Source organism: Peromyscus leucopus, chromosome 7, assembly GCF_004664715.2.
Source record: "Peromyscus leucopus breed LL Stock chromosome 7, UCI_PerLeu_2.1, whole genome shotgun sequence".
NCBI lineage: Eukaryota > Metazoa > Chordata > Mammalia > Rodentia > Cricetidae > Peromyscus > Peromyscus leucopus.
In genome coordinates this window covers 5,606,824-5,715,588 of record NC_051069.1, presented here as the reverse complement: position 1 = coordinate 5,715,588, position 108,765 = coordinate 5,606,824, and the positions used below count along the sequence as shown (strand labels likewise).

General features: G+C 46.8%; 3 protein-coding genes and 1 long non-coding RNA gene across 21 annotated transcripts; all 4 read right to left on the bottom strand.

Moving 5' to 3' along the window:
• Nucleotides 1-9,142: 9,142 nt before the first annotated feature.
• Nucleotides 9,143-13,648, bottom strand: LOC114689998 (60S ribosomal protein L36a-like). The gene is made up of 2 exons (XM_028864485.2): nt 13,570-13,648; nt 9,143-9,516 (listed from the first exon to the last, which is right to left on the bottom strand). The coding sequence occupies exons 1-2, from the start codon at nt 13,646-13,648 to the stop codon at nt 9,203-9,205; spliced, it is 393 nt and encodes a 130-aa protein (XP_028720318.1). The 3' UTR covers nt 9,143-9,202.
• Nucleotides 13,649-22,763: 9,115 nt separating this feature from the next.
• LOC119088404 lies at nt 22,764-35,771 on the bottom strand. The gene is made up of 4 exons (XR_005092075.1): nt 35,662-35,771; nt 33,849-33,976; nt 33,392-33,533; nt 22,764-23,236 (listed from the first exon to the last, which is right to left on the bottom strand). It is a non-coding gene; the product is annotated as an uncharacterized LOC119088404 (long non-coding RNA).
• Nucleotides 35,772-47,350: 11,579 nt separating this feature from the next.
• On the bottom strand, nt 47,351-74,473 carry Tpm1 (tropomyosin 1). Of its 18 annotated transcripts, none has more exons than XM_037207377.1 (10): nt 74,212-74,456; nt 73,309-73,434; nt 72,978-73,103; nt 61,220-61,353; nt 58,802-58,919; nt 57,586-57,656; nt 56,734-56,809; nt 56,218-56,280; nt 55,861-55,930; nt 47,355-48,191 (listed from the first exon to the last, which is right to left on the bottom strand). In XM_037207377.1, exons 1-10 carry the CDS (start codon nt 74,323-74,325, stop codon nt 48,109-48,111), a joined length of 981 nt encoding a protein of 326 aa, XP_037063272.1. In that variant the 5' UTR covers nt 74,326-74,456; the 3' UTR covers nt 47,355-48,108. The 18 variants fall into 18 exon arrangements, with proteins under 18 accessions (XP_037063267.1, XP_037063265.1, XP_037063270.1 ...); XM_037207368.1 differs by lacking the exons at nt 47,355-48,191; nt 72,978-73,103 and adding exons at nt 52,605-52,798; nt 54,253-54,331 and having other exon boundaries at nt 74,212-74,454; XM_037207369.1 differs by lacking the exons at nt 47,355-48,191; nt 56,734-56,809; nt 73,309-73,434 and adding exons at nt 52,605-52,798; nt 54,253-54,331; nt 57,259-57,334 and having other exon boundaries at nt 74,212-74,450.
• Nucleotides 74,474-85,033: 10,560 nt separating this feature from the next.
• On the bottom strand, nt 85,034-85,461 carry LOC114689987 (40S ribosomal protein S25-like). The gene has a single exon (XM_037208249.1). It carries the CDS (start codon nt 85,428-85,430, stop codon nt 85,044-85,046), a length of 387 nt encoding a protein of 128 aa, XP_037064144.1. The 5' UTR covers nt 85,431-85,461; the 3' UTR covers nt 85,034-85,043.
• Between the last annotated feature and the right edge of the window lie 23,304 nt (nt 85,462-108,765).

Sequence of the window (108,765 nt, the reverse complement as noted above, 5' to 3'; positions counted from 1 at the left end):
CCTAAGTGTATGGGGGCCAGTAGAGGGCATCAAATGCCCTAGAACCGGAGTTACAGGTAATTGTGCTCTCCTTGTTGGGGGAACCAAGCCCTGGGTCCTCTGCAAGAACAGCAAGATCTTAGCCACTGAGCCATCTCTCCAGCCCCCTTGACTTTGTTTTGTTCATTTGTTTGTTGCTTTATTTATTTATTTATTTATTTATTTATTTATTTATTTATTGAAATAGGCTCATGTTTTACAGTTCAGGTGGGCCTGGAATTCACTAAGTACCCCAGCTTGTCCTAAAATTCCTGACCCTCTTGCCTTAGCACCACAAGTAATTTGACTACAGGTGTGCACCATCACGGCTGGAACTTCTACCTATCTCTTTTAAAATCTAAATATTAATTCCATTTTACTTCATATGTGTTTTACCTGTATGTATGTATATGTACCATGTGTGTGCCTAGTTAGAAGAGGCGGGTCGCATTCCTTGGAACTGGAGTTACAGACAGTTGTGAGCCACCCTGTGGATCCTGGGAATTGAACCCAGGTCTTCTGCAAGAGCAGCCAGTGCTGTGAACCACTGAGCCATCTCTCCACCCCCATCTGCCCATTTCTATAACAGTCTTGAATGATAAAATGAAGAAGTGACTAGTGGGTTGCGATTAGGTTAAGGACTGGGGTGGGAGAAGGGGAGAAGGGTGAAGCATTTATCTAATTATTCTTTTTCAATAAAAACTCGGGAGTCAGATGTTGAAGTGAGAACCTGATGATGAGAGAAACGGTGGAGAAACAACCAGGCTTCCTTGCTCTCTCCTTCCTCTATCCAACAGGACCAAGAATCTCTCTAAGCCCCTCCCTACTACTTCCTGTGTCTCTCTATATGTTCTTGGTCCTCCAAAACCTCTATAGCTAATTTTGGTCAGCTAGTAGCTAGCTCTGCCCTCTTATTTAAAGTAAACTTTATTGGCATTCTCCTGAGTGTCAGAGTGCAATCAAAATATCCCACATTTCCCCCTTTCTTGTCTAAATAAAAAGGGAAGGTTTTAACTCTAACACAGTAAAACTATATACAAATTAGTAGGTCTTTCTAAGGATTGTATCAGTCAATATTTCTTATATGGCACAGATATCAAACCACTTTTTAAAAGATAAAACATGAATTACCAGCTGATAATGATTATAATCGACATTATGTCAACCCCAGCTAAGTTGATTTTTCATTTAATTTTTCTCTTTTCAAACTATCCATTGTGGAATCATACAGAGACCTAACTCCCTACATCCTAATACTGCTCCCCATTCTAAACATGGGTTAAAAAACTCTTTTTTTTTAAACTAATTCCTTCTTCACGCATTCCCAGGTGTCTCACCAGATCTGCTGATGACAACAGTAAAGTGTGAGGCTGGCCGCACAGCTGGGCAGGGAACATGGGCAGTGCATGGCCTGGCCGAGAGGAGCTGCAGGTGCTCACATGTAGACGGGGCCTGAGAGTGTGTGGTGGTGGCAGCAGCAGTAAAAGCCTGAGCAGTGCTGAGGCAACTGACCCAGTGTGGCAGCAGCCTGAGGAAGGGATCCAGGGGAAGCTGGCAACCCACAGTACAAAGTGGAAACATGGGGACATGCCTAAGAAGCCCACGTGGCAGGAAGCAAGGGCATGGGGCTGCATGAAGGCAGAGCCAACCCAGTGGTGGGCGGCTAACTCTGGCAGCATTTGGGGCTCGGCCACCTGTGGTGTTTGGGGCTGGAGATGGGCAGCAGCTGGAGGCTGCTATTGAGAGGCTGCAATGGGGAAAACCCCCAGAATCCCATGGAAGGCCTGGAGGGAGGAGGGAAAGCCAGCCGTGGTGGTGACTCCAGCAGCTGCAAAGCCAGAGGCAAGCAGCTGCCTCACCTCATGATCTCCTGCCCCACGTTGGCTGCCAGATGAAGCACTTATCTAATTATTCTTTTTCAATAAAAACTCAAGAGTCAGATATCGGGGTAAGAACCTGGTTGATCAGAGAAACAGCAGAGAAGTGACCAGTGACCTCCTCACTCTCTTTTTCTTCAATCCAAAAGGGCCGAGAATCTTTCTAAACCCCTCCCTACTACTTCCTGTGTCTCTCTATATGTCCTCAGTCCTACAAAATCTCTGTGGCTAATTTTGGTCAGCTAGTAGTTAGCTCTACCCTCTACTTTAAAGTAAACTTTATTGTCAGTTTTGGGAGTATCAGAGTGTGATCAAATATCCCACAACAGAAGAATGCTGAGTATAGTTAAAAGATTGATCTGAATTATTCTGGTGGTGATAGGCCTGTTCAGCTTGGCTGTGGAGTAGGATACATGTTTTATATTTCATTAATTGTCATAGAAACACACATACACAAATATTAGGAGAAAAACCAGGGTATGTTGTTTGTTTTTGCTCTTTTCGGGGATCTGCTACCCAGCTCCCAAATAAATCATTCACAGAGGCTTATTCTTATTTATAAATGCCAGGTCTTAGCTTGGCTTGTTTCTTGCCTGCTTTCCTTAATTTTAAATTATCCCCTCTACCTTTTGCCTCTGGGCCTTTTCCTTTTCTTACTGTTGTGTATCTTACTTTTACTCTTAACTCCATGGCTGGCTGTGTAGCTGAGTGGCTGATCTTTGGTGTTCTCCTCCTTCTCTTCCTCTTCCTAGATCTCTCTTCTCTCAGATTTTTCCTTCTATTATTTTTTTCTGCCTGCCAGCCCAACCATCCTTTCTCCTGCCTTGCTATTGGCTGTTCAGTTCTTTATTAGACAATCAGGTGTTTTAGACAAGCACAGCAATACAGCTTCATAGAGTTAAATGCAACATAAACAAAAGTAACACACCTTAAAATAATATTCCCCAACCAGGGCAACCTGAATTACATTGATAGGTTGTGTTTATGTTACTGTCATATCCATGGTATTTTACAGTAGTTTTATAAAATGTTACCAATGCAGGAATTTGTCCTTTAGAAATATTATGGGATCTATAAGCAATAAGTTATATTACCTATGAGGGCATGTGGATATACAGTTATTTCCAAATTAGGTTAAGTTTTAAAATGCAATTAAGAAACAAACCCTTATCAGCCTCATAATGTGTGTCTTTGTGTATTATAAGGCTATTACACAACTTTCAAAGTTCAGCTCAGGTCCTGTCTCCCCCACCCCCCATAGACTTCACCGATTGGTATCTGCCCTACCATTTGCTCTACTACCTTGATCTTATGTGTCCTGGTTTGTTTGTGCCAGCTGTTCTGATTTGGAAGGCAATCCACTGAAGGCACAGCTTTGCCTCCGCCCCTCCCCCCATATAAAGCCAGGATTGCTTTGTTTGGTGAGTCTGAATCTGGATGGTAAGCTTGGTCCTCACTTTGTTCATCTGTAAACTAATTATAACTGCATTGCAGGGTTGCTGTGAAGGTGAAATGTGCTTCAACAGGAAGAAACCAAAACAAAAAACAAGTGATAGAATAAACAGCAGGAATGATCAGAACTGTTTATTCCCCTCAAACATTGTTGTTGTTGTTTTATTTTACTGAAAATAAAAACAATGAGCTGAAGAGATGGACCAGCAATTAAGACTGCATAACTGCGCTGAGCAGTCGTGGCACACGCCTTTAAATCCAGCACTCAGGAGGCAGAGGCAGGGGGATCTCTGTGAATTTGAGGCCAGCCTGGTCTATGGAGCTAGTTCCAGGACAGGTAAGGCTACACAGACAAACCCTGACTTAAAAAAAAAAAGACTGTATAACTGTTCTTGAAGAGGCTCCAAGTTCAGTTCCCAGCACTCATACCAGGCAGCGGACAACCTCCCGTAGCTCCACTTGCAGGGATCTGTGGCCTCTTTTGGTCTCCATGGCCATTGCACTCACTCACATGCATAAACCCACACTCAACACACACACACACACACACACACACACACACGTATATAAACAATAAAAAAAAAAGATCAGAACAATAACAAGATGCTAAGTGGCGTACTTACATAATCGCAGCACTTGGAAGGCTAAGGCAGGGGTATTTCAAATTCAAGTGCAGCCTGGGTTACTGTCCTAATTCTGTTTCTGTTGCTGTGTGATTAAAAACACTGACTGAAAACAATTTGGGGGAGGAAAAGGTTTCTTTGGCTTACAGGTCGAAGGCCATCACTGATGGAAGCCAAGGCAGGAACTCAAGGCAGGACCTGAAGCACAGATCATAGAGGAACGCTACTTACTGGCTTTCTCCCTGTGGCTTGCTTATTCTGCTTTCTTATACCACCCAGGACCGCCTGCCCAGGGTGACACCATCCACAGTGGGCTGAATCCTCCCACATCAACCATCAATCAAGAAAATACCCCCCAGACTTGCCACAGTACTCTCCAATGAAGGTCATTCTTCAACTGAGGTTCCCTCTTCACAGGTCTAGGCTTGTGCTAGCAGGAAAAAAATAATACCAGCACAACTACATAGCAAGATTCTGTCTCAAGACAAAATGAAAGAAAAGAAAAGGTTTGCCAGGCACCGACCTTCTTTCGTTCCTTTGCTACCGCACAGGAAGCAGCCCTTCAGTTAAACAAGCTCAAACAGGTTGTTTTCCTCCCAAATTTCTCTCTCAAAACCTCTCAATCAGTTGGTCACTGCGCAGGGATTAAAGACCAACTAGGAATTCAGTTTCAATCACCTGAGGGAGCCAGCCTGTTCTGCTCTTGGGTGGAAACAGGTGGACAGTGAGTAAGTAGTCTTTTCTTGAAGTGTCATAAAGACCTTTCAAAAGAAATTAATCAAGTACCATGAATGCAGCCCCTCTGCCATCATGGGAATCTTGAAACTCTTTAAACTGAGTGAACCCTGAGGACCTCTCTAGGCTCTAGGTCCTCCCCTAGATTCTGCAATGTCTCTACAGCTGCCTGTGTCCTCTGCCTGGGCCGCAGGCCTGGTGGGTGGCATGATTCCCTTGATGCGTGAGCCGGGTAATGGGTGGTTTTTTTCAGTCAGATCATTTCTCCTATAGTCTCAGACATATTTACCTCCTGGGAAAATGGAAAGGATTTTTGTTTGGGGGCAAAAACAAAGAATGGAGCTGGGGAGATGGCTCAGTCTGCAAAGTGTTTGTTAGACCAACATGGGGACCTGAGTTCGGATCCCCACCACTCACATAAAAAGCTGGGCATAGCAGGATGCACCTGCAGCCCCAGGACTGGGGAGGTGAAGACAGGGGCGTCTTTGGAGCTCAATGGCCAGCCAGCTTAGCCAAAACTGTGAGCTCCGGGTCCAGTAAAGAGACCCTGTCTCAAAATAGTGTTTATTCTGCTTCAAGGGACTTCTTTATAGCAGCACTTGATAGGCCGCTCCTGGGAGGGGCCACTCAGACTACCATTCATTCACAAGGCCAGCAGGTCACCAAGAGGCTCAGTCTGCAGAGTAGAGGGAGGGAGAGGCCCTGAGCCTGGCTGAGCAGGCTGTGCACCTTGCACAAGTGTCTGCAATCCTGCCACGGCTTCTATTTGCCAAGCCATAGGCTGGCTCCAGGGGAAGGACACCTTTTCCTAGCATACCCTGAGCAATGTGCACTCCTGGCAGACCAGGACAAACGTCCAGACTTAGGACTTATCGATGAGCTGTGTGGAGGAGCCAGCAGGTGAGTCTGTCTTGAGGAAGGACTTAAAGAGCGACAGAGAGAAGGGACATTTCAGAAGGGTGTTGGAAGGGGTACAGACACCCACCCAATGAAACTAGTCCCAGAAAGACAGACAAGGTGAGAGACTGGAGGCCTGAAAATGCAGAGCCTTTGTCAACATGAGTTTTTTGTGACAGGGAGTGGTTCTGGCTGCTGGAGGCGAGGCAGGAAGGTGGCGGCAGCAGATGCTGCGGGCCATACAAGGCCCGTTGAGGACTCTGTGCTCTACATGTAGCTGCTGACTCTCCAACCCTGTTGGGAGCTGAAAGAATATGCAGAGGGCTTGCTCTTAATGCAGTTTCCTTAGCTCAAGCCCCGGGCCTGGGTTCTGAGTCAGTAGGTCTGCGGACAGACCAGGAATAAGCGTCTTCAAGAATTTTCCCACAGGAGAGTGTCTGGGGGCTCATGGAGCAGGGGTCGCCAGATGCAAAGGACAGGGTGAGAGGCAGCTGGTAGAATTCAATTTACAAGTGCCCAATGCCTGGTATGTAACCTCAGAACACAGCCCCTCATTAATCCACTCTTAAGTATTTCTAACAACCGTATAAAGTGTAAAGAGAGCAGATGGTAGAGCCAGAGGCAAGGATTCCAGGCTCAGCTCTCCCACCAAGATGGTGGGTCACTCTAGGCTCATCATTTCCCTTCTGAATTGCAGTCTATGCTGGAAGCCAGCACACAATCTGAGGCCACTTTCGGTCATACGATGTCAACGATGTCAACGTTCTATACGTCCCAGCAAGGGGTTCAAGGTTCATTATGGTGGAGATCTAGCAGAATCATTGTGTCTAGGATAAACGATAGAATGAGACAGTTGTTTTCCACTGTATCTAGACTAAACTTAGAATGAAATAGTTGTTTGTTGGAGGTACTTAGACCTTGAAGAGGTCATTGTGGGCAACAGTGATTGTTTTCTGTTATCTCTAGAGCTATTTTTCTGAAGGAGCTTTACAGCCTTTGCATGGCTTTAGTCACAAACCCGTCCCGGCACACCTGGAATGTCTTGCCTTACTGGGTACAGCAAACAGGGCACAATAAGAACTGAAGTTGCCAGGGTGTGATGTTTTCCTTCACAAAGCATATAGATTAGATCACGGACTTGGCGTGAAGAACCTGTTTTACCCAAAACCCAACTTTTGTGTAACAATCAATAAATACACCTTTGTATGGCTGTTTGGGGTTCAGTCCATTGAGGCCGGGCCTCCCTGCTGCCTGCAAGGCCACATTCATCCTGGAGTGGCCCTCTTTCTTTGATTGTCCCAAGTAACTCAGAAAACCGACACTAGAGAATGGTTCCCATTCCTCCACCCCCTGTTCCCTACAATAAAAACAAACAAACAAATAAACAAACAAAACCACTAATTTTAGAAGTTGGGATAGTCTGATGTGGTGGTGCACGCCTTTAACCCCAGCACTCAGAAGACAGAGGCAGGCGGATCTCTGTGAGTCCGAGGCTAGCCTGGTCTACAAAGTGAGTTTCAGGACAGCTAGAATGGTTACAAAGAAGCCCTGTCTCAAAAAAAAAAAAAAAAAAATTGGGTTTGGGAGAAGGGAAGTTCTTTCTAGAAGTTTCTTAGGCCTCTCCCTCTGCGCTCATAGCACTTAGCACAGAGCTCTTCACTCAGCGGGCACTCAACACCTTCCTTCCCATTCCTCCCCTCCTTTTTGTTCCCTTTCTATCCCCCCCATCCCTCTCCTTCCTTTCTTCTTTCCTTCCGTCTTGTTTATTTCGCTCTGTAGTCTTGAACTGCCCAGGCTTGTCCCAGACTCAGGCTGTAGCCAAAGATGACCTTGGACTACAGGTATGTCTACCTTCCTGGTGCTGGGATCACAGGAGGGCACCACCATGGCTGGTTTCATGCCGTGCTGGAGCTTTGTGCATGCTAGGCAAGCATGCCACCAGCTGGGGTAGGAGCCACATTTCTAGCACTCCTTGCTAAGGAACAGCATCTAGTGGGATGAGCTGCGTCTTCAGGGCTGGAAACATCTCTCAGCCTCCTCTGCTGGTTCGTTACCCAGCCTGTAATCCAGCAGTGACGACAGATACCATCTTGTTTCCTAGACTTTTGTAATTAGCGCTCTCAGTGATCTGAGTTTTCCAGAATGCTCAGGCAGTGACAACCAGGCCTTAGTGATGACTCTGAGGAGGTCAGGAACCCATGACTAGGGAAAGGATTAGTGATCTTGAAGCCGATGAGGTTTTCTTGGTCCCGAATAGTCTTTGGAATACACAGATTATGGTCTTTATTACACTTACTGATTGATTGACTGAATATGTGAGCAGGGGGCATGCACGCCATGACATTCATGGCAGTAAGGACAACTCTCAGGAGTCGGTTCTCTCCTTCCACCATTTGGGTCCCAGGGACCAAACTCAGGCTGTCAGGCTGATGGGCAAATGCCTTTATTGGTAGCCGTCTCCCCAGCCCACTTTATTGCCTCTAAAACATGTCAAAGGAAGGCGTGATGAGGGATATATGACAGTCGCCTAGAAACCGCAGGTCAGGGAAGCAGCCTTTGATTGGTCGGGGAAATTGTCTTCTCAAACCTAATCATATACGTACTAAAACTTCATGTTTATCTTAGATACGTACAATAACGTTTAAAGCAATTTTTTTCATCAGTTTGCATCAATTTCATTTATCAGCCAGAGCCTTGTGCTTTCGATGTGAAATGTCCCTCCAAAAGGTTCACGTGTTAAAGGCTTGGGTCCCCAGCTGGTGGCGCAGTTGAGAGGTGGCTGGATCATGAGAATACTAACCTCATCAACAGACTGAATGGGCTATTATTAGGAGGTGGGGTGTGGCTGGAAGCCCCTGGGCTGTGTCTTTGACAGCATGCCTTGCTTCTGGCCCCTTCTCGCCTACTGTTGTTTCTTGTTGTCTGAGGTGAGCAGTTTTCTCCCACCATGCCCTTCCACCTTGACGTCCTGCCTCGTCACAGGCAGTGCAAGATGATGGGCTGCCGTGATGGGGTAGACGAGCGTCTCTTCTTGCTGCTGTGGAGAAATGCCCTGACAAAAGCCACCGTCACCGTGAAGTCACGCAGCAGGAGCATGAGGCGGCTGATCACATCACCTCTGTCGTCAGGAAGCAGAGAGACACTTGCTGGCACTCAGCTGGCCTTCTTCTGTTATTCAGTGGGGGACCCCAGCTCATGGGATGGTATTGCTCACAGAGTGGCTCTTCTCACCTACACTAATTCAGTCTAGACACTCCCTCACAGACCTCTCACAGGGGTTTGTCTCCTAGATGATTTTAGACCCTGTTGACGTGGACAGTTAGTAACCACCACCAGGAGGTATGGAAGAGGGCAGCTTCTAGAATCCAGAAATGACAAGGGTGTGCATTCTCCCACAGCAGGAGGAACATTGTCCTGATTTGGACTGCACATCTTGATTTTGGATCAGAAAGACTAGTTTCTAACTTCTTTTTATTTCTATTTTTATTTTTCTGTTTTTTGAAACCCAGAGAATTTGTTTATTCCCTCCCAAAAAACCAACTGCAATCGTAAGAGGTGAGTACAAGCTCATGATTTTATTGTCTTCATAACAAGATCAGCTTACAACTGGATCACCTGGCCCTTTCTCTTCTTATCGCCTCCCAGTTCAAAGTGCTTGCATCTCTTAATAGCCAGCATCCTCTTCCATCTACAGTTGGGCTCAATACACTCAAGTCTCAGCACAATCTTCTTTGTAGTTTTAGCCTTTTTGCCGAAAATAGGCTTAGTCTGCCCACCATAGCCGCTCTGTTTCCTGTCATAGCGCCGCTTTCCCTGGGCATACAAAGAATCCTTGCCCTTGTACTGGGTCACTTTGTGGGGTTGGTACTTGCCACATTTCTTGCAGAATGTCTGGCAGGTCTTAGGAACGTTCACTATGTTGGCAGGAGCGATATCAGCACAGAAAGAAAGATTATTTTAGCCTGGCGGTGGCGGTGGCGGCGGCGGCGCATACCTTTAATCCCAGCACTCGGGAAGCAGAGGCAGGCGGATCTCTGTGAGTTCCAGGCCTGGTCTACCAAGTGAGTTTCAGGAAAGGCGCAAAGCTACACAAAGAAACCCTGTCTCGAAAAAACCAAAAAAGAAAGAAAGAAAGAAAGAAAGATTATTTTTATTTTTTGGTTTTTTTCAAGACAGGATTTCTCTGTGTAGTTTTGGTGCCTGTCCTAGAACTCGCTCTGTAGCCCAGGCTGTCCTCGAACTCACAGAGATTGTCTGGCTCTGCCTCCCGAGTGCTGGGATTAAAGGATTAAAGGCGCATGTACCACCACCACCACCCAGCCTAGTTTCGGACTTTTGACTTCTCAGGCTCTATGAGAATGGGTGTTATTTTGGGAGGTATAGGTTTATGGTAATCAGTCACAATGACGATAAGAAACTAATAGATCAATCAACATGAGTATAGATTAGTACCAGTCTCTGGAACAGTTGTTCTCAACTTTCCTAATTCTGCCAAACCCTGTAACACAGTTAGTTCCTTGTATTGTGGTCACCCCCAACCATAAAATTATTTTCATTGCTACTGTAATTTTGCTACTGTCATGGATCATAATATAAACATCTGACATGTAACCTTGAATGGGTCGTGACCCACAGGTTGAAAACTACTCCTCTAGAGCGTTCAGTGAGTGACATTCAGTATTCCTGGGCCTGTTCACTACCACAAGGAATGAGAAATCAGGTTTCCTGGTTTGCTAGAAAGACCAGGCTGGCTGGTCTCAACTACCTTGTGGTCCCCTGGTTCAGGAAGCCTGGCCCGATCCGGCCCTATCAGTCACACTTCCGGCCAGACACACTTCCACCTCGTGTCTTGGTTGGGGCTGAAAGAATTCCAGCAGAGGTAGTTTATCTGGAAGTCGATTCCAGAAAACTCCGGTAGGAATTTGAGTTGGGAGGAGGAAGGAGACCTTGAAGAACAGTGGCCATCCAGGTTTATTCACTTCCTCAGGGAACTCTGGGGACAGGGCTGTCCGCCTAAAGAGCAAGGCTACTGAGATCTTTTATACCTGTCAGTTTCCCGAGGGGGAAACAACTATCTGTCAGCTTACACTTAGGTTTTTGTTGCTGCTGTTGTATTTTTGAAAGAGGGTTTCACTGTGTTGCCCAGGCTGGCCTCAAACTCCTGAGCTAAAGCAATCCTCCAGCGCTACATTGAGTTATCTGGATAATCTATTATAATCTTTTCAAGATTCTTACTTTGGTCCCACCTGCATAATTTGTTTTGTCCCCCAAAGTAACATATTCACATGCCCCAGGCGGACTATGAGGAGGGCACTTGGAGGCCACTCTTCAACCGATTATGGTAAACTGTATTTGGCCCCCCTCCCCCCACTGCATGAAAAACTACAGCTAAACCCTCTTATGATGAGAGCTGTCTGGGGAAACAAAGCCTAGGGCATAGGAACGTAGAAGATCTCTGTGATCATGTGGACATGGTAATACACCAACCATCGGAGACTGGGTACTCACCTGCCTCCCAACAATGGGGGCTAGAAACTTCCAGCACTCAGGCTTTCTGCTCTTCTTTGGAGTACCACACACTTGTATCAGACAGACTCTGGTCAGTCTACTTACACCCACTCTCCCCATGTCCGTTACAATCGGCCCATAGAAACAGTCCCATCCTGGGTCCCCTTTAATTATGCACATTTGCCCCCCTGACAGGCCATTCTACAAAGCTGTCCCTGGGGCAGCATGTGGTCCAGGTGCTTGCATAGGACGTCACTGCTCCCTGTCTCTCTGTCCTGGTTTTATTTCTGTGGCTGTGATAAATTATTCTGGCAAAAGGGTTTACGTGACTTATAGTTCCGGATTATAGTCTGTCATTTGGGGAAAGTCGAGGCAGGAACTCAAGCGCTCAGTCACATGACACCCACAGCAAGAGAAGAGAGGAAGGAGTGGACCCAAGGCAGCCCCCACAGACAGGTCTGCAGGCCGGCCTGATCTAGACAAGCCCTCCGCTGAGGCGCTCCTCTCAGGCCGGGCTAGGTTGTGACATGTTGACGGTTGAAAGCTAACCTCCATACCTTCTCTCCCACCTCTCCGTCCTTTGGCCACACACTCTAGGTTCCAAACATGCTCTGCCTTTCTCTGTGATGTTGGTAATCTTTGGGACTTCCCCTCTGGACTCTTTCTTTTTTCCCTATTACCTGGATTTTTTGGTACACATTACCTCATGCATTACATGTTAAGTTTTGTTTTTTTTTTTTTTTTTTTTTTTTTTTTTTTTTGTGGTGGTTTTTGTTTGTTTATTTAGCGCCGATTACTTTTTGAGATAGGATCTCCCAATGCAACCCAGGCTAGCCTCAAACTCAAAATCTTTCTGCCCCCTTGGCTGGTCAAAGTATAGCTTTAGTACACAGCTGAATCTCTATAATATATTCTTGTGGCCCACCACAGTCAAGCCTCAACTGAATGTACCAGGCTTTGCTGACTCCCCATGGGAGCCCCTACCCTTTTGGAGGAGGAGATAGGGGTTGGGGGCGGGAAGCTGGGGGGGGCAGGAAGAGGGATGAGAGAGGGATCTGTAGTTGGTATGTAAAATGAGTAAAAAAAATTTCTTAAATAAAAATAAAAAATAAAAGAGGCCTCAAAAAAAAAAATCTTTCTGTCTTAGGCTCCTGAGTGCTGGGATTACATGTGTGTGCCACGGTGCCTAGCTATGTGTTGAGTTTTATGAGTAATTCTGTCCTGAATTTTGGGGAACACTTGACCTTAGTTTCTCAATTATCTTGACAGTTAAAAAGCGAAAGCTTAGATTCTCAGTCTATGTTTCTCACTCAGTTTGTACCTCTCTGAAAGCCAGTCGATAAATGCTCAGGCATTTTATTTGTTTTTGTTTGAGTGCCAGGCACCCGGTAAACCCCAAGGATTCAGTGGTGACACCACCATCCTGCTCTTAGGGAGCCTGTGACCAGTAAGAAGGGTGGGTACTTATCAGATAATCACATCCACGCATGTTTAATTATAACTGAAGATAAAGGCTCATTAGAAGGGTCGTGTGGGAGACATCACCAGTGACAGTTTGAAGAGACCTGCCCTGGATTGGGGGTCCTGGAGAGAACCTTCCCTGAGAAAATGCCCTGTGAACTGCGATCAGGAGAGGGAGCAGGGGAGGGGTGAGGGAGCTGGGAGGTGAATGTGGCTGCCAGAGGGGCAGAGGAGGGGAAGGGTCAGGGGAAGAAAGCTTGGGCTTTGGCCTTAGAGCAAGTGCAAGGCCCTGGGTTTGGTCCTCAGCTCTGGAAAAAAAAAGAGGTGACACATGAAGATTTATGCGCTGAGGCAGTCTTTCTGGTGACCACGTGGAGAAGATACATTAGTGATGACGTGGAGAAGATATATTAGTGACCACGTGGGGAAGATACACTAGTGACCACGTGGGGAAGATACACTAGTGACCACGTGGAGAAACATAGCTCTAGACAGAGCAGTTAGGAGACTCTAGTGCAGTGGTTCTCAACCTGTGGGTCATGACCCCTTTGGGGTAGAGTGATCCTCTCCACAGGGGTCACATATCAGATACCCTGCACATCAGATGCTTACATTACAATTTACAACAGTAGTAAGATTACAGTTAAGAAGTAGCAACAAAATAATGTTATGGTTGGGGGGGGTCACCACCGCATGAGACACTGTACTGTATGTATTAAAGGGTCGAGGCATTGGGAAGGTTGAGAACCATCACTCTCGTGGATACAGAGGAGACTCGGGAAGGTTGCTTGGCTCAAGTGTTGGCAGGAAAGGGTTAAAAACCAACCAGTGGAAAGTTTCAAAGATGTAATCAAGCTTCAAGGCAGATGTGAGCTATGAAGTGAGGTTTATATCAAGGGGGACGACACACTTTTGAAGGGAGAAATGCCAAGCTCTTGTGTATTTTAAGGCAGGCCTAAGTGCCCAGCGATCTGGAGCATGAGTCAGTCACTCCATACCATGAGCCTCAGCTATGACCGGGGTGGCGTCCCGGGGGAAGTTGACATATTCGTGTTTATGTCTGTGGGTGGCCAACATGGTTGATGTTTCTCCCATCCAAATACCCTTCACATTCTTTTCTGCGTCTGTGTGGGGGATGCACTGTTTCCAAAACCACACTGGAGAGGGGCTGACCTTGGGGGTGAGAGGCTTACATTAAATTGGGAATTCTGGGAATCTCACCCCAGGAATGCTGGCTTCTTTCCATGCTGTGACTGTCTTGTGAACTTTAGGATTTGGCAGTCAGTCAAACCAAATAGCTCCCGGCACAAGAGTCAACAGGGTCCAGAACAATCTCTGCTTCATCGCTTCATGTCTCCAAGGGGCATGCCTTATTCCTTCCCTCTTTCTGTTAAAGCAGATTCTCTTGCCCATGAGTCTGTCTGAACCATTTTTTCCCTTACTTTCCTCTGTTTATGTGTGCGTGTGATATGTGCATGTGATATGTATGCACATGTGCAAGTGTGGGGGTGTATGCACAGGCATGAGGCCTGAGGTCGATACTGAGTGTCCTCCTCTATCACTCTTTACCTTATTTTTTGAGGCAGGGTCTCTCACTGAACCTGGAGCTCCCTGACTAGCTAGACTGGCCCCCTAACAAGTCCCAGAAATCCCCCTGTCTCTGCCTCTCCAGTTCCTGGTGTTAGAGGTACACCACCACACCCAGCTTTTTAAGTGGGTGCTGGGGATCTGAACTCAGGTCCTGTGTTTGAGCAGCAAGCCTTTTGCTTATGAAGCCAATTCCCCAGCCCTTTCAACATGCTTTTCCCTCACATAGCATGTAGTTGCTTTACCGGGAGAGAATATCCAAGTTTTCAGATGAAAATCTTTGGTCCTAAGCGGACTGATAACATACCTGAATGTCCTCATTAAACTCACTGGTTAAAGTCAGTGGAAACTGTGAACTATCTAATCAGATTTTGTTACCCAACGGTCTCCCCACCCCTTCACACACACTCAGCAGAGGGCCGATGAGGGGGCCTTGGGGATGAGACTGAAGGCGCCCAGATGGCGGCGTGGGCCAGTGCACTCTGAACCAGTCCATTATTCTCCTTCAGTGACCCATTCTGGAGAGTGCAAAGAATGGAGAAAGCAAGGTTGTGCTTGATGGCTGTGGCAGCCAACACAGGTCCTGAGGACTTCCCAGAACCTCATAGCCGAGCTCTATGTACACCCGAGCCTTACCACGCTCCCTATTTCATCATTAAAACCCATGTTCTCAGCCTTGGCTACGCTTTAATTCACCACGTAGGAGGAGGTGGGTGGCATCTTACAAGAAACAATGGCACCAAATACCTATGGTAATAATTTCATCCATTGCCTTGTGTGTGTGAGTCACCCCAACTCTCCTCCATCCTTATTTTATCTCCCAACCTGCAAAGCAAACTGTGGGTCACTTTAGTTCCATTCTGTCATGGGTTTTCTTCGCCCAGAACATACGTTCTTCCTCTCTCCCTAAATCACTGGATGGTGTCACCCGTTTGAGACTGGCGTCTCCATGCAGACGTAGCCTCAGAAGCTTGGCCCTGCCTCCCTCTCAGCATCGGAGGGTCGGATCCGGGCTCTGCCGGGCTTGGGAGTTGTGTGCAGGTTTCAGATCCTTAAAAACAGTCTGGGAAGTGGGACAGTGTGCTATCCCTGTTTCATGGGTGGGGCTACAAACGCCTAGAAAGGTTAAGTGGCCCTGAGAACCTCACCCAGTCCCGGAATTCACTGCTCCGTAACTCTGCAATCTGAAGAACGGCTTGTCTGAATGTTACTTGAACACAGGAAAAAGTGATCACCACCTGCTTTCTTGGATGGTGAAGAGACAGAGTTGTGAGACTGATGAGCTCGGAGCGGACTAGCTGGGTCACTGGAAGTTGGCTGACTAAGTCGTAGGCACTCGATGTGGCCATGAGTGGTTTGTGCTCACCATCCCTGACGGCCTAACCAAGTGCCACAGACTGGATTCCTTGTACATCAATACTTACTTCCCCACAGCTGTGCAGGCTACAAATCCAGGTCAGGCACTGGCACAGTCAAGTGCCAGGGAGAGCCTCTTTCCGACTCGTAGGCTAGCCACCAACTGGCTGTATACCTGTGGGGTGGGAGGCAGGCCACAGAGTAGGACACACTGTGTTTCAGCTCTCCCTGCCTCTTGTAAGCACTCTAACCCTACCTTACAGGAAAAGACGGGGAGGGGAGGGGAGGGAAATGAATGGCTTGGGAAACCATTTCACCTTTATCAACTTCTCACAGACTCTATCAAGTTCCTATAACATTTCTAGAAAAATTCTAACAGCTCATTCCTCTGCTGAGCCTCCTGTCCTGAAGGGCTGGAGTGGGGTGGGTAGTAGAGGCACTCTCTTTTCTGTATTTTATGCCTGGTCTTCAAGAAGGTCACCCCCAAATAAGTTGGTTATTCACAGGGATTCCCAAGGAAAATACCCCAACTGTCCCCAATTCTAAGGGCTTGGTTTGTCTCCCATAATACTACAGTGAAGGTATCCGACCTCATCTGAGGGATTGGCTTCCACTCTGCAGTCTAAGCTCTATTCGTTCAGCAGATCTTGTCATTATGGAGAGGAAATGCTTATCCCTAGAGTCACCTCAGGTAGGCGAAGAGGATGCTGGGAAACAGTCTCAAGTGTAAGCCTGTAGAAGTCATCCTGTGACAGCAATGACTTCTGACAGCATCCTCCCCCAGTGGGAGGCCAAAGGCTTAGCTCCTCCCACTTCACGTATTAAGTTTTTAAACGCAAATCTCAAGAGGTCCTTATGGCAAGAATTTCAGGAAGCTTAAGGCTCAGCTGCATCAGCAGATACTCCTGGAAAGGGGCAGGGATGCAGGAAGAGACACATGCTTAATTTTGTATTCTAGGCTTTTCGCTGTCTTCATCCTAGTCCAGCCCTTGCAGGGGACAGCAGACATGGAAACCTCACATTTTGAGTGTTTGAAGGACATTGAAGATCTACACTATAACAGCAAGCAGAGAGAGCTAACTTGAAATGGCAAGAGACTTTACACTTGTAAAGCTTATCTCCAGTGACATTCCCCAACAAGGCCACACCCCCTAAACCTCCCCAAGAGAATACCATTGACTGGGGACAAAGTATAAATGCCAGACCTATAGGGGATAACCCACCCAAACTGCCACAGGGACCACACCTTCACCATATGAGTCTTTGAAAGACATTGAAGATCTACACTATAGCACCCTCTTTTTGTTTGCTTGTTTTTTAGAGACAGGGTTTCTCTGGGTAACCGCCCTGGCTGTCCTGGAACTTGATTTGTAGACCAGGCTGGCCTTGAACTTACAGAGCTCTGCCTAGCTCTGCCTCTTGAGTGCTGGGATCAGAGGCCTGCACCACCACCACCACCAGCCACCGCCAGGCATAAACAATGTCAATCTATTCTTTTCTAAAAAAAATAAAATAAAAATAAAAAAAAAAAAAAAAAAATAAAATAAAGATATTTTAAAAGCTGGGTGTAGCAACATGCACCTTTAATCTCAGCACTGGGGAGGTAGAGACAAAAGACTCTCTGGGCTCATTGGCCAGCCAGGCTAGTCTAATCCGTGAGATCTAGGTCCAGTCAAAGATCATGCTTCAAGCCATGTGTGTTAGTGCACGCCTTTAATCACAGCACTCAGGAGGCAGAGGCAGAGGCAGTCAGATCTCTGAGTTCCAGGTCAACCTGGTCTACAGAGTGAGTTTTAGGACAGATAGGACTACACAGAGAAACCCTGTCTCAAAACAAACAAACAAACAAACAAACAAACAACCTTGCCTCAAAACAGAAGGTGGATAAATGATCAAGGAAGACACTCAATGTTCAGTGTTGACCTCTGACCTCCACATGTACACGCGCGCGCGCACACACACATGCACACATAGATATACACCCACCCACACTAAGTAAACAAATAAATCAGAATAATGTTAACAGGCATTTATTTAGCCCTTAGGTGCTGAGTGTTATGCTAATAGCAATGTTTTGCTGTGGTCTTCTCTGGTCAGGCACTTTGGACACATTGTTAGTAATTCGCTCAACAGTTTTTATGAGGTAGAGTTTATCAGCATCCCAATTTAAGGCAACAGATCAAGAGAGTGATTAAATAGTTTGAAATTAATAATTAATTTAAGCTAAGGAAAAAGTGTAGGAGTTTGACTCCTGCATCAGCCAAGAGAACAAGATTGGAGAGATAAGGGAGATCCTGAAAGGGGGAAAAAATGGAGGCATGAAACGCCAGAAACGGCTGCACACACAGTCTTACCTCCTTTCTCCTAGAGAGCCGTCGAGGTAGGCAGATGTAGTCTCACTTGTCAGAGGGGCTCAGAGAAGTGGGATTTCTTGCCTAGCGACACTAAGACTTTCTCAGCAGGGTGCTCACATGCTTGTGTGAGTTCTCCACTGACAACAAAGGCATCATGGGAGTCTGTGGCCTCAAGAGCATTGCTCCAGTGCCAGCTATTGGTCAAGAGCTAATTCCCTGCTCACATTTGTCTTCTTGGATGAGGAATTCTTCACAGTACCAGAGACTCAGGGATGTGTTATTTTGGTTTTGTGACTCTGTGTGTGCTATTAAATAGTTTTTAAAGGTATGTAACAGTTTCAAGATGTCATTAGTTGTTAGTTAGGCAGGGTTCTCTAGAGGAAGAGAACCGATAGAATGTACACACACACACACACACACACACACACACACACACTATAGCACATAGAAGGAGATTTATTAGGGTTGACTTACAGGCTAGGGAGGGGCTGGGTAGTGTGGAACAATGGCCACCTGCATTCTAGAGAAGAAGAAAACCTGGTGCCTGGGCAGGTCCTGCCCAGCACTGAAGGCCTGGGTGTTCCCTGGAGAGTTGTTGCTGGCAGAAGACTGAGGACATCGGAGTCTGGTGTCTGTGAAGGATGGAAGCAACCGCAGCATGGACTTCCATTCTCAGGATGTAGTGAATGCAGGCAGGCGGCATGGCTTTCCCCTCGGACCCCTTTTCAAATCTAGGCTGTTGGGAAGGTGTCTCCCAACTCTGAGGATGGGTCTTCCCTTCAGCTAAACCTCTCTAGAAATACCCTCACAGAAGCCAGAGGCGCATCTCCTAGGTTGATCCTAAATCTCATCATCAAACTGACAATTAAAATCCAGTCATCCTAGGAGTCATACAGAGTTCCATGTTGATAGATACCTAACTAGCATTCAAATAAAATCAATCTAGCAAACCTAGAGGTCCATATGATACTCCTTTAAACTCATAGAGCCACAAATCCAGAACAGTTCAAATGAACAGCGTTAGTTTAAGGATGTTTCACAGGAACTGAGTTGTCGCTAGCAACTTGACTGTGGTGATCGTGCTGATGGCAAAACGTCAGGTTGCTAAGGGACAGTTCCAAAACAGGGTAAAGTCATGACTCACAGTAACGAAGAATGAACACTGGACCATGATGTTTTTACATTCATTCATTAATTTATGACTAAAACAGGAAGCTGTTGAGACTGGTATAAAGAGTGAGAGGCTAACGTTTATAAAAATTTCATAAAGAAACATTAGGAGGTAGTTGCTAGGTTAAAGATTTGTTTTTATTTTATACATATGTATTAGTGCTTTGCCTGCATGTATGCCTGTGCACCATGTGTGTGTCCAGTTGCTAGGTTAGATATGAAACTTGTTAACTTCCTTTATAGAGCAATAAATTATAACCTTTAAAGTTGTCTTTTCTGTTAGGTAAAAACAAATTTCACCTTTTTTTTTTTTTTTTTTTTTTTTTTTTTGGTTTTTTCGAGACAGGGTTTCTCTGTGTAGCTTTGCGCCTTTCCTGGAACTCACTTGGTAGCCCAGGCTGGCCTCGAACTCACAGAGATCTGCCTCCCGAATGCTGGGATTAAAGGCGTGCGCCCTGCCGCCTCCGCCACCGCTGCCCAGCCAAATTTCACTTTTACTACACTAAACTCTGTAAGCTAAAATGTAATTTTACCGAAGCTGGGTTTTTTTTTTTTTTTTTTTTAAAGATCCATTCATTTTTATTGTGTATTTGTGTGTGCCTGCCTGTGTGCCTGCGTACCACGTGTATGCAGTGCCTGCAGAGGTCAGAAGAGGGCATCAAATCCCCTAAAGCTGGAGTTACAGGTGGTTGTGAGCCAGTTTGTGAATACTGGGGACTCAATCCCCATCCTCTGCCAGAGCAGCCAAGTGCTCTTAGCCACTGGGGTAAATACAACAAACAGTGAGTCCAATTCAGAACAGTCCCTGGTTCAACCTTGAACCTGATGGAGACCCTCTAAGATCCCAGAAAAGCATTCAAGAAATCTATGTTTTCACAACTATAATAATAATTATTATTAATAGTAACAGTAATAAATAGTAGTAATACATTGTTTGCCCTTTTCACCTGTCAACATTTATCTTGGTGGCTCAAAAGAAATGCAAGCTGAACTTGCTATCATTTTTCACAAATCAAGAAGGTAGTGCCACCAAATATGCAGTAATTGTATTCTCCATGATAGGTACTAGGAGGTGGGGAGTGAGAAGGGACTGTTTCACTTAAGAAAGTCCCTGACGAACAAATCTTTCCAAATATTCACTTCTATAAAATGAGAAGTATATATTAAACATGTCTACAGCAGACTCAAGTGTGACCGATGTCTTGAAAAAAAGCAGTGGTGCAGTTGAGGCCTGAACAGAATTAGCCACTTCTGACATTTATTTCTTATCTATCTATCTATTTATCATCTATCTATCTATCTATCTATCTATCTATCTATCTATCTATCTATCTATCTATCATCTATCTATCATCTATCTATCTATCTATCTATCTATCTATCTATCTATCTATCTATCATCATTTTGTGGGTGGTGAGTAGAGTCATGCCACAGTGCAGTGTGGAGGTCAGAGGACTGCTCTCAGGAGTCTGTTCTCCACTTCCACCAGGGCTCAGGAGATCAAAATCCGGTTGCCAATCTAGTCTGTTCTGTTAGCCTCACATCAACAAGAGACCGAGTCTCAAAAAACACAATGGATGGCTCCTGAGGAAGGACATTGGAGGCTGCCCTCTGGCTTCCACTTGCAAATGCACACACATGGATCTGCACACACAGATTAGCGCGTGCATGCACACACGCACACGCACGCACATGCACACAGGCACTCTCTGCTGTATGGGGCTGCTGCCAAGCTCCAATTGGACAAACTATCTCAGAGATCACAAAGGGCTATCCAAATGCAAGTTGACAGCAGAGCAGACCTGGCGTGTGTAACATTCACTTCATGATCCTTCCATCAAGCTAGACAAGAGTGACACCTTGGCAACAGATCAACATATTGAAGGTTTAGGGACACGAGTCTTACCCAGAGGGTATCCCCCCTCTGCTTTGCTTCTAATTGCAATACATTATTTCCAAAAATCATATATATATTATATATATATATATATATATATATATTTTTTTTATATATATCCTAGTTATATATATATCCTAGTTATTATCTGTGAGCCTAGATGGCAGGAAGACTGCAACGAAAATGGACATATAATTTTGTATTCTGACTTTTTTTCACTAACACTATAGCAAGCATTTGCTAAAGCAGACTCTGTTTATCACTGTGCAGGTGTGTATACATGTGCAGACGCATGTACATGCGTGCATACAGAGGTCCCCAGTCAACGTTGGGTGTCTTTCTCAATCATTCACCTTATTTTCTGAGACAGGGTCTCTGCCAACCCAGATCTCACCATGTGAGTTGGACTGGCTGGCCAGCAACCCCAGAGCTCCTCCTGTCTCTGATGCCAGCCAGTGCTGGGGGTTACAGATGCACACATCCAGCTTCTGACGTGGATACTGGGGATCCAAACTCGGCTCCTGCTTGGCTGCCAAGCACTTTACCATCTGGGCCTTCTTACCTGTCCCTATACTTACCATTTCAATGTCAACAAAGTATTCCTTGTATACTTCGTCATGATCCCTTTGGGTCAGGATTTAGGTTTCCCTATTGTTTTCTTCTTTCTTTCTTTCTTTCTTTCTTTCTTTCTTTCTTTCTTTCTTTCTTTCTTTTTTCTTTCTTTCTCTCTCTCTCTCTCTCTCTCTCTCTCTCTCTCTCTCTCTTTCTCTCTCTTTCTTTCTCTCTTTTTTCTTTTTTCCAAGATATGGTTTCTCTGTGTAGCTTTGGAGCCTGTCCTGGAACTCATTCTGTAGCCCAGGCTGGCCTCGAACTCACAGAGATCCACCTGCCTCTGACTCCTGAGTGCTGGGATTAAAGACGTGTGCCACCACTGCCCAGCGGTTTTTATTTTGATGCTGTGAGTGTTGTTACTTCAATGGACAGTTTTTGTTGTTGATGATGATATTGTCCTTGAGACAGGGTCTCTTTATGTACCCCTGGATGTCTTGGAACTCACTATGTAGACCAGGCTTACCTTGAACTTAGAGATCTATCTGCTTCTGCCTCCCAAATGCTGGGATAAAAGTCATGCACCACCATGCTTTGCTTGGGCACACCTTTTTTTTTTTTTTTTTTCCGAGACAGATTTTCTCCATGTAGTTTTGGTGCCTGTCCTGGATCTCGCTCTGTAGACCAGGCTGTCCTAGAACTCACAGAGATCTGCCTGGCTCTGCCTCCCAAATGCTGGGATTAGAGGCATACGCCACCGCCACCCAGCTTTGGGCAGACTTTTAAATGCAATATTTTGCCTTTTAAAATAAAGTCTCAAAACTAGTTTCACTCAAAGGGTATGGAAAATCTAGCTTTCTTGCAAGCATATGTCTGCTGCTTTCCAATTATGCCATTAAGTATATGTGAGATCACTGCAGCCACCCCAGCAACATGTGGTTTCTAGATTTTGCTAATTTAACAAATAGAAATGCTCTTTTAAAAGATTTACTTTTATTTATTTGTGTGTGTGTGTGTGTGTGTGTGTGTGTGTGTGTGTGTGTGTGTGCGCGTGTCGCATCTGTGGGCAGGTGGGCAGAAAATTGCAATACATTATTTCCAAACATCCAATATATATATAGCCTAGTTATTAAATGGATGCTAGGAACTGAAATCCAGTCCTCTGCAAAAACAAGCATTCATAACTGCTGAAGCACCTCTACCAGTCCCAGATGCTATCTTTTTTGAATGCTATTTTTATTTCCACAAATGAGAGAAAATTTTCAGAGGCTACTTTTTAGAGGAAAAACATTTGGCACCAAGAGGAGAAGTCCTGGTAGCAAGTTGCGTCTTCACCAGGAGGTGGGACGCATGTTGGTACCCGGTCCCTTCTGAGAGCATGAGAGCAGCCAATCCAGCTTCCCCTCTCCCCATCACCTCCAGGGCTGAAATACCCAGCAAAGTGGACTGTCCAGAAGTAATTTCATGCACTGTTGGAACTCACCAATAGACAGATTTAGTATTGTTGAACTTCCAAAGCAGCAACATAAGCTAATGGTCCAGAAGGGATGAGATTGGCAGCGTGCAAGTTACCATCTGATGGCTGCCATCCACACTCAGAAAAGATTTCCAGGCAAACAGAATCTGCTGTGGTGTTTATAGCTTCTCGGAGGGAGCCAAGCCTCTTAGCTTTGCTATGTATATCAGCTCCCGAGGGGACTGGACTGGAAAAAGATCACTCCGGTTTTCTTGGTTTGGGGTTGCTCACTTGCCTGAAAGAAGTGATGTGAGATTTGCGAATCAGAATCTTGGAAACACTCTGATGGGTGCAGATGGCAGAAACAAATATAACTTAGGAAGTGTAATTTAACCTGCTGAGATGGCTCAGCGGGTTCAAAGTCAAGAATGACGACCTAATGTGTAGTCAGGTCTGCTACTCTGTCTGAATGACGCTGTCCTTTGCCTCAGAGAAGCTTTTTAGTTTTTCATGAGGTTCCATTTGTTAGTTGTTGTTCTTAGTGTGTGTGCTAACAATGTTCAGAAAGCCTTTTTGTGTGTGTGCCAGTGAGTTCAAGACTATTCCCACTTTCTCTTCTATCAGCTGAATGAATGAATAAATAAATAAATAAATAAATAAATAAATAAATAAATCTTTTTAAAGATCGGTTATATTTTCAGTACTTCAAATACTGGTTCTGATATTCTCTTTTTGCTGTTGTTGTTTTTTATTTTATTTTATTTTTTCAAGACTGGGTTTCTCTGTGTAACTAGCTTGGTAGACCAGACTGACCTGAACTCACAGAAATCCACCTGCTTCTGCCTTCTGAGTGCTAGAATTAAAGGTATGTGCCACCACTGCTCAGGTTCAGGGACCCTTAAAAAATGCAAAGAAAACGACAGACTTAATTGTGACCACTATAAAGTCATATATCGGGAAATATACTATTAAAAGTAAATCGTTAAACATGATAATGAAAGCAGAAGTGGTTTAGTTTTAATCATTTTTATTTCTTTATTTATTTTAGCTTTTCAAAACAGGTCTCTCTGTGTAGCTCTGGCTGTCCTAGAACTCACTCTGTACCAGGGCTGGCCTTGAATCAGAGATTCACCTGCCTCCACCTCCTAAGTTCTGGGACTCAAGGCATGAGCCACCACCGCCCAGCTCATTTTATAGTTTAAATTATGTGTATTTTGAGTGTGTGTGTGTGTGTGTGTGTGGGCGTGCACACGTGAGTGCAGTGCTGTGGGCCAGGTGTGCATCACGTGGAGCTGCAGTGCCTGTGAAGGCGAGCAGTGCCATAGTGCTGCCCTGGAGCTGGAGTTCCAGGGACTAGGAGCGGCCTTTCAACTACTGAAGCATCACCTTGCCAGTCCCAACAGAGGTGCACAACGAGTTGTGTGTGTGTGTGGTTTTTTTTTTTAATTATTTAGAGATTTTTAATTGTGTCTCACCCTGATTTGCCCTTCACACAGTTAACATTTTTTGGTATGAAGATAGATTTCTGAGGCGTGTGTGGTTCAGTTGGTAGAGTGTTTACCTAGTATGCTGGAGGCCCTGAGTTCAGTCCCCACATCAGGTGGTGCTTGCACGGTGCCATACACCTTCAGTCCCATGACTCAGGACAGGTGGAAACAAGAGGATCAAAAGTTCAAGGTTTGGGCTGGAGGGATGGCTCAGAGGTAAGAGCACTGACCTCTCTTCCAGAGGTCCTGAGTTCAATTCCCAGCAACCACATGATGGCTCACAACCATCTGTAATGAGATCTGGTACCCTCTTCTGTATACATAAAAAAACAAAAAAAGACACAGGAATATTGTTTCATACTGTCATTTAAATGAAATAAGGGCGTCGTTATTTTATTCTTCATTATTTTATTTTACTTTATTTTACTTTGAGATAGGGTCTCATGTAGCCCAGGCTTCCCTCAAATTTGCTATGCAACTGAGGATGACCTTGAACTTTTTTTTTTTTTTTTTACACACAGAAACTGACTCCAGGAAACTAAAGGCCTTGCCCCCAAGGTCACATACTTCAGAAACAATTTTAAAAGTTACTTGGGCGGTGGTGGCGCATGCCTTTAATCCCAGCACTCAGGAGGCAGAGGCAGGTGGTTCTCTGTGAGTTCAAGGCCAGCCTGCTGGCTTACAGAGTGAGTTCCAGGAGGAGGAGGAGGAGGGGAGGAGGAGGAGGGGGAGGGGGAGGGGAGGAGGAAAAGTTGTTACTGAAGTCCTTTTACTCTACGGAGGAATCACTCTTATGGATTCTTAAGCAAAAAAGCTTAAACTCTCCCTGAAGTTGCCGGACTGATGTGGGCAAGACAAGAACCAGGTGGCTGCAGACCGTGTGAACAGCAGGTGGCAGCAGTGTCCTTGGAGTTCCAGGCTGGGCCTCTCAGTCCTGGGAAAGCAAGGTCAACACGGACCACCACCGCATTGAGTAACTTGTGACCCATGTCTCTCTCCCATTCATCTTCTCCTGAACTGGGTGGGCCATCCCCCTGCCTGTTTTCGCTCTCCCCGGAGTGATCCCCGAGGAATGAGTGGGGGAGTCCAGGAAAAGAGAGTCAGAGAGAGGGACAGTTTGGTGGTTAAAAGCTTGGCTTCTGGAGATCATGGTCCCCTGCACCCATGTCAGGAGGTTCACAACTATCTATAACTCCAGCTCCAGGGGATTCTGTGTCTCTGACCTCCAAGGGTATGCACATAACACCCCCACACATACACATATTTAAAGTAAATATTTCCAAAAAGATTCAACTTCCACATTTACAACGGAAAAGCTCCCGTCTAGAGAAGGCTGGGATCATGGCCAAGGGCTTCCATTTCTATCGTTCATTCCACCCTCCCACTGCATTCTGAGATGCAAATATCATCCCAAAGTAATAAAGTGATAGAGAAGGACACTTCGGCTGTGGCAGAGGAAGAAAGATTTGCATGAGCTTCGAAGCTGGACAGACTGGAAATCAGACTAGGCTGGAGTATTTGTGCAAATTACTTAATAGCCCAGTTTGACTGTAAAATGGTGTTATTGTAAGTTACCAGGTAGATTATGAGAATTAAAAAAAAAAAAAAAAAAACAGAAAAGCCATCTTATAATCACTTGGAAGATACCTTAAGACCTTTAAAATGAAGGGAGCTGAAGAAATGGCTTAGCAGTTAAGAACATTTGCTGTCCTTCCAGAGGACCAGGCTGATTCCTGACCTCCACACATGTACTGTGGCATGGCTCCCAAATAAACAGATAAGTAAATAAAGTAATAAATTAAATAATGAAGTAATTAAAAAGTGTGTAAAAAAGGAATTCAGAAGCAGTCAAAACAATTTTAGATAAGGGCTAGAAATGACCAGTAGTGTTTCATGCACAAAAAAAATTTTTTTAAATATTTTTGTTTTTCAATCTTCCAATTGTTAAACTATTACTGTTTAAGTTGTTATGACTGAAAGAGATAAATTTGGTTTAAAAATGTCCTCAGTGGCCAGACAGTGGTGACACATGCCTTTAATCCGAATACTCAGGAGGCAAAAGCAGACGGATCTCTATGAGTTCAAGGCCTGCCTAGTCTACAAAGTGAGTTCCAGGATAGCCAGGGATATTACACAGAGAAACCCTATCTCAAAAAACAAAACAAACAAAAAAGTCCTCAGTGAATTAATTGTTCAATAATTGACTAAATTGATAATACGGTGAATTTTGGTGTTTGGTTACACTGGTTTTTAAATTAATTTTTAAAATTTATGTGCATATATGTGTGTACCTGAGTTTTGTGTACACTATGTACATACAGATGTTCATGGAAGTCAAAAGGTGTCAGATCCCCTGGAATTGGATAAGCCACCAGAGGTGGGTGCTAAGAGCTAAATCCAGGTCCTCTGAAAGAGCAGTAAATGCTCTTAATGTTTGAGCCATCTCTCCAGCCCATGTTTGCACTGATTTTGGCAAATGGACTTGTATTGATTGGACATGGAGTGGTACTCAATGTACTTATACACTTGCTGAATTAATTAATATGTGAATAGATGAATTAGAGGAATCTTGACATCAGTAAAATGATCTTTCTGTATTCAATGACTTCAGGTGATGTCAGCATTTTAAGAGCCCTAAAAGCTTTCTGGATCATGAAAACTCCCTCCCACACATCCCCCATCCCCACCCCCAACTCACTGCCTACTCTGAGGCTACTTATTGATAGCCAGTGATTCCCTGAAGCCTGTCAGGGTCACAGCACTCCGCTGGCTACAGCCAGAGGACCAAGCCTGGCTCACCCACTCACTTGCCATAGAGCATTGGCCTTGGCAGTTTACCTGGCGCTAATTCCTTATCCATCACACAGGGATACATGTGAGAACTGACCTACTTGTCCCTAGCATGGCTGTATAAACTACATAGATAGCTGGGATCAGGAAAGTACTGGATGGGTGATAGTCCATCCTTATGAAAATCAAGCTCAGTGATGGAGGGGTTATTAAAGGCCAGGGAGATCCAGCAGAGGGAGGGTCAGACCTATTCTCTGGCCTCTTGTTTTTCTAGTCACCAACATCCACAGTAGACAGGGATGCATACCTGTTAAACTGCTTTCCCCAAGTCACCTGCCAGTGGAAGAGGAAAATTCCAATGGCCCTACCAATCCCTCCACTGTCTACTTCAGGGATGAAGTCATTGCCTGGAGTCAGTGGGGGGGGGTTGGGGGGGCAGTGAGACAAGAAGAGGAAGTCTAGATCCTGTCGTTCATCGGGCTAGGTGGAGACCACTCCCAGCTGGTCTCCCTTTCCATCTGTCAGGACTGTGCAGTCAGCCTGCTGTGGAGGGAGGGGTAAAGGGAGCCTGCTGGCCACAATGAAAAGAACTAGATGGGGAGGAGAAAGAGGGACAGCAACAGTCCCAGCCTGAGAACAGCATCAAAGACAACAATGAGGGCTGGGGAGAGAGATGCCTGGGAATGCTGTTTACTCTCTGTCCTCTTCTCAAGCCCAAGACTGAAATCATTAGAGGAAGAAAAAGACACCAAAGGGCAAAGAGCCAGTCAGTCTGCCATCAGTGTCCACTTTTAGTGCTTGGTGGTGGCAGACATTCCAGCCAGAGCCAGCAGACCCATCACGGCGAGGTGACATTGCCAGGCCATGGCCCAGGTGCCTGGCCTCACCTAGGCCACTTGCTGCTAGCCAAGCAGTGAATTATCACCAGCTTATCTTGTGTTGTTTATTCCTTGATTGTTTTGTTTCCTTCCTTTCATCTCTCTCTCTATGTGTGTGTGTGTATCTGTTTGTCTGTCCATCTGTCCATCCGTCCATCCATCTGTCCATCTGTCTGTCCATCCATGCATCCATCTATCATCTATCTATCTATCTATCTATCTATCTATCTATCTATCTATCTATCATCTTTTCTTCATCCATCTATCTTCTATCTATCTATCTATCTATCTATCTATCTATCTATCCATCTATCATCTATCTATCTATCTATCTATTTATCTATCTATCTATCTATCTATCTATCTATCTATCTATCTATCTATCTATCTATCTATCTATCTATTGACCTCCCCTCTCCCCCTTTCTCTGCTCTATCAACCCCAGGGGAACTGGAACATAACAGCTCATCCCACTTGCAAAGTGCATTATCCTCCCAAGGAACTTTTACACCCGCCATGTAAAAGCTCATCCCCCTGAAGAACATTTCTGGGGTAAGAGTACTTGATATGAGCAGACTCTGAACTGGAAGGTTCTGAGGCTCAGCTAATCTAATTATCACGCAGTTATGGAGTCCCATCTACTCCTCTGCTATCTGGCTTAATGAAGCCTGAACCTCAGTGTCAGATCCTATGCCTGGGGCTGGTTTAAGACTGCTGCATGCCCAAAGGCCTTCTAATAATAGAATCCACTTTCAATATCATTAGCTGGCACACTAAACACACTCACATTTTACATTAACTAGAAAATGTTTACTGTGGAAAAGATCAAAAGGATCTTGTTATTCTTTTTTTTTTTTAACCCTTTACCCACTTTTTCATGTGTGTGTGGTATGTGTATGTTTATTGCATGTGCGTGGGAACATACGATTATATGCATGTAGAGGCCCAAGGTTGGTAACAGGAGTCATCCTCCATTGCTCATCCAACTTACTGAGTTAGGGTCCCTCTGTCGAACCCAGAGTCGGTCAATATGACTAGTCTTGCTATAATGATCTCACCTCTGCCTTCAGAGGCTGGAATTATAAGAGAACCACCATGCCCACTTGGCATTTATATGGGTTTCTGGGGGTTTGAACTCAGGTCCTCACACTTGCTCAGGAATTATTTTCAGCTGAGCCATCTTTCAGCCCCAAGACCTTATTATTCTCTGTTGAAATAGTTAAACAACAGAGACTCCCTTACTACCCAGGTGGCTGCATTCACCTGGCTATCACCACACAGGCACAGAAACTTGAGACAGCGAGAAACAAACGGTAGCATTATTTCCAAGCAGAGAATGTAGAGGTCGCTACAGTTAAATGTGAATGAGGTTGACGTGATTACATGTTTTCTGGACACTTCATTACAACGCCGTAGTTCTCATTTCATTCCTGCTCTGTGTTTAAGATCCGACAATATTTTTGCTGTGTGTCTCTTGTGTCTTCACAGGCCTTTGGGCAAAGCTCAAGGCCGGGGGCCCTGTGCCAGGGAACTGACTGACCAGATGGTTCTGTTTGTGGCTATTGAGAGCGACTGTCAGGATTTTGGCCCGCTCCTCACCCCCACTGCAGAGCTTTCTGATTCCTTGGTCCTTCTAGCTGCCTGTTCCTGCCGCAGGGCTATCAAACCTGGCCATGACACTCGCTTACCCTTTCCTGGTTACACTGGACACCTCACTGCAGTTGGTAAGTGGACAAAGTCCAGGCATGGACAGCTGTCACTCTGGTAACCTGGCCTTTTGCCATCTGGTTGGCTCTGCCCTTGTCCATTCCATATCTGCATTCTCTCTTTCTTTTTCCCCCTGGAGCTGAGGCCCGAACCCAGGGCCTTGGGCTTGCTAGGCAAGCGCTCTACCACTGAGCTAAATCCCCAACCCATGCATTCTCTCCTTGTATACCCTCCCTCACTTTGCACCTCCCAAGCTGCCTGTACCTGTGGCGAGGCCACGCCCTGCTCAGGGTAGTTTTCCTGGGGGCTTAGGCTACAGGGTCCACGCCTCTCCTCTGGAATGCTTCTCTGTCACACAGGATGCTACCCAGACCGACTCCCTTGAATCTCCATCGGTCACAAGCATGACTGTACGTCCCTCTCCATCCGAGCTCTGAGGCAGGAGCTGCCACCGAGAACATCCCAGGCCCGGGACCTCACCACCTATTCAGGTGATACTCCTGCTTGTCTTTTGGCACGTTCCCACCCACAAGGAATAGCGAGGTGAAGGTGGGTTTGGACTTCCTTTCACCTCCATCTCCTCCTGCCTCTGGGTCCCCCTGACCTTTCACCTCACAAGGCAGATTTGTGACTCCTCCAGATGCTGGGGAGTCAGGTGGAAAAGTCCGAGTCTCAGGTTCACAGTCCTGGACCTTTTAAAGGCCTCTTTCCTCCCCACCGCCTTTGACTACTGGAGTTTTCCTCACTTTGAATTTCCTTCAGCCAACAGAAGCTCCCTGCTTGTTGAAAGCAAACAGTTCCCTGGGGTGTGTGTGTGTGTGTGTGTGTGTGTGTGTGTGTGTGTGTGTGTGTGTGTGTGTAAGGACCGGTCAGTATGGGGAGAGCAGGGCAACATCTCCATATATCTGAGGGGAAGAGGCTCATCAAAGCCAAAGTCCTCAGGGTCTATCGAAGTCATAGTTGCCAGGTTTAACAGGCAGGGATCTCCTTAAAGGATAAGTGTGCTACTTAGGGGACAGAGCTGGACCCAGGAATAACGAACTAATTAAGAGGCCAGTTCTGTGAGCATAGTCAGCCTGCAGTGGGTCCAATGCCCTCCTTTCTTGGGCAGTTTTACTTAAACAGAGAAGCCATTCAGGGTGTTTGTTTTACTTCTGAACAGGAAAGCAGCAGAAAGCTTTGGCCTGGCTTAAGACCAGACCTGTTCTTCGTCTCCTGTCAAGTTAGCGGGTAAGGGTTCACTGCCACTCCAGTCTCGAAGGCACGGGGAAGTAGAGCTAAGCCATGCCCTGCACGGAGGGGATTGACTCTTTATTGGTGGGAGTTTCCTTTTTTTTTTTTTTTTCTGAGACAGGATTTCTCTGTGTAGTTTTGGTGCCTATCCTGGATCTCACTCTGTAGACCAGGCTGGCTCGAACTCACATAAATCACCTGTCTCTGCCTCCCGAGTGCTGGGATTAAAGGCGTGCACTGCCGCCACCCAGGAGAGTTTTCTTCTTTGGATTCTACAGCTCAGTTCTGGGATCCCTGAAGACATCTGGATAGTCCATCAGTAGGCCCAGGACCTTTGCACTGCTCACCCTCAAACCGACCACTCCTACAGGCCCCTCCCTTGTTCAATAACTCACTCATTCTTACTAGAGTCGAGCCAAAGATGAAACACAACCAGCCTTGGGCTCCAATCCCAGCTCTACCATGTCCCATCCCTGTGTCCTTTTGGACCTTCAGTATAGCTATCAGTTCAAAGAGGGATAGCATTGCTGATTCGTGTTATAGTTGATATAAATAAAAAAATACGCTACCTAAAATTATCAAACCATGGGAGCTTAGGACTGTCTGTCTAGCAGCAAGGTGTAGGGTGTGTGTCTCCAAGCTGGGTCTACATGCTTTTCATTCACTGACCCGAGCTAGAGCAAATATGGAATGAACAGCCTTTGCTGCTTTCTCTGTCTGATGTAAGTAGCCCCCGTGTGTGTGTGTGTGTTGTTGTGTGTGTGTGTGTGTGTGTGAATGCAGGGTATATGCAGGTAGAAAATATGAACACATGTATGTAGGCATGTGTGAATGCCTGTACAAGTTGAGGCTAGAGGAAGTCAGGTATCTTACCTGCTTCTATGCTCTCCGCCTCCCTACACTGCTCTCCCTACACTGGCCTTTCCTTTCATCCCCCAGGGCACTGTTTGCTTTCAACAAGCAGGAGCTTCCATTCGCTGAAGGAAATTCAAAGTGAGGAAAACTCCAGTAGTCAAAAGCGGTGAGGAGGAAAAAGGCCTTTAAAAGGTCCAGGACTGTGAACCTGAGGCTCGGACTTTTCCACCTGACTCCCCAGCATCTGGAGGAGTCACAAATCTGCCTTGTGAGGTGAAAGGTCAGGGGGGCCCAGAGGCAGGAGGAGACGGAGGTGAAAGGAAGTCCAAACCCACCTCAGGGTCTCCCACTGACCCTGGAGCTAGGCTGATGGTCCACAAGTCCCTGTGACCCTTCCTGCATGCTGGGGTTACAGGCCTGTGCAGGCACACTCAGCTTTCAGTCCTTGCATGGCAAACACTTACCCACTGAGCTACCCCTCCCTTTTTTCTTTTTAATGACTCGGTCCCATCCACCAATTATCCTGCCTTCCTAACTTCATATACAGCCTCATTTCCACCAGCAACGAGAAGGCAGACAGAGGAGCCTCACAGGAAATGCTCTGGATATGACGTTAGGAACCCGAGATCAAACACAAACCCTGCTGCCCTTTAGCTGTGAGATCGACATCTGGTCTCTGGCCCCACATCTGTAAAATTAGGCCTGTTTTCCAGTTCTAACATCTTCGATGATTTTATGACTCTGGCCAACTTGGGAAGTTTCTTCACTTCAGGCAAAGACTGCGGATGCTTAGTCTAAAGGCACGTCATGAAATACACTCCGTTACACTCTGAAAACAGAAAGGGCGAAACCTTCACTCTGGGGCAGGCGGAACATCTGCTGCCTTCCACGAACAATCCTTATCTCACATTTCAAGGCAGAATTGACTTTAAAATTGTCCCTCCGTGGTGCTGGCACAGTTGATAAGGGGCTTGCTCTGTAAGCATGAGAAACTACCTGAGGTTAGTCCTCAGCCCCCATGTGAAAAGCCTGGACATGGCGGGAGCATCCGTCATCCCAGCATTGGGGATGTGGAGGCTGGAGGATCCTTGGGGGCTAGGTGGACAGCCAGTCTAGCCACATTGTTGAGCTCCAGGTTCAGTGAGAGACCCTGTCTCCTGTCTCAAAGGATAAGGTGGAGAGAAACTGAGGGAAATACCTGACATTGACCTCTACACACACCTGTACGTACATGCACACACATATGTGAACACACACACACACACACACACACACACACACACACACACACACTCCTCAGTCATTCAGAGGAAAGCTGCAAGGCTTGAATACCTCTCCTCTCCTGGGAAGTCTCCGACATTCTTGTTCTGTGACATTCCAAGTGAGCAAGGAAAAACAGCTTTAAGGCTCACACCAGTGAGACCAACAAAAATCCCTCCGGCAAATCCAGGAAAATCCAGAATTCTGAAGACTCACGGGGGGTGGGGGGTAGGGTCTCACCTGTGGGCTCTGTCAGCTTCCTCCACTCAGGGGTAACATCTGCCTTGAACATCCTTGTGGTGGCAAGGCTCCCCAGTTCACGCTCCTTAAAGGTGCCTGGCAGCAAGTGTTTGGGGAGTGAGTCTGCGCAGAGGCCTGGGGACTAAAATGACAAATTACACATCTTTTGTTGAGTTGGAGGTGGGGGAAGAATGAGAGAGTTCTGCTTCCGGGATCTCTGCCCCTCGCCGTTCCATGTCTGATCCCCTCATCCTCCCCCTTAAAGTATGGAAACCATTTAGTGGAGACAGATGATTTCCTAGACCTGGTACTGGGATTACCCGGAATAAATCACTTCCTCCTCTGCCCCTGGGGGAATCTGTCTCTTGCTCGGGTTGTAATTCAAACATTCTGCCTCCACTGAGCTGAGACACGAGGATTAAGGATGGAGCGCGCCTGGGCTGATGGGAATACGCACCAAGAGTGATGAGCAGAGAACAGACAGGATGAAGAGGTAGCTGCAGTGACATAATCCCTGTCTCCAACAAGCCTGTCCCCAGGGCTCAGAGAGAGTATTTTCTCCCTTCTCTAAGCGTAGAGAATTATCTAAACCAAAACATAAAAATATCAAAAATATCACTCTATTTCGGAGGCTTCTGTTTACATGTAACTTTCTGGGAATCTATCTCCTGAGTGAGTGTCACTTCCCTTCTGAAAAGAGATTATTAGCCCTTAGTTATTTTGTAGCAAAGATCAGGACTTGTGGTTTGGATACATCCAGGAGTACAAGTGGCCTCCCTTGGGAGACAACGAACGTGAAAAGAATTAAAAAAAAAAAATTATGTGTGTGTGTGTGTGTGCCTGTGTGAATTTATGTGCACCACGTGTGTGCAGATGCCTCAGAGGCTTGTGTGGTCAGGGGAGGGCTCAGATTCCCTGAGCTGCAGTCAGGTGGTTGTGAGCTGCTGTGTAGGTACTGGGAAGTGAACTCGGATCCTCTGCAAGAGCAGCGTTCATTCTTAACCGCGGAGTCATCTCTCTGGCCCACAACCAACTTTTATTTCTGTAACGTCAGACAGTAAATATTGTTGGCTTTGTGAGTAATAAGGTGTCTGTCATGAGTGTTCCCATCTCTGTCGCAGAGCATTAAAGCAGCTAGAGCTATTAATGAATAAATGCATTGCAATAAAACTTCATTTTTTAAACACTGAAACCAGAAGTTAGCATAATTTTATTGTCATAAATGACTCATGACTTCCTATTATTTTGTGTAAACACACACACACACACACACACACACACACACACACACACACACGCACACCAGAGGAAGATAATTGGTGTCTTTTTCTATGCTTCTTATTACCTAGAGACAGGGTCTCTCCCTGAACAGGAAGCTTACATTTCAGCTAGGCTAGCTGGCCAGGGAACTCCCAGGATCCACCCATCTCTCTGTCCTACAGTCCTAGGTTACAGGTACATGCAGCCACACGTGGCTTTTTTTTACAGGGGAGCTGTGGATCCAAACTCAGGCTCTCCTGCTTACACGGCAGGTGTTCTTACCCACTGAGCCACCTGTCCAGCCCGTGAAATAGTATTCTCATTTGAGTCCCCCCTCACCGCAACCATTTTAAACATTTCAAAGCCATTCTTTGCTCTCAGACGGTACAAAAATAGGTGACAGTCTGAATTTTCCCCTAGACCATAGTCTACCACACTTTGGTTTAGATGGTTCCCTGAGGAGAGACGATAAAAGGGTAAAATTCAGTTTCTTATGCGGATAACCTTTCCCTGGTAACACTGGCATCTTAATAAGACAAATGGGCAAGGAAAATGAGAGCCAAAAGAACAAATTATTAATAGAGGTCCCTCAAGATTAAGGGGGGTGCTGATGAGAGACAGATCAGTGCGTAAAGGCATCTGCCACCAGGCCTGATGACCTGAGAACCACCTCCAGGGCCAGTTCCAGCAAATTATCCTCCAGCCTCCATCTACATATTGAGCACATGCACACATGCACACATGCACACATACACACATGCACACATACACACACACACACATGCACACATGCACACACATGCACACACAGGACAGAGAGATAGAGATGGGGTAGGGACAGTGAGAGAATCAAATAAATATTATTTTAAAACTTTTTAAAAAGGAGAGTAAGGGAAAACTATCTTGTTCAAGTCCTCCATTCTCTCTCTCTCTCTCTCTCTCTCTCCCTTCCTTTCTTTTTTTTCCAAGACAGAGTTTCTCTGTGTAGCCCTGGCTGTCCTCAAACTCACTCTGTGGATCAGGCTGTCCTTGAACTCACAGAGATCCACCTGCCTCTGCCTCCCTAGTGCTGGGATAAAGTGTGAGCCACTGCAGCCTGGCTATCATTTGGTATGTCATAAATTACCACTAACTTTTCCTTCAGGTAGGGGATGGTCCATCTTTATCAAACTGAACAGACTTCCATTGGCTCTGACTGCATTTCAGACAACACACTGAGTTCACAGATGATAAAACACTAGCTCCTGCACTCGGAGAGGGGCAACTGTTACAAAGGACCATCCTGTGGTAGTCAGCTTCCTTTTGCTATATAACAGAGAGCTGAAGATAATCACATACGTTATAAATGGCAAAGGTTCACTTGGGCTCAAAATTTTAGAGATTTTCTGTCCTTGACTGGTTAGCTCTGTTCCTTTTGGGCTTGTGGGGCAAGGTAGTAACATCATGGTGGCAGCAGATGGCAGAATAAAATCTTAGCATCAGGAAGCAAAAGAGGGAATAAGAAGGAGCCAGGGGCTCACTGAGGGCATGCTCCAGTGACCTAAAGACCTCTCATAGGCCCCACCCCTAAACAGTCTACTACCTCCCAACAATACCACGCTTTAACATGGGCCTTTGGAGGACACTCAATATGCAAACAGTAGCCAGCCCTTTTCATGCAATAATGGGGTTCTTCAGGCAAATGGGTTAGATGTTCTGCATTCCAAGGTCACTGAATTCTAAACATTCTAAGGTAATTGGAGTCTAAGGATGCTTTAAGGTTAGGTTAGCAAGTCCCTTCTATTACTTTGCTCTGAACTTACTTGCTAACACCGAGGCACAGACAGTGTGGGTGAATGGCCCAGATGACCAAAGTGTGGCTACAATCAGAGGAGGAAGCAAAACTTCCCCCAGTACTTGGGTGACATGTGCGTATCGCCATGCCTAGCTTTATTTGTTTACTTTTTCATGTGGGTTCTGGAGAGCAAACTCAGGTCCCCATGCTTGAATGGCAAGCACTTTACTGAGTCACTTCCTAGTTCACCATCTTTTTTTTTAAAATTTTTTTTTGCCAATGTACTCACTACAAAGCCATATAAGATAATTCCCCTCTGGGGTGGTGAATCGATCTGTTGCTCCCTTTAATGGCAGCCAAGGCTGAGGTCTGTGTTCCTCTGGCTCTCTGGAAATGGCAATACCCTGGCTTGCTTGCTGTTCCTGTCACAAAACGCTGACCCAAAGCAGCTTGCCTGGGAAACCAATTTGGCGTTCCTTTATCAGCCATCATCAGGAGAAGCCGGGGCAGGTGCTCAAGGCAGGAACTGGAGCAGAAACCAGGGAAGAACACTGCTTTCCTGGCTCACTTCCCATCGTCTGCTCAGCTTGCTTTCTTATTTGTTTGTTTGTTTTTCGAGACAGGGTTTCCCTGTGTAGCTTTGCGCCTTTCCTGGAACTCGCTTTGTAGACCAGGCTGGCCTTGAACTCACAGAGATCCGCCTGGCTCTGCCTCCTGAGTGCTGGGATTAAAGGCGTGCGTCGCCGCCGCCCCGCCCCCCCCCCCCCCCCCCCCCCCATCAGCTTGCTTTCTTATACCACCCATGACCACTTGCCCAGGGGTGGCATTGCCCTTGGTGGGCTGGGCCCTCCCACATCAGCCAAAAAATCCAGCCAGTTCCCCACAGACATGCCCTCAGCGCAAGCTGGTGGAGGCCACTCGCTTTCCAGGTGACTTTATCAAATGGACAAAAACCAAGCCGCACAGGCAGTCACTCTCCATGTAGGCAGCTGGGGGTGTGCACCGTTGTTAGAAGAGGTCGGGGCGGCGGTACACTCATGTAGTTATTGTCCTAAGGATTTCTAAAGTGCCTACTCCCCCATGCTCGGGCTCTCAGTCAAGGATGTAATTGAAGCCTTAGGACAATAAGAGTGTGAAAGGAAAGATGTGCCCTGGTGTCGGATAGCCTGGCCAGACAGACCCAAAAGTACAATGCAGATACTTGGCTTTAAGCCTTGTGCTGGCTGGGGGGGCGGGGGTGGGGGGGTATAGCCTGCCCTATACCAGAAATATTTTGCAGGCCAAAAAAAAAGCCACAGCTAGCTACAAAGCTCAAGGTCCTGCCTGAGTACAACCCGCTCAGACTGAGAACAGCCTGCGTCCTCCTGTTAGCCACCATTTACAGGCTAAAGACGTCCAGGCAGAAGCTGCAGCCAGACCTGGAACCATCAGGCTGCCGAGGATTTCAGCAAAGGAGCAAGCAGAGGATACCATTATCTTAAGTCAGCCTTCTAGTTCCTCAGGTAAACTTCTGGTGTCGGGGAAGTGGGAGAGCTGGGTTTTCAGAGAGTCATTAGGAATTTGCAAGGAAACCTAACCCTGAAGGCAAACCCCCATCATGCCCTGGGAGAGACACCAGAGCTAGGCCGTGTCCTTTGGATGCTGCAGGTTAAGGGTGGCTCTTCCGCGGAGTTGCTGACCGTCCAGTCACTTGGGGGTCGGTCACTCAAGCTCCTCCTGTCCCTCCTGCACTGGGGCTCTGTCTGTGCCGTTCACTAACCTGGCCTTGCGGCCCGAAGGGCGGGCAGTGAAGCCTTTGTTGCCTTGTGATTTTAGGGGGAAGATAAAAATTAGCTGCAGGGCTGACAGGCCTCTGCCCTGACGCAAGCTGGTGGATCGCCCTGCAGAGATGACCGTCAGTGGCAGCTGTGCAGGTAAGTAGGGGAAGAGGCCAGGAGCACCTTCTTCTCTGAGGCCTGGGGAGGATGATTGCGATGGCTGATGACAGCAGCGATCAAGGTGTGACTCTGTTTCTGTGACAGCCCCGGAAGGCTTTCCCTCACGGAGCCTGTTGTGTTGGGCACGCACTTAACCATGTCCAGAACTTTAGGGGGCAAGTATGGTTATATTATTATTATTATTCTCCCCCACTTTGCAGTGGGGGAGATAACTAGAGAAGTCGCTTACTGAAGGTCACACAGTAAGGGACAGAGATGACTCAGATTCTGGTCTTACTTCAGGTCTGGGTTTTTGCTTATATTCTGTGCTATCTTTTTAGGAGCATGGTTTGCATTCCTTGTGGCTGCTTCCTCCCTCTGTCTCTATTTGTTCTCTGGTAATAAGGGTCCTCCCCCAAATAAGGCCCTTGTCTCAGCCCAGTACAGCTTTTCACCAACTCTGGGTTTAGACAAGAGATACAGGATAGACTGGGTGGACTCAGTGGACATATGGCTTAAAAATCAAGTTTTGTTGGGCATGGAGCAGAGGAGACTAGGCGAGCAATGGAAAGAACATGGGAAGCTACAGATCTTTTTTTTTTTTTAATTTGGTCATTTTTATAAAATTATTTTCTTTCTTGGGCCGGGTGGTGATGGCGCATGCCTTTAATCCCAGCAGAACCAGGCAGATCTTTGTGAGTTCGAGGACAGCCTGGTCTACAGAGTGAGATCCAGGACAGGCACCAAAACTACACAGAGAAACCCTGTCTCGAAAAACAAATAAACAAAAAATTCTTTCTCATTCTGCATTCAAAGTTCATGTATAGTAGTAGATGTAAGCTCCCCCCCCCCATTCTAGGCATCAAATTCAGGGCCTTGGACAAGTTAGGCAAGAACTATGTCCACATTTCCAGTCTGCAGAACTACACTTCTCAGAGGCCTCTATCCTGACCAGTTTGCAAAAAGTGCTTTGTTTCTTTTGTAAGACCCCAAGCTTGGCAATAAAAATTGAGATGCTCAATCTAGACCAGAGCAGGAATCACTATACAGTCAAAGAAAATGCTTAATGTTGTATCTTGGCTGTGTCCACACTTAAAAGTAACAGTTTTTCTCTTTCCATGTGTGTGAATGTGTGTATATATGTGTGTGTATGCACGCTCGTGTGTACTTCACCGTGTGTATGTACACTAATTCCATCCCCATATGGCTTGTGTTGTTAGTTTCCTTGCTTTGGGAATGCTCCATGTTCCTTTCCCCAGGTTTGAGTTTTGGGAATCTGAATTTGGCTCCTCACAATTGTGTGGCCGAGGCTTTAACAGCTGAGCCATCTCCCCAGGCTTTCTTTTCTTTTCTTTCTTTCTTTTTTTTTTTTTTTTCTTTTTTTTTTTTTTTTTTTTTTTTTTTTTTTTTTTTTTTTTTTTTTTTTTTCTTTCTTTTTATGTATATTTTCACTTTCCACAAGTCAGATCATATTCACATTACAAAGAATCTCAAATCAGTCCTAGTTGAGAGCAATACATACACACACACACACACACACACACACACACACACACAACCACACAACCACAAGCACTGAGGAGGCAGAAGTAGGAGGGTGAGGAGTTCACACTCATCTGCGGCTACCTAATCAAGTCTGAGGGCTGGCTTAGGCAGGCAGAGGCCCAGACAGACCTTCAAACCCAGCATGTGGGAGGTGGAAGCAGGTAGGTCTCTGTGGTCTCCACTGAGAGTTCCAGGTCAGCCAGGGCTATAGAGTGAGATTCTCTCTCTCTCTCTCTCTCTCTCTCTCTCTCTCTCTCTCTCTCTCTCTCTCTCTCTCTCTCTCTCTCTCTCTCTCACACACACACACACACACACACACACACACACACACACACGTTGAGATTATAGACAGACATTTCTTCCTATACAGACTTTTCTCTGTTGATTTATGATGCTTTGTAACAAAGATAAAAAGAACAAGAGAAAAAGAAAGAAAATCAGGGAACTATAATTAAATGGTGGCTTTTACCTTCGGTGCACATTTGGTTTATTTACCTGGCAACCATGTATCTGCGGCAAACAACTTTATATTTGCACTAGCAAATTGCTGCCTAAAATTTGCATATCTCTTTACATATGCAATACACATCTACTGCTGTTATACAAATTGGAATTAATTCTTCAGGTTGAGCTCTTTTCCATCCAATGTCAAGTATCTGTGTACATCAGTAATGCTTTTTTTCCCTTGGGCGGGAATCAGAACTAAAAAAAAAAGGGGGGGGGCAAGCTCCTGCCCCATCTCAGTAGCTCACACAGGAATGAAATGCAATTCTCTCTTGCACACTGACCTACTTCTCATCTCTCAGGGAAGGGTGGAAAATAGATTATCTGGAGACGCCCAAAGCTGCTCACCTGTCAGGGAGGCTCTGAACTTGGCTGAGGAAACTCAAGCATAGCATGTCACTGAATTCTCTATGAGACTCAGCACTGAGCAGTGATGCTGGACCATTGGCAGCTTCCCTGGGACCCATGAACTTTGATGGACATCTCAACCATTCACCTTTCCGATTCCTTCCAGAACTTCCAATCTATCTGAAAGCTAACCTCAGAGTCCCTAAGGATTCCAGAATCTTATGTGTCCTAGGCTGGTCTTGAACTCCCTATATTGTAGATGGATTTTTCCAACTCACAAATAATGACACAGAGACTTATTATTAATTATGAAAGCTCAGCCTTAGCTTAGGTTTGTTCCTAACTAGTTCTTATAACTTAACCCATATTTTTAAATCTTTGTTCTTTGGTGTGGCTCGATACCTCATCTCTCTGTACTGCCCATCCGGCTATCTCTGTGCTGGCTCGTGACTCTGCTTTTCCTTTTCCCAGAGATCTTTCTCTCTTCCCGGAAGTCCTGCCTATACTCTCCTGCCTAGTTATTGGCCATTCAGCTTTTGATTACACCAATCACAGCAACATATCTTCACACAGGGTACAAATATCCCACAACACAATCCAGTTGAGGATGATCTTGAACTCATGATCTTCCTGTCTCCACCTCCAGGTGCTGTGATTACAGGAGTGTGCCACTCTATCTAGTTTATATGATGCTGAAGCTTGAACCCAGGGCCTTGCATAGCCTAACACTCTACAAACGGTTCCACGAGTTTATGTAATTATTATTTTAATTTTCTTTTCTTTTTTCTTTGGGGGGGGGGTGTGTGTGTTTCAAGACAGGGTTTCTCTGTGTAATTTTTGTGCCTGTCCTGGATCTTGCTCTGTAGACCAGGCTGGCCTCGAACTCACAGAGATCCACCCAGCTCTGCCTCCCCAGTGCTGGGATTAAAGGCGTGCGCCACCACCGCCCGGCTGAGAGGAAACTTTAAGTGAGTCCGGCAGGGGATAAAAAGCCACAATAACAACAAGACAAAACAAGGAACCCTTGGCAGACGGAGCTAGCGGTAACACAGCACTTATGAGCTAGAAAAACTCTTGCTTCGAAGGTTTGGAATTTGAGGGTGAGTCCTGACCTGCCCGTGGCCAGAGCACCTTTGAGAAAATTATACAGCATGATCAAGAAAGCCCTTTTGACTGCTTTTCGGTAGGTAAACTCTTCCCGGAAGGGGACATGTCTGTCTTTGATGTATGCCTGCATCATTTACTCTCAATTGCTGTGTAATCAGATCTCTCTCTGTGTGCGTTCATCAGTGGCTTCCTCTGTCTTCCTCAGGCTCCTGGAGGGAAGAAGTCCACCTTATACTTTTTCTGCATCGTCTGCATCATCTTTTTTTTTTGGGGGGGGGGCGTGTTGAGACAGGGTTTCTCTGTGTAGCCCTGACTGTCCTCGAACTTGCTCTGTAGATCAGGCTGGCCTCAAACTCACAGAGATCCACCCGAGTGGATCCTCCTGAGTGCTGGGATTAAAGGTGCACGCCATTACCGCCCCAGCCTATTTCTGCACCATCTTATAGTTTCTAGTCTAACATGGGGGATCCCATTGCTAAACGGGAGCAGGACTTGATTCTTAGTTGTTTAGGCCAAATTATGCAGCTTAATTCCATATATACTCCCCGTCTAATAGCAGACCACATTGGAGCCCTTTCTGTGCCCACGTGAGCAGAAGGAGAGATTGCAGTAACAAAGGTATGTGTGTCTGTGTTTGTGCGTGCACACATGGATGCCCTTCTCTACCACTCTCCATCGTTACTTTTATGAGACAGGCTCTGCCACTGAACCTGGAGCTCACTGATTTAGCCAGACTGGCTGGCCAGTGAGCTCCGTGGATCCTTCTGCACCCACCTCCCTAGCGCTGGGTACAGGCACACACTGCACCCTGCTTTTTTACCTGAGTGCTGAGGACCCAGACACTTCATCCACTGGTCATCTCCCCTGCAGCTTCTTCCCACTTACTACACTCCTGTTTCTGCTCAGACCCTTCCTCGTTCCTTTGGAATCTCTTGTGAAGGGGTTAGGCTGACAGCGGTGGGGTGCTCTGGAAAGGTCTACATAACTATCAGGAAAAGAACACAATGGTGGCTTCCACACTGGCCATGCCAGCCATTCCTTAGATTTGCCTGACTCGGGGTCCCAGGATGTAGACCCTCCAGCTCCCAGGGGAGCCAGCATGTTCCTCAGAACAAAACTCCTGCCGCCCCGTACTGATTTCCGATTTCCACATCTAGGAAGGTCAACTCTGGACTTCAGGCAACAGGCTGAAAGGATTCTTTTATGCTCCGTGTTGGGCTCACTTTGGGTAGCAATGTCCTTAGCTAGTAACTCCTTGGGGATTGTTTAACTGTGAACTATAGCTTTCATAGAAGAAGTAAGCTGGAGATGAAGCTGGTGTGGGCTGTGATCAGTGCATCAAAACGAGGCCCACTGGGAGGTGGAGGGGCTCTATGCCTCTATTGAAGGCACTTTGAGGCTTCAATGCTTGATCTAAGAATCTAAACAAGAGTTCCACTGGGAAGGTAGCATTCTAAATCAAGACTGAGTTGAAAATAAATTAGAAGCCATCGCCATGGGTTGCTCTTCTGCCCAAAAGTGTATGTGGGGTAGGGGCAAGAGGGAGGCAGGCAGTTCTTACCTGTCATTAGCTTTCATCTGGATCCAGTGGACCAGTGGACTACACATCCACCTTGCCTTACAGCTCCTGTAGAACTGAACTGCTCCAGTGGATACCTGGGCCTACAGTGTCCTAGTTTGTTTTCCTGTTGCCGTGATAAACACAGACCCAAAGCAACCTGGGTCCTCTGAGGCTTACTTCAGCTTTTGAGTTATATCCATCATCAAGGGAAACCAAGGCAGGCCCTCAAGGGTGAAACGTGTAGGTGGAAACAGAGGCAGAGACCAAGGAACGTCCGGGCTCATCATTAAGCTACTTACGAGGCCTAGACCCACCTGCAACACCCACAGTGGGCTGGACCATTCTACAATCAAGAAAATGCCCCCAACAGACAAGCCCACAGGCCAATCTAATGGAGGTAATTCCTCAATCGAGGCTTCTGCTTTCCACATGCATCACCTGGACAACAGAGCTTAGCTCTCATAAGCAGTGTTCAGAATTCTGTCTGCCTGCACTGAGCAGCTGGTCTACACGCACAGACCAGAGACCCTGAATCATGTTTTCAAAGGCCAGTGCTTTGCTGAAAAGTAAAATCTGAATGTATGTCACAGAATTAATCACGCCCTGTGTTTTCATTCTGGGCCACTGGTGTCACCGACAAATGAATTTTATCTTTCGTGGGGCACCATGGCCACGCAAATGGTGGTAGCCACGGAAGTGGCACTAGTGACTCTTATATCTTGTGTGTGTGTGTGCAGATGCATGGTGACAAGTGCAGGGATGTGTGGAGGCCAGGACTAAGTCTCAGCTGTCACTCCTCAGCCACTGTCCACTTTGTTTTTTTGAGACAGGATTGTTCATTGGCCTCGTACTTGCCAAGTAGGCTAGGCGGGTTGATCGGCCAGCAGTTTCCAGGGACTTTCCAGTCTTCACCTCCCCAGTGCTGGGATTCCAAGTGCGCACCACTGTGCTCAGCTTTTTAATTTTTTTTTTTTATATGTAGGAGTGTTTCGTCCGCATGAATGTCTGTGCACCGCTTGTGTGCGTGGTACGCACAGAGGCCAGAAGATGGCACTGGATCTCATGGAGCTGGAGTTATAGATGGTTGTGAGCTGTCATGTGGGTGACATGAATCGAACAGGAGTCCCCTGGAAGGACAGAGTGACATCTATCTACTCCCTCCCTCCTCTTTAATGGCCCTTAAGCACTGCACTGACAAAGATCTCCTTCGTGCTCAGGACACCTATCTCATTTAAGAAAGAAACAAGAGAGTCTTGAACCAGATTTTAACATTTCCATAAGGGCTCAAAACAGGTGCAGGGCTGAGGAACAGACAAGGGACCGAGAGGGTGGCATTGTATACTCATTACGTCATTGTGCCCTAAGTCCTGAGGAAATTCACAGCACAGAATGAGGTGAAACCACTTTCTTAAAAGGATGAAAACATGTAATGGTCACATTAACCAAGCCACACTGTGATGTGAGGAGCAGGAGCAGCCAGGTCCTCTGCTGAGCAGAAGTGAACAGGCCAAGTGGCCTTGAGGAGGCAGTGGCCAGTCTCAGCGTCTGTGTACAGGGGACCAGCCTTGGCAGGCTCTGATAAGGTCCTGACTCGACTCTTTGTTCTCTGAGGCTTGGCAGCAGATGGAAGCGAACTCTCATAAGCAAGAACTAGCCTTATCCTTTGGGACAGTGCCCATCTGTCAGACACTTGACAAAGTTGTGTTCATGCTAGGAAATGCTCAGTATAGCCCCGTTCAGTGTATGACACACGAGATTCATGTCATCTGTCGGAGGACCGTAGCTCTGAAAAACCTCAGTGTCAGAAGCATACGTGACCCTTCTTGTGTTGCCTGGCATCTCACATCACTTTCCAAACCCATCTATAATTCTGGAAAGGGCACCTCCCCAAATCTACTATTTTTTGTTGTTGTTGTTGTTTGTTTTGGTTGGAGAATTCTTATCTTTTTTCCTCTATGTACATCTGATTGTGGAAAAGTACATCTATATATAGTGTTGACAAGCTAAAACAACTCTTAACACACTCAAATATTTGCTCAAGTAAAAAATATTTTCATGGAGAAAAGAAGAACAAAACCAGGCTCCCTGAAGACACACACCAGCATTCAGAACAGGCGATTTTTTTTTCCTTACAGTCTCCAGGAGCAGTCAGTAGGGGCCTTGTTCTATTCACTACCAGCTTTAAGTTCACAACGGACCTACAATGTACTTTTTTTTTCCCCTCAAAGACTCCAGAACTCTCACGTGAGTTTGTCTCAAAGATGCTTATATCCTCACCCATACTGTTCCTCTTTGGAGTTCACAGTTAACTCCAAACTACTACAGCCGTCTGCTGGCAACCTCAGCAACGGGGTTCACAGTCTGCCTTGAATCCTCTCTTCACGTCATGTGTCCCTGTCAGCTTCCAGCCTGGCTCTATGTCAGAGTCCTAATCTCTTTACCCTGACTTCACAGGGTGGCCTGCCCAGAGGCTATCATACTGGGTCAGACCCAAGGCATGTGCCATGGGGAGACATGGCTGTTCTTTTTATGTTAATCTGTAAGATGTGGAAACTACTGAGTTGGCCTGATGCTTCAGAGAATTGATCTCAGGGACCCTGGAGGTCTGGTGTTAAGGCACACCCTTGTGGTTTTACCTGCTGCTAAATGGTAGGCCATACCCACATCGTCTAGGGCTCCTCTCCTACATATATCTGTTGCTTCAACTTCCCCCAATTTTCTGTTGCTGTGACATTTGCAATGGCGTAAGAAGCCAAATTGAACTTTGGTGTCTCCAGGCCAAAGTCTGAGGTCTTGGCCATCCTTTGTGAGCTGTGGAACTATGCATACCTGACTTGCTCTTTCGCTATTTGTAAGGTGAACACAGACTATATATAGCACATAAAAAATGCTATCCAAGGACAGTAACAGTTACCCTTATCCAGGGTAAAGTGAGGGTTCTCTTAGCTTCACAAAGGTGGCCTTAAATACCCTGGTGGTGGTCTTCTGGACGTGACAGATTAAGGATAGCAGCAGTGGTATAGAACACACTTAGCTGTCTAGCCTGGGTTCCAGTCAGCTCCCCACAGCAGCACCTTGTGCTCACTTCATCTGTGTGGAATACCTCAGTGCTTTACAACAGCTCCTGATGGGAAGCCAGATCCAAAGGGAGAGTGCTGTGTTTGGGGGAGGACTTCCATGCCTACAGCAGAGCAGGAGCTGGGGGTGGAGGAACAGGGGAAGGCTGAGACTCACAGAACTGATTTCCTAGGGTAAGGGAACAGCTTTCTGTATGGATGGGATGGCCAGATCTCCAGGCTCCTGTTTAGGTTATTTGCCATACAACCAGCACAGCTAATGCTTGTGAACCAAAATGTTATTTGTGCAAGCAATTGAGTTTTTGCTTTATACTCCACGATGTTTGCTTTTGGTGAGAACGTCCTCCAGCCCCTTTAAATCTTGCTGTTGTCCAATCAAAGCCAGTGGATTCTGTTTATAATATTTCTGTTTGTTGGTGTCTTCAAGAGCTAAGAAACATTATTTTCAGTTTCTAACGCTGAGAAAATGAAGATGTATTGAAGTGGAGAACTCACACGAATTTGAAAACAGAAAATCACAAAGCCCCACCAAAGCCAAGCAGAGCCACAGATTTGGTACTTCAGCCCACCACTGGCTGCACTGAAATGTGGACCCCTCACTGTTTCAGACTTAGCTACAGTTTGAGGGGAAAATCCATAGCTGTAATTTCACTGTAAAAGATCTCTTAGTCCACAGAGCTGTGCCAGGAACACGGAAAAGGTCTTTTGGAAAGGGCTTTTCCTGACCTCTGCCATGTCAACACACTCGAGCCATTGCTGAGAGGATAACCAGGGCATCTAGATGGAACATCACTGCAAGCAACCAGGCAGGTCAATCACAGTCTAAAATTCACAAAGTTTTTTTTAAAAAAAGACAGGACCACCAGATTTAGAAAATGTCCTACAATGTGCATTTTATTCCATATCATTATACAATGTTTACATATAGTTATAACTCTTAAGAAAATGCCATTTCTTTACCAGTTATGTATGTAGTGCCTAGATCTTTCACCCTGACATGGAAAGCTGAAAAGAGGGGCAATCCTCATTGAATGCTCTCCCTGCTGAGCTGGAAGGGCCTGCAAGTGTGTCAGCTGGGAAGGAATGGGACTCTTCAAAGACCAGTGTGGCTTCCAGACCCTTGACTTTAATGAAACCCACAGTCTTGTCTTGCAGTCAAACTCAAAACAAAATAAATTAGTGTTGGACAGAAATCTAAATTGCATAATATTGAACAAAAAAACCCCAGGGGTCCCTTTGTTTTAAGTAGCACCGATCCACACCTGATTGTCTCCAACATCAATCTTCCCAGTGGCTCCACCTTGGCACTCTGGCTAGAAAGCTTTCTGCTCTTGTGAGGCTTCCTACCTGGCTAAGCAAACCGCATGCCTAACCGCTATGAAGTGTGGCAATGTCAACCTGGGAAATGGCACATTTAAATGATCAGAGACCCAGCATGGGTTTGCCCTTCTGTGTGTCTTTCCCCACCCCCTGCACTAGCTGGTTCTCTGCAGATGTTTTAGTGACAGTGGTTAAAAGTATATAAAAATGCATCGAAGGAGTTCCCTGGTAAGCAGGTGTTTAAAAACAAACTAAAACAATGAAAGGGAAATGAAAGAATGTGGCCGCGGAGGCCAAGGAGGTTTTCACATGTTGTTTAGCTCCAGTAAGGTCTGGTCCAGCATCTGGTGCATACTAAGGTTTTCTTCTTTGGCATGGGCCACTTTCTCTGTGATGGGATTAGAAAATTAAGTCATGAATAGCTGCATGTCAGACTCGGCAGTGGTTTGTACATTTAGGAAGCAAACGTCAATCACACACAGAAAAGCAGCAGCACTCCCCATGCTTAAGACGTCACTCATCTCCAGACAAGGCCCTGGGTGCGCCTCCACCATCGATCCACCCTGACTTCACGTGCAGGGTGTGTTTGGTGAAGGCTCACCCACTGCGTGCTGTGGGAACAAGGGAGGGGTCAAAACCAAATACAGGTACAGCACTGTTACGCAAACTCAAGTTAATACCAGCACAGGATTCTGAGTTACAGGCAGTTAAAGATCTGATAGCTGTATGACCTCACAGAAACAAAGATGACATAAAATAGGTTTCTGACCGCTTTTTAAGTGGTTTATTTCTACTGCTCACAAGTGGTTATTAACACATCTCATGCACACTTCATTAGGACATTCCCTTAGTATTTTTATAGTATCCTACTTATTAGCATATCACCCCATCAGATTCAAACACCGTTAAACTGAACAAAGCCTACCTTTCGACCAGGGGCTTCTGATAGGAACTCCTGTTTCCAAAAGCTATTTTGCCCAAGCATAGGTACATTGAATCGCATTTCAAACACTAGACATGTCATGAAGATGTTAGGAATACAACTTTGTAATAGATATTTAAAGCAGGACTCACAGACACATTATGAAGATGTTAGGAATACAAACTTGTAATAGATACTTAAAGCAGGACTCACAGACGTGTTATGAAGATGTTAGGAATATAAATTTGTAATTGATATTTAAAGCAGGACTCAGCTATTTAGAGGAAATAGAAAAAAAGTTTTTTTTTTTTTTTGGCGGGGGTAGGGGAAGGTCCTTATTATCAGTCAGTTCAAAGAGGACCTATTGATGCAGGAAGGGCTGAACTGGTATAAATATTTTCACATATACATAATATATCATAAAAACTTTTAGGGGTTGATGAGGATCTGAGACATACAGAGGAAAATGAGGCAAGGCGGGCCTTCCAACCAATGCCTTCCTTCCCTTCCCATTTCTGCAGGGAGTGACGTTTTCAACCCAGTAAGTCATCGATTTCCTGAACATGGGTTCCATTCCTAGAACTTGGCCCAAGTTTTTAATCCTCATTCAGGGCCAGCTTTAGTTCGTTAGTTAGGCGGCGGTTTTGCTCGAGTTGATGGTAGAGTTGATCTGGACAGGTCAGCAAGGGTTAGCAGAAAAGAGGAGACAGAAAGAAGAGGTTAGCTAGAGTTAGTGAGAGGCAGTTAACAGACTGGAAAACACAGATACGAAGGACAGCCACGGTGTGCCCTGGCCCCACGGTCCTGTGCCCTGTGCCCTGTGCGGGTGCATGGCAGGGCCTGTCGGAATGGAGAAACCCGGGGTCTTGATGGAGATGTAGAGCAGAGGTAAAGAGGTGCAGGATGCGAGAACGAGGCAGCATCCCTTCTGCACCTCATTAAAACCACCCTGTGAACTGAGCTATGTGCAGTCTGGGACAACAGATTTGGGGACAGAGGCCAGACTCTGCAAACTCATGCCTTGCTAGAATTCAACAGAGATTCTGCTCAGGGTGCAGAGTGGTGCTGAGCTGGTACTACCATTTCTGCCCCGGGGACATGTTTTGGAAATCTTCCCATTCTCTCCCTAGACACTGGGGCACATACAAAGTCTGAACTCTCCTCCGACTTTGATAGTGTACTACCCCCAGCAAACAAGTATTTATCGCCACTCCACACTGATTCAGAACTTATCTGTGTGCCTCAAGAGGATGACATTCATGCTGGGTGCTGACAGCGTGCATAAACTAAATAAAACTGGGCCTGGAAGATGACTCAGCGGGTAAGGTACTAGCCTCAGAGCCTGATGACAAAGTTTGATCCCCAGGTTCTACACAGTGGAAGGGGAAAAACCTACTCCTAAGAGCTGTCTTCTGACTTTCAGATGTACATTGTGGGATGTGACTCCCCACCTCCCTGCCCCCCCCCCAAAAAAAAAACAACCCTCTCAAACATCTACACTTGCCCAGTGTGGTATATGCTTTATGTGGTGCCATGTAATCCAGTCAGGTGGTAAAGCAGTCCAGCACAGGACTCAGCCTGTGCCCGATGATCCAGGGGACATGGCTGACAAAGAAGCTGGCCCACACTAGAAGTGGGGTGTCTTCGACTAAAGGATGGTGACTCTGTGGACCGCGGTATCCTACTCGATGATGTGGAGAGCCAACAATCCTACCGCCTAGAGATCGACCACAGCACTCACCGCTGGGAAACGGAGTGGGTCTGTCAACGTTCTCTCATAAATGGCAGGAGGTGGGGGAACTTGCTATGCTCCTTCTGTTTGTGGGGTAGTATGAAGAACTACATCCAACCCATGCTCTTTCCGCTTATCTAAATTTTCTGAATATTCAACACTCCAGTCAGCTGGCACCTCCTCCAGGTGAGACTTTCTGTTTGGCTCCAAACACACCACGTCTACCAGTGAAGACTCACCACATTCCTCTCTACCTACGCGGCCAGCTGAGCAGAGCACACCCAGCTCTTCTGTTACTGTGCTACCTTCCAGTGTCTCCCATCTACTGAGAAGTTGCAAAACAGAAACCCCATGACTACATCCACCGTATCATCATGGGAAACTGCCACCACGAGCGAGCGGCAGGCAGACTGTCCCATTTGCTGAGCCCAAATGTTGGGCCATCTAGACTAGAACACTGGAGAAACCCCCAGAGAATCCACGGCTTACACGGCAGTGCTCCCCATCTCAACCCACTTTGGGCCTTGTTCTTTCTAGCTGCAAGGGAGCCAGGACTGAGATGACCTGAAGGCAGGGGTCAGACACATCGTAAGTGCTCTCCCTCCTGTTCTGCACAGACCCCAGTTGTCTTGAGGCCTCTGGTCTCACAGCTGGTGGTGCTGTCGGTTTGGTTCAACCGAGGCTCTTGAAAGAGTTGCCGATACAGGCTGGTCCTTGCTCAACTAGAAGCCTGCTGAGCAGATCCTTGATCAACTCAGCTTGCCGTCTGTGCTCCTGACGTATACACCTAAGCTACCTGGGTGTCCATTTGTTCCTATTTCCCTCACAGTGAACACTCATAGATGTAGAATTCTCTGGGAGAGCCAAGAAATTTGGACCCCAAGATGCATTTAATGTCAGCTTGGCAGAGCTCCAAGAGTCTTGTTTCCTCTGTGGCAGAAAACTCAGAGAAAGTGCATCGCTGTTACTGTGAATTTTTCTGAAGTCATTGAGAAGTAGGCCCAAGGAGCCTCAGGGAAAGAAAAAACAAAACAAAACAAAACAAAACCCAAACACTAGAAAACTGCAGAAGCCTTTGCACCCTTCTATGGAAAGACACTGCCTGGATCCTAAAATTAGTCTACCATGCCATTAACTAAAATATTTTAATTCAGACCCTTGTTTTTTTTTTTTTTTAAATCCTTTCTGCTCTGAAGATTTCAGAGTAAATGACTACTTTCAGAGTTTGCCCAGATTTATTTGAGGAGAGTGGTATGCCAGCCCTATTAGGCTAACAAGTACCACACATGAGACAGACGAGGGTTATTCACACTTAAAAACAAGAACGGAGCCAGGCTTATGTTGAGAGCTAAGAAGCTAGAGGTCACATTGTTTTAAAGTCCTACTTCTGATATAAAGGTTACCAAGCTGCTGTTTGTGACTGAAGTCAAGCATTGTTTCTTGGGGGTGTGTCTGTCACGAATCAACGGCAATGGTTCATAAACAAGGGGGGAAACTCCTCTCATATAAACACACCTTCTGCAGAATATAGGATGCAAAAATAAACCATGACCCAAATATAATTACTACTTAGAAATCCTATAATGTGGTTTTTGTGTTCAATATGAAGGTATCTGCATAATGAATATATTTAACAAAAAAGCTCCAGCTCACTTCTGCAATAGGACAATAAATAATAACCATGACTTACAATGCTAGAATCCCAGTTCTTCACAAGATGCAAACCTCCTAGCTACAGAGCACAGGATGGCTACACAGACTTCCATTACATAGCCAGGCAGCGCCATCTCCGTATCAGCACCGAGGGTGCCCCACCCCCAACTAAACTTTTGGCAGAGAAAACACTGCTCAGGCCAGAATTTGATTCCCACTATCTACTGTGTGGAGGAGGTTCTGAACCCCAACTGTCAGAACCATCACAATATTCCTAAAACCATAGCTACCTGGGCCTCACGCCAGTACCTGAAAACCAGGTATTCTTTTTAAAAGTTGCACAGGGAACTACTACTTTAAAAACTCCTGATGTCAGTATATAGTGTTCAGGAAAAAAAAAAAATGTTCCCTTAGATCCACGAAGCAGAGCCGTCGTTTTATTCAGTGTGGAGATGAAAACGCCAGTAAATAAGGAGTAAAAGAAGAGCGAACAGGAATGGCTTACAGTGTTTATTTTACACTGGGTGAACGGCTCCTGTACAATAGAAAGCACAGCACGTGCCTGGCCCTAAGGTGGGTGCTAATGGAAAGCTGGGTCAGCTGGAGAGCAGACAGACGCAGAGCTCAGAGAGGTGGGACATCCAGCTTGATGAAGGACTCTTGGGAGGAGTGAAGCAAAGAAACTTATCTGTGTGAAACAAAAGGTAAGAGAAAGAGGAAAAGTGGAGCAGTGGAAAAGGAAGAGGAAAACCACACGGATGACAGGAGCAGCTGAAATGCAAGCAAGTATCAGGCGTGTAAAACCCACTGCCAGCTGCCCTTGGGGGAGGTCATCCTTGGCAACCACTGCCTGAACCCATGGGCCAACCTCAAGGAAGATCGTCAAAACTTTACTTTAAAAACAGAACTTAAACTAAACCTGCCTTTGGGGACATTTCATCACACTCAAGAGTCGTTCCCCCTCCCTCCCCCTGGGGCATCACGTTTTAGCACTGGTGGATTGGTGGCTACAGATGACCTGGTTCCACTCTTCATTTACTAATGGTGGAGAAGAAGCATGCCCATGTTTCTAAGCCCTGGTGATAGCCAGGTCTCTAAAGGATATTCTGGAACCTCCAAGGCAGCAGGCACAGGTCACGCTCCAGAAGCTACTATATTTCTGAATGGTTAAAGAAAGGCCACTCCCAGCTTTGATGGAACCCAGCAGTATTAGAATGGAAACACTCCAGGGGTTAGAATTGCAAGGGGCACAAGTGTGGTTAGTAATATGTAAATTAGCTGTGTATGTCTGAGGGTCCTCAAACAAGGCCAACTATTACTCACATGGGTAAAATATGGACCATTAACTTCCAAACTCATATTGTATAAATGTTTTATTTCTTGCTTCTCTGATGTCAGTTGTGGCAAGCATTTACTGTGGGGTATTTTAATTCCATTCAATATAATAGACACAACAAATAAAAGACTTGGAATTTTCTCCCTCTCTCTCTTTTTTAAAGACAGGGTCTCACTATACAGGCCTAGTTGGCCTGGAACTTGCTATAGACCAGGCTGGCCTCAAACTCAGAGATATACCTGCCTCTTCCTCCCACATACTGAGATAAAAGCCATGTACCACCATGCCTGGCCGTGCTCCGGAATTCACTACAGGGAGGGATATGCACCAGGTCATGACCATTTATTTCCTTTTCCTCAGGTTTTCAATTATCTGACACTTTAAACCTAATAGTGTGAAGTGAAAATGACCATACTGTCCTTCCCAGAATCTCAGGAAACAACCTGGTATTTCTTCCTAACTTCCTGCACCACCGCATCACAGCATTCTAGTTATATCTGAGTCTGGTTTAAGGTTTTAGAAGGATAGTACTCAGGGCCATTCAGAGTCCAGTTCATCTCTCGGCAGAAAGAGGCCAGGATCTGCATTTATGAAATGAAAGGATTCTGAAATGGTTTGCATGGACTGAATCCACTTGGCCTTTTGTTAGTACAATGTGAAAAAGACCATGGCTATCCTAGGCTATGCAAGAGAGCCAACCAAAGATGCAAATACGGAGACCACAGATTGAGAAGGGAGCCGTGGTGAGTTCATCACACAAGCATGAGGGTGAGGGTAGCAAGCAGGCGGGGTGCATGAACATTTACATGGAAGTCATATCGTTGAGAGCGTGGTCCAGCTCCTCGCTGATGGCTTTGTACTTCAGTTTCTGAGCATACAGCTCATCTAGGAGCAGGAAGTGGAAGGCAGAGGTGCAAGGGCATGGAGAATGGTCAAGAGATGGAGGGTGCGCGAGGGTGGCGAGGACGCCATCCCGACACGCCAGCAAGGAAAGGCAATGCATGGAGGGGTTGGTGCCGCAGCAGATGGCCAGTGCAGGAGGCGTGCGATTGGTTTTTTTTTAAAGAAATTGAAACAAAAAACAAAGAGAACAAAAACCCATTAGAAAATGAAATGAGAGAGACCCAATATAAAAAACACAACACCGAGGGTAGGTAATACCAACGAACCGTTAAATCCTAAAGACACCCACAGAAGACCGTTTCCCCTGGTGGGTGAACGGAACATCTTTCTTTTCACAGAGCTGTCTATTTACACTGGCGTAGTCAGCCACTTGCAGCTCTAAGCTATGGGAGGGGGCTGCACGGGCCCGGAGCAGGCGGGTGGGGGGGGTAGCTATCCAAAAGCTACAAGTTCAATTTCCAATTGACAGTCTACAATGCTACCTTCAAACCACTCACTTCCCGCCCAAGCCAGACCATGGGATATTGATTTTTTTTGGTGACACTTAAATTATTCCCATGGTGTTCTCCTCCCCCCCTCCCACGCCCCCCCCCCCCCCCCGTTGCTAGTAACAGAAGTCTGAAAAGCAGCCACAGTCAGGGGCTTGTCTGCGGTTTAATTTTGGCAATGGTGATGGGTCTGTGCCTTGCCATAGTCCTAGCAGGCTTGCACCCACACTCAGTTCTCTCTTCTCTCTGCTATCTTTCTTTTCGTTGTTGTTATTTGTTTGCTTGTTTATTTTTCTATTTCTTTTCCAGACAGGGTCTTGTTAGCTGGCTTGGGATTTGCTATATAGCCCAGGCTGGCCTCAAACTCACAGAGCTCCACCTGCCTCTGCCTCCTGAGCGTAGGGATCGAAGGTGAGTATTACCAGGCCTGGCTGCTATCTTGATAATTAACTGCACCACCCTCCAGTCCCTCCTTCAACCCCTTCTGCCTGTGATGTATGGTATTTTTTGTTTTTGCTTTTAAAAGTGCTTAAGTGTAACCTTGAGACTCAGTGCTCTATTGATCTCTGCCCTCTGTCCTTTCAGGATATAGAATATTTTGCTAATGAATGGCTTAAAAAAAAGAAAGAAAACAAAACCAAGCCCTTCTTCTGGGCATACTTGGAAGATGGGTGTGTCTAAAACAAATGCACATTGTTCTGACAATTAGGAAATACCACTAGAGACACAGAATATACCAGAGTCACATTCATCTATAATTACTTCACTCAGTGAAAAATAGCACAGACCCGTTTCTGAAGTCCAAGAAGTTAGATGTAAGCTGTCTGGTGGCTGACTAGTCACCCCAAGAGCTGAGGACTTGGGTCCAAGAGTTTCAGTGTCACAGGTGAAAAACCCAGAGGAGAGCCAGACAGGAAGTGTGAGAGCAAAATGGAGCGCCAGGGTGGAAGCCCTCGGATCGGAGGACTGCTTATCAAGACGGCTGTTCAACAAGGACTGAATTTAAAATGTTAAAGACCTTACCTTCTAAGTCATCGATGCTTTTCTCCAATTTAGTTACTGATCTCTCTGCAAACTCAGCCCGGGTCTCAGCCTGTAATGATTTAATTCATTTGAGTCAAGGTCAGGGAGATTCAGTCCAGCAGCTACAGATACAGGGGAACCAGACAGACAGACGTCAAGTGTCTATCACCTGGGAAATGTCAGGTTCAGTCCCTACTGTGTGCTATGGCAGCTAGCTAACACAGGACATGAACTCCAAGAAAACCTCCGAACATGCCTGTCTTGGACCACCACCCGTCTCCAAACGACAGTGCCTTGACCCACGCCACAGAACCTTAACTACAATCCAGTCAGGTTCCTCCAGGCTCTCAACATTACCTCCTTCAGCTTGTCAGAAAGAACCTTGATCTCCTCCTCGTACTTGTCCTCCTTCTGTGAGTACTGTAATTAGAAAGAGCGTTCCAGATGTCAGGCTGCAGCTCTCTCACACTCACGCCTTCTCACACGAGGAGCGTGCCAGCCCAACCAACAGATGTTGGGGATCTCCTAGCAGGTAACAGAAGCTCGGGTATCGCATGGCACACTACAATACATTCTCTGCTCTCTTGCCTATTGCTTTACATGGGATAAGAGTGAGATAACTTATCCACTTGGCACTTTGTGTAAATTAAATTGATGATTTACCCAACATAAGATACATTCTCTGTGAATCTTCTTTAAAACAAAACAAAACAAAAGCAAACAACACAAACAAATCCTACTCTCCAATAGCATTAGGAAATCATCTCAAAGTATTGTCCCTTGCTAAAATGCCTCCGGCCGCTATTTTCACCAGCAGGCTTCTTTGGAGCAGCTCGTACAAAGGTGTCTCCCCACTCCCTGCTCCTGGCCTACCTTCTCAGCCTGAGCCTCCAGTGACTTCAAGTTGTTCGTCACCGTTTTCAACTCTTCTTCAAGCTCGGCACATTTGCTAAGGTTTTCGATCAGAAGCAGAAAGGGTGGGAGACAAGCCCAAGGAGCGAGGAGAGAAAAAAAGGAGAGGGATGGGAAACAAATGAAAACCGAGTCCTAGAGATGGGGGGGGGGGGCTGCCTTAAGTAGCCAACGCACGAGGCACGAAGCTCGGTTTTGCCGTGGGCTCTGCCTTCCACTGCAACAGCGGAGGGACAGAGGGACAAAAGCCAGCATCTCCGTCCGAGGTGTGATCATTTGGCTTCTTATTGGCCGCCCCTCAGAGTATTTATGAGGGGGAAAAACAAAGAGCGTAAAGGACCAAGAGAAAGCACTTGAAGCAAGATATAAACAGCAGAGGGTGTAGTGAAGGTACAGTCGTTACACCAAACCAACCAGTAGGCATTGGAAGCTCAAAGCTGCCTGGGATGCAGTTAAACCTAAAAACCACACGTGAGCCATCAGTACCTTATCCTCGGCAGCCATTAATGCTTTCAAGGTCTGATCCATTATTCTTAACTGTTCCTCCAGCTGTCGAACTTGGCTGTTAGTGGACACAGGAAATGCACAAGGCCATTCACAAAATCAGTGCAGGTAAGGCATGCAGTGCCACACGCATTCACAGACACCCCGCATGGTTCCTCCGTGTTCCACACCCGTGGCTCATCCGCAGGACTCTGAGCACACGAGGAGGCCAGAGCCGAGGTGGGTCAATGTGCAGCTGCCAGAAGGTCATGCTGTTTTTAGTCACTGCTCTGCAGCATCCCCACATGGGGTGGCCATGGGCCCGCTTACCCTTCCGAGAGCTCAGCACGCTCCTCTGCACGTTCCAGGTCACTTTCAATGATGACCAGCTTACGGGCCACCTACAGCAGGGCAAATAACACACACACACACACACACTGTGGTCTTACGGACTTTGTGTAGGGGGTGGTTATAGGGTAGATGACATCCACTGACCCTAGGGATTCTTCTCTACAAATGGAACGCTCATCTTTCCGCAGACTAGAGACAAGGAACTCTCACTCAGCAGAGGCCGAGGCCCCCGCTCAGAGACCAGAATGGTTAGCTCTTCCCAGGTGGAGTCTAGATAATTACATGGCACCCAGAGCAATTCTCGGAATGAGAGAAATATGAAATCTGCAATCTTAAAAATAGCAGGATGATGAGACATGAGGAGGCATTTTAGACTAAAAAGGAAGGGGCTGCCGAGAGAGTGTCAAAAATAAACCCAAGGACTCTACCACATAGAGATCTGCGCAGAAGGCGAGAGCCAGCGAGGTGACGGCTGCAAGGTCAAATCTGCAGCCAGAAACGCCACCCCAGAGAAAGGGTTTCTCCGAGGCAGCTCAATACCATGGGGCAGCTTCAGCCATGATGAAATCCAGAAAGAAAAACTGGAATCTACAGTCACTCTGGCTGTCCTCATCACATGTCATTTCATAGGGACAATCACCAGGGACTACTTCACTGCAGACAGAGCCTGTGCTAACAAACGATTTTTATTTCCCCGGAGAAGCCTCTATGAATCTCCCAGGGAGCTCTGTCTGTGGTCTGTGTTCTCTACAATGTCTGAACTGAAACATCTGAACCATGACAACAGGCCAGCTTCTTTCCTAAGGGCCCAGCTCTCCCTTCTTTTTTTTTTTTTTTTTCTTCCCTGGAGCTGAGGACCGAACCCAGGGCCTTGCACTTGCTAGGCAAGCGCTCTACCACTGAGCTAAATCCTCACCCCCCCCCCCCATCCCCAGCTCTCCCTTTTCCTGGCTAAAGAAGTTTTTGTCCCAGCTTTCAGGGTGTGGGGAAGTACTGATCTCTCTTCCCAGTGTAGATGACTGGCTGGCTTCATCACGGTAAGAACCAGTTTCTGCAGGTAAAGGAATCCTGCCTCTCAGAACCACCCACTTCTATCAGGGAAGCTGACTCCTACACCCAGGATCCAGACAGCATCCTGCTCCCTACCCGAGGTCACGGCTATGAGTCTGTAAGGCTCTGGGCCCCAGAAACTGACCTCTTCATACTTGCGGTCAGCATCCTCAGCAATGTGCTTGGCCTCTTTCAGCTGGATCTCCTGAATTTCCATCTTCTCTTCATCCTTTTGGGCTCGGCTTTCAATGACTTTCATGCCTCTGGAAAGACAGACAAACAGGAAGACCCACGATGGAGAGATGACCACTGCCACTGTGGAATAGGAGGCTGTATGCACACGGCCGGCCAAAACTGAACAGAGAGCCGTTTCTTTTCCCAAGCACGGAGCAAAACTTTCCAGAAAAGACACATATTTCTCTCTTCTCATTGTGAATGAGATCTTCCCGTGCACTTTGGGGTACTGGTGAAACTTCTAAGTCACCTATTCTTAAGTGGAAGGTGCCATGTCAGGATCCTAGCTGACTCTGGGCAGCATGGAGACAAGGGAAGCCACCAGGCTTTATTTGTTAAATGTAGAGATTCTTCCCCTTCTCCCTTTTCCTGAGGGAAGTCTCAGATTAAAAATGGATGCATAGCCAGGTATGGTGGTGCGTGCCTTTAATTCCTGGTACTCAGGAGGCAGAGGCAGGTGGAACTCTGAGTTAGAGGCCACCCTCGTCTACATAGAGAGTTCTAGGACAGCCAGGGCTATACAGAGAAACCCTGTCTAGGGGGTGGAAGAAATAGAAAGAAAGAAAGAAAGAAGAGAGAGAGAGAGAGAGAGAGAGAGAGGGAGGGGGGGAGGAAAGAGAGAGAGAGAGAGAGAGGGAGGGAAAGAGGGAGGGAGGGAGGAAAGAAAGAAAGAAAGAAAGAAAGAAAGAAAGAAAGAAAGAAAGAAAGAAAGAAAGAAAGAAAGAAAAAATGGATGAATAGGTGTTGGAAGGTAAGACTGACACTGGATATTATAGCATGGTGGTATAGTTCAGAAAATGTTAACTAATCTAGATTTTACAGATTTATGCCATAAGCAAACCATAAATGGGTTTCACTTAGAAAAAAATTTGAGCAAGTTTAAGTAAAGCATTGTTTTTTAAAAAGCATTGATTTTTATTTGATTTCTATGAATGTTTGTCTACATGTCTGTATATGCACCATGTGTGTGCAGTACCCTCAGATGCCAGTAGAGGGTATAAAAATAAATGAGTTCTATATCCCTTTTCCTCCGGTCTTGTATTGCCAGATTGCCTTTAAAGTTCAGTACCAGGAAGAAGGTATGCACAAGACTACTCCTGGCTAGCAAAGAAAAACTGAGTGGTGGTAATAACAAGCTGAAAACTTTAGCTGACAAGCTTCCTTAGCCCTAACGTCTGCAGGGACTCTTTATACCTGGTGCCCGACAGCAGGGGTTCACTTCAAAGTAGTGGTGGAGAAACGGACCTTCACCTGCCCACTTTCCAGCTGGGGTAAGGCATGCCTGCACTGTTCTGAGCTCACACTGCTCTGCCACCCTTCAACCAACAGAATACTCTACTCTTATGAAGTACCCCACACTCTGTGGCTTGTACAGCAGAGTACAGATTTAAAAAGCCTTTCAGAATGCATGAGGTTAGCCCATGTGGTGTGATGGTTAAAACAGACTGTTGACTTGACAGGATCTAGAATCATCTAGTAGACAAACCTCTGGGCCTACCTGTGAGGGAGTTCCTAGATGGAGCTAGTGAGGGTGGGGAGACCCACAGGCAAGAGTCCCTGACTAAATAAAAAGGAGAAAGCTGGCCGAGCACAGCGTTCATTGCTATCTGATTCCAGACTGTGGACCTAGCGTGTGACCAGCTGCCTCATGTTCCTGTCACCATAACTTTCCCACCAGGATGGGTGGTATCCCTTTGAACCACGAACCAAAACAAACTCTTCCTTTCTTGTTTCTGGTCAGGTGTTCCATCACACTAACAAGAAAGAAATTCATAAAGCCGGCCTGTGTGAACCATGGTCCCCTTTACTATGACAAGACTGGGTCTTTACATATAAGTCAGGTTACAGCAGGAGTAGATGCAAAACATAATTGCGCCTGTGTCTGTGTGTACATATGTATTAAATCCAAAACATTTCACTTATGCAGAGCCTATAGATCATATCTGCTTTACCTATGCTTTCTCTCCTACCTGTTTGGCTACCACACCTCCTTTCCCTAGGTCTGAGACTGCTTGGTATATATATATATATATATTATTATTTTTATGCATTTGGGTATTTTGCTTGCAGGTATGTCTGTGCATCATATGCATGCCTGGTTGCCTGCAGAGGCCAGAAGAGGGCATCAGACACTCTAGGCTAGGGTTACAGAAAGTTGTTAACTGCCATGTGGGTGCTGGGACTCAGACCAGGGTCCTCAAAAGAGCAGCCAATGCTCTTAATTGCTAAGCCATTTCTCCTCGTGTGTTTTGTGTGTGAGTGTGTATGTGTATGGGTGTGTGTACGCGCGCGCGCGCGAGCACATAGGAGCCGGATGGTGTAGTCTCACCTCTCACTCTCGTCTGCGGCCTTCTCAGCCTCCTCCAGCTTCTGCAGAGCTGTGGCCAGACGCTCCTGAGCACGATCCAACTCCTCCTCCACCAGCTGGATGCGTCTGTTCAGAGAAGCTACATCAGCTTCAGCCTGGGCAGAGAGGGAGACGCTTCAGAGCTGGGAGCAAGTGAGGGTGGTACCTTCAGAAACAGGCCAGGACTAAAGTGCTGGCTCCAGACAGGAAGTCTGGGGCCTGATGTGAGCTAGCTTCCAGGGTATTGCAAGCCCTAACCAGTTCAAGTCCTCACACAGGAGCATCATGCTTGGAAGTACACAGACCTAGAAACAACTCTCAGCAGAGAGAGGGTCATCAGCAACTCGCAGGCTCTCACGCTTGCAGGGCTCTGTCCTGCTCCAGCGTCCAGTGCCTTGCCTCTCACCATTGGCTGAAGGAAAGCTTCCTCACGGCTGACAGCAGGCTCAGTATGATCAGAAGTCGGGATGCCATGTTTCATCCAGCTATCCTTTCTCTGACAAGACTTCTCAAAAGAGCCTTATAATGAAACTGAATGTTTTAAAATCCAGTGGTTTTTAAAAACACATACCAGGAAAATTAAAAAAACAAAAGCCCCAAATCAAAACAACAAAAACCATACCAATGGAGATCTAATGACATCTAGAAACTTCCCCTTTGCCCCACCTTTTCAGTAACCTCTTAGGAATAGCTGGCTCCACTGGAACAGGGCCAAGATAAACTTCCCAGGGGCTTTTTACCTAAGCTTACTGGAATTTCTTAAAAGTCAAGGTTGCTACAAGAAAAGTTTCACAGGCCTAAGGAGAAAAGCAACGTAGATACTGTTTTTATTTGGAATTTAGCTTTGAATTAAAGATTTTCTTTTTTGGGCGGGCAATGACCGCTTCCTGTTCTAAGTACTTTTGCTCTGAGCCTGGGAATACTTGCCTCGCTGTGATAGGAGCTGATCCTAGACTATCTACCTGGTAGAGAAGGTAGGACTTGCTAATTGGGTAGCAATTATTAATCCTCATCCATTTTGAACCTGTGTTCATTGAAGGCTGATGAGCCCTTAGGATATTCAGGAGCCAGTTTTCCAACAATGGCAATACACACTAGAGAATCCAGGCTCCTAGCTTTCTACATATCTGTCTTTAAGTCCAAGGCATCTGCTCTCCACAGACCTGGGCTCCATTATCTGCTGAACTGAGTAAGTAAAAGCACCCTAATTTAAACAACGGTAGCTTTCAAAGCTCATGAGGGAACTGGAAAAGTATGTGTAGTTAGAGAGAGGCGGGGATCGTGGCCTTGAGTCACAGGAAATGAGACCATTTAATTCTGTACAGGTTTTTATCTGGAGAATGGCAGTGAACAGTGAATCTCCCACCACCATGAATGACTGCTGACTTTTTTTTTTTTTTTTTTTTAATATATAAACACTTTAGACTCACTTATCTCAAAGAAGAAAAACTACTATGTAGTAACCGGCTGCCAGAGGCAGGAAGCAGGGCCAGTGTAAAATGAATGGGAGGAACAGCTACAACTGAACCATCCCACAAGGTCAATCCTTATCAAAGAACAGCTTGGAACTGGGCCAAGCTGGGAATGTCCTGAATGACTGAGTTTTTCCTTGAAGAGTAAGGGGATTGGAATAATCCATTTCTTAATGGCAGAGAATTGCCTTTGAACGACCATTCCTTTATTTTTTCATTTTATGTGTTATTAGTGTTTTGCCTACATGTGTGCATATATACCACATGTGAACTTGCAGTGCCCATGGAGGTTAGTTCCAGGTGCCCTGGAATTGAAGTCAGGCATTATAGATGGTTGTGAGCTGCCACGTGGGTACTGGGAACAGAACCCAAGTTCTCCACAAGAGCAGCAAGTGCTTTCAATCTCTGAGCCATCTCCCTCAGCCTCTATAATTGGAAATATATACATATTGAGGCTATAGTTTTGGGTCAGGTTAAATTTCTTCATCTTGCATGTATTACATTTCTAGGAAAAATTCTACTCCTTTTTTACAAAGAGGCAGATGGGGTGGAGACAGAAAACAAAAACAAAAACAGAAAATTGTTTGGGATTAGTGGTTTCGGGCAGCTCCCCCTGTTCTTTCTTTTCTGACACCAGAGTGGAAGGTTCTGGGCTACCTCCTAGTACCCAGTGCCCCAAGTAAGTCTAACATATATGGACAGACTAATCCTGACCAGCATTAGTCACTACAAGAAAATCAGCCATTAGACAAGTCATGTAAATCATTCTTTAAAAGGCCAAGAAATGCTGGTATGGATTTCTCTAGAATGCCTAGGTTATGTTCAAAGGTACCCTTATTATAATGCTATGTCATGAGATCATTATTATTTAATATAAGAGCAAATACCCTCGCTATATCAGCTTTTGGTGAATCAGAGAAGTGTGGCAGGACTTTAAAAACACTTCTGCACCATCAAATTCTAAGTTCCCTCCATTGGAAGCAAACCTCAGGGACCCTACGCACTCACAGGATGAGAGGACCCTAGAGGACCCTACTCACTCACAGGATGATGACTGCTGATGTGCAGAGGTGGGAATGAACTGGGCCAGGTAGAGCACCAGAGAAGGCCGTGACACCCCACATTCACTCTAGCCTCTCTGCACACACGGGCCCACCACACTGGGTCCGCTTCCTTCTCTCTGCCCCCACCCCTCTCTATACACTCTTCCCGTTGGCTACTGATACTGCTCAGCTGAATGCTGCTTTGTAAACATCCCCCACACCCTTCCCCCAGCACGTTCTTTTACAACCCCAAACTCCCTGACACTCAGGTTATTTAATGTCCTCCAACAAGACCAGCCAAGGGGCTCAACACAGGGCGCCTAGGCAGTGGCCGGGCTTAAGGACTGGTTCCTTCGGGCCCGTTTTGGTAGAGGCGACTGGCACACAGGGCAGTGTTTGGGGACCACATCTGGAAGAGGCACTTTAAGTGTACCTAACAAAGCCCCGTTGTTTGAACTGTAATAGAACCTGGGCATTACACAGGGGCCACCACTAGCTGCACACAGCACCCCACTGGGAGATGCACCCCACTGGAAGCCGAGTAATAGAAACAGACTCCCAGGCCCCATGCCTACAGATTAGGACAGTGAGAAGGGGCTGGGATCACGAAGTAAATGGAAGTCCTTCTCCTCTTCCATCGCCACCCAAAGAAGCTGGGAGGTCATGCGGGAGCTGCCCAGCAAGCTGTCTACGCAGACCAAGGGAAGGCCCTCTGAAGCAGAGTGCTAAGGTGAGCTAAGGTTCTCCCGAGAGAACCCCGTCAGTGCAATGCGAGGCAGGCCTGGAACCCAAGCCAAAGCTTTGGCTTCCTCAAATATGAGATTAAGGACCCTTTGGGAGGGGTGGTTCTCATCCCTGGAGTCTTGCTCTCTTAGGCACCAGAGTGGAAGGTTCTCTATCATCCCTGGACCAGCAGCACCCTGAGTAATTTAAGAGATTGTCTGGACAGATCCTGGTTAACATCAGCAGAGCAGTTACTGCAAGGAAATCAGCAAGGCACCTCAATTCTTTTCTGAAGGCAGAATGTTCCAGTGGGTAACCAGAGGCTCACCCAAGGACACTGCTCTCTAACTCTCAAGGATGGGAACTTGAGATTTAGTGCCTGGGATTCACTAACAGACCACCTTCCTGAGGGGTGGGGGTGGGGAACCCTGCATTCTGGCTCCAGGGCTCTCTTATGCTGCTGGTCTAATAGTTTTGAAGATCTCCTCAGAATCCAAGACAAGTTTAATTTCCTAATAAAAGCCCCATCTCTTATTCTCTTCCCCTCATTTTGAGACTCTGGTGTCTAGGCTGACTGGTGATGCTCCTGCCTCAGTCATCTCAAGGGCAGAGATTACATGCATGAGTTACCCTGATTTATTATGTTCTGTGTTTCATAGGCCCACACCTGTCAACTTTGCCAGCTTTTGTTTCCGGTTTGGGTTTTCCCTCAGAGTTGAGGCTTTCCTAGATATTTCCTGAGGGCCTTGGGATCACAGCACCCAGGTCATCTTAAGTATCTGTTGTTGTTTGTCAGAATGAGCCTACTGCCCTGTGCCTATCTGTGAAAAGTGGACAGAAATAACAAGGCATTTGGGGAGGGTCAAGACCCCAGACGCAATTATTCCTAGAAATGTAAATCACTCTTAGTGCACTGAATTAGGTTTCTTCTGACAGTGGCCCCACACATCAACACTGCCAGCAAAGCCTTTCCAGTTGTGTTGCTAGTTTCTTTTTCTTTCAAAAGTACTACTGGATCCCAACATGTAATGAGTTACTCAAAAGGGGACTGTTGTATTGGGGAGACTATGAGCCCTGGTTAAACCATCACCCAGTGCTCACACATGTGAGATCCTTAGTGCTCTATCTACATGCTCCCTGCCCCTGTAAGCACAGCTCCCACCAAGGAAGTCCTGCAAGCTCACCATTCCCACCCCTTCGCCCTGCCCCCAAACAAGGAAGTGGCTACCTTCAGAAAAACACAGGCACACACCACTGCCCTACCCAACAAGGTAATATGTAGAAATCAAGTGTTTCCACTCCAACCCAGCAAAATGTGATTCCAAACCAGAATTGAATAAAGCCTAAGATTGACATGAAATTCACATGTTTTAGCCAATACAGAAAGAAGAAAATCCTTTACTCTGAAAGCCAATGCTCTGGAATATATTTCCCAAGTCCTGACTGAATCCGAGCGGAGCCTGGAATGATCAAAGGTCAGATCTTTTATTTCATGTAAACTGTAGTTACAGAGAGGGATTCACCCAGCTTGCTGTGTGAGACCAAAGTGACTAGGGCCAAGCTAGACTTCTGCCCTTATATGGTCAAGAAAGGGGGGAAAAACACAAGGACCACATTAGGGGCACTCCCATGGATAGCAGATAAACACAACCTCCTCTATCTGGGCCAAAGCCTGTAATTTGTGAGGCATGTTTGTGTAGCAAGAGAGGAGCGAGGTACTGAGGTGCCTTGCTGTGACTGCACAGGGGAAGCAAGAGCCCCGAGTATTGTCAGTCACAGCCCCTCTGGAAGTGCCAGGGCAAGCCCAGAGCACACTCAGTTTCCTGGTTCCAGAAGGAGCTGCCCATGCTGAAGAGCCAGGAAAGGGCTGGGGACTTCTGGAAATCAGTTATTTCCCATGATTAATAAAGTTATTCATTAGGAACCTGCCTGCACTTCTCAGTCTCCTCATCTGCTAGGTTCTGCCCAGAAAGCTGGAGAAAGACGTGACTTTTTTTTTTTTTCCCTACTTTAAACACACATCTCACCACCCCACAAAACCCTTAAGACACAAGACCCAGAGTCAAGCATTACATCAAGAAAGGTCATTTCATTCCAGGATTCTGAAGGGCCCCCACACCTTGGGAAAACAAACAGGGAGTGGGTGATATCTGCTTCTTCCAGGGCACACACCAGTTTAAGAGGGCCCATTAAGTCTCTGCCTGACTCTTGGAGCACCTGAACCCGGGCCAACGACACACTGAAATATTTTTTGCAGCAGTTCATGGCTTTGTCACCAAACCTTAATCTCGGCTGCCAAGAGAAACTGTGACTGCTGGCTTAACTCACTGCCTAAGTTACGCCTCATAACTGCTTAAATTAGCTCCATCCATAGGTAAGTTCCAGTGTAAGAGTCAGGTGTAGCCAGCAATTTGCGATTGTCTCACCAGTTGCTCATACTCAGTCTCTATTGGGAATCCTGACTCAATCATCCTACTAGAGGACTCCTGAAAAAAAATGATTTTAAAATTTCTTTACAAAGGATTTTGAGCTGCTCAAATAAAGGCATGACGTTTTGAAAAGAATGAAAGCTCTGTCCTTAGCGAACTAGCCTGGGAAGGCTGTCACAAAAACAAACAAACAAAACAAAAATGTACAAAATAGCAGGTGTGTCTTTGGTGTGTACCAAAGAGCCCAGTAAGGCGCCATCACCACAGTCCTTCCAGCCTGCCCGATTCCCTTCCTAAAACTGAGGAAAAGAATTGTTGATTGAAAGCATTAAGTGGGGGAATTTTATGGTTAATGAAGTGAGCAAGGCCATTTTCAGGAGTGCCTGCCAAGCAATTACGGTCAAGAATGCTAGGCAGGGCGGTGCTGGACACTGTGGATCAAGGGTGGTTGAAGCAGTACTACGTTCATCTGTGGAGCCCTGCTGTGACCTCTACATCTCTACTCAGCACGTTTGACTCACAGGCAACCAAAGCGCTAACACTTGTCCCCAGCTAGAGAGGAGAGGCCAGGATTCAAATCCTGACAAACTGGGCCCAGTGCTCTGCCTCACTAGTTTTTTTAGCTCACTAGTTCACAGTGGTTAGCCAGGCACGGATCAGAATTCCCACATCGCCAGCCACCTTGAGACCTCTACAGTGGGACTTCTGCTAACTAGTCCTCTCAAGCAAATCCTGCAAGTTATCTTTTGCCTATTAATTTTTAAAAATCTTTATCTGCATTTTTATCTTAAACTTCCTCTAGTTGGGCCTTCCTCTGAGGAAGGCTCGCTTGGTTCTCTGTATTTTATACAAAACATGTTGTGGAGTTTCTGCAAGACACCATGCAACCATTACAAACACTTAGCCAGGAGGAATGACTCAATTCAGAATAGTCCTGTGTATATTAAGCACAGCTGGACACCATATTATTGTTTGTTATAAAATTCCCAAGGTGTTTGAATACCTTGATTTAAAACACAGGCGTGTAATACACACACACACACACACACACACACACACACACACGACTGATAAATATCTAATACCTAAACTCCCTTTGGAACCCTGTTTCTGTTTGCTGGATACATTTCCTTAGGAAGAAAGGAAGCCAGGTACTACATTAGACAAGGAGGAGGGGAGGCCGGCAAAAGGTATAACCAGTAACCGTTGACATCTGGCCAACTTTTCCAAAACTCGTAACAAAGGGGTATCTATTGTAGAGGGACACCTACTTGGGAGATGGGAGGGCTAAGAAACCTAAGGCTATAGTTTGCAAGCTATCGAGCTAGCTCAGAACCTGGTACTGTCGGTGTCTTTAACCTCCATAGAGAAACAGCCTCTAGGAAGGACAGGATCAACAGAGACAAAAGTCCAGCATCCGCAGGCCTCGAAGTCCCACAGTGCTTCTCCCCAGAGACTGATCTTTAAAAGGAGGGACGCCTCCTTCCAACCCCAGTATGAGTAAATAAATGCCAGCAGCGCAAAGTGCGCATCCCTGGGACACAATTCATGGTCACCCCAGAAATGTAGTCCTCTCTCAGGAAAAATGCCGCTCCCAGAACCTTCCCAAGAGCACTCTTGCTCCCCACTGGGGGTTTTGACTTTAGACTAGGGAGATACATAGGCAGGACCGAGCAGCCGGGTGCCAGTTGGCCTATGTGCGCCAGGTGCGGCGTGGGGCCTCGGGGTGATGGGTGGGTCCCTTACGGTCTCCCGCAGCTTCCGCTCCTGATCCAGTTCGCGCTGCAGGCTGCCCGCACGCTCCTCTGCGGCGTCCGCCTGCTCTTGCAGGCTCCGGATCTTTCTCCGCACCGCCTCCAGCGAGCTGCTACCCGCCATGGCGAGGCGGTGGCTGAGGCTGCGCTCTGCCTCCGCGCTCTACTGCTGCTACTGCTGCTGCTGCTGCCGCCGCCGCTACCGAGCCCAAGTCCGGCGCGTTCCGCCCAGGCCGGCTTTGCAACACCGGCGCCCCCTGCGGCCCAGAAGCAGCCCGGAAGTCGCGGCCCCGGGGCCGCACCAGAGAGCCGCAGGCGGGTGCGCGAGCGCAGAGGACGGGCGCGGCTGGCAGGCGGGCGGGGCACGGCAGACCCCGGGAACAGGCTGCCGGTGGAACCACTGCGCGTGCGCGCGGGGACGCCTAGCTCTGGGCTGCTTCGCCTAGAGCGAGGCCACCGCAGGAGGGCGTTTGCTTCCACTCCGCTGCGCCTGGGTGGCCACAAGTAGAGGGTCTGGATGCTAAAGCCTATGGCGACTCCTGCTGGTCGCTTGGAGCGCTCCGGAATCCCGATTACTGAAGCCGAGCCAGGCTGGGAGTCTGGACCCTGAATGTTCCCTAAAGGAACTGTTTTGGTCATAAGGAATGCCATCATTCTAAATGCTAAAGGCCATGGCGACTCCTGCTGGCGGTCCTGAGCGCTCAGTAATCCCGACTTCCCAGAATCTGAACAAGGAACTTGAAGCCTATAGTATGACTATCTTAAGGGAAGTGGTTCTTGTAAAGAATCCTAGAACACAAGCTCCTGACTACAAGAACCCCAGTACCCGAATTATCTCACCAAGTGCAAATTACTATCTGACAATGCGCAGTGGTTAGACTGTTCGAAATACAGCTTTTCTGGATTTGAATCTAGCTCTTAGGTCTCTGCTGGCTTTGGACACATGACTTCTCAGGGCTTCATCTCTTAAAAATGAGTATAATAGTACAGGGCTCTTCACGGGGCTGTTGAGAATTATCAGATAATATAAAACACTTAACAATGCCTTGCATATAGTTAAGAACTCAAACGATATAATTAAACAAATGCAGGCACTACCTTAAGAGTTTGGCGGGGCCCCATATCCCGCTGGGCAATCTCAGTCAAGGCAAGCATCCTAACCTTCCCTGGCTTCAATTCAGTCTGATATCTGGAATCCGACAAACCCAAGCAGCAAAACTACAGAAGCCTGTGACAGAACCGCTGGTTACCAGCTGCAGAGCCACACGGATATAATCTGGAAGAAGCCATCTGTCAAGTCTCTGGGCTTTATATCCTCCTGCACCTTTGTCAAAGAGAGCTCTTACAGTCCTGGACTTGTTTAAGTGTGTGTGTGTGTGTGTGTGTGTGTGTGTGTGTGTGTGTGTGTGTGTAAACAAAGGTAGAAAAAGAAAACACTTTTTTGTTTTGTTTTGTTTTTTTGAGACACGGTTTCTATATGTAGCTTTGCTGTAACCCAGGCTGGCCTCGAACTCACAGAGACCCACCTGGCTCTGCCTGCCAAGTGTTGGGATTAAAGGTGTGCGCCACCACCACCCGGCTAATAAAAGAAAACACTCTTGCCAAGGCTGTCTTCTAAAACCAGAACACCTCTGGCATTCCTAGTCCCCTCTGGCCTCTGTTGCAGAAAAAAAAAAAAAAAAAAAGCCTCCAAACTCTGGCTAGAGCCCTCAAGTCCTGTAGGTGGAGCCTCTTGCTTGGTTTCCAAGCCCTTGGTCGGCTGAGCAGTGGTTGGTACAGCTCCTCCCCAAAGCTCACAGACCGTCTGCCTCCAACCTTGAGGATGACCAGACAGGGCATCTGCAACCATCCAAGGGCAGCCAGGGAAAAAGCTGGCCATTTGCCAATGCAGTAAGCAGCCACCCTAGGGATTTAATGTCTTGCTTTTCAAGCACTAGGAAGTCAGTTTCGGGAGTTTATTTTCAAGTTGATGTCACTACTGAAGAGCTATGGGCAGTTAGTTGTTAGGTTTAGCTCCAGGATGCAATCCCTTGGTTATTTAAGAAATACTGTGGCTGGGTCCCATCCCCAGAGATCCCAGGGGAAAACCTGAGTTTAGACAAACCTGAGTCAGTACATTAGGAAGAAAACCTAGAGGGAGAAAGACTCACGTCCCACAAATATCAGCTCCATCAGTTACTGGGGGGAAGGAGCCAGATAATAGAGTAAAAATCCAAAGCAGATTGCTGGGGATGCTAGCTCCTGAGTGACAGCCTTTTAAACTGAGGAAAACCTGTTTCTGGAAGACTATAGTTTGTAAAGTAGGTTGGTAAATTGGGAAAATGTTTTTAGCAATAATAATAAAAAATGTATTTTTTTAACACTAGAGAGTAAAATGTCTCACTGCAGTACTTCAGGAGGATGACTTCTCTTCCACCTCTTCCCTTTAGTGACACATGTCTTTTCCTCTTCAAGCCGTAGCTATTTCTAGTGAGTCAAGATCTCTCTAAATATAACGACTCCTCATGAACCTCCTTCAACATTCCTTGTCTCCAAAGAGCTAACAGTGTTTTACAGAGGTAGATGATCAATACACCAACCAAAAGAAACTGAGAAGCGCACGCTCACACCATATTTAGAGACAGTTTTCCAGCACATAGAGAGAACCAAAACTGGCTTTAAGAACCTCCCTCTCCTCCTGGCCCCGCCCCCACAGCTGACTTTAAATAGCCTCCTTTCTACTTCTGACCCACCCCATTCCACTAGCGCCCCCCCCCACGATTTCTCATTAAAGACATGATTACCACTCCATAGTTACAGCAATTATCATCCCCTCACTTCCTTAAGAATTATAGTAACATTTTTCTTTCTGCTTTCTTTCCGCACTGGGCTATTTGCAAATTCTCCGAATTCCTTTCCTTATAAGGAATATCTCTCCTAGATCTATCAGCGGCTCTTTTGAAAAACCTAAATAAAAGTCCTGCAGGAGGATTTGGGGGAGATGGGCATCCTCCATTTAACATGTACAAAGCAGACATCTGATCCACATTATACAAAACTGGCTCAGTCCTGAAGGCTGTTTTGTTGTTCTTTCTCTAAAGTCAGGTAGGTTTCGTATGAGTTTTAGCCAAGCAGTGCTTCCCGAAGCCTCCTTCCCAGGAAACTTAATCATCACTGAAAGTTTTCTTTTGTCCGATCCCAGTTGTTGGCTGGTCTAGACCACCCATTTACCAAGAACACTAGATAAACCTCAAGCCTTTCAGGACACAAAAGGCCTGGCAGGTTTCAAAAACCCTTGGGTAATCCGCATTACACATTATCCAAAACACAAAACCAGAAAATTACAAACTGCTGTCAAACTTGGGGCTTCGACTTCTGGGTGTAGCTTTCTTTGCTACTCACACATTCTTGGAATTGTTATCAGCTTCCCAAGGAATTCTTTTCTAATTGGGCCTCTAGGCTTAATTGGCTTCTCCGGTGGAATGTAGTGGTGAGAAAAGAAGTCAGCCCTTTGGAAAACTGACCCTCAGCTTGACTTTCTACACAGAAGAGACTAGCCCCGCAGTTAAGATTCCAAAGGGCAGGGAGAGGGTGCTTAGCAGAGTTGGAGCTGTGTCTATCACCCCCGGAAGTATGCCGTGGTTGTCGGAGGCCTGACAGGTGGGGGTGGGGCGGGCAGGGGGCAGTCAGCTCACTATGCCATATAAAGCACTGAGCTATATATAACTCCCTGCGTACTTTCTGGATCTAGTGCCTCAGGCTGCAGACCCGAGCAAGTATCATCTTCCCTGGGCAGGTCTTAAGGCTTGCCTGAGTGAGAAAGAGAGCCTCAAAGTGTCCCTATAGTCTTTCAGGCTTAGCCTTGGGAGTAAAAGTATGAGTGCATGTAAAGGCCAGGCTCTCTGTATCCAGACTGGGCCCATCACCGAAACCACGGGGGTTTGGGGTGGCAAACAAGACAACTAGGTATTCTGTTTTGCACAAACCTTGGCGACGACACACACACTTCAGAGGTTTTATACCAGCAGGAGGCGAAGTTCACCTCCAAAAGCCCCCGTTTCAGAGGCTGTGTTCTCCCAGCTTCTCACCCACCCACCTCCAACCAAAGGGGAGGAGGTAAAGAAGAGGAAAAAAGAGAAAAAGGAACGGAGGAGATACAAATGAATGTGCGCAGCGGCAGTCAGAGGCGGCATCCAGTGCTCTGGGCCACGGCCAGGCTGTGTGCAGGTGTCCGGCAGGAGGAGGTTTACCTCCTTCCTTTGCTCTGCAGCCCCTGTGGTGACCCTCAGAGTGGCCACGCGGACAGGAGGTGAGGGGAGGCAGTGTGAGCGTGCACTTACATCTGTGGCCTTTTTCTCCGCCAGCTCCAGCTTCTCCTGGGCATCTTTGAGAGCCTCGGAGTATTTGTCCAGTTCATCTTCAGTGCCTTTGAGTTTCTTTTGCAGGGACACCAGCTCATCTTCCAGCTGGGAGTTGGCGGTGGGGTACGGGGAAGGGGAGAGGGGGGTGGGGTGCGGCAGGCAGCGTGATCCCGCAAGGTGCGGGGTGAGGGTGCACAGACCGTAAAGGACAGGGACAGCGGGAGAGAGAGAGAGAGAGGGAAAGACAGGGAGGGAGAGAGAAGAGAAAGTTAGCCATTCGTGCGCCGTGCCACGCCGCGCGCCCGGGTACCTTGGCGGCGGTCTCGTCGGCAGCCAGGAGGCTGTCCTCTGCCTTGTGCAGCTCCTCCAGCACCCGGTCCCGCTCGTCCTCCGACGCCCGCAGCAGCTTCTCTTTCGCTGCGATGTCCTCCTCGAGCTGGGGGCAGCAGCGAGCGGGCGCGGACGGCCGGTATGGACCGGGTGTGAGACACACAACAAATGGGTGCCAGGTTGGCTGGGGCCCTGGGGCTGAGGGATCGCTGCTTTGGGGCTCAAGGGACCCTAGATAATCTCTCTCCGGGAGCTGGAACCTTCAGTGACTCATCTCGCACCGCCCCGCGCCCCTCCCGGGACCACACTCTCCTGCCGAGAGCTCAGGTCCCCGACTTGAGGGGTTGCAGAAACACGCCCCTGTCTGGCTAGCTTTCCATCTGTGTCTTCCATTCTGTCCCATCTTTGTTCTTAGGAAATAATTCAGCGATTCCCCTCTTCCCTCCAAAGTCTCCATCCCATGGTCAAGGGCTCTTTCTCCCCAACCAAAAAGTCCAAAGAACTCCGGACACTCTAGGACTTTTGCCTTGCCCCGCTCCCCCGCCCTTCCCTCCGGCTACACCGAGAATTGGTCTCCTTTCTCCCTTCCTCTTTCAAAATTGATTCCCAGTCCCGAGAGTCAAGAACCTCTCTAGGGAGTTCATGGACCTCGCGGACCGTGGGATCCAGAAAGGGCCACAAGCGTCCTTGGAAGAGACAGAAAAGTTAAAAGTAGCCTAACTCGCGCTTCTTCTTCTTTTATTATTTTTTTAGACGCGCGCTCCTGGACACCGTGGGCTTGGGATGGGATGGGGAAAAGGTGCCAGCTCGGGTATCGGGGGCGACCCGCCGACTCTGAGTCGGGGTGAGGGGGGGGGGGAGTGAGACGGGGGTAGGCGCAGACCTGCTTGCTCCGGTCTTCCGCCGCCTTCTTGTCAGCCTCCGCCTGCTCAGCTCGATCCAAGGCGTTCTCTTTGTCGAGCTTCAGCATCTGCATCTTCTTCTTGATGGCGTCCATGGTGGCGGTGGCGAGGGGCCCTTAGGCAGTGTAAGGAGCGAAGACACGAGCGCTGTGGGGTGGCCGAGACGGAGTGCGAGCGCGGAGCTGCCTGCTGCTCTCTGATATGTACTTTCCCAGGGGGGCGACCGCATTCCTCAGGACAGCCAATACTTTTTTGGAAAAGCTTGTTCCTCCTGCCCCCTTTCCCAGTCTCCTGCCTCCGCCCCGTGCCCCCTCCTCGCTCCTCCCGCGGGGGCCGCACGCCCATTCGCTGCCGCCTGCCGGCCTCCCAGTTGACGGTGGATATGACTATATATGGGGACCCGAGCCTCCGAAGCGGCGGCCGGGCGAGGCCGTCCTATTTCTAAACCTGTGCGCCTGGGAAAGAGCGCCCGGACCTCGCTGGAGCGGAGCCCGGCGCTGAGCGAGAGTCTCTAGCCACCTCCCAGAGCCATCGCCTAGTCATGAGGATCCCCAGAAGAGCCCGCTTGGAGCCACTCGGGATCCTGGGAGCAGGGCAGGTGGTGTGTGCGCACCGGGTCTCACTTGGCGTCCAGATTCTGGGGTGCTCAGCCTAAGACCTGGGGGCCACCTGTCACAGCCACTGCACCTCGAATCTGGGCCTGGGAGCTCTCAGTACCCAGCGGCACTCTTCTGGCAGCTCTTGGCCTACCAGGTGTAGACCCTGGCTCTTACGGTCTGGAAGTTTCAACCAGAGCAGAGAAATAGAGCTGGAGGAAGGTGTGGGGGTCATTCCTGACTCTCTGCCCTTGCTGGTGGACACAATGACAACGAATAGGTCTCTTGAGTCTTTTCACCAAGATGAGGGTGGGTAATAAAATACTTTAGGGACTTAGGGCCCAGTTGGCGGAGTTATGTGCGTATGTGGTGCTTTGGAAAGGGTAGAGAGGGAGTGTGTTAGTGTGTAGAGTTGTTTTTTTTTTTTTTTCCCTGTGGGAACTGGGGGAGGTGCAGCTTGGCGTCTGGTTTTTAGTCATGATCAGCTGTGTAGCCGTGATTAGTAACAGCCTCAATTCTGTAGCTCCCTCTATTTATTTATTCGAATACTTTATTATACTCATTTACTTATGGGGAGGGGGACTCACAGAGGTGCACTCTCTCATGGTGGGCTGTGGCAGTCAGAGGACAACTTTTAGGAGTCAGTTCTCTTTCCACCCTGTGGGGCTTGGGATCCAACACAGGTCTTTGGATTTGACTCCTTTACCTGCTGAGCTGTCTAAAGATCAGAGGGTAGAGGAGTCCCAAAGACCCTTCAGATCTTGCTTTTCATCTTTTCCTTGCACTGATCCATACAGAGAATCCATCTCTCTCTCTCTCTCTCTCTCTCTCTCTCTCTCTCTCTCTCTCTCTCTCTCTCTCTCTCTCTCTCTGTGTGTGTGTGTGTGTTAAGCACTTGGGTGCCAGGGTGCTGAGAACATGGTACAAATTAGTCTAACAAAAAGACTCTATACATCGCCTGAACTCTGCAGAGGGAAGGGACCAGCTCTGCATTGTGGGAGAAGTTTGTGAAGGCAGATTTCCCCCTCTATCTCTTTAAACATACCCCAAGGAGGAGAAGCCTGATCTTTTCAGTTTCAATGAGACTTCAAGAGAGGAAGGCTGTCCCCAAACCTTACTGATGACCAGCTGAGACAGGGTGGTGAGGGTCTTGTGACCAGTTCCTACAGAATAATTTACAGCCTGTACTACATGGATATCAAATATTCCCCAGACGGTGTCCGAGCAGATTAGACAGGCCAAATGACTTGTTAAGTCCTTCAAGAGAATGATCAAATTCCTCTTTAGGATTTTATCAGGTTTCTGACTGCCCAGGAGGGAAAGCAGAACCTCTTGTAATGACCAGGACATGGGAGCCGGGTGCACAGGGGCTTTGTGGTACAGAAAATTCACCGGAGCCCTTACTTGCCACATGCTGAGTGACTCGGAGTGCTGACACCCTGGACACAGGCTTTGGGCAGTGTTCAGATGTGTGGGCTGTAGGAAGCTGACTCTCTAGCCTGGACTTACCAAAGGGGGAAGAATAGGGACTCGGGGGTTAGAAGTTGAGATCCAAAATGGATGTGGCCACTTCTTTTTAATGTAGCCTTAGCCATGGTAAGCCTTCCTCCATTCTCTGTTCTCTGAATGGGGTGCTGGAGGAGACATTGACTTCCTCAGTGTGCTGGGCGGAGCTGAAGACCTGAAGGGTCACTATAGCCTTTTAAAAAGAACTAATGCTACAGTTCATCAAACACGGCACAGTTGGCTACCTGTTACATACACAACTGGACTCCGGACTCAAAACTGGGTGACATTCATCTTTCTCATCTGGATGTTGAGAATGAACAGGGGTGTAAGACCTCAGAAAGGGTCTTTTAGAGAAGGGTAACAACAGGGAGTGAGAAGCCATTGACGGTGGATGGATGGCAGGTTTTCTGGGACATCAGACTGGAAAGGCAAGGTGAGGTCACATGGCAGAGGACTTGGGATTCTAGGTGGTCCTTGAACTCCCGTTCTCTTTCCTCTGCCTCCTGAGTCCTGGGGTTACATAATACATGACTCTTGTGTGGGTAGAAGTTATAGATTTCTTCCTACCTCTCCTTAGCCCTGGCTTGTGTCTCACCTACAGCTTTACTCAAAGGCTGGAGCCAATGGAGCTCAAGTGTGGAAATGGAGTTACAGTGAGCTAACGTGTGTGTGTGGGGGGGTGGGGGGTCAACCTTGATGTTGCTCCTCAGGATGCCATCTACTTTGGTTTTGAGACAAGGCCTCTCAATGGCCTGGAACTTGCCTTGTAGGATAGGCTTGCTGGGTGGAGATCCCCAGGGGTCCTCTGCTCTAGCGCCTGGATGGCAAATGTACACCACCATACCTGGATTTTCAGCATAGATTCTGGGGAGTGAACTCAAGTGCTCACTAAGCTAGCTTTCCAGTTCCAGAGCTACCGCATTATCTCCATTGGTGGGTTGACATGGTGGGTCCCTGAATTCAGCCATTGCCATTTCACTCCGTGGACTTCTGTTCTCTGATTAATAGCCTGACAGCTGGACAGGTCCCACCCAACTTCATGGATTGTTCTACCCACGGCCTTCCTTCCATCAAGGGATATGACAAGCCAAATACCATGATTTCAACAACAAATTCTGTGCTGGGCAGGTCTTCTGATTCTCGAAGTGGACCATAAAGAGAGAGCTGGATAGCCACTTGCTATATGGTATATCTTTGTTCCCTAGCGTTTGACCATGAACAGGGACAGGTAGAAAGATGAACCAAGGAGCTAATATGGCCTGTCAGGCAAGGTGAACCGGGCTACTCAGACTCTCTCCCACCATAGCTCACACTAAGGAACACAGAAAATATGAGTCATAACTGCTGAAATGAAAAGGCCTTGGAGTTTGAGCTGAAGAGGCCATGTGCAGAAGTGGTTATGGTTATTTAATGGTGCTTGGGCTCTCTCTGTCCAGCCAGTGCCTTGGCAGAGTTATATAACCTCACCAAAGTGAGGATGCTTTGGTCAGGGAAATGTGAGTATAAGAGACCTGTGATGGATACTTTAAGAGCTGGTCTATGCCTCACAGTATTTATTTTTTAAGATTGTCATTTCTCTGTCATTCTGGGTTTTCATGTGACCTCCTCCCCCATGACTAACTCTTGGTGGACATGTAATGAGACCAAATTAGAATAAATCTTTGTGTTTCTATGTGGTATTGTATTCCCCAAATATTGTGCATGCTAATAAACTTATCTGGGGTCAGAGACAGAGCAGCCACAATATTAAACATAAAGAATAGGCAGTGGTAGCACACGCCTTTAATCCTAGCATTCCAGAGGCAGAAATCCATGTGTTCAAGGATACAGCCAGGCATGGTGACTCATCACACCTTTAATCCCAGAAAGCGAGCCTTTAATCCCAGGGAATGGTGGTAGAAAGCAGAAAGGTATATGGCGTGAGGACCAGAAACTAGAAGCATTTGGCCTGGTTTAGCTAAGCATTCAGGCTTTTGAGCAGCAGTTCAGCTGAGACCCATTCTGGATGAAGACTCAGAGGCCTCCAGTCTGAGGAGACAAGACCAACTGAGGATTCGGCGAGGTGAGATAGCTGTGGCTTGTTCTGTCTCTCTGATCTTCCAGCATGAACCCCAATAACTGGCCTCAGGTTTAATTTTATTAATAAGAACTTTTAAGATTCATGCTACATTTCTATTTTGCGATTTTAGGTCACTGAAATCTGGGGCTTATTTGTTACTGAAGCAGAGCTAGTTTTACCTGACTAATACACACTATAGGCTGTTTCTGATAGGGGGAAGCAGAGAACTCTGATCATAGAGGTAGGAGAATGCAGCAGCCATGTAGAGATGAACAGAAATATAACTCAGAGAGAGAGAGAGAGTAACGCCTTATATTTCTCATTTCCCAAGGGCATAGGACAAGGCCAGTGTTTCTTGACAGCAAAACAAACAAACAAACAAAAAACCTGACTTTTTTTTTTTAATTAAAAAACAAAAAAGCAAGTCACCAAGTAATGGTGGAGTGGGGACATGAACAACATCCTTGGCTCACTTGGCTCAGAGTTTCTGTGTGAGCACTGGATGTCGACCCTTAATCAGGAGCCGGTACTCAGTCATTTCTCCACAAGTATTTGTTGAATGGCTTTTTAATGGCAGTAATCGGGAGCTAGTATCTATATTAGTGACATTTTTCACTGTTGTGACCAAATACCTGACGAGACGCACACTTAAGGAAGGGAAGGTTTATTTTGGCTTACAGTGTGAGGCGACACAGTTCACCGTGGAGGGGAAGTCACGGCACGAGGAATTTGAGGTGGCTGGTCGCATTGTGTCCACGACCAGGAAGCAAGGCACAGGAACGTCTGTGCTCAGCTGGCCTTCTCCTGTTACTCAGTCTAGGACCTCCGTTCTTGGAATGGTGTCCCTAGGATGAGTCTTCCCACCTCAACTAACTTTATCAAGATAATGTCTCACTTGCAGGCCCAGAGATTCCCCCCGCCCCCCCATGACAATTCTAAACCCCAGCAAGTTGACAATCATCATTAACCACCAGAGATGGTAAGGCATCAAAACAACATCAAAAGATCTCATTTCCACCCAAGATAGGGACTTCTATTTTTTTTTAACTTTCTTTTTATTTATTCTTTGTCTTTCACATCATGCCTCCCGATCCCATCCATTTCCCCCACCCCCACTTTTAGTTATTATTGTGCAGTACTGTGTTATTCATTTAGCAGCACTGTTTGCCTGTTTACCATACAAGAAAAGCCAAGAGGTACGACAAAACCCACTATGAGAGTTTATTAAGAGAAGGAACAGAGGGGAATGTGCTTAGGCCTATGGAAGACTGCAGAGAGAAAGAGCAAGAAGAGGGGACAGGAGTCTGTGACTGCTTTTTATGGATACCCACCCTCCACCCCTTCCCCACCCCCCCCCCCCACACATGCTCAAATGGGCTTACATAGCTACGCCACATATGCACATAGATTACATGAGCACGCTGCGTGCAAATTGTGTGATCATGCAGCACACGGATGATGTAGGACGTAAAGCCCTGGAATGACTAAACATCTTGCCTGGCTACTGGACAGTGCATGTCTGGTCATGTAGCTGGGGGAGTGGCCAGGAATTCCAACACCCACCCACCCAACTAAACAAAATAAAATTTAAAAGAAAAAAGGGGGGAGAAAAAAAAAGGAAAAAAAAATCTCATCATGGAAGTTGCAGTGTGACACAGTGAATCATGAAGTAAACCCCTTTATCCCATACATTTTTACATGCAGGTGTTCATTGCAAAGAATCAATGGTCTGGTTCAAGGCTCCTGATCTCTGCTATACCATGAACACTGACTGGGCCCTCACTACCCAGACTCTTCCTGGATATCCTGTGGCTGCCCTGTGTCATGGGACATCTGTTTTCAGAAGAAGGAATACAAGAGATCTAGTAAGGTCTGACACATGTCTCACGAGCATTGGGCACCTTAAAAACAAAATCATTTGTGAGAATCGAACTTGGGACCTTGTACATGCTAGGTGAGTGCGCTACCATTGGGCTATGCCCCACTTCCTTTATTTTTGAGATAAAGTCTCATTCTGTAGTCCAGGCTGGACTCAAACTCAGGGCAATCCTCCTACCTCAGTATCCTAAGTGCTGAGATTACAGGTATGAGCCACCAGATCACAAAATACCCGAGACAGTTGACTCACATAAGGAGCAAAGATTCATTTTGGCTCAGAGTTTGGGAGGCTTTAGTTCATGGTTAGTTGGCCTGTTGCCTTGGGCCTGGGACCAGTTAGCAAGCCCCAATGGGAAAGTGAGATAGAAGAAGGATGTTCACCTCCATGCAGGCAGGAAGTGAAGAGATGGGAAGGAGCCAGGACCCCATCCCCTCCCAGGGAATTCCCCAATACTCTAACTTCCTTCTACTAGGCCTCACCAACTAATGCTTCCTCCATTTCCAAATGACCACCAAGCCTTCAACACATGATTTTAGGGGACATCCAAGGTCCATGCTACAGAGGAAAGACATGGACATTTTTCTTTAGGAAAAGTATCTGTGTAATGCTGGGTAAAACGCTCTCTTTGATATATATATATATATATCAAATTATAAACATATCCAGTTATGTTACCATTGCCCCAGCCGACTGCTTGAGATCTCTTATCATTCAGAGGATAGCACAGGTAGGCCAGCTTTCCCTCTCTTTCCCTTCTCCCCACCCCTCCCCCTTTCCCCTCCCCCACCCCTCATTCTCTCCAGTCTGTCTCCCTTTCCTTCCTTCCTCTATCCCATCTTTCTTTCTGGGCCAGGGTCTTGCTAAACTGTCTAAGCTGTCTCTGAACTTGATATGTAGCCCATACAGGCCATCCCTCTGCCTCAGCCTCCCCAAGGGTAGAGACTACAGGCGTGTACCCTCACACCTGGATAGTTCAGTTTTCCTAAGAGAGTTTCACTATTAAAGTACACTGCCTCTTCCCCTCCGGGAAGGCCTCTGGACCTACCATACTACATTCCCCAATATTTAATTACAAAAGAAAGTCACCAGGAGCAGAGCTCTCTGACTGACACCCTCAACGGGAATGCTCACGTGAATGTGGACATGAGGGACGGCTTGTTTCAAAAAACAACAAAGCAAAACAAAAACTCTCATTACCCGATAGTCACACCTTGTTTAACAGCAAGAGCGACCTGTGCATTGTGACTCCCCGAGAGCCAGCCGCACTGACTCACGCACTGAAGAGAAAGTGAAGCATCTATAATTAAATCCAGAAACAATGCTCCTTCCACTAGGTTTTGGAATGCAGCGTGATATATTCGTGGCTCATTGTCCTTCGGAACAAGATTCAGCATGTTCTCATCAACACTGGAGAGTGTTGTTTCCCAAGGGTCATTGAGGGCCCATGGAAAACAGCTTCTGCCCTGAGCAGGGGTGGGGTGGAGCCCTGAGAACACTTTGGAGTCTTTGGGCCATCATGGGTGCCTGTCTTCATGGGTAGTGACCACAGCTGGCCTTGATTCTGCTGAGACCCCAGAGTGTGCTAACCCTCTGGAAAGATGGCATGGGCAAAATCATTTTCCCAATACATTAAAGAAAAAGAAAAAGAAAAAAAAGCACAAGGATTTTCCTGCTTTATGTTTTCTGCCTCTCAACAGAAGTATCGATGTGTGGGTCTAATCGGGTTAATCAAGCCCAGTTAGTGATGGAATTTAGCCATCTCAAGAACGATCTCTTTTTTTTTTTTTCAAAGATTTACTTTATTTTACTTATGTGTATGTATGCATGTGTGTGCCTGTGAGTTTCTGCAGAAGCCAGAAGGTCTCCTGAAGCTGGAGTTGCAGGCGTTGAGAGATACCACTGTGGGTGCTGGAACTTCACCCAGGTCCTCTGGAAGAGCAGCAAGTGCTCTGGACTGCTGAGCCATCTCTCCAGCCCTCCCCTTTTAAAAAGCACTCTCAAGTTCCTTCCATCCTTAGAACCTCTTCCGAAAACTAGGGTGAGTGGTGTAATGGCCACACTGTAGATTAGAAAACCAAGAGCGGTGGGATGTCTGAGTCCACCTCCTTGGGAGGTGACAGTTCAGGAGAAGGACATAAATGGTTCCGCTCCCTCCGGATAGGAAAGCTCCACTCTGTTCATTCCCAAGCCTATTTTAATTTTCATGTTTCATTTCATGCTTTAAAACACTATGAGGTAAAGATCAGGAGAGAAGGAGCCAACAGAGGGCTTTTTGGTTTTTTGTTTCTTTGTTTTTCTTCTTTCCACTGTGACCAAATATCTAACTGAAGCAACTTGGGATGAAAGATTTGCTTGGGCTCACAGTTTCAGAGGGCTCATCACGGCTAGGAAGGTGTGGTGGAATTGAGTAGTCCGATCATGGCAGGCTAGGAAGTAAAGAGACAGAAAATGCTGGCTTTTTCTCTGCTGGCTTTTGTACTGCCTCAGCCTGAGCTCATGGGAAGCCACTGCTCACACCCAGGATTGCCATCTGCTGTCAGTTAGTCCTCCCTGGAGAGGCCTTCCCAGAAACACCCAGAAGTGAGCTTCACCATGTCCTAATGGATTCTGAGTCCAGTCAAATTGTCCTTGAAGATTAAGCATTAGGGCTTCCTTTTCCCCAAATTCTTAGTCTGGTCAAGCCTGAGCTGCCAACCCAGTTAGTGTGTGTGTCGGGAGAGGGAATTGAAAAACCCACAGTGCGAGACAGCATTCAGGGCTTCTTCAGAGAGACCCACGCAGAAAGTTCCTCTAGACCTTGTAGACCAGAGACTCCAGCCAGCTGCAGGGCTCACATCTGAGCTTGGAGAAGGTTTTAATCACTACTTCCCGGTGAACTCTGCATTCTTTTCATATTGAAAGCCACCTGTTCATTTATATATTTTTATACTTGGTTCTCAAATTTCCACTGAGGTACTTAACAGTAACACATGTGGACTCCGCAGAGTATAAAATCCAGGGCAGAATGACCTTGGCGGGCAGGAAATGTGGCTCAGTCGGTAAAGTGTTCACCTAGATTCAGGAAGCCCTAGGTTGAGTTCCCAGCACGGCGTAAACAGGGTGTGTCCAGAGGCTTGTAATCCCAGTAGTGTTCAGGAGGTGGAAGCAGAAAAATTAGACGTTCCAGATGATCCTTGGCTACACAGTAGATTCAAGGCCAGCTTGGTATACGTGAAACTCTGTCTCAAACAGGGGGAGAAGGTTATGGGGAGATGGTTCAGTCAGTAAAGTGCTTGCCTTGCAAGAATGAGAACCTGGGTTCAAGTCTTAGAACCTGTGTTTTAAAAAGCTGGTGTGGTACCTTATGCTTGTAATCCCAGTGCCAGGGAGATGCAGACAGGTAGATTCCTGCATTTTTCTGGCCAGCCCACCCAGAATAGAATTCTGGGGCCAGAAGGAGATTATCCCTACCCATTTTTGTTTGTTTGTTTTTGTTTATTGAGACAGGGTTTCACTTTGTAGCCCAGACTGGCCTCAGACTCACAGAGATTCATCTTCCTTTGCCTCTCAAGTGCTGAGAATAAAGATGTGTGGCCCTCCCCAACCCTGGCTTAATAAAACTGCCTGAGGAATAACCCTCAAGATTGACAGAGCCTCCACATCTGTATGTGAACACACACACACACACACACACACACACACACACACACACACACACACATCTCAGGGTGGCTGGCCTATGCACTGTACTAGTCATCCAGCTACAACTCATATAGGTGAAGGAGGGCAGACCAGTTAAAGGACTGTGTGATAACTACCCTTCACTGAGGCTCAAGAAGGGCCTCCATGTTGAGTAAGTTTGAGGCAGACAAGCTCAGGGAACAGCTGGAGAAACCTGAGACTCTATTTGTTTGGGTTATTCACACATTCCTGCTCTGATATTGTGCTTGGCAGCCCAGCTCTTCCATTTACATGGACTGTGCACACACATCCCTCTCTGAACAATGCACCGGGCAACCCACCTGCTTGAGCTGACCCCTACAATCAGAACTTCCTTAGGGCTGAGGCAGAGGGAACTGTCCTTTCCTGAAAAATGAAATAGTTTTCTCCTCCCTGAACAACAATCAAACTTAACAGTTTCTGTTCAAACCTGTTTCACATATCCAGCTACAGAGAACGGAAAGGTTGATCCAACCTGAACTGGCTTGGGATGCATGTGCAGTGAGGCAGACTGTGTTCTCCAGGTGAATTTCTAGGGAGAATCTTCTATTTACCATCTTAGATTTTTTTTTTTTTGATTTTTAAAATTTTAACATTTTATGTCTATGAGCTTTTTGCCTGTATGTCTGTGAGCTCCATGTGTGCCTGATATCCACGAAGGTCAAAAGAGGGCATTAGATTCCCTAGGACTGGAGTTACAAGTAGCTGTGAGTCACTGTGTGGGTACTGGGAATCAAACCTGGGTCCTCTGCAAGAGCAGCAAGTGTTCTTAATGGCTGAGCCAATTGCCCAGCCCCACTATTTGCCATCTTATGCCTGTGTATAAAAGAGTGTGCACCCGGCTAAAATCAAATACATATGGGAAGAGACATGTGCAGTAGAAAAATGATCATATGCCCTAACCTATCCATCAAAATAGAAAACCACCCAAACTGTGTCCTTTAGTAACCAGCTCTTCCTTTCTTTGAACCTCATACAACGAGATCCCATGTAGTAACCCACTCTCTACTCTGTTGGCTTATGGGGCCCACTGTTTTCCTGACGTGTATTCAGATCTATTCTTTTTTTGATTTAATAAAGTTTTATTTTTCCACATGTACAGCTGATTGAACCTGCTCCTGCATCTTCACCAGCAGCCGGGGCATCTCCACTCTTTGTGTTTCTGTGCTTTGAAACCAGCTTGGTAAGTCCTTTGCTGAGTAGCTCCTGAAGGGCTGCCCTGGCCAGAGAACGGTGAATCTTCAGTCTCTCGGAGACCACAGCTGGAGTGATGAGCTTGTAGTTGGGAACCTCCTTACAGAGTTTGTCAAACAGGATCAGATTGTCGAGCTTGTCCCGAACTCTGCCTTTGGACCACTTCTGCTTTGTGGCCTTGCCACCAGACTTATTTACTGGGTCATTGTCTTTTTTGGCCGACTTTCCGGCATGTTTCTTCTTCTTGTCATCCTCCGGTGGCATGATGAAGCTTGGAGAGTGGCGACGACCACTGCAGCCTCCCTAAGATGTCGGGGAGGTGGGGGGGGGGAAGCTTGGATCCTATTCTATTGCTTTCTTTTAAATAAACTTTCCTTGCTACTTTTGCAAATATGTATGGGTTTGTATTTTAATTCCCTGAATGAGAGGCCAAGAACTCAGAAACTACCAGTCTTGACCCAGACACAATATCAAGTTCAAATTCAGATGTCTGGCATCCTGCTTCTGGGTCTCTGTCAGACCCAGGGCCAACAGCTTATTTTTTCAGCAGAGGTGGTTTGGTTGGAAACATGTGGGTGGAACTGGGTAACTGAGAGTGAGTAGTGCACTTGCTTTTTGCTTTTGCAAAGATTTCATTCTGGTGATAGGTAAGACATTTCCCTAAGACTTTCCAGTGGGCTCCTGCATTTTCCTTAAGAGAGCCTGTGGGGTTTTCTGTTTGTTTGTTTGTTTGTTTTATTTTTTTGCTTTTGTGGAACTTGCTATTCCTCCAGAGAAATGCCTCCTTCAGAGTTTTCTCCTGAGAGCTGTTCTACCTTGGCAACTCCAGCCAGGGACCTTCCTTAGGGCTTGAGGCAGAGAAAACTGTCCATTCCTTTTCTGAGGCCCCGCTGCCGGAGGAGAGAACTCCATTCTCAGGGTTGTCGGTAGGCAGAGTTCCAGAAGAGGCCAGTATTTTTAGCATGGCCTTCTTCACTTCCCAGCACCTGCCATGCCCTGTAACCCAAGGGGCTGCTTAAATGCCAGGGAGATGACTGAGGACAAGGCAGCCTGAGCTAATGTCCTAAAATACCACCCAGGAGACGGTTTTCCAATGGGAGCCATTTCGTATTCATTTCTTCCTGAACCACAGGGCCGTCGCAGCTCCTGGTTGAGAATAGTGGCTAGAGGTGCCGCCATTTGCTCCTAACTTCAATTTTCTCCTCTACGGTTCACACCAACAATAGAGTATCTGCATATTTCCCTAGAGCAAACTATTTTTTTTTGATAGCCCTGAAAATGAGACGAAGCTCAGGCAATGGCCAAGGGCATCAGCATCCTTCCCATGACAGATTTAATTCACTGCCTTCTAAAGATGGTACAAGCTGGAATTGGAAACGTGTTTTCACGAAGCCCAACACATTTGTGGAGGACAGATGGGTCGTGGGTCACTTAGCTCTAATCTTGGAGGTTGACATCATCAGCCCATACCATCCACAGCATTTCTCAGTGTCACAGTCAGTACAACGAGGGCTGATAAATTCTCGGGCTGACCCAGTGTGGGCCTGTGGAGACCAGACTTGCCTCAACTCACTATGTGGTTAGGGATACTCCCCTGCCCCCACCTCCCAAATTCTGGGATTGAAAGGCATATACCATCACACCCAGTTTAATTTGATGCAAGAGATTGAAGCCATGCATGAGACATGCTAGGCAAGCACCCCACCAACTGAACTGCATACACAATCTCTTCTCTGGCTATCTTCAATGCTTCCAAATGCTATTATGTAAAATGCCACGAGTATGAAGTCAACAGCTTGCTTTTCCCCCACAAGACAAGGTTTCTCTGCCTAGGCCTGGCTGTCCTGGCACTTGCACTGTAGAGCGGGCTGTCCTTGAACTCAGAGATCCTCCTGCCTCTGCCTCCAGGGTGTTAGAATTAAAGGTGTGCTTCACCATGCCCAGATTTTCTTTTCTTTTTTTCCCCCTTAAAACAAGTGAACTAGACGTTAAACATTGAAATGGGCTTATCCCCTTTCAAGTTGTTGGTTTCATTTTGGTGCATGAAAACTGTAATCAACGAATCATACACACACTGGTAAAATTTAGTTTAAAGTAGTGTACATGATGGACATGCAATGTGCTTCACACAGAATAAAAACATGTTTGGAAGTTTGCAGAACAATCTGGTGACTGAATTCACTTCTCATGGGGAGGGGTGAGGTGGAGAGAGAAGTGAGAGGTCTCACTATGTAGTCCTGGCTACTCTCGGTTTCTGGCTTCCTCCACCAGGGAGCTCAAGGTGGGTTTTCTTGATGGTATGATCATTGCTTGCTAAGCTGCTGGATCTTACCACCTTGCAAGGACTGGAGACAAGCAGAAGAGACATTAAGAGCCCTGTCCCTGGGCACACCTGACCTAGTGCTGGGCCAACTTACACATAAGCCCTTCCAGGTTAACTTGTTGGCCCATTGAGGACAGTTCAGGGGTTAACTTGGGGCACAGATGGCATTCTTGGGCATAGATGACATTTGGAGTCACCTAGGCAAAAGTCTGATGAAGGACTTCAAATGCTCCCCAACCTCAGCATCTCCTGAAACTACAGATAAGAATATATTTTGTGGGGCTGAGGAGATGGCTCAGTGGTTAAGAGCACTGGCTGTTCTTCCAGAGGACCCAGGTTCAATTCTCAGTACCCACATGGAAACTCACAACTGTCTGTTAACTGCAGTTCCAGGGATCCGGCACCCTCACACAGACATACATGCAGGCAAAACACCAGTGCACATAAAATAAGGATAAATAAATTATAAAAAAGAATACATTTTGTATACAATTGTGTACTATAGTAAGTGTGGTATAGAACCCACTTCTGTTGTTTCTCTTCCATTGTTCCTAGGTGGGAAAGTGATCATCAGCAAGCTGAATATTTACTCTTTTAAGTAAACATTGACACAATGTTTCTGTAGTAAAAACCACTGGTTAACAAAACCAAAAGTTCCTGCTTTACCCTTCACACAGAGGACTCAAGGGCACCTACCTTTGTACCTTTGTGAAGTGTTAGGTTTGATAGTTATTAGTTGTGTGACATTAGCCAAGGCTCTGGGCCTCTGCTTCCTCATCTGAAATAGAGATGATAATAACATCCCCGTCAGTATGCTGTTGTGCTGTGTCTTCAGACTCCCACTTTTCTTTGTTGATTTATTGATTGTTCTGGGGACAGAACTCAGGATCTTGCAGATCCCAGAGAAGCATTCTAGCAATGAATTATATCCCCAGGCCAGTTTTGGTCATTTATTTTAGTCAGATCTCACCTGTATGCAGAAGTTAGGGAAAAAGAATGTTTAATTCTTTCTAGTAGGACAGAGTCAGGTGGTTTCTAGGAACACCGATTTACTGTTTCACCTTTGAACCTTAAAAATATTGTTTTTTAACCAAGCATGGTCCCACACACCTCTAACCCCAGAAGTAGGGAGGCAGAGGCATGTGGATCTCTATGAGTTAGAGGCCAGCCTTGTCTACATGATGAGTTCCAAGGCAGAGGAGGGTGTCTGATCACTTGGAGCTAGGGTTATAGGCAGTTGTGAGTCACCTGACATGAATGCTGGGGTCAGAACTCAGGTCCTCTGCAGGAGCAGAAAACACTCTCCAGCCTCATACTTTTGAATCCTTTGGAAACATAAAGCATACATAAGAAATGTGTGTCAAATACATGTAGATCATTGATTCTCTACTAGACTCAACAGACTAGTAAAACCAACACCCGGATCAAGAATCAGAACATTCCAGGAGCTCTTCTTATTCTATCTCTGCTAGAAGTAATCATTACTCCCAATAGTTTTCTCGTGTTTTTGAACGGTAGGAAGTCTCACACTTGGTTTTGAACAACTAAGCGGTTATGCATTTCTCTCTAAAATTTATCTTGTGATTAGGTCTCTATCTGTCCTGGATGACTAGTTTAAGTGTCAACAAACTCACTCATGGTACAAAGTACCCTGTAAGTTTCCAAAGTAATGAGGCAAAAGAAAGTTGGTGTCTTTGGTGGGATGTTTTCTGTATGTAGTTTTTTCCCCCCATATCCCCCCTGAGCTGAGTCTCTCTGAAACAAGGCAGAAGTTTCCAGACTCTTCATTTTTCTGTCTAGGATTCCATCCTGTCTCTGAAAGTGGGACTTCCTGACCACAACAGAGGCCAGTGTTTCCTGTGTCTAGTTCCAGAACTCCAGGAGAGAGTTCACAGGTCTGCTTGCTTCACACATGGTCATTGCCTATGACCTTAGGGTTTATACATAGGTGATGGGAAAGGCCTGGAGACCTAACCCTGAAATGGAAGAATGCTGCTTAGGAAGGGGAAAGGTGGGGCTTGGAGATTTGCACGAGGGATTTGGGTCTGTGTAGGTTCCTTCCTTGGGTGGTTTATGGTGTCTTTGTCATTACAAATGCAGATTCCCAAGTGGACATCTCAGCCCATGTAGTGATCGAAACCGTCCACTTGACCCAGAATGGCCAGGTAACACAGGTCCTGGAAGTCCATGGCTGCTGCACCCCATGCTGCTTTGTGGCCACCTCCGGCTCTGTGGCAACAGCAGCCAGTGCCTTTTCTTTTCCTTCTGGGGATTAGCTGTGATTTTTTTTTCATGCACGTGCTCTGCAGTCTCTCACTGTTCAGTCCCAGCACAGACCTGGGCCCTGAAAACTAATTTCCTGGACGCAGAGACTCCAACTGTTTATGATGACGATGATGATGATGATTATTGCAGAGCAATGGAATTTCTGCCCAGGTTCCAGAAGCCACCCCTGAGGAGGACGGTTTGCAGCCTCATCCTGAAGCTCGTGCGATGTTGTGTAAAGAATAGAATACTCATCCAGTCCAGGCTCTGTTTATTTTTGTCTTTGTTTCTGAAAAGAGCCTCAAGTAGCCCAGGGTAGCCTCAAACTTGCTATGAAGCCAAAGACCTTATACCTCTGATCCTCCTGCCTCCACCTCGCCAATGCTAGGATTATAGGCATGTCCCAGTGTGACAGGTTTATGTGGTGCTAGGGATGAACCCCAGGGCTTGGTACACACTAGGGAAGCACTTTATTTACCCACCGAGCCCCACCCCCAGCCCCAGACTCTGGGGGCGGGGGCAGAGGTGGGTGAGGGAGCGTGCTTAGTGATTTGTGCACAGGAACTTGCTTAATCTTCACGGCTACTCCAAAAGGAAGAACTCACTATTAGGAACACCATATACGGTCTTCAAACTGAGGCAGAAAGAGGGCCAGTGTAACATAAGTAATGCTTGCACTTGCCTCTCTATCGTCCCATTTCACCCTCACGAAACTGTTTCACAGATGATTTTCTTGTGACTCACTTTCCCAATTTTTCCAGAGATGAGACATGGACTCAAGCTCCTGACCCCTAACTTCTAAGGCCCAGTTGCAAATAGCACATAGAAGCACAGAATGGTAACGCCATTGTGTGGACAGGTGAGATGCTGTGGCGTTTCAGAGAAAGCAGGGGTCATACTCTCAGGAGAAAAACCGAGAAAGGCTTGAAGGAGAAATTAGACAAATAAGGAGGACACTCCAGATGGAAGAACAATATGACCCCCAGACCGGGAGACAGCACATACTGGGGTCTGGTCAAAGGTCATTTGATACATTGAGGAGACTGACAGACCGAACAGAAGATGAGTCTGAAAAGACACTGGACAGCTCCGTGGGCAACTTCATCCTGCACAGTTGGGGCAGGTGGAGTGAGTGATAGCTCAACAAGCCACCATAGAGAGGCCTGTGGCTGGAGGAGACTCATCCTGTGGGTTTCCTTAGCTCACTGGGTGCCTACGGTCATGACAGGTGGAGGCAGCGGCTGGAGCCATATCCTTTATGAGAGCTGGGAAGATGTAGCCAGCTTCTAAAAGAAGGAACAATAAAACCTTTACAGACCATTAAAGAGTCAGATGTTCCACTAATGTAGGGTCAGATTTCGCACATTTGTGTGTGTGTGTGTCTGTCTGTCTGTGTGTCTGTCCGTCCACATGTACTATGGTCTTTGCAGGTCAGGGAGGGGAGGAAATGAGGCAGCCAGAGGGTGACAGTTGAGCAAGAATATCTCTGACTCAAAGTTATTTTCTCGCTTCCAGAGGCAAGGCTTGTCAGAGTCTACCATCTCTTTTCTGGGGCCTCGGTGTCCTCATCTAGCAAATGGGAGATCATAAGATCTACCACTCAAGACTGCTTTAAGAATCTGGAGTGATGTGCCAATTTTCCAGAGTCAACTTTTTTTTTTAGGCAGCGTCTCATGTAGCCTAGGCTGGCCACCAACTATGTAGCTGAGGATGATCTTGAACTTCTGATTCTCCCGTCTTCACCTTCTGAGTGCTGAGATTACAGCCCTGTGCCGCCACACTGGTTTTATGGGCGTTGTGCAGTTTGGCAATTTTGGCAAACACTCTACCAAGCAAGCCCTGCCCCTTACTATCATTAAACTTAAGTTGTCTCAGGAGTGCATGCTATCTCACCCAGAAAATGAAAGATGTCTTTAGGAATAGGGACCATATCATCTGCTTATTCTAATCTTTACAATTAGTTAGTTTAACAGTGATTTAACTATTTTGGGTGTCTTTGTGTGTACAAGCAGGAGCCCCCTCCCTCCTCTTCCTTTCTGTGTGCATGTAGAGGCCAGAAACCAACTTCAGGTGTCTTCCTCAGTCACTCTCCACTTTGTTTTGAGGCAGAGTCTCTCTGTTTTATCTGCAGCTCATCGATGCAGCTAGGCTGTCTGTCTAGCAAGTCCTAGGACCTCCCCATCCACAGCTGCTCAGCACTGACATTGCAAACTTGTGTCACATGCCAGCTTTTGCTTACAGGGGTCCTAGGGATCGAACTCAGATCCTCAGGCTTGTGTGGCAAGCACTTGACTGAGCTTTCTCTCTGGCACCCTCACCTCCACCCCTCTTTCAGTATCTCTTGAAGCCTAACAAACACATAATGCACTGTTTTAACAAACAACATAAAGAAATTCTAGTGAGGTACATTTGCCCCTCAGTAGGAGCTGAGGTAAAAATATCAAGCTTCATTGGACAGCATGAAGTTTCCGGTGTGTCTGGCTCCAGGAGTCCTGGATACGAGTGAGTTCTAGTCCATCTTTCCGCTCTATAAGAAATAGCGACTTTAGAATCTAGATCATGAACTATGCTATGGTAACCTAAAGGATCTTTTTAGTGAAAAAAAAAAAAAATGGAGGGCTTGTTTTTCCAGCTGTTGCTGCAGCCTCAGCAGCAAAGCAGTGGTGCTGGGTTGGGGGCTCGGGGTGGATGACAAAGGAAGGCACAAGGAGCAGACAGGGCCAAGGACACAGGGACCAGGGCAGCTGGATGTGGCAGCTAGCCCTGCACACCTTCCCCTGGCTCGTGGGACGCAAGGGCTGACGGTAAAGGCTTTGAGCGTGTGACTCCAGACGCAGGGGGACAAGCTCCCGAGCTTTCCTGGAAGGTGAATCTCAGCTACGAAGAGGTCTGACTGTCCTGCAGAAGAGGTCAAGGGATGGCAGTGTAGGGTTGGAAAGGGGATGGGATGGGAGACCTTCCTTCCTGAAGTGGCAGGGGGTGGGGGGACACTTGGGTGGAATGGCTGTTGAAGGGCCAGACTCCAGTACCCCGCTGTGGAGCGGGCTCTGGCCTGGGCGGAGCTTGTAGCTTGTTTGTAGAGCAGCCCAATTTTGAGTGCACCCCACAAGGTGGGGCATCAGAACACAAGGATGGCCGCAGGTCTTGTCATCATTCTGTCATGGATCACAAAGGCTTTGACAGCTGGGGACAGACAGACAGACGACAGACAGGCACGCACGCGCGCTCGCACGCACGCACACCATGGACTTCTTGCTGAGCTAGGTGAATGAGGGATTGCAGTCTGACTTGATTTAATTCAGAAATTTTTACAATACTACCTATTCTTATAGTGCAGGCAAAGTGGAAAGATTCACACCAGTGCTACGGAAATGCTATGCGAGAAGGTCAGGTTTTGGATAGCTCCAGTGGTTCCAGAGGATTATTGGGACTGGAGAGTTTATTAAAAGTTATTGACACCATGGACAGAGAAACAGAGGGAGCAACAGTATGGCAGAGGCCCCGGAGGAGAGTTCAGACCCTAGCACCAGAGACAGACAGCGTGGCAGCATCTCTGAAGGGCCCCTGTAGCAGGAGACATAGGCTCTTCGTCACCTCTGAGGATGGGGGATGTCCACAGCAGGAGCCTGCAGCCCAGCAGGAAGTGGGGCGCCGGAGGTGACATCCCACTGATGTAAACTCACTTCCCAGGTGAGAGATGTCACAGCATCAGCTAGTCTGATGGCTTGGGACTCAGACATAATGACCTAGTTGGGCGCCTGTCAGTATCTGTGGGAGGAGGCTTGAGGTTCGAACATTACGTTTTATGCCTAGTACCCGAGCAATGGGTGGTGACACTCAGAGAAGATGGTGGAGATTGTCGGGGAGAGATCAGGGCCAGCTTGCATGGTCTGTAGCTGACTAACTTTTTCTTGAAGAATTTACTTTTGGAATGAATGTCTGGGTAATTGAGGTCTTTGACTTATTTTAAAAATCAAATAATACAGGGGCTGGAGAGATGGCTCAGTAGTTAAGAGCAGTGGTTGCTCTTTCAGAGGTCCTGAGTTCAATTCCTAACACCCACATGGTAGCTCACAGCCATGGGTAACTATAGTTCCAGGGGATCCAACTTAGCCTTTGTGAACACTTCATGCAGATGATACACATATATACTCGCAGGCAAAACACCCATAAACACGCACACACAAAGTAGTTAATACAAACCTACAGGTAGTCTGCACCATTAGGGAGGAGCTTGTTTCCTGTCATGGTGTTTCACTTTCTGTGAGAGTATCTAGTTTTTGCAGAAGGCAAGGATATGTGTGGGAAGTGAGGGTCTTATCCTAGCTCTTTTATGATTGCTTGATTATCCCAAAAGCCCCTATGTTAAGACTTAGTTCAGTGCTAGAATGGTGATTCACACATAGCGGCTTAATAAATATCTAGTGGGTATATGATTGTGTGAACAAATATGCTTTCAGGAAGGATTTGATGTTGTTTAAGCTGTAGGGTTACTGCCTTATAGAAAGTCAGCACCTACTTAGAGCACTCCTTTATTTTTTCTGTCATTTATTTATTCACTTACTTACTTATTTATTTATTTACTTACTTACTTATTTTGAAGACAGGTCTTGCTATGTAGCTCTGGCTGATCTGGAACTCATCATGTAGACCAAGCTGGCCTTGAACTTACAGAGATGCCCCTGCTTCTAGCTCTGGAGGGCTGGGGATTTAAGGTGTTTGCTTCTTCTCCCAGGCCAACTCAACTCAGAATATTCCCAACACAGCATGGACACACACATGCCTTCAGCAAAGTCTGGCTCAAGGTCACACAGCCCACCTCTGACATCTTCACTTTGTGCATTACGATCTATCACGTGATCATGCCGGGGCCTCAGTTCACAGGCTGTTGCCCACATTCATTGGCCGAGCATCGGCTATCTGGAAGGGATGCTTGGGAGGCTGAGCCAACCCTCTCATATGGTTTACAGGCCAGCCTTGTTATGAAACCCCAAGGCCTTCCAGAGAAATTCCTTATTATTTATTTATTTATTGACACAAGCTCTCATGTAGCCCAGGATAGCCACAATTCATTATGTAGTAGAGAATGACCTTGAACTTCTGATCCTTCTGCTTCTGCCTCCCCAGTGCTGAGATGACAGACAGGCATGTGTCACCATTCCAGGGCTAGGGATTGAACTCAAAGCCTCACACATCGTAGGTGAGCACCCTACCAGCTGAGCTATATCCACAGCCCAATTCCTAACTTTTTTTTTTTTTTTTGCCAAGTGAAACCACCTATTTGTGGCTTAATCCATCTGAGTGAATCAAGTTCTAGAACCATAAGCTGCTGGCTAACAGAGTCTCTCAGGGTGGTGCAGTGTCAGGCATTTGTTAAAGACAACACAGGGTCTCAGCGGGGATGCCCTGGACATGCAGCTGGTTCCCTTCTCCTCAAAGGAGAAAAGCATATGGACATTTTCAAGTTACATTGTTTTTTCTTTTTAAGTTTGCCTCCTGGGTGAATATTATGAAGATTATTACTAAGGTAGTCTAAAAAATTTAATTACATTTGTGTGTATATGTGTGTGTGCGTATGTGTGTGTGTGTGTGTGTGTGTGTGTGTGTGTGTGTACTTAAGTGCATGTGGAGGTCAGAGGCTAATTTTCAGGAGTCAGTTATCTCCCTTTCTCTGGTCATCAGGCTTATACCATCCCATTCTAACCTGGAATTTCTTTTAGCTCCAGAACTAGGTGAAAATTCAGATAAAAATGTATATATTATGAATGGATGAAATCAACAAATTATTATTATTATTTGAAACACAGTCTCTGAAGCCCTGGCTGGCCTCTAATGCATAGGGATTTCTACCTCTGCCTTTCAAGTTGTGGGATTAAAAACATGTACTACCATGCCTAGCTAACAAATTATTTTGAAATCAAGAAACAGTTGTAACAGAAGAAATGTCAGTGCCAGGAAGCATCAATTCATTAAGAGGAAGGTGCATTTTGAAGATAAGAAACAGGGTCAGACTGCCAGTGGACTTCATTGCTAGGAGAAGCATCTCTCTCAGACAAGGCTTCCACTAGAAGACAAATGTCCCCTGTGATACACGACTCCCAGCAGCCTAGAAGAACAGGGAGGGAACTCAGGGAGCTGGAGCTGTTCCTGTAGGCTCAAGGCCACCCATCGACTCCAGGGCCCCAGATCACCCAGCCCTACCCCCATTCAGGTAGGCGCTCTTAGGCATGAGCAAATAGAGTGAAACCCAGAAGAGACATTCTGTGTTTATTTAAAATTAACGGCTGTTCTCCCGTCTCCTCCCCCCACCCTTCTACCCGTCTTCTGTTTCAGAAAAAGCCTTTGTCTTTGGATTAGCCCAGCTGAAGTTATTTTTCTTACCATCTGTATGGGGGAATTCCCCCCACTTTTTCAACAAGAAAATAGCTCTTGGGCCAAAGGAACCGTGAAAATGTTTAGTCTCCAGAAAGGCGTGCAGAGTTGGCAGCGTCAGCCCTGTGGCTCAACTTTACATAGGAAACATTCTCTCCTGCTTTTCCCTGTTACACTAGCACTCGGTGTATGACCCCATAATTCATGACAAATGTTCTTTGGGATGCTAGGAGACACTTACTGGGGTGGGATGCTGCAGAGAATGTCCTGTAGTTATCCCAGCGGGTGATGTGGAGCCAATGAGTGGACGCTGAGCTCGGAGCCTGGGGCCTGCAGCTTGGCTCACTTTTCTTGCTGGTTGATGGAGGTCAGTCATTTGCTTTTTTTTTTTTTTTTTCATTTGCCTCAGTTTCCCTAGTTGCCAAAAGAGTGCATCAAACTAGATAACCTCCTTTCTATGTTAAAAATTCTTTCAATCACATTTTATCTATTTACTCTGTGTACATATATGTATCATGTGTATGCCACAGTGTGTGTGTGTGTGTGTGTGTGTGTGTGTGTGTGTTGTGTGTGTAGATCAGAGGAAAACTTGCAGGACTTGGCTCTCTCCTATCACATGGCTTTCAGGATTTAACTCAGGTATTCAAGTTTGTTAGCAAAGGCCTTTATCTGTTGAGCCATCTTGTCTGCCCTTCCTTTCTAGTTTAATGATTTACATGTTACCCTGAAATGAAGGGCGAGCTTATTGCATTAGTTAACTTTGCTTTTTCTTCCTTCCTTCCTTCCTTCCTTCCTTCCTTCCTTCCTTCCTTCCTTCCTTCCTTCCCCCCCCCCCTCTCTCTCTCTCTCTCTCTCTCTCTCTCTCTCTCTCTTTCTATTTTCTTTCTTTCTTTTTCCTTGGTTTTTAGAGACAGAGTTTCTCTGTGTAGCCCTGGGCTGTCCTGGAATTCACTTGGTAGCCCAGGCTGGCCTCAAACTCACAGAGATCTCCCTGCCTCTGCCTCCGAAGTGCTGGGATTAAAGCCGTGTTTCTCAACCTTCCTAATGCTGTGACCCTTTAGTACAGTTCCTCATGTGGTGACCCCACAACCAAAAAACTATTTTCGTTGCTACTTCATAGCTGTAATTTTGCTACTGCTATGAATCACAATGTAAACATCCAATATGCAGCCAAGGGGGCCACAGCCCATAGGTTGAGAACCTCTGTATTGTAGGCGTGCGCCGCCGCCGCCGCCGCCGCCGCCGCCACCACCACCACCACCTGGCTTGTGGATGTTTCTCACTGCTGTGACAAGGGACTGGGGAAAGTTGCTTCAGAAAAGAAGGGTTTGTTTTGTTTTACATGTCGGGGTGTACTAACTCCATGGCTGGGAAGGCATGGCAGTGTGAGCGAGGCGGCTGAACCAGAAGCAGTGGGTAGTGTGTGGTGAGGAAGGAGAGAGAGAATGATTTCTCTTTTATGCCCTTGGGGGTTCCAGCCCAATGGGGTTTTGCCACCCACAGTTTGAATGGGTCTTCCCATATCATTTAACCCAGTCTAGAAACTCCTTCATAGACATGCTCAGAGGTCTGTCTCCTAGAATAGTCTAGATACTGTGGAGTTGATGATCACTTTTAGCCATCATACTCATAATAAAAGTATTATATATATAAAAACATGAACTGAGTGAAGAAGGTCAGTCTGTATTTTGAGGGGGGGAGTTAGGGGATAAGGTTAAAGTTAGTGGGCGTTGGGGATTGAACTCTGGTCTTCTGCATGCCGTTAACACTCTTTACCACTGAGCTACTGCTCCAGTCAAGGCTTGGTTTTTGAAGAATATTCATACTAGGGAAGTGAAGCAGCCAGGCCAATGGCTATCGTGAAGGTATTTGGTGGGAAGTTAGCAGTGATGACCTAAGAAGGTCGACAGTGACCTGACCCAGGAGGACAGTGACTGATGCTATCAGTCAGGCCAGACCAGGAAGCTAGGTGAATCATCCAAAGGCCTAGGTCAAATAAAACACAGTGAGGGCCTGAGCAGTGCACACACAGAATCTAGAATAGCAGCTGCTCCCCTTCTGCCCCAGCCAGGGAACCCTTCATGACTTCCTGCTGAATGAGGTGCTGAAGATGAGGCTCCATACCCCAGCATCCTACTGTTTGCTGGCCCAAGAAGAATCCTAGAGAGGGGAGTGACAGGGACCAGAGTAAGAGTGAATCTGCCTAATCTTAGGTTGGACGGCTACAACAAAGTCCTGTAGACTCACGGCTTAAAGACATCCGAAGTTTCTTCTCACAAGTCTGGAAGCTGAAGTCTGAGACGTCCATGCAAGGGTTCATCAGGGTGCCTCCATGCAAGGGCCCATGCAGGGTGCCTCCATGCAAGGGTTCATCAGGGTGCCTCCATGCATGCAGGTTGCAAACTACTGACTTTTGGTTGTAGCTTCTGAAGGCAGAAGGAGTGGGGCATGACAGGTTCTGCCTTTAATCCCAGAACTCGGGAGGCTGAGACAAGAGGACTGCAGAGATTTTGAGGCTAGTCTGGGTTGCATGGTTCATTCTAGGTTAGCCTGAGTGGTAGTGCAAGAGACCCTATCTAAGAAAAAAAAGCATTTAAAAAAGAGAAGTGCTAAAAGAGCTAGCTAACGCTGCTGCTTTCTTGTGGGGTACCAGCCCCACTCACAAGGACTCTGCTTTCCTCATTTAGTTACTTCTGGGAAGCCCATATTCAGATCCCACGGCCCTAGAGAGTCCACATCTGAATTTTGGCTAACCACAAACATTTCAGTTATTACATCAGCTAATGTTTTCATGATACAATATTTGACTAAAATGTGCAGAACAATCTGCTGAAATTAAAAGGTAAAATATGAATTATATTAAAGACATAAATTTTGAGTTTTTAGTATCTATTAATTGGATACAATAATATTCTCATAATAACATTCCATACATAAATGTAATGTCCTTTGGTAATCTTTACCCTTCAGCTCATTGCTCTCATGTTTTCATATGGTAATATTTATATGAATAAATATGTAAAGCAATCTATTGAAACTTAAAGATCTAATATAAATTATAATATATCAAACTTTGAAAATTAGCTTAGATTAAAAACTATTTAATTTTTTGAAAATATAATTAAATATTTAAAATAGTATTATGAGATTAAAAACTAGCTTTGAGGTCTGCTATGCCAATATAAAGAATTAGTATTTGACTAGAGAGATAGCTCAGAGGTTAAAGCACTTGTTGCTCTTACAGAGGATTTGATTTCTGTTCTCACCACCCATACGGTAGCTTACAACCATCCATAACTCCAATTTCAGGAGATCCAATGCTCTCTTCTGACCTCTGAGAGCACCAGGCATGCACATGGTGCACATACTTACATGCAAGCAAAATACACATAAAATAAAATAAATAAAGCTAGTAAAAATATAAACAATAATTAGTACAATTTACCCTATATGTCATGAATAGACCTATGTAAATATTATGACCTTTTTTTTTTTTTTTTTTTTTTTTTTTTTTTTGTCCGAGACAGGGTTTCTCTGTATAGCTAGCCATGGCTGTCCTGGAACTGGCTTTGTAGACCAGGCTGGTCTCAAACTCACAGAGATTCACCTACCTTTGCCTCCCAAGTGCTGGGATTAAAGGCGTGCACTTATTTTATATTGCAGGCCATTTCCCAGCCACCATGTGTAACTATTGTGACTACTACCTCAATTTTGAGTACCTCCAGAATTACTTTTCAGAAGACAAGAGAGAAACAAGAAACAGAGTCGTTCTTAGTAGGGAACAGCACTCTACTTCATAGGTAGGGAAGACTAGATAAGCTGATTACCTGGCTTATATTCTTATTTAAGTATAGCCTCTCTTTGCTCAAATCTCTTTCTAAAGATTCATGGAATTTTGAACTGTGTATGTGGGGTATGTGGGAGGTGAGTGCTGCTACTCCTGGAGACCAGAAGAAGAGGCTGCATTTCTGGAGCTGGAGTCACAGATGGCTGTCAGTCACCCACTGTGCATGCTGGTCACCGAACCCCAGTCCTCTGGAAGTGCAGTACAAGCTCTTAACTGTTAAACTGTCTCTTCCAATGTTATCCGGCTTGTAAAGGGGAGTCCATCTGTAACACAGCAACATCACAAACCACAAACCTCTGGGGCTTTTGGACGCATTTCTTTTTGATCCATAGACACAGGACAAGAGATGTGGAGAAGTGTTTCCCTGGGGCCTAACTGCGGTTACTCACAAGGGTGGGTGTTTAACAGATGCACACCCTAGTGTTCTCGTCCTGAGAGGCAGGAGTGCTCTCCTGATCTCTAACACCTTTATTTATTTTGTGTCTGTGATGTACGAATCTGTGAAAGCGCAGGTTCAGAGAAAGGGCCCCTTTGCTGGAGCTCGACCAGACGGTGGGTGACTCATCCAAGAGACACTAAAGATTACACACTCAAAATAGAAAAGGAGTCGAGTCACAGATAAAGCTCCAGTCGTTGGAGTGTTTCTCTGTGAAGCTGTGTCTAATCCTTCCTCCTTTATTGACAGAATTAATCATCATTCGCTGGTGCACTCCTACACACACACACACACACACACACACACACACACACACACACACTTTAATTTTATTTGTGCACATGTGTGGGTGTCTGCTTGTCTATAAGTGCACTATATATGTACAGGTGTCTGTGGACATCAGATCCCCTGGAACTAGAGTTACAGGCAGTTGTGAGTCATTCAGCATGGGCACCGGGAATCAAAGGCAGGGTCTCTGCAGGAGCAGCCAGCACTCTCAACCTCTGAGCCATTTCTCCAGGACCTATCTGTTTTTATTATTACCAACTGCACTGTGGGGCTGAGGAGGTGGCTTGGTGGGTAAAGAGCCCTTGTTCTTGTCGAGGACCTAGATTCAGTTCCTAACACCTGATGGTGGCTCACCGCCATGTGCAACTCCATTTCCGGGGCATCTAATGCCCTCTTCTGACCTCTGAGGGCACCAGGAATGCAGCTGGTGTACATAAATACATGCAGCAAAGCACCCCCACACATGAAAATGAATAAAATTAATCCTAAAAATATCTCTATATGAAAATGGGTTAATCTAATTCCTTAGAGCAGACTCTCTAGTGATGTGGTGTCTTCCACCTCCAGCATTTAGCTCAACCGCTGACATCTCGTAGATGTTAGGGAAACAGGCAGAAGCAGCTGGATAGCGTTAAGGGAATGGTTCCATTTTTATTTTATTCTTTGAACTCTCTTATTTACTTTTGTCTCCCTCTGTGTGTATTGTCTGTGTGTGGAGGTCAGAGGACAACTTGGGAAAGTCTTAGGTTCTCTTTTCCTACCAGGTGGGTCCTGGGGATGGAACTTGGGTCGTCAGGCTTGGCAGCAGGCACCTTTACCCACTGAACCATTTTGCTGGCTCTGTTTATGAATTTGCGTAGTTTTGAGAACTGAACCTAGGGTCTCTTGTAAGCTAGTCAAGCTCCCCCCACCCCAACATTAGCCCTATTTTCACTTTTGTTTAGAGACAGGGTCTCACTAAATGTCTCAGGCTATCTTCGAACTTGCAACCCTTCTGAGGAGCTGGGACTCCCAGGCTTGCATCACTGGGCCAGATAGACACCGAGTTTAAATCCTTATTCTTATCCCTTCCCAGTTTGGTGGTTAGATGTTTCCTTTCTTTTGAAGTTTTTGGGGCAGGGTCTCACTGTGCTGTCCAGGCTGGCTTTGACGTATTGATCCTCCCACTTCCTCCAGCTCCGGGGATGACAGGCATGTTCTACAACACGTGTGACTTGGAAAGTCTCTAAATACTTCCTGAAAAGTCTTTTTAAGTTCTTCTTACTGTGTGCACGTGTGTTGTATGGGCATGTGTGTGAGCCACACAGCGAGCCTGTGGAGGCTGGAAGACTTGAGGGGGTTGGTTCTCTTACGTTGTCATCAGGCCTGTGTGGCGAGTACTTTGACCTGAACCATCTCCCTGGCCCCAGCACATTTTCATCCCTCCGAGCCTCCATTCACTCACCGGGAAACCAGTGCTCACTCCCTCCTGTGGTTTACTTACACAGTGTTAAGCAGGCTGGCTGTTGTTGCCTTTCTATCGCTAAGTACCCTGTAGCTATCTAAACCCAGCCTTTCCTGTCTTGCCTCACAGTGTTGACACTGGATAAACCAGGAGGTAGATACTGGGGCACTCACAAGGACATTGCAAGGAGGCACTATTGTTAGGTCAATTCCTAAACTTGAAAGGGACACTGGATGTGTGTGGAAGGCTTGCAGGCTTTTGAGCTGACTGGGAGGAAGGGAGGGAGGGAGGGAGGGAGGGAGGGAGGATTAAGGAACCCTGTGAAGCTAAAAGAGTCTTGGAACAAATGAAATGTAGACCTTGCTCCTCCTGGAAGGTGACGCTCTCTGGCAACTATTTCCCACACTAAAGGGGTGGCTATAACCGCTGTGCACTGAAGTAGCTCCTCCCATCGAAGGCTGAGCAGAGAAAGAAGCCCTGTAACCCGAGACCTGGCTCCAGGGGCCTGCAATGTCTGTGGAGACAGCACCAGACTTCAGTACCACAGACAAGCTGGGGCTGTGCTTGGTGTCTTAGGCCTGGGCTCTGCCTTCTTGACTTGGGAAAGACATTTGGGCTGTGGTAGGCTGGTGTGTCCCTATCTGTCAACTGCCTTTCTCAGTCACTTGCCCTAGTCTTGAGAGGTAACCCAGCTTTTCACTGTCTCCCGTCCCACCCCTCCCCGACCCCCCCATCTGTAGCATTCTGGGTGGTGGTGGCCAGGACCTGGAGCAGAGTCCTGTGCTGTCAGTATAACAGTATTTTGCAAACTCCGATTCGTTCCCAGGCATCCTGCTAGGTGCAGAAGACAGAAAAAGCACAAGAAGACTTTTTTTTTTTTTTTTTTTTTTTTTTTTTTTTTGCTAAAGACAGCGTGCCCTTTCCCAGCTGGGAAAGATACAAACTACAATCAGCTGCTGCTATAAGAAGTTAGGGCTGGTGAAATGGCTTGATACTAAAGGTGCTTGGTGTGCAAGCCTTGGGTCCCCGGAACCATGTACAGTCTGGTGTGACTCTATTTACATGTCCACCCCTCTCCTCAGAACCCACGTAAAGGTGGAAGGGGAAAAGGACCCACAAACTTGTTCTCTGACTTCCATATATGCACTGTGACACGTGTGCAGCACACACACACACACACACACACACACACACACACACACACACACACACACTACACACACACACACACACACACACATACACACACACACACACACACACACACACACACATGCACACACACACACACACACACACACACACACACACATACACACACACACACACACACACACGCATGCACAATAATAAAATTTAACACTAAGAAACAGTGACTCAGGGATAGCTGTGCCTTTAATCCCAGCACTCAGGAGGCAGAGCCAGGTGGATCTCTGCGAGTTCGAGGCCAGCCTGGTCTACATATAGAAAAGAAAAATACCATAAAGGTTTAGCTTCCTGTCTGGAGTGAGGGGAAAAAAAAAAAAAGGAAATGTGGATTTACAGACAGTAAAATACAAAAACACAGAAAAACATAAGGTCATGGAGACCCTCAGGCAGAGCACCAACTGATTTCTAAGTTTATTGTTTACATTACTATTTGATTTGGGTCCCATGTGAGACCCTGTCTCAACAAACAAACAAACAGGCCGGGCGGTGGTGGTGCACGCCTTTAATCCCAGCACTCGGGAGGCAGAGCCAGGCAGATTTCTGTGAGTTCAAGGCCAGCCTGGGCTACCAAGTGAGTTCCAGGAAAGGCGCAAAACTACACAGAGAAACCCTGTCTCGAAAAAACAAAACAAAACAAACAAACAAACAAAAAAGAAGGAGGGAGAGGAAATGTGATAAGTATCATACTAGCGTTTTGTTTGTTTTTGTTTTTTGGACAGGCTCTCAGATACTCCAGGCTGGCCTAGAACTTGTTATGTAACTGAGGATGACCTTGAACTTTTTCTTTGTTTGTCTATGGGGTCTCACATCTGTCAGATGTGCAGCTCTGTCTGGCCTGGAACTTGCTATGTAGTAGATCAGGCTGTCCCTGGGACTCCAAGAGATCCACCTGTCCCTTTCTCTCAAGTGCTGGGACTAAAGGCCTATGACATCATTCCTGGTTGACCTTGAACTTCTGATTTTTCTGCCCATACTGGAATTACAGGAGTGTACCACCACGTCTGTCTGCTTTTCTTTGGCACTGGAGACTGAACTCAGGGCTTCATGCATGCTGGGCAAGCATGACTGAACTATATCCCAGGTCCTCACATCAGTGCTTTGGAAAGAGAAGGAGGAACCCTGGGGTTGGTGGGGTTGATCCTTGCTGATGGCATTCTCTCCTTGTATAGCTCTTTCCCATGCCGAATCAGGGCTGAGGCATGGGGACAAGAGATGCAGTGAACAGGTTAATGTGTGACTGCTACAGCCAGGCCTGAGGAATTGCAGCTTCTTCTTTGGTCTCCTGGATAAGCAGTTGGAAAAACCAGTTGCCATGGTTTTCCATGCCATCTGGACCCCACAGGCTGCCTTTTGGAGAAGGGCTAACTCACCAACCAGGTGTGTCTACCAGTGAGTTGTGGGGGTGGCTTGTAACACGACAACCACTGGAGATGGGGAAGAAAGGGGGTGTCATGTGAGAAGGCAACTCTTACCGGAGCGGTGCCTAGAATACAGTCCTCCTTGGGGCTGACACAGTTGTCTAGCCTGGAACATCCCCGATAGGTACCTAGACTCAGCAAACCTGGTGCTCCCATGCCTTGTCTTTGTATATGGTTGCTGCTGGCAAGAAGGGCTATATAGCGTGGCCTTCTGAGTCAAGAGCAAGGCAAGGCCAAGGTGGTAGAGTCATAGGCAAGGCAATAGTAGAGTTAAAAGTCATCATGGCAGGGGGTTCATGGTGGCAGGAGCTTGAGATGGCTAGATGTCATGGTTAGAAAACTAACATCCACAGTTAGGAGGCAGAGATGAATGCTCGTGTTCAGCTCATTCCTCCTTTTTATTTAGTTCAGGACTCCAGCCTAGGGAATGGTGCTGCCCACACTTGTGGTAGGTCTTCCCTCCTCAAGTAACCCAACCGAAATAATATCTCATAGGCTTGCTCAGAGACCTAGTCTAGATAATCCTTTACAGGTGTGCCTGGAAGCTTGCCTCCCGTGGGATTCTAGATCCTATGAAGCTGACAATCAATATTAACCATCAAAGCCACCATCCTTCCTCACAAGTCCTGTTTGAGCAGTTGATTGAAGAGCCAACACCCATCACACAAGGCTTTTAAAAGCATTCCTTAGGTGCCTTTTGGCTAACATGAGCCATGCGGTAGCATCACACTTGCCTGCACTGTGGCCAAGATGTTATGGGAAGTCTTCAGCCCCAGTTCTCACCAACTGCTAGAGATCGAGGAAGTGGAATCCACTGGGTCCTTTGTCTCTCTCTTCAGTCTCAGGCAGGGTCTCAGACCTCTTCTCAGATGCTAACCCTATATGGCTTGGTTCTCCTTGGCTGCTAAGGTCCTCAAACTCCTTTCCTTGGCCTTGCCTCTGCTCCATGTACATTCTTTTTGTCCTTTGAAAACCCTATTATCTTTGCCTCTGTCCCCTCAGATAAGGGCTGCTTATTTGCATGTATCCCTCTCAGGGTCAGAGGTCAGTTTGAAATCCTGGCTCTTTAGGACATTCCCAAACTCCTCTTCATCCTGTGAAAGACTCTGTTCCCTTAAATTCACACCCTTAGTTCCTTCCCATCCCTGATTCCCTCCTGGACCATCTGGTCAACCCCTTAGTCATTGCCTATCATGGCTCCAGGGTTCCTAGGTATCCTTTCACTCTATCCCCTTCATCATTCCTGGGCCCTTCATCATCTATGTGGATAGATCTTCCAGATCACAGCCTTGAGCTCCTAACCCAAACCAGCTTCCTTCTAAAACTATTTGTAAACGTCAACATGATATCTGCTCACCTGGGCCCAGTTCGTCGCTATCCATCACCATCTGTCTCCTCCTGGTACAATGTGACCCTTTCCTGCCACAGACTCCCTGGTCCTTCATTGGAACCACCCTCTTCTAAACATCCCCAGCTACCTCTCTTCTTCCCCACAACTCCACCCTCCAATTTACTTGGAACAATGCTTAGCTTAGTACAGGACTCTTTGGTTGGTAGAATGTTCTATTTTTACTTTTTGCCCTCCCCCCACCCCAGAGTCTCATGTAGTCCAGGCTTGCCTCACAGCCAAAGAATACCCTGAATCTGATTCTCCTGCTTCCACTTTCCAAGTACCAGGATTATATGCATACACCTCCATGCCCGCTCAGTCTATTGCAATGCTGGAGATTGAACACAGAACTTTATGTATGCAGGGCAAGTACTCTGGGCAAGTACAACTGGGCTATAGTCTCGGCCTCTTTAGAGCTTTTTGGAATGCATAATTTAATTTTGTTTTGTCGATCACCTCTGATAAAGGCTATGGACTAGGGCAGGTGTACATACTTCATCTAACAGGTGAGGTCCAGTCATAAGGCTCACAGAGGTCCATTGTCTTTCCCAGATTCATCCAAAGCTGAGTCCAGAACTCATACCCACTGGCCTTGGCTCCACCTTGACCTTCTAGAATAGATTGAGATCTGGATACTTGTTCTAAAGGTCTGAACAGGGCAGAGCATGCCAGCTGAAGGCCCAGGATTCTCAGGCAGCATGGGGCCAGGAAAGGTGGCATTCAGAGGGCGAGGACCCTGATGATCTTCGCAGACCCACTAGAGGCAGAAAGATCTTATTCAGGGTGCCAGCCCTGGCCATGCCATGCAAAACCAGATGCTGTAGGTAAGGCGCACCATCTGAAACAGAACGCTTCAAGCTCCCCAGCCTTCTGCAGATCCCATTTTCTTTCCATACTAGACTCAGGGGCCTGGGAGCCCTGCATCACTCAGCACATCAAAGGCGTCCCCGGGTTTCCCTGCACCACTCTCCGAGGCTTTTAACCAGCTCTTGACAATAAAATCGCTTTTAAATAAAAACCAAGCCTCAATATTGGACAGAAAGGGATTAGCAGGATCAGCCAGGATGACATCATGCTATTTTTGTTGGCATTTTCCCAGCACCAATGTGAGGCACCTGGGAGTGGAGGGAGGATACATATTTCTTTTCTTTACAACTGACTTGACGTTCTAAATCTAGGTCTGGAAAAGCCAAGGAGCTGGAGGAGGCAGGCAGTGCTGGGGGCACTCCCTCAGCATGGTGCAGACTTGCGCCACCTCAGAGGTGGGGGTGCCGGGCATTTGAGGAGAGCCAGACTGAAGCTGGCTCCACTCTCTGACCTCTCTGACAGAGGCAAGGGAAAGGCGACATTCTACTACACCCAGTAGAGGCAAAGCAGCCCAGAGATGCTGGCCTCCGTGCAGGCCTCTGGGTGCTGGCCAGCAGGCTAAGCCAGACGATGCTGACGGCCTTAAGACACCTGGCCCAGTGGTTTCCTAACCGAGCATTTTGTAAGTTAAGGAACTCTTGCTTTAATTAGGATTCCAAACACTAGGGCTGGGGAGATGACTCCGTTGTAATGGGCTTGCCACGAGGACCTGAGGTTCCATTCCTAGAAAACACAGAAAAAAAGCTAGGCATCATGCATGGCATACCCTGGGGATCCCAAGCAGCGGAGAGGTAGAGATAGGTAGACCTCTGGGGCTCCCTAAGCAGCCAGCCTGGCAAACTTGGCAAGTCCCAGGTGAGACCCTGTCTCAAGAAACAAGGTGGAAGGTGCTTGAGGTTGACATCTGGCCTTTATATACACTCCCTCCCTGAGCTCCCGCCCTCCCCTGACCCCCCCACCCCCCGCCCCCCCTCCCCCCCACCCCCCACCCCCGCCACAACCCCTGCAAGAGTACCACCGTATGCTGAAGTGGTGCTAGGAGACCCAGCCTCTTCTGCCTGGGCTTCTCCTCCTCCTGCCTGTTGCCTATCCAGACATTCGCTCAGCCACCCTCTCCCCGCCAATGCCTGACATGATCACTGGAATCCTGGGGTCCACGAGGAGCCATGAAATGGGGAGAAAGTCCTCGTCTCACGAGTCGAAGGCAGTGGTACCTGTGGGTCTTCCTTGTCAGATCTATGTTGTGTTTATGCTGCTTCTGCGATCTAAGAGTACTAGGAAATTATGAGCATAGGAATACATCCTCCCCAAACAGCAGTTAACGTCGGGAGAGACTATCTTGTTTGTTTGTTTGTTTAACTTAGGGTCTCAGGTCTCCCAGGCTGACTACACCAATCCTTGAACTTCAATCCTCCTGCCTCTACTTCCGAAGTGCATCGCAGGCATGCATCACTAAGGCTGGTTTGTGCAGTGCTGGGATAAACCCCAGATTTCATGCATGTTAAGCAAACGCTCTGCCAGCTGACCCAGTCCCAAGATCATCTTTTCTTAGTAATTTTTTTTTTTTTTTTTAGATCTCATAGCTGTGGGATTTAGGTTCACACGGTTGCCAGGAACGGGTAGCATGCTTTCTCTTTCAAGTCTAATTTCCTTATTTCACGATGGTTCTGATGATACTCAGACCTGTTGGGAGAAAACTTTAAAGACAGGAGTCTGTGATCTCAGTTTCTTCAAAACACA

Coding starts and splice junctions, on each gene's coding strand:
- LOC114689998 (XM_028864485.2), bottom strand. CDS start 13,648: ATGTTGGCCACCCACAGACATAAACACGAATATGTCAACTTCCCCCGG. Junction 9,517..13,569: donor GGTCATAGCTGAGGCTCATG/GTATGGAGTGAC, acceptor CTGCCAACATAG/TGAACGTTCCTAAGACCTGC.
- Tpm1 (XM_037207377.1), bottom strand. CDS start 74,325: ATGGACGCCATCAAGAAGAAGATGCAGATGCTGAAGCTCGACAAAGAG. Junction 73,435..74,211: donor CGGAAGACCGGAGCAAGCAG/GTCTGCGCCTAC, acceptor TGCTGCCCCCAG/CTCGAGGAGGACATCGCAGC. Junction 48,192..55,860: donor AAGCATCGATGACTTAGAAG/GTAAGGTCTTTA, acceptor ATCCCATCACAG/AGAAAGTGGCCCATGCCAAA.
- LOC114689987 (XM_037208249.1), bottom strand. CDS start 85,430: ATGCCACCGGAGGATGACAAGAAGAAGAAACATGCCGGAAAGTCGGCC.